Here is a 144,179-nt window from a genome sequence, read left to right on the forward strand (position 1 = left end):
CTCTCCTTGGCTTTGAGGTTTGGAATGCAACCTCAGCATTGTTCATCGTAGCTCTCAGCGATCCACTCCATCCTCCTCTTCCCTACCGCTCGCTCGAAGTCCATTTTCAGGACAGACCCTCGGTTGATCTGTCGGGCGCTCCAGAGCAACGTAGACACAGCGGCCGTTCGCGGTGTCGCTCGGAGCTGCTTTGGCTCAGCTCGCACAGCGCCCGCGCAGCCCGCCAGGGGGACCCCGGCCCACCCAGCGGCATCTGATGAGAAAGACTCCGAGGGGTGTGGAGCCGAAGCACCAGCTCCAGGAAAACCGGATTCGGCCGGGACTCCGCTACTGCTCTGGGGACGGGCGGGGTCCGGATCTCCGGCTCAGCGACCCGGGGTTCCACGGTGGGTGTGTCCCTTTCCGTCCTCCGGCCTCCCAGCCCTGAGAACTCCTGCAAGCGAGTACTTTATTTCCAAACATAGGTCCTGTCTGGGTGATCCTGGGTCTGCAAGTGCAACTTTGTGGCTGGGGCGCGGGTCTGGGGGCGGGGGTCCCGGAGGGGGGAGGAGCAGATCTTGTCTGCGCCTTCCACCGGGAGGCGGGCCGCCAGAGTGGAGGCGGTAGGGCTTGGGGAGTTCCCACGGGTCGTGGGCGGCGGTGAGATTGGCTCACACCCAGGCGGCAGCCTTGTGGTTACGCTCAGGGAGGCCCGCCTCCAACCCACACCCACACCCGGGCCCCCGCCCCCGCCCCCGCCTTGTAGGTACTTAGGGAGTGAGGTTTCGTTGGGATCCATCTGGAACCGAGCAGAAAACTTTTCCCTTCCCCATCCTCGGGTCCCTTTTGTCTTTCTTGGCGAAGGCGACGCCTGAGCTGCGAGTCCCTGTCCCCGGCCCAGCGCGCCCCGCCTGGTGACCATAGAGGGCAGGAGTGCTCGGATTCTTAGCTCCCCATGACTGCGGCCAGTGGCCCCGCGACTCCTGGGGATCACAGGCAGCGGGGTGCCCTCCCCTCAGTGACCAACGCCGCCTCGCCGGTGCGGAAGTAGCAACGTCCCCCTGCCCGCGGTCCCGCACCCCTAGCCACCCGCCCCCTCGCCTGACGGCGGCTGCCCGCGGCTACGGAGATTCCTGCTGACGCCCCCGACCCCAGCGTCGCCTCCTTTGCTCGTCTCAGGAGGCACCAGACGTCCCAGCAGCTCCTGGAGTGAGAGCTCGGAGAGGCGACTCTACCTCCCAAGTCCCCGACCTCAGGAAGGTGAGGGGGAAGGAAAGGGTGCTATCGGTGTGAGGAGGTGGGTGGGCAACCAATGCAGCCGAAACGAGGCGCTTCTCCACCGCCCCCTTGCCCCTGCTTCAGCCTCCAGAGTTAGGGTAAACACTGTCTCCTGAAGTTTGGGAAATAAACCAAGTCCACCATCAGCTCCGGACTCCCCAGTCCCTGGAGCGCAAGACAAGGCGTGTGGAGCGGTCTCCGAGATCCCGGAGCCCTGGCGCGCCTGGCTGGGTTTCTCCAAGCTACACCCTCCTTTGTTTCCGTTCCAGAGAGTCAGCATTCTCTGTAAAAATGTTCACAGCGTTAATTTATAGTAGTGCTTGGCAGGAGTAGAGTGTGCTCAGGGGTTGCTAAAGCATTATCTGTATGTGGTAGTATATACATAGGCAAAATGGAGAGACAAAGCAATTATTTGCCAAATTCAGCATTATTCTTTTCCCTACATAGTCTGTCCTTAAGAGAAAGGACTGAAGGTTTGCAAATTTGCTTCATTAATCATTCTTTTGCTATAATTAATTGTTCAAGCCAGCGTTTCATATTGTGTGGTTGTAAGCTCTCTACTGTGTATTTTCTGCCCTTAGATTTACATTGAAAATTGTTTGTGTGTGTGTGTGTGTGTGTGTGTGTGTAATAAAAAAATTCATTGTTCAGTACCAGGCATTGGTAATATCAGAAAGTCATATGCTTCATGTCTATGTAATTTACTAATTGTAGTCAATCCTGGTACACCTCAGTCTGGTGTACGTAAGAAATAAGCATATTGAACTAGTGTCTCTCCCCTACTTTGTTTTTTCTTCTGAAGACCCTCAAAAGTAGTTGTGGACAATTGTATGTATTGAAAACATTTCAAGAGTCAACAACTGTTCTTATTTGTCATTAAGAATATTAACCTCTTTCGGTTTTGCAGTCAAACCAAGTTCTGAGGTACACGTTTTGTAGTGCTTTATACAGAAACATTACCAACTCCTATAAAAGCTCTTTGCTTTGGTGGTTTCTCATGCCTTGCATTATGGTAATACTTATTATATAAAATGAACTTCTATTTATTATTTGGCTACTGATACTAGAATATATTAACATTTTGTGAAAGTAGTCTAAATTTTGAAACTTCTTAAACCTTACTTTATTTTTCTGCTACTGTTTACCCGTTCTGAAGCATCGGCTTGTAGTTTCATGCTTTTCAAACAGCTTAAGTAAAGAGAAAGTGTCCTTCTAAACAAAATATTTCCACTAAGTGGAAACTATAGTAAATGCTTTAGCAATTTAATGTTATGGGTTTTTTTTTTTTTTCCTCTTAAAAATATATTCTGAGGTGTTAGGAATGATTTTCTCTAAGGAAATCCTAAATAGCCCATAACTGTGAGATGATTTAGCTATAATTTGTAATCCTGGTTATATATAGTTTTGTATCCTAGGCTAGGGAAGCTCTGTGCAAGATAGTCGTTGTGTGGGATGTCTCTGTGTGCAATTTCCAGGCAGTTGGCACAGGAAGGTTTTACCTGTTGCTTTTGTGTCAGGTCTAGGTAAATGCATGTAGAATCCCAAAGACACCCGTAATCAGAACGGCTTCTGTAGGAAAGAGCATTGTGAAGAAGAGTGGTTGTTCTTGTGATTTTAACTCAGAGACATTTTTACTGAAGATTTTGAGTGCTCCAAGAGTTAGATTATGATATTTGGACTTGTGTACTTTCAAAATTTTGACAGCAACCATCAGACAAAGGAAGGTAACTTCAGATTTATAGGGGGAGTAAATCTGAACTGTTTGTTTAAATGTTCTCATTCTCACAGTGACTCTCCACTTATAGGAAAAGAAATTCATCTTTAGCTTAGGAAAATAGATAAGAACAAAGATTAAAAGCAGATGGCACTTTTTATATTTCTGAAGCAAAATAAGTAGAAGAAAAAAGTCTTCATGGAAATGCATATTACTTACCAAATAGAATGTAGAGTTTAAAAGAAGAGGCAGTTTAAAAATAAATTGCATTTAATGTTACTCTCCCTAAATAAGAGACAGCACAAGGAGTCTTCATCAAACAAGACACAATTAGGATAAACTTGTGTAGAGATGAAATATATGAATTGCAGTTTTATCCAGTATATTCATTTCAGGGCCTAAGGTCTGTTTGGTCTGCTAAGGTGTGACATGTCCCCAAGCACTGAGAGAGCACAGATGAACACTTGTAGTGTCATGCTCACTGCCGGAGGGCAAGGTACCTTCTCTTTGGGAGCTTACAGGCTGCTGGAGAGGGGACTGGACAGTGTGCCTGGGATCACTGAGGACCTGGGGTGGTTCTTGAGCATGAGGGGTTGCCAAAGGCATTGGATGGGGAATTGGAAAAAACAAGTTGTCATCCTGACCAAGCCATCGATGAAGTGGCCCTGAATGCATTCCTTAGCTTTTCTGGGACTCTGCCCTCATTGACAGATCAAAGCCTTTAAACTGTGATCCTCTTTTTAAAATACTGCATGATGAGTCCTAGAGGAATTAAGGAGAGGGAGAAATCAGAATGTAGTGTGTGGGGAGGTTGCCATTAGTAGAACTTGGGTTAGGGAATGGCATAGGGAATGGGTAATATGATAATAGGAGGTAAGGAGGTCAGACCTGGGGCATCTGGTCCATCATTGATTGTCTGTGTTCACAATACACAGTAAAATAAATACCATGTCCACTTAGTACTTGATGGTTTTCGGTGAATTTTCACAAGTAATGGCAATTGATTTTCATAACAACCCAAGAATTAATTAGAGCAGAAAGGTGATGAAACCAGGACTAATAATGCTAAGTTCACTTGTACAAGCAAGTTCCAGTTCCTTTCTATAGGATTTGTAGACATGAGAAGCTAGAAAGGACATGCTTTGAAAACCTTGTGTAAATGGGAGAGCCGGATAAGGTTGTTGTCAGATTTTAGTGGAGGTTTGAATTTCTGAGTAAAAATTTAGGTTACATTCTGAAGAGAAGAGTCTCCAATCACAAGATAGAGACCTGAGAGGTCTTGAGTTCTGATTGTTATTGATGTTTAATCCAATAAGTCCTATCTGTTCTTCCTCTCAGCTCACCTCCCTCTCCTTCCCCAGCCAGCATTCTGGAGATTTCATTATTACAGAGTCATGGATAAGACTCTTCCAGGGGCTTTCAGTGCAACTGGTAAAAGGAAATTCTCATATAGAGGTGTGGATTCTTGGACCATTGTGCTGTGAATTAATGTGGTATGTTCCAGATGCAAGATGTGCTTTGAACTTTGTTGCCAAAGGTGAAATTACACAGAAGTCACAGGAATTGCACAGCAAGGTGAGAAGATGTGGAACTGTATATTCCTTCCTGCAGTGTTCTTGTCATCTGCTCAAAGCATTAGGTGTACCAAGTGGGACAAGCCCCCTCCCCCACCACTGCACCCTGTGTTCCTGTGGAAGGGAGTTGGTCAGTCTTATCTGGTTATACATTCGAGGAATCTATATTTAATGAGGCTAAGCAAAGAGGAAGATTTATCAGCTCACATGACTGGAAAGTCCAAAGGGGGACTTTGCTTCAGTCATAACTGGAGACACACAAATTTGTCAGTCTTCTTTCTCTCTCTCCCTACTTCTCAGCTCTCATTCTCAATGCATTTCATTCTGAGGCCCTTTCCATGTGCCGAGAAAGATGATTATCAATAGTTCCAAGCCTGTTTCTCTGGGCTTTAGATCCATAAGGAATAAGAGGTTTTGTTACTTCTAGGTCTTATTTCTAGAAATCGCCTAGAAGTGCTCGGATTGGCCCTGCTTTGATGGTCATTGAATTAGTCCCTTTGTCCAGCAGAGAGGAGTACCATGATGGTCTTAGGCTGGATTATGTGGCCACCACTGTGCGTATGTGATGCCAGTGGTGGTGTGGAGTGGGGGAGGCTGTTAGGGGCAGATGATGGACAGTTTTGCCCAGTCACAGAAACGTGTGGTCCTCCCAAGCTAACGATGCTGCCTATCAAAAACAACTTGTCTGCTGCTATTAAAGAGAATTGTCCCCTCCTTTTTTGTGACAGTTGCTTACACTGTGATATCAAGTTTGCACAGGGAGACAATTCAGATGCCATGCAAATTCCAGAATTGGGACCCTCTTCCCAGCCAAGGCAAAGCCAGGTGATGAAATGATGCCCTTCATGTCCAGATGTTGCCAACAGGACTGTGTTTTACAGAATATTATTGTATGAGGAGCTCACCACTTATCAATATCTGTGCACTTTTAACAAATGCCCTGTGCCTTATTTCCAGCCTAGGAATTTCATTTCCAGAAGCCTTGGTCATCTAGAGGTCATGAGTTCGGAGACTCCTAATTTGGGCATTATACATCAGTGAAAGTTTGAACAGGGAAGTGAAGTGATGAACACAGAACCATTGTTTATATAAATTCATTGGGTTTGTGGGAGATGAGCAGAGGGGAGGCAGCAGACTCAGAATAGGGTTATCACTTAGGAGCATAAGGTAATGGGGCCCAAATTAGACCACTGGCATATGTGAATGACATTATGAAAGTCTGGTGAGATTGTATGTCAGGATGAAGGAGCATCTGTGTTAACAGAAGCATTTCTGTGATGAAATGGATCAAGAGGGACTAAACCAAGTAGATAGGCTGGACCAGTAGGTGAAATGGCTGTGTCTTGTGGATAGGTTCCTGGCAACCAGATTGTGTAGAAAGTAGGCATGTGGTCACCAAGAGTCCCAGGGACAAAACCTTTGTATGTGTAGCATTGACATTTATTGACCTACCTAATTGCTAGGTCCCATGTTACATGTTGTCAGTTCATTATATTAAATCTCGTAATAATCCTCTAAGATGAAAAAACTGAAAATTAGAGAGGTAACTAACTTTCTCAAGGTTACGTGGTCATTAAATGGTACAATTGAGAGTCAAACCATGGCAGTCAGAAACAAAAACCTGTGCTTTAAGACACTGTGCAGCATTACCTCTCAAGCCCAAGGTCAGAATCCAGGATAACAGGCCAAATTAAGGGACAGGTAGGACATGGTGCCTTCTAATAGGCAACCAGAATGCCAGAAGTTCAGGTCAGACAGACAGGATGGAATAGCGGTTATCGGGGTGAGGGTGCAGAGCAGCCATGATCAGAGACAAACTGCATGGGAATGCCAGGTAAAACTAGATTCTTGGTTTGGGGTTTGGGATGTAGCAAGGAAAGTGGGTGGGATTGGTTTCAGGAACAGGTGGGCAGTTCAGTAGAACAACAAGGGCTTCGCTGTCGACCTGAGAACAAGACCTCTACCATCTGCTCTGGCTTCAAATACTCGTCCTAGTATAAGTCACTAAGAATATGGAATGGACAACTGACTCCTCATGGGGAGACTGGGTTCTATTAGTAGCCAGTCACTGTTAAGGAAAAAATAGCTAGCATTTGTAGAATGTCTGCCATGCACCTTAGATACATAATCCATAATCTCACCAAATCTTCATGAGAGTCTTAAGACCGGAAATGTTAGGGCTTTTTTTTTTTTTTTTTTAAGCCAAAAAATGGAAGCTTAGAGAGGTTAAGTTTCTTGCTTAAGCTTCTGGAGCTAGACCAGAAGATTAAGGAGTAGTCATGGATACCCAGATCTTTCTGAATCTAGACCTCTTCTTGAGTCTTCAGAGAGTCATCCTGGTCCTGACAGAGCAAACCGAGTTTCAAATCTGGGCCACAGAAATGGGGAAGTCAGCAGAGGCCTATGTTTGTGAAGGGAGACTGTGAGTTAACTTGTAGACGTCTGAATATGATATGAGATGAAAGAAGGTCATCTGAAGACAATTGTCCCGCAGAATTACATCTGACTTTGGCGCAAAACCTAATAATCTAGTAGGCTTTTTTCCTCCAGTAGAGGATCTTTATCATTATGCAGGCTATATACGTCAGCAAGTCAGATGTTTGGAAGACTTAATTTTAGTCGCTGATTTCAGTGGAAGAGTAGGGACCTCTGCCAGCTTCCATGGCCTGGATTTACCTTTGTATGTACAGGTACATATAATAATTAAGAGACAGAGAGAGAGAGAGAGAGAGAGAGAGAGAGAGAAGCACTAACACATACTGAATGTGTTATAATGGTATTTACTAATGGAACATCATATAACTCCCCAACAAATGCAAGGTCAAATTTCTATCTGCTTAGACGTATGACTGGATGTAGGTCTTCACTATGTGCAGTGGACTGTGTGTATATGTGATAAGAGGAAGGGGAATGAGAAGATATGTGAAAAATCATATTTGAGAAATATTTGTTAGAACGCATAGCCTATTTGGGGAGGTAAACAACCATGCATGAAACTTTTAAAACAACGCAATGGGATAATATGATTTTTAGAGTTGGAAGGATCCTTTAGAGAGTACTTGAGATTACAGTGCTTTCAAGCATTATGAAATACAAATGTAATAGTAGCAGCTGAATATAAGTGTTATGGAGGCTAAAAGAAGTGGAACCCTCTGAAACCTGGAAGGTTTCCAGGAGGAGGAGGTGAGTTCTGTTGAATATGTATGGACAGAGAGAAAAAAGGAGGGCATTCCAGGAAAGACTAAGAATTTGACAACAGTGTGATGATAGGGGGGTGGTGGTGGTGGGGACTGGAAAGGGAAGGTATAAGGGGGATAAATGGTAATGAAAAAAATGCAATAAAAATAAATTGGAAAAAAAAAGCAAGCAAACAAAATATTTATCAATGTCCTCCACCCAGAGACTACCAGGAAATTACATGTAGTCAAACAGGGTTTGCTACTCATTGTGGTGAGTGAAAATGTATTCCATAGAGAAAAATGGGGCATGTCAGTAAGAGGGTGTTAGAAATTAGTTATTACGGGATTTGGGCTTTTGTTAAGTGCTTTGGGAGAGAGTTTAAAGAAGCAGGGCTTTGCTCTGGATTGGAGCAAGGATAATACTATAATTTTGTATCTTACTAAATCTTACCTAGAAGGAGTCAAGACTAGAGAAACTAACGCTATAATCAGCAAAGAAGCAGCAGCCTCTCATTAGCCAGATTAGAGGGATATTGGTCATTTTGGGGGTTGGACAATGTTCGTGTTTTTGTTCAAATATGAGTACATAGTGGTCTTGCTTCTGTCCTGATCCATGGTGGTTGCAAAGTGTGCTTGTCTGGTGTGGGTGTTCTGTGGTGTCGTTTCTATCTAACAAGAGAACATCAGGACGTAGCTGTGAGTGCCAGGCGAGCTCCCACGTGTCAGGAGCTACTCTGCTCTTTCATAAACTGGAAATGGTACACTAGAGTGTATCTTATTCCATGCACCAACCAAGAATTCCATTACAATAGGATCTTGTTAGTAATGTTTCTCTGGGGGTTAGTGAGGTGATTCTTTTTCCTTCTATTCTAATAATTTATTTAACAATTTTTACATGGCCACTGTTTACCAGGTACTGTGTTAGATTCTGGGGATATCAGGGTGACAGCAATCTCAAAAATCTCACAATCTGCCTGCAAACCAAATGTCGCTGGTTCAATTCCCAGTCAGGGCACATGACTAGGTTGCACGTCAGGTCCCCAGTTGGGGGCGTGAGTGACAGGCAACCACACAGTGATGTTTCTCTCCCTCTCTTTCTCCTTTCCCCTCTCTCTAAAAATAAATAAATAAACAAACAAATAAATAAATTATTTTTTAAAAAAAGAATCTCACAATCTAATGAAATGGCCAGATATAAACCAGTGATCACAACACATTGAAATAAAGCTGGTAGAGATAACAGAATAGGTAAAGAATGTTAGAGTCTCTTGGAATAAAAGTAATGCTGAGCAGGAGCAGGTTCTTCTGCAAATAGTGAGCTAATCACAAAGGTGCTGATAGGTTGGCAGCTGCTGTTCCTTTTTGTGAATCAGCATCTTTGGGCTGAAATGCAGGGCGAATTAAAAAAAAAAAAAAACTTCAGTACTGATTTTGGCATAGAAGAGGCACAAATTCTCACTCAGTGAACATACACGTGCAAGTATTTGTAATATACTAGAGTTAGCATTTCTGAAGACATGTTATTATTTTTAATCATGAAAAACAATACATGCTCCCAGTAAAAACTTTGGAAAATATATTAAGTATAAAAAATCAAGGATAACATTTGCCTATAACACCTGACCCAAAGGCACCCCTAACATTTTGGCATTTTCATCCCCTTTATTTTTAATGTATTTTTCCATAGTCAATAACATATTAAAACCTATTCTGTTTGCTTAACTTCATGTCCTAAATATTTTCCAACTTCTAAGCAAGTTTTATTAATGTTTGTATAATATTTAATTGTATGGATACACCATAATTTATTAACCATTCCTTTAAAATTGGACCTTTAGGCTGTTTCCAAATATCTGTTATTATAAATGGTACTTTGATGAAATCTTTGTTCAAATTTCAGATTACTTCTTGAAACAAGATCCATGGAAAGGTAATTCCTGGGTCAAAGGTAATGAATGTCTTAAGATGCTTGATGCTTAATGCAAAACTGGTTGGTAGAATAAGGGAACTGGTGATTAACAGTACACAGAAATAACCCCTCACTGTGGGGTTATTAAATTAAAAAAAGCTACCACTCCCTGGCTGGGTGGCTTGGTTGGTTGGAGTGTCGTCCTGTACACCAAAAAGTTGTGGGTTCGATTCACAATCAGGCTCTCTAAAAATCAATAAACATGTCCTCAGGTGAGGATTTAAAAAAATATATATATCAGTTCAAAACATGTAACAGTTTATCCTCCTGACTGATTTTGTTTCTTTGTTACCAAAAACTCTTTTAGAATGTATGCTGGTAAAAGATTGTGATGAATATTTTAAAAATATGCATTTACACGTGTTCCTGAATATGCAGATGGGGGCCCATGATGGAGACAGGATTAGAATGAATTGTAATATGCAAGTCCTGGGAGGGCAGTCTGCAGCCCATAGTTCTGAGAACCTGCAAGTGGCTTGTATTAATCTTTCACATTTGAAATAAAAGTTGTTAAACATGAAAAAATATATAACAGAGGACAAGAGCCCCACTTTGTGGAGCCAACCCTCTGCCAGCCTCATGCCTGTAGCTTGGCTGTCAGCTTCTTGAAGCCATGGAAAGTTGTAACTGTTGTGCAGCAGTCCCTATGCTATCAGAAGGAGCCGTGACCTGTGGAAGGTTAGGCCCGTGTCTGTTTTACTCCTGATTATATTCCCAGCAGGTCATCCAGGACCAGGTTGTGCTAGTAGGTAGAACAGGAGGTAAGATGTGCTCTAATGTAAGATGTAGGAACAGTTGAGATTTCCCACTCCCCTCCACCCCCACAGAGGACCTCTCTCCTGTTAGTCACCAGTTCCCTCAGAACATGCAGATAATCTTGAACTTCGAACCTTCTGATTGTACTTCCTTTTCCAAGGGAGGTGGGGGCAGAACAGTGGAGAGCAGTGGGGGGAGAAATTGGGACAACTGTAATAGAACAACAATAAAAAAGAAATTACAAAAGGAAGAAAGAAAAACTGCTACATTATAATATCTAGTTTTCGTAGTGATGGACTTTGAATCACTCCACAAACAGGAGGATTTGGCTTTCATTTAAACCATGGACAGGTTTTCTTACTGTCTAAAAACATTGCTTGAGACTACAAGGGAACTATTAAACTTACCGTAACAGTCAGTTTGAGGTGGATTTTGATTGCCAGTTTTAATTTTCCACAACTGCTATTTTTCTACAAAAATAATTCACAACTAAAATAGAAATAATTTTGGTTTCCTTTGAAAAGTTGAAGGAGAATATTATGCCATTATAACTCCATTTTCTTTTGCGGATCTCAGTCTATTATTTTGCACAAAATTATTTTCATTCATTTATTCATCAAATCATTATTTAGTGAGGGTCTCTCAGCAGTTACTATTAAATGATACTAGTTAGCTGTTTTGTTAAATGTGAGGCATGTCTTACATATTGATAATATAGAAAACCATGTAGAGAAGCGTGACCTATCCATCTATTATTTGCTTTCTGATAACATGCGTAAAAGTTCTCATAACATGCATAAAATAGGAAACTCAAGCTCTGTGGGAAGGTCACTAATTAATAACTGTGCTGGCAGCTGGAAGTAGGGTAGGGAAGCAAACCAAGGTTGTGGCGGACCGTACATTCTAGTCAGGGGAGACAGACAGTAAATGAGCAAGTCAGTGTCAGTGGTGGAAGGGCCGTGAGGGAAGTGCAAGAATCTGATGTAATAGGCTGCCTGGGCTCCTCCAGTCAGCTGCTTGGCTAAGACCTCTCTGTGTTCCAGGCATTTGAACTGAGACCTTTAAAATAATAAGGAGCCAGCCTTGCATATTTGGGTGGGAAGGGGAGTAGGCTTAATTCTCAGTATAGTGGGAAACCATTAGAAGGCTTTTCTTTTGGAGCATGATGGGTGAGGTCACTTATTTAAAAGAGGAGTTGAGGTTAAGAATGCAAAGTCATACATTATTCACTGTGATGATGGTATTGGGATTGGAAGCAAAAGCAATATTAACATCCATAACTCCCTGTGTAGTTATGCTAAAAATGTGACATATGTCATGTGTGGCTGGAGTCATTCCATATACAGCATGTCTATTTTAAAGGGTTTTTAATATAAATAAAAATATTAAACAGTAATATAAATATTATCCTCTCAGTAGAATGTAAACAGGTTAGTCCACTGCAAAGTTTTTGTCATGTGAAGCTTATATTTTTAAATTGTATATTGTATGCATTCAGTAAGTGTTTGTTGAATTAATTATATTGAATCCTCTATAACGTCAGGGAAAAAATCACTGAAGCATATAAAATCACATTTAAGACAGTATTTTTATGAAAAGACCAGATAATTTCTTTGGAAAAAATTTAGATAAAATGTTAATTGTACTCTGAATATTAATAGTATTTTAAAATTATATTCCAAGTGTTAAAATTGAAATGTTGAAAATTAAAATGCACAGCTATAATTATCTTTACATATTCCCCTACCCCCACTCCCTCAATATAGGGCAAACTCTCTGGAAAATCCACGTTAGATAAAGATTTTGTTACCATAAGTTAGTCTTATCACATCTTACTTGGCACATGTGGAAATTCCTTACTTATTTTGTGAGTTTCCCAATCCTTGAACTAACCTCTATTCAGAAATCTTCTGCCAACATCTGCATGGTTAGAGCGAGGCTGAGAGTTTTGAAATAAGATAATATATAAGTCTACCCAGTCTGAGTTTAGAGAAAGGAGATGGTAGTGAATGAAATCGTGGATTAATTCACAGGAGCTTTACATTCAGAATTTGGTTAAGTGATTCCTAAGAGATATTACAAAAGGAAGACGAAGATGAAAAAGACAGCACATGCCATCTCTCTCCAGGTAACAAGGCCACCTGCATCCTGATTCTCAGTTCTACAGATGTTGCACAGGGAATTCCCTGTTCTCCTGCCCCAACTACCAAAGGATCATTGTTCATTTGGCAGGTCCTGGGGCACTCAACCCCACCTGCCATGCCATAAACCCACCCCTCCTTTCTTCAGTCTCCTGGAAGGAGTTGGGGGTGGGGGGCTATCTCTTGGCTCCCTGCCTTGTGGTTCAGGGACCTAAGCTCCTTCTCCCAGTTTTCATTGACACCACTTTTCCCCTTCTCCCTGGCCTTCATGTACTCCTGCAGCTTTAGAAGGGAAGATTCTCGATCCTGCTTCCTTTTTGATTGCTTGTAGAGCATTACTCATTCATTCATTTCTTTATTCATTCAACAAACATTTTCTGAGTAACTACTATGTACTATTTTAGGCACTGCATATATGCGTATAACAGAAAACAAAACAAAGTTTCTCTCCTTATGATCTCTATGTTCCAGCTGGAGGAGACAGATAATACACATATTAATTTGTTGTGGCAAACAATAATAAGAAAAATGAAGCAAGGATCAGGGGCAGAGAGCAACTGGGATGGGAACTAGTGAGGCATAGTCACAATAACCCCTCCAATAAGGACTGACATTGAACTGAGACCCGAATGAAGGGAGGGAAGGAATCATTAGAATGTCTGGGGAAGAGAGTACTGAGCAGTAGGAATGGTAAGTGCAGAGGCCTAGGGGAGGCAGCAGGTGAGGTAGGAGTTGACTTGGAATGTTTGAATAGCAAAGGGCCAATGTGACAAAAATAAACCAGGAGCTCATAAAGAACTTGGGACTTTATTCTGAGGAGCATGGGAAGCATCTGCTGGGATCATAACCTGCAGTGAGAGCTTTGCTGGGCCCTGTCCTCAAGGTCATTACTAGTCTCAGAAGGAGACAGGCAGTGAGTGGAGGCCTGTGTGTCTGCATTCATCACCTGCTTGATGGGCCTGAACTCTAATTCAAGGTCCTCGGAAGCCATGAAATCAAATAAAGTGACATTGATAAAGACCTTGAAGCAAGTATAGTCCATTGAATTCCAAAGCCAATGGGAGTTGTTTTACTTTGGGTGTGAACAAATTTTTGTTGTGATTTTGAAACTGTATGCATTCACAGATTGAGAATATGAGAGCCAAAAGGAGACTTTTTCATACAACAGTAAGAAATATGAGGCCTGGAGAGGCAGTTCATTTTTTCTGAAGTCCATTTCCTGAATACTAGGTGTAGATAGAGGAATTCAAATCGGGCTTTTCATCTCCTGATCTTGGTCCTTAAATAATTGAGCTGACGCGCATCTGCTAAGGAAAAGAAAACCTGGGAAATTTGGACTGAAATTAGCTACCTATTAAGAAGAACCAGGGCTGCCAGGGTCAACAACTTGGAGCATTTCCAGAAAACCTCCTTAAATATTAGCACTCTTTTGGTCAAGAGATACTGATGGAGCACTTACTATGATGTAGGCACTGGAGGTGTGTGATGCTGGGGGAAAAGCTGTGAATGGGTTGGAGAGGGAGCTTATACTCTGGTAGAGGGGGCAAAAACAGTTACATCATGAGTAATGAGTGTCATTAGTGCCGCAAAGACATACGGGTTGCTAAGAGAGAGGGTTGTGAGTCATAAGGTTAGTGACTGCTTCCCCAGGAAACGTGAGTTGAGACCAGAAACCAGAGGAGCTTGTCTGGAGAAGATGCATGCCAGAGAGAAAAATCCATGCAGGCAGGTTGAGGAAGGAAGGATGGAGTTTGGTTTTTTGAGGAACAGAAAGAAAGCCCTGTTATTGGATCACAGTGTGCGGGGGAGAGAGGGTAGGAGGAAAGGTTGTAAGCTGGGCTGGGGCCCACCATATAGTGTTTGGGAAGGGTTTCGTACTTGACCCAAAGTGCAGGCTTTCAAAAAAACAGGAAGGACGTAAACTGGTCTCCATTTACACACCAGTCCGGCAGTTTCATGGTGAAGGAGTTGGAGGAGGCAAGAATGCGTGAAGGAAGAGAAAGCAGGGCTTTCTTTAGCTTGGGTGGCGACACTGAAGATAGAAGAGAGAGAGTGAAGAGGTTTGTAAAGCAGCATCAGCAGTATTGGTAACTGATAGCGCAGGGAAATTGGGGTCCAGGACATGCCAAGATTTTAGCTTGAGCAAGAGGTTGGTGGAAGACTTTACCTAAGTTTTGTTTATGAGTTCAGTTTTGGACACATTACATTAGAGATGCCTATGAGACATCCCAAGGGAAAGAGCAAGTAGACATTTGGACAGATGGGTCTGGAGCTCAGCTGAGAAATTTGGAATGGAGACATAAACTGAGAGTCAATAGCATGTGGTTGGTTATAAAGCTGGGGAGAGGATAGAGACTGAGCAAAGAAGGTGACCTAGGAGCATACTTCGGGGATTTCCTCGTTTATGGGTGGTTAGAACAGCATGTAGAGACGGAGCAGCCCTGGAGGTGGGAGAAGAGCCAGGGGTGTGAAAGGTGTCCATGGCATTAGCAGTAAAGCTTGGCATGTGCTCCTCAATGAGCCCTTTCTGAAGATCTTGGTTCCATGTCTTTCTCCAATTAATCTACCAGTGAGACCCTGATGCAATATAGCCTTTAAATTTTGGGGTGAAATGAGACACTACTGAAAAAAAAATTTTTTTTTAATTTCATGCCATAGTTTTTGATACTGCCTAAGGACAGAATAGATGCCTGAGTCATACCTTCACAAAAAAATAATGATAGAATGGCACATCTAAAGGTCAGTGTCATCAGGCTGATTACTAATCTGTTCTTACTATCAATTCTATTGCTGCCTTCCAATTTGGTAGATCTTTATAAATTTAAAGCATTTGAGTATACTTTTTTAAAAATTGAGACAACTGATATATAACATTATATTAGTTTCAGGTGTTTCAGGTATACAGCATGATGATTTGATATATATATATATATTGCAAAATGATTACCACGATAAATATAATTAACATCCATCACCACACATATTTATTTATTTGTTTTTGTAATGAAATCTCTTAAGATGTACTCTCTTATCAATCTCAAATATACGATATGGTATCATTAACTATAGTCACTGTGCTGTACACTGCATCCTCAGGAATTATTTGTCTCATAAACTTATTTTAAAGCATTACTAAGTCATATATCATCTTTGTGATGGATGTTTTTAAAACCATGAATAGAGTTTTAAGCTATTTTCTCTTCCTGGACACTACAAGGAAAGTATATAATTTAAAAAGGAAGTGCTTGAACAGCTATCAGAAGACTCAGAGGATTACTGTGACTCTTATTATAAAAAGCATTTAGCTCATTACAATCGAAGAGAAAAAACACCTGTTCTTGAAGGTTGTATGTGATGGTGGACCCTGAGGGAGAATCAAGACTTTGTTTTTATTTCCTACAGAGAGAGACACACTGGTGAGTTGCTGGTAGTACATGAAACTAATTGCAAAAATAGACCATCATCCTTATGTGAAGTATTGCAAATTAGAGGTGATTGGCTACATTTACTTCCCATTTTCTCTAATCCTATGGTATAGCCTTTTAATTTTTTATAGTTTTTATTATATTAAATCATTAAGATTCAGAGATCATTTCATTCGTCAAAAGTAGTTATCAGAGCACTTAATAATGCTTATTATGTCCATAGTACTTTCTTTAGTTATGACTGAAAAGTATAAAATAAGAAGTCTCCTGGACTTTCAGCCGTTTGGGAGTTAGCACCACACGCACCAGAACCGGCTGCCATATGGCTGTCTAGCTGAAGTGGCTCTTCTTCAAAGATATTTTAACACATATACAGTCCACTTTTGATTCTCTGGGCTATTTATGATTTAAGTGAGATTTCATTTGACAAAGAGTCCCATTACCAGGGATAATTTGAAAATCACTGGGGAATTTGAGCTTTGCCACCTAAGAGCCATGTGACCTTGGTCACATTACCTAGCCTTGCTCGGCTCACTCATCCTTAGCATGGGACAACATGGCCTCCTTAGAAGGGTTGTTGAAGATTATGGAAGGTCAGGTAAAAGTGAAGGGTCTGGCACAATGTGTGGCATCCTGTGGAGGCTACCCAGTGTGTTCACTCTCTCCACTCCCTTCTTTCATTCACTCCCACTGGGTTGCACTTTGCGTCAGGGCTCTGTGTGAAACAGCTGTTATCTCTGCCTGTTATTTAAGCTGAAATCCTTGCTAGGGGAAGCACTTTTCATTTTTCTAGGTCCACCTCCATTGCGCTTCTGCTGTCTAGTGTTCTCCTGCCTCTCCTGGGAGAGTTGGCTGTGTCTTCCAGAACTTTCCAGCACGAGGTGCCAGCAGTTAAGCCTGATGTATGGAGAGTGGTTCATCTAGCTTCTGCCTCAGTCTGACACCAGGGGTATAGGTAGTAAAGGTGGACCTAACATCTCCCTCGGAACAACGAAAGAGTTGAATGGAGGTTGGAAGGAGGGTTTTCTGTTGATGCATTCCATTAGCAGTGTCACCACTGGCAGTGTTACAAGGACAGAGCCTGCTCCAGCTCTATCATGGGCCTTGAGCCATTGCCTTCTGGACACCAGTGGACAGGGTTCTGGAGAGAGGCTGCAGCCCTCCAAGAAGTAACCCCGCTCCACTCTGCAGGGAAATTTTCTCTCCATCTTCTTGGGGAAGGGGCAAGGCAGCTGCACTAAGCAGGAACCTTTCTGCTAGTAAGTCAGCCAAGTTTCTATTACTATGTTTCTTCTGTTGAGTCATTCTTCTGTGGCCAGGCTCCTCAAGGCCCCTGCTCTGCCCTTCTGGTGACTCCAGACCAGAAGCAAATGCTCTCACCTGATGAATTGTGTGAACTCCTTGCGGTCAGGTGTGGCGTTCTATTGTGTTCATGACTCCCATCAGTGGTTATTGAATTGTTGAATTAAATTGAATTAGGGCAGCAGCTCTGGAGGGTTCATTAGGCGCCTATAGCATTGGGTACAATAGTGTCACCTTGATTGAGATGTTGTTCTTATCAAGCCAGGATCTTAACTAGTTCAGAGAAAGAGCCCTCTTGAACAGAAAGATGAGACAGCAGAGTTGGGCATGCTGGCATTCCAAAACACAGCCAGATGGGGAGGATTAAGTGACAGGAGATGATCCAGTTCTTTTTTTGGCCTTATTCATTTTGATGTTTTGAAACATCCATGAAGCCGTTCTAATAAAATTTAAAGTTGAACACTTGAATGCCTGGCGGTGGCAAATAGTCTCTGGTTCCCATAACTCATAACTCAGCCCTGTCTCTAGATATTGCTTTCCAAGTCTCTCTGAAAATGCTGATCAATAAATTATGAGCTGTCATGCTCAAAACCCAGTGTCTTCATTTTAAAAAAATTTTAGTATTTTAATAAATTATATTTGGTTAGTGTACAGATAAAAATGAATATCAAAAAGTGGTGAATATTGTCTTCAGAATGAGTACAAAGAATTTTTTCTTTTTTAATTTTTCCTGATTAATTTTGACAATTATTAAAACTTTGAAGGCCATTGGCCCCCAAAAAAGTCTCTAAGAATAATTTATGTAAATAATATGAAAAAAAAAGATATCACTTTGTAAAGTACTTTCTCAACATTATGAGTTGGTTTTTATCAGTATTTCACATAAAATGGATTTCCCTTTTTATAGTTCATTATAAACATTTGTCATGTTACTGAAGTTTTTGTAAGCACACCTTTGTAAAGGACGCATGATGTTCTGTTACCTCTGTTTTTAAGTTGCAGTTTTTAATTAATAAAAAAAGGAAATATTAATTCTTGTGACATTTAGAAACTTCCTTCGCAGTTTCTTTGATTCAGGAAAGAAATGCATGTTTTTTCAAATGTATCGTTGACTGTTTTGGCATTTTCTATCAATTTGAAGTGATGATCAAATCGCATTGCAGTTAAAGTTGTCAATGGGCAGGTAATTCTTCTGTAAAGTTTTCTGACAGATTTTTTTTCCTTCTTTTTAGAAGCTTCATGGTGTCAGACAGTTTAAGATTATTTTTTTTCTTCTAATATTATAAAAGTTTACATTTGGGGTACATTTATTATGTCTCTGCAAAAGGATTTATCTCTAGTACAGTGGTAGAGAGAAACACAAGACCGTTCAGTCATTTTTAATATAATCTTTTAGATATAAATGTGGGAGGAAGTAGTCAGAAAAAGAAGTGTTTATCTAGAAAGGGAATTCACTTGGTTAACATTCTGCTCCCTGCATGTACAATGCTTTTGGAGCATCACTAATTATGGAGATGACATAATGACACTTTTCATTTCTTACATCATGGAACACTGCAAAGCCCGAGGGGGCCAGGGCCCCTGCCTGGATCGTCTACCTGGAAATGAGTCAGTGACAAGCAGGGATGACATCAGGGCTCTGGGGGACTGATTGTCACCTGGAAGGTGGCTTTTTATGATCATTTCTATGTTTGTTCTTCCAGTGATCTAACAGAGTTCTTTTAAATTCTAAGGGGTTTATTGTATGGGATTTGTCAGGTCACTTTTGTAGTTAACCTTATCACATAAGACAGCTGTCTTATTTTGCCAAATCAAAGTTCCTCCAATAAATACTCCTAATGCACAATAAAGATAAGTCGCTACCCTGGTAAAACACTCACTGTAAAAGTAAGTTCATAGATCATTTTATAGAAGAGACTGTTTAACAAGATCATTCATCCAAGTACCCTTTTGCCCTTATTGAGAAGCCCTTGTCTAAATAAAAAATTAATTTCTTTGCAGTTCTATAATTTTATAATAACATCATGTTCTGCTTGGAATAAAAGGAGGTTTATAAACCTTTAACCAGCCATCTTTCATACCATTTTCCATTTTGGAAACCTTTTCTCGGAGTCTGAGCCTTAACCAACTCATAATGCTGTGTAATCTCATGTTATTATAAATAAACCACAGGAAGAATTTTCAGAGGACTTTTTAAAGGTGACCTTTTTTTGCCCTTTGGTGTTTTGAAACGCAAATAAACAATTATCCTTCAGTAGATGAAGAATCTCCCCCTTTCCTGAAATCATTGGTATTTTGAGGACAATTGTTTACATCTTTGTGAGAGGAGGGCTCTTAAACTTGAGTTATCTAGAATTTTCCTATATTCTTTATTTCCCTTGCGTGTATGTATCTGGGTTTATACAACAACTGACATATAGTCGTAGCTAAAAATATCTACAGCATTACAAGAGCTTTTTGGTTTCCATTCTCTGAGGTAATCCCAGACCCATCTCTGAAAGGTAAACGACCTCTAACAAAGTGAAACAGGAATTCAAACAAGGACCAGTCCTGTTCCCTGAACTCAGTGGAGGGGTAAGTGACACTTGGGTGCTGGCATTTGAGTGTTTGGAAATCTCTGCTGAAAGAGTAGCAGCTGCGTTTGCGTGAGGCAGCTGCTCTGGACTGAGATTCCGCCTGCTCTAGCAAGTGAGGGTGGCCCTAAGAGTATACCTTATACTGCCTGCTTTAGAGTTACTACAGGGAACCATGTTATCGTCAGCCATAAAGACTCACTCATGGGAACCGATGATCTTTTCAGACCAGTAGGGAGAATTTGGGAAGGTTAGAGAAGGCCTTAAACTCTTCATCTTAAATGTCATTTCAGTCTCCCTTCCCCCAGAGGATGCAGCATTGCCCAAGCTCTGTCCCTTTCAAACATTAGGGAAACCGTCTGTCTTTAAAAGCTGTTCTATGTGTGTAACACTGAAATACTTTTTCACACACACACACACACACACACGAAAAAAAGAGATAAAATCTAGTAAAAATATAATCTCAACAGATATGACCTTGAAACAATTTCTAATATAACAAATTTGCTTTGCATTATTTTAAAACATTGTTATTTTAAAACTGTGGTAAAAGGCAGTATTCTTGTTTCTTCATCAGCAACTTGGAAAGCCAGATCTTTTTATACATGCATGACCCTGCAGGACTCCCAGGCCCTCCCTCACAGAGAACCTATTTCTAAACCTTTTCGTGGGCGGAGGCAGTCACAGAGCTCATTCATCAATAGTCCTTTAATGCTATTGAAGTGAGTGGGTGGAAGGGGGCTTTTTGTTTAATTATCAACTCGAAAGGGAATTAACCTTTAAGAATCTTTCTAGAGAGAGGAGGCGAAGAAAAAAAAAACAAAAAGAATCTTTCTAGCTCTGTTATTTCATGACAGAATATCTTATGTGACAGTGGTAGTGCAAGACACTGAAATGCTTGAGAAGAAAGAATGAGGGATCACCTGTCTGTAACTATCCTCCACCCCTCTTGTGTTTATAATAAAAAATAATATTAACAACATTAAAGACCTTTAAAAATTCCCATCATTACTTTGTAGCAGAACAAATGTTTTTGTTTGGATAGGGATTTTAAAAGGTTAGGCAACCCTGGATCATGTGGACCTGACCACCTGATTTCTCAAGTTTGCTTACAGTTGTCTGAGCCAAGGGGACTCCCATTTGTAGCGGGAATTCTAGACCAAAAGCACGACACAGGTTCCATACCTGGAATGGTCATACATGAGGCTCTGTGGCAAATGGACTTGAGAATAGATGGATTTAAACTTTCTGTCTAAAATGGTTCTGTTGGTTTCTTTTTTCTTTTTGGAAGCTTTTAAAGTCCTGATTGTTTTTTGTGAAGGAGAGAAAGAATGTGAAAATGTGAGGGTAGATACTCCAGTGTTTTAGAGAATGGGAAATTTACAGTGAATTTCTGCTTCTCAAAATAATTTTCCTTTCGAAGGAAGAATGGCAGGTACCACTCAGGAGAGAGGAGAGCAAACTTTTAAAACTCGTTAGCATCATCACGCTATACACCAGTGGAGGTCCTTCGGGAATTACCACGTCCACTTCAGTAATTCACATGTCAAGAGGGAAGTGAAGGAGGTGAAGTTTCAGGTGAATGATGAGGCTTGATTAAGAAGCTGGAAAATGTGAAAGTAACTAGGATTATTCTGGAAATGACAAGGCTTATGTTAATGGTTTTCAAATTTAAGAATTGTATCTCCCTCTTTAAATGCGTTTAAAAGGAAATTTGTTTAAATTACACTGTTAAGAAATTAGCAGCCCTGGCTGCTGTGGCTCAGTGGATTAGAGTGTCAGCCTGCGAGCCAAGTGTCATTGGTTCTATTCCCAGTCAGGGCACATGACTAACTTGCACGTCAGGTCCCCAGTTGGGGGCGCAAGTGAGAGGCAACCACACAATGCTGTTTCTCTCCCTCTCTTTCTCTTTTCCCCTCTCTCTAAAAATAAAATAAATAAACAAACAAACATCTAAATAAATTATTTTAAAAAAAAAGAAATTAGGTACATGGAGGTGCCTCCTAACTAAGTTGATAACTCCAAGAATGAATTCTCAAGAGAGGTATTATATTTGTCCTTTGAGAAAATGGGACCTATTCCCCTGGTGTGACAACTCATTGCTTAGGTAATTTCTGTTTCTGTTGATTTCATATGTACACTCTTGCTTATGTATGTTTTCACACATGTGTAACATTTCATAATCTAAATTTATATATCCCTATTTTTTCTATTTCTGATAAAGTGATTGACTCTTTTAGTGGGTGATATAATTAGATATTTATGCTTTCTCAATCTGGAGACTAGAAATCATGACTACTGATTTTTATATTTGTAAGTATATATTTGATTTTTTAAATAATTACGTTACTTAAAAATTTCATGCATCACTCGATTATAAACACTAATATTACCAAGATTGGAAAAAGAAAGCATGTGAATATCTTTACTTAAAATATACGTATTGCTGTTTATGTGAATTACATCAACTACAATGCATTGCATATAGTAGGTGCTTAAGAAATGCTGATGATGGATTGGGATTGTGCAAAAAATACTGCGCAGCAAGGAGCAGATGTCCACTAAGATCAGATGTCAGCTCATGGCCTGGCAGAATCCTTCTGGAGTCAGTGCCAATGTTTGTGAGATTGCTCTGACCCTCTAAGGTAGCCTTGAGTGTTGATTCCTCTGCCCTGGTATTTGTTGGCTCTCCTTCATTATAGCAGGACCTCTCGCCCTGCTCACTCTTTACAGTCTAGGCCATGTAATTCTTTGTCCTGGGAGGTCGTCCCATGCATTTTAGGTTGTCTAGCCATATCTGTAGATGTTGTAATTGTCTAAAACTTGCTTCAGCTAGGTGCCTGACAGCCCTCTCTTACTCCATCTCTCACCACTTCCCTGTTCCCACCCAACAAAACCCTACATTTGTTAATCCTACCTTTCATTTCAGTTCCATGTGGTCCATCTTCATCCATTTTGAGTGCAGTGGCTTCAGTGTGGGGCTTGCTCAGATTCATGTGCTAACCTTTTATCCAGCCTTTCTGGATTCCAGTTTCATCCTCAGCCTATCTGTCCACTGTCTTGCTGCCTGGATGGAGACACTTCCTGCTGTCTCCTATTGCCTTTATAATGATGGTCAGCCTCTCAGGCATGAGGTGGGTGGCCTTTTGTGACCTGCCTTCTGCTTACCTTTTAGTCTCACCATCATGCTTTAGCAATCTAATCCCATGTCCTGGCTCTTAACTTCTCCTTGTTTTTCTCTGTAAGGTGAACATCTATTTATCTTTCAGACAAAGTTTCATCACCTCTTCACCTTGGAAGCAGTACTTAGCCACCCTTTGCTGAGGTCATTGATCCATTGTGTGCTAAGACTCGGTGTATATGTATCTTCTAGCACTTACATGTATAACCTTTATTTCTTGATTGTGTCTCCACTAAACTGAGGGTTGTTTTTTTTTTTTTTTACATTGGATTCATTTTGGTTTCTATAATGACTAGCTCTTTCTTAACACATATAGGTGTGTTTAATAACTATTTATTGTTGAATAAAGTAGGATTTCAGAAGATTGAGTCAGGCAGTATAGGCTGAAAAAATTGTAGGAACAAAATGGAATCGGAATAAGTTGACAGAATACCAAGCGGTTCCGGGTGCTAAGGCTTGCTGCCTCCTTTTACTGTCCCTGACTTTAAGGATCTTGACCTCAAAAGAGAGAAGCATCAGAGGAAAAATAAATCAATTCTTGCAATAGAGAGCTATTTAAAAACATATGAACCTAGTATCATGGCAATAGAGATGAAGTAATTTTTCAACAAGTAGAGTCACGTCATTGCCTGGGAGCCAGAAATTATCAGCTCAAACATCAAAGGCAGATTGGCAGTGGCATATGTTTTACATCAGCTTCAAGCCAATTTCAAGCCTCCAGTGTCTCTGACAGCTTCACCTAAAGAACTGGATCAAAGATCACATTCAACAGACCAGACTATCTTGGAATCACATAGCCTGAACCATAGAAGGTGCCCATGTTTTGTCCTTTTCTCGGCAGCCGTCCGTCTCGAGAGACGATGGTGTAGCTTCTTAAGTGTCTATCTGCACCGCCGAGAATGGTTGTGCAGTCCGACTCGGGAGTGACACGGTATCTGTCTCCTCCCGTGTTGAATCGACATCTTGCGATGACGCTGGAGTGTCCTCTCCAGTGAAGCTGAAGCTACAGAGCCTGGGCAGGGTGATATGGAGGGTCTGCTGTTGCCCATGCAGCAGACCCCCCCTCTCTTCGCAGCTGAGGGATCCAAGGGAAAGACGGAGTCAATACAGCTTGGCTTCAGGTGCGCCGCAGGAGTTGCCGGTGTTGACTACAACGTCAAACCGCCTTAGGGACTCCGGCTCCGGATTTTCTGTCGGGGTTTACTCCCTTAGCCTTTCCCCTGAAGAGGTATGCCGCAAGGCAGCGGAGGTTTTTTGGAATCAGAGTTTTCCTTCTCTGATGTGCCCTGACTGGAAGATCGAACCAGCGACACTTAGCTCGCAGGCCGACGCTCAATCCACTGAGCCAAACCAGCCAGTGTCATTTTCTACCTAAGCATTATTAGACTGGTTTGCTGCTAAAGTCAATAGTCTTAAGAGTCCCTTTCCAGGAAGGTTATTTTCAGGCATTCCATGTAAAGCAGGGAAACACACTGTCCACTTTCTCAGCGCTGAGGAAATGACCCAAAGATCGTTTAGTGACATCACTAACCATTTTAATCTATGATTTTTTCAAAGGAACCATATTGGTCTCCCTGGTTCAGGGAACGCGTTTCTACATTGCCTGAATAGGTGCTTTTATAAATTACATTTGGAAAATCTCTAACTGTGTTGTACCTTCTGGAATCTGATCTCTTCTGAGAAAGGACTTCCTTTCTTGATTTCACAAATTGATTAGCACACATTGTTCTTCAATTAGAATCATAAATGAGTTTTCATTCCCATTATTTGTACACTGCATTGTTGTTGAGCTGAAATAGCAATGAATCACATCTCTGGTTATAGTTAGTGATTTAATAAACTGTATTTGTGAATCAGTGGTTAGGACTTGAAGTCAGTGTTTGTCTTTTTCTCAAGAAATCATACCAGCCTCAGAAGAACTGGCTCTTGACTACTTTGCATCCAAGGAGAGCCAACGCCCTTCCGCTAAACCCAGGCTGGAGTCTGTAAGCCTGAGACTGCTTAAAAGAAAATGCTGAACTGATACCCAAGAAAGAATTTTGATCAAGACTGGGTATGATTCTGGTGTTTGACACCTGTCATATTGAAATTCCCTTCCATTCCTGCAGAAGGGAAAGTACTTGCTTCTGCCAGCAGGTTCCTGCAGGAACTGGAATGACTCCCTGTACATACGCAGAGCAGCAGGGGCGGAAGAAAGTTCTTCTCTCTCCATGCTGCTTCTGCTTCTGGCAAGGTTTGGGGATTGGCAGGGACGCCCCACCTCTGCACAGTCTGCTCTGGGAGGTGGGGGATTCCTCTGATTTCCGATTACCAGTTTCTTTACATGTGGGAGGACATTTTTTTGGCACAGTTTACCCTCTTCTCTTCATGTCTGGATGACGGTACCCTTGCTAATTTATTTTTTGGCATCCCTTATACATTTGTTAAGATGTCAACGGTATGTACAAAGCATTAGAGTGAAGGTTGAATTTGCATTCTGGAGCTTCTAGTAGGTCTGAGCTATTAGAAGCTTTCTCTTTGGAATAGAGGTTCCACTACTGGGTAAATAGAGCGGAGTGGGTATGATTTACTTGCCTTCTTGCAAAAGTCTCAAGACCCTGTAGAGAACAGTGATTCACAGACTCTTACATTTGTAAGTGGGTAGAGATGTGAAAGTTTGTGTGATCTATTGCCCTCATTTCCCAGCTGAGGAAATTGAGGCCAGGAACACTAAGGGACTTGTCCAAGGCCACCCAGCTGGCCAGTGCTGGAGCATATGCCAGAATTCTGATCTCTTTTTGCCCTGTATTATTTTCACTACATCGCAATGCTTTGAAAGTAGTAAGCATTCAGTTTTAGGTGTATCGAATATCTATCTTCATAGTTCTTTGTGCACATAGGGTGGAATAAAAAAGAACCCCTCCCCCTTCCCATTAAAAGAAAACTCTGATAGCTACATAGCCATACTGGATGCATTGGCTCTGATTCTTGCAGCTAGATTGAATTGCCTGGAAAAAGGTTCACTTCCGTAGCTTTCCCTCTCTCAAGTGGCTGGAACCCTTAGTTGAAATGCCAGCCAGCTGAAAGACGTCAAAGTCAATCTGTAATTTTAGAGGCTGTGGGAAAGCAGTTCCAGTTGTCTGCTCTGGCCGGTCTATTCTATTCTGTTATCTGAAACATTAATAGCAGGTTTGTGAAGGCATACTCAGGAAGAACATCTCACAAATTATTTCTTCAGAGTGGACGATTATATAAACAACTAATTTGAGTGAAAGTAGCTCAAAAAATACTTCAGGTTCTAGTTGAGAAGCTTAAGTGCTCAGTAAATTTTAAAAAACTTAATATTAGGAAGTTATTTAAAAAAAATAAAACGTTAATAATAATTTAAGTTTCTGTTCCTAACAGCTGTTTTACTTTTAATTTTTCCATTCCAGCTGACAGTCAATATTATTTTAGTTTTCATGTTCACAGCGTAGTGGTTAGACATTTATATAACTTATGAAGTGATCCCCCCGGTAAGCATAGTACCCACCTGGCACCATACATAGCCATTACAATATTACTGACTACATTTCCTAGGCTGTACTTTACATCCCCCATGACTGTTTTGTAACTGTGAATTGGTAGTTCTTAATCTCTTCTCCTTTTTCATCTAGCTCCTTAACGCCCTCCATCTGGCAACCATCAGTTTGTTATCTGTTCTTGTGAGTTTGTTTCTGTTTTGTCATAACAATTGCTTTTAAATTCACTGATCAGATGGAAGTTTCATTGGTAATGATGATAGAACAGGCCCACCACACACTTCCTTGACTGGATTGTGTTCTGTATCCAAGACGTTAATTCAGGCTAGATCCAAGTCTGATTGAATTTACAGCATATGCTGCACAAAATAGCAGTTAAAATATGGAGACCATAAGAGGATGGTCATTGAAGATAATAGTTTTCTGACAGCAATTCTAAAACAGGCAGGCATATCAAGTTTGCGATGGTGCCCTTAGAGACTACAACTTAACACTTTAACACCCCGATTTTCCTGGAGTAAACAGGAAAATAATGAGAAGGGATATTTGGTGTTGGAATCATTTTCAAAGAAAATGATCAGATGTACTTTCTTTATGAGCTTGTGTGCAAAATCAGTACAGTTTAATTATTTGGCTTAAAAATATCTACTATTTTTAAAAATTTTAAGAATTTCCCTTCCCAGACTTTTTTATTAACTAGTTAATGTTTCTGACATCTGTGGACAAAAGACCAGCGAAGTCTTGCACATAGTGGGTGCTCTGCAGATACTAACAAGTGATGATATAGAAGATTAAAATGTTTAAGAAATCTTTTACAACAGTTTTTATTTATGTATTTTTGTTTAATTAACTTTTATTGGAATTTTGAGAAATTCCTCAGACTTGCTTTGGATTGTGACCTTTTTTTTAAACTAAGACTATTCTAAGTTGGTGTGGTAAAAGTTGTAAAGAATCAAATTTCTCAAGAGATAATGAAGGAATTGGTTTCTGTGATTGTTATTGTTTTTATGAAAGTAATATTTACTTCCCTTTTAAAAAAATAAGTCATAATTATAAAATTGTAAAGAAATAAATAAAAGTCAGCAGTAAGTTCTCAGTCCAAAGAAACTGACTCTCCATATTTTGTGCATAGCCTTCCTGATTTAAAAAATGTATATAAAATATATACACATTAGATATACACATACATATATATGTACTTAATGTATTTAACAAAAATAGAATCATCTTATACCTATTTTTAAATGTGCTAATATTTTGTTTAATAGTGAAATACTTCAAATATACAAAAATACAGTATACAGACTAAGAAGCATGTATGTATCCATAACCCAGACTAAATTTATTAATATTTCAACATTTTGTCATTGAAAAATACTTTTCAAAAAGTAAAATGCTTCAGGTACTGTTAGAAACCCCCTACTCACACACCCCATGCTCCAGCTTCCCTCCTCAGAGGTAACTAGTGCCCAGTCGTCGTCGGCAGCCGTATGTCTCGAGAGACGATGGTGTAGCTTCTTAAGAGTCTATCTGCACCGCCGAGAATGGCTGTGCAGTCCGACTCGGGAGTGACATGGTATCTGTCTCCTCCCGTGTTGAATCGACATCTTGTGATAATGCTGAAGCTACAGAGCCTGGGCAGGGTAATATGGAGGGTCTGCTGTTGCCCATGCAGCAGACCCCCCCTCTCTTCGCAGCTGAAGGGTCCAAGGGAAAGACGGAGTCGATACAGCTTGGGTTCAGGTGCGCCGCAGAAGTTGCCGGTGTTGACTACAACGTCAAACCGCCTTAGGGACTCCGGCTCCGGATTTTCTGTCGGGGTTTACTCCCTTAGCCTTTCCCCTGAAGAGGTATGCCGCAAGGCAGCGGAGGTTTTTTGGAGTCAGAGTTTTCCTTCTCTGATGTGCCCTGACTGGAAGATCGAACCAGCGACACTTAGCTCGCAGGCCGACGCTCAATCCACTGAGCTAAACCAGCCAGGGCAGTAGTGCCCAGTACTGTTATGCAAAAGTATAAAAACCTGTCTATTTTTATACATTTGCTATGTATGTTTGTATCTATGATATTTAGAGCATTTTGTCTTCTGTATTTTAAAGTTTCCATATATGTCTTTCTATCCCACATACCCAACTTTGTAGAATAAATGCCTGGAAAGGGAATCAGTAGGTTTAAGGGTATACACAATTTAAAAAATTGGATAGATACTGCAAGATTGTCATCCTGAAAGTTTATACCAATTATACTCTGAGCTCATGCGTACTCCACACTTTGCCTTCACTAGATCTTTTCAAGGATTTTAACTGTGTAAATACGATAAGTAAGATATGTGTCATAGCTTGACATTTCTTTATTAATACATTTGCACATCTTTTTGTGTTAATATGTTTTCAGTTTTTTGTACACTGCTCATTTATGTCATATTTTTCCACTGGGTTTTGTTTTGTTTTGTTTAAGCCATTGATTTCTGAGGACTCTTTGTGTAAGAGGGACAGCATTTTTTTGCCTGTCATATATGTTGCAGTTTTTCTTTGTTTGCTATTTCTCTTTGAAATTTGACAGTGGCTTTGCCTTTAAATATTAGATTTTTATTTTTATATAGTATTCATAGCTTCCCTTTTTTTCTAAACTTAGTGGTTTTTGGCTTTGTCGCTATGACTAAAATACTCAAAAGAAGGAATTTATAAAGTGCTTCTATTGGAAAAAATTTTAAGTTGGCATCAGAATAATTCATATAATAAGCAAATGAAGGTTATGGAAAAATAATATTCCCCAAAATAAATAGGTAACATATTTAAACACTTAAAATAATTAAAATATGAAATACAGTGAAATACAACAAACAGTTTTCAAGGAATGAAAAATAAGACATTGTGCACTACTACCCTCTTCATGGAAAGCGGGAGTAGGCTGATTAAAAAATGGTAACAAGGTTAAGAAACTCGGTAGATCTAAATGAAAGAACTGTAAAACCCACAATCAACTTTTCTATTTATGTATTATTAGGGATTTGTTAACTGGTTAGGATATATACTGGAACTTTTTATTATACTTACGAGAGTTATTTGGACATCTATTCAATTTTAAAGAAGCTTAATTTTTGTGTTTATTATTCAATAAGCCTGTATTGATCAGCTGCTCTGTTCCCAAAAATAATTTGGGGGTGGTATTTTGGTTTATTAGATTGATCCATATGAAACTGCTGACGTTTGACCCTTTTTTCTTGCAGAATCAGCAGTGTCATCTGGTTCAGCCTAATGCCAGCTTAGCTTCATGCTTCTCTCCGCTTGCTGCCTTTCTCCTCCGCCCCCGGTTGCTAGAAGGGAGGAGCCTTGCAAGATTCATTTGTCTGCCTCAGGATTCCGTGATTTCCTTTCTCTTCTAGAATTTGACCCCATCCATTATTTCTATCTTCCTATATGTTTGATACTTTCCCTTTCTCTTTAGCTCCTGTCCTTCAACTTATATAACAAGGCTTAAGATTTTTCAAAGTGTATATAATTTATTGTGAAATATACTACAGGTGCAGAAGAGAGATATACTTGTATGCAGTTTAGACAACTCAGTGAACTCAAGGAGTTTTTATAAATCCTAGATTTACAATTTACTTAATTTTACAGGAAATTGATACAAGGTTTATTAAAAGTACATGTTAGATGATGTTAAATACCCTACCTGTTAGAAATGTTATTTATATAATATCTTCTTCAGGTACTGTAAAAATATTGCCTATTTCACTTGTCTACTTGTACACAAGAGCCATTTTCATCTCTCTATCCTTCCATATGTGACTTTTACTATCATTTTTGCATCTTTGTCCTATTGATCACCCTCTGTCTCCTGAATCTGCAGTGGCTTAATTTCATACTCTTTTTTTAAAATGTATTTATTTTTTGTTTGTTTATTTGTTTTATTATTTTTAGAGAGAGGGGAAAGGAGAGAGAGGGGGAGAGAAACATCACTGTGTGGTTGCCTGTCACTCACGCCCCCAACTGGGGACCTGACGTGCAACCTAGTCATGTGCCCTGACTGGGAATCGAACCAGCGACACTTGGCTCGCAGGCCGATGCTCAATCCACTGAGCCACAGCAACCAGGGTCTTCATATTCTTTCTGTTGCTGGCAGCTCTGCGTCTCTCCTTCTATCTCTAGATGCAGCCTCACCAGGTAAAAAACATTGGAAAAGCACAAGGATGGAAAGTTGTGTCTTAGATTCCTCACTTGTGACTCTTTAGTGATCACTGATTATTAATTTGAACTCTCTTAATAAATGTAACATGTTTTATAATGAATTTTTGATGACATTAGATCACAGATTTCTTTTCCAGTTGTTTATAGAGTGTCTGACCAAAGACGATACTACTTTCATACCAAGTAAATTCTAGATACTGCAATGATGAATTCTTCTTTGTTATTGTTATTATTCTGATAAATGATCTCAAGAAATAGTTGTCTCTCTCTTTTTTTTAACTTCAAGAAAATGTTTTCCTGCTCATTTATATTGGTAATCATATAGTCAGAGCATTATTTGAAAGAAACAAATTATATGTTTAAAATTACAGAATTTTGAATGAGAAATGTATAATCTTTATAACTTATTTTTAAGTGAAAAAGCATGGATCATTCTGTTGTTTCTGGGTGAATCCTTATAGGAGAAACTTTGAAGAACTGCTCTTATCATGTACATCCACTACTACTGCAACTGGTTTTGATTTCTCTTCCTTCCTTCCTTCTATCCTTCCTTCCTTTCTTCCTTCCTCCCTTCCTTCCTTCCTTTCTTTCTTCCTTCCTTCCTTCCTTCTTTCCTTCCTTCCTTCCTTTCTCTCTCTCTCTCTCTCTCTCTCTCTCTCTCTCTTTCTTTTTTGTGAAAAAGGAAAGGGGTTGTTTATTTAAAGGTTATACAGATTTAGAATAATGGCAGATCTCTGCTATTAAGTCCTGCTCCCTAAACACATAGTACTGCCTCCCTTTGCCAAACTAGGCCAGTTTCAGAATATGCCACTCAGAGGTACCATCTTTCAGAAAAGCAGAAGTCTGCAGCTGAGCATTCTTGGCGACAGTACAGCTCCAAGCATCTCTCATGAGTCTGGGTGGCCAGGCAGGTCCCCGCAGCTCCCTCAGCTCTGCTACTGTGTTCTCCAGGCAGACCTCTCCCTGCCCACCTCGTGGCCTGATTTCTTCTTACGGTTCACTCTCCATTAGTTGAGTTTGTGCCATGGTAGGAGTCACTCTAACTGTGAATGATAAATTATGTGCAATCATGTTCAGGTGAGCACTCGCTTCTGATAGGCGGACTGTTGGGTGCTGCTGGAGAAAAAGGTGCCACTTTGCAGATTAGTGCCATTCCCAATATGGTTTCCAGCCCTGTGAGCTCAGCAGTCCTCTCTGCGCCTGTTGTCCTCTCCAGTGCTGCTCACCCCACCTTCCCAGGTCTCCTTGCCCACTGAATCCTAATCCAGATGACAGACCTGCACCAGTTAACCCCTCACTGGACTGTTGCCTCTCCATGTAAGGGACTGACCCATGCTTAACCGTTTCCAACTCACAGAACAGCAACTGGGTCTCATTCAAACGAATGCATGCTGATCTTCATCCATCTATCATTCCCTGGCTTCTGGAAATAGATGACCTTCTTCTCCACAGTCAGTTCTTCCACCTCAGGAACCTTAATGGTTTCTCTTCCAGGATCTGGGTCCCTCAGTTATCCTTGTCATTCCATAGCTTTTGTTTCTAACTTTTGCTTTGGCACCTTTTCATGAACATATAGCCACGTAGTTTCTGTCTTTATATTTGATTTTGAAATCCACCTACCACATACCACACGAATAAAGAAGAAATATAAATTATTTGTGCAGTTTAAAGAATAATAATATAACAAACACTACCCAGCTTGAAACTAGGCCCTTTACAATATATCTGAAGGTCTTATGTGCTCTGATCCTTCTGCCCTCCTCCAAACGATATCCTGAATATTATTCTCATCCTTGTTGTTCTTTATAGTTTGATCAGATGTATTTGTATCCCTTAAAAATCTTTTCTTCAGTGTCACATGTATTTAACATCATAATATAAATTGTCTTCTGAAACTAGATTTTTTTTAAAAAATTATTTATTTTTAGAGAAAGGGATGGGAGGGAGAGAGGGAGAGAAAAGTTGATGTTAAAGAGAAACATCGACTGGTGAGAAACATTGATTGGTTGTCTCTCATTTGTGCCTTGACTGGGGACCAAACCTACAACCCAGGCATGTTCCCTGACCAGGAATCCAACCAGTGACCTTTCACTTGTGGGACGACGCACAACCAACTGAGCTACACCAGTCAGGGCTGAAACTAACTTTTTCAATCACAATTAACTTTGTAAGATTAATCTGTTAACATATGTTACAGTACTTTCTTCTTACCTGCTTCCCATTTCCCAAGTGCACTATTGTAGACCCCATACCTGACCTGATGCATAATGTCCTGAATTACAAATAAAATAACTTTACTTCTCATTGTCAGCCTGGTTGCCAGAAGCAAAACTTCTGTCTTTTCAGAAACTGAGTCCCTCTCCCAAAATGTCTGCCCAGCTCTAACTAATGCTCTTTCTCCTTCCCTTCAAGACTAAATCTTAGAGAGAGGAGTTCGTACTACTGACTGTCTGTCTTAGCCTCCCATCCAGGCTTTATTTGTCGACCTCTCCATGATTTTTAAAACTCTCTTCTTTGGTTTACTTGTCTAAGCTTTTCAACAGGCTCTTTTTTCCCTTTGCTAAACGTCAAATGTAAGCTTCAAAGGGTTTATAATCTGGTTTTCTTGGTTTTGAGCACACTGTACCTAATGTTAATGTAACATTCCTTTTATGTTCACATGGATACAGTGAAGACTTCCTTACAGTGTCAAAACTCCTGGAGTTATAATTGTGCTCTGACAGTCTCCTGATGCCCTGATTATCAAGCCTGTGTGGTTCAGGGGGTGGGAAAGGAAACTTGATCTTGCATATGCTTAAATGCATATTAAGTTCCTCCCTAATAACAGTAATAGAAGCAAAGTTCATTGAAAAAAATCTAACAATGTTTCCTTTTATTCAAGGATTCATTTCACTTTGGATGTGGTTCAGGCATCAAGTTTGTGAAATATCACACTTGCTTGACAGCGGGATCAATAAATTCTCATTTGGACAGGCTTTTACTATAGTAGGATTGGTGATGTTCAGCAGATATATTTTGTCTGCATTTGCACAGTTTAGCAAAGAGGATTGAAAATAATGATCTAGGTTATTCAAATCCAAAACTTTTTTCTTCTTCAGTTATCTCTATTAAAATGATTATCCAAATAATCTAGTACTGATTACCCATTTTACTTTACACCTGTGTACATGAAGATACTACATTTGGTCAATATCATAAATGCCTACTATGTTTGAGACACTGACTGGTGCTGCAAATAACTCAGAGACGAATAGGAGATACAGCCCCCAAGTTGTCTCCAATCTAGAGGAGAAAAAAGCAAAATAAACCCATCATTTATATTGCAAATTAAGCTATAAATGACATTTAAGAAACAGAAAAGGTATAAAAGTTTCATGTGAAAAGAGAGCTTGACTGTCATAAATTTTGAAATTTATTCTCTTTGAAGCAGGTTGAAGAGGCTACATCTCAGACCTAATCTTGGAATTTTTTATTCTCTATCCTTTTAATTTTTATATAATGACTGCAATGGTGTTATTTACATACTGTGCGTATCCTGACATTTGTGGTAAGTGCAGTTCATTCATCAGACCTGTTCTGCATACTTACTGTGCTCCACCACAACGTGTGGGCATACAAAGGTTGGTAAGACGTGGTTGGGAAATTCAGAGAGTAAGGAGGCAAACGTGGAAACTGTATTCCCGGTACAGTACAAAAAGTGCCCATTGCGCACAATGCTGTAATGGCCCAAAGGAGAGAGGCGTGAGCTCTGATTAGGCAGAGCAGAGTGCACAGGCTTCAGGACCCAGTGGGGCTCTTAAAGAAGGAATAGAAATTCACCAGAGAGACACAGGAGAGCATTCTAGCTTTTTGGCCCAGTTGGGCACCTTTCAAGGGTTTTTCCCCAACCACACCTGGGGCAGGAGAAAGTCTATGATGAACTTTCCCAGACCCTGTGATTAGTTCTGGAATTCCTTCTGTCTTCACCTTCCGTGTCCTTCTACTTATCGACTTTCCATGAATGGATTTGGCAGCTGTTGCGGCTTAGGCTGAGTGGAGGAATGAGGAGGAGCCTGTGAAAAGTCAGGGAGGCGGACAAGGCCTGAGGCCTGTGGGAAGCGTGAGTGCATGTGTGTGGCTTAAGCGGAGGTAGGGATGTTTATGGAAAAGAGGTAGGAAATGGGGTTGACTGATAAAGCACGGTCCACATACCTGCTTTGCTGAGGAGTTTGGGTATTATTATGTGAGTAATGGGCGGAGGTGAGCTTGAGGGACCTTTGAGTAGCAGAGTGATATGAAAAGACTCTTGTGGTCAGTGCATACTGTGTAGCTAGTTTTATTGTTTCTGCATGAAAGCCACTGATGAGTTTTGCCACTCCCATCACCCTTTGTGAGGGAACCTAATGCAGTAATTGGCCAACAGCCAGCAGGTGCCACATCTGATCTGCTACAGCATTCCCACAGGACCACACTGCCTCTGTGCATGGCAGGGTCCACAGAGGGGCCGCTGCTGCCCAATGCATGTCTTCTAGTGGGCAGGCTTGGATTGCATTTGAACTGCAGAGACTTCGTCAGAACCTCACACCTCTTGAGGCTCCTCCTTCTCAATCCTTCTTTCTCCCTTTCCTTTCATGCGTGCCAAGAGTTTATGATGGTCTGCGGCTTCCTCTGCCTATTCCTGCACCGTACCCCCTTTATTCGTCACAGGTGTTTCCCCCAGTATTTCTAATTCTGTCTTGACATCTGCTTCCCATAGAACATGAACTGACACATGGTGTCTTAAAGTCTATTTTTAAATTTTAATATATATTTTTAAGTGGTTGGTTATGCTTTACCCTGTGAACTAGCATTCTCCCCTTTATATGAAATGAACTGTTTTATGAAGTCAGCGGTAAGCTTAAATAAATTAATTCAGATCGGATTGGACCTCTGGGCATACCAAGTTTCTTCACACAAATTTACCGTTTCAATGACCTGGGATCCGACAGGCTTCTGGAGGCTGAGTGCAGAGCTGCCAGCCTTCCTTAGTTCTACTTACATTCTCATCATGGTAGGATTGGCTCAAGTTCAAAGAGTTGATGGACAGGAAATGCTTCAGACAGATACGATTTTCCCCCTGTCATTCTTATAAAGTATTTTGATATCTCATGACTAGCAGGTGGTTTGATAAAAAAAGGAAGATAATTCTGCATCTTAAAAGCCTGTGGCTTACGATTCAGGAGAACAGGATTAATTATAGCCAAGCGCCATGAGATTTGTAAGGCAGTTTTTCTCTATGGGATATTGTGCCTTATATATGAAAGGCACTTCTTCTCTCTCTCTTTTTAATCAAAATTCGCTGTTTAAGTAAAAACAGTGAATCATGTTCCTGAAGTAGGTTGTAATCTTCAAACATCAGGAAAGTATAGAAGTTAATTTTTAGGTTTTAGAAGGTCTGTCATATTTATTGCAGTTTATGTAATATGGCTAATAGCAAAGTTGTATACCACATTTATTTAAAATAAAATGCTAGGGTATTATGTTTTTTGAAACTAAGACGAATGTTTTTGAGTTAAGCTGTGAAACTGAGCCTCATCCAATCTCCTGGGCAGACTTCTGGGTGTCCTCATGATCAGGGCTCCTTCGTGAATTCTCTATGAGTGGGAATTCCCTGTGTTGTCCAGGATTTAAGGAGAGGCTGAGGACCAACCTCATGGTTCTGGCTGCACTGCTTTGCTTTCATCTTACACATTAGAATCCGTTCAGTAGGAGACAAGTAAGTGGCTGACAAAAACTCCAAATCTGTGGAGTGATAAAATGTTAGATGCCTTTAACATTAACTTTGCCATTTAAAAAAATCTTTTTAACTGCAAATGATATGATTGTGATTGTGGGCATTTCCTAGTAAGTTTTCATTTAAAGAAAATACGAAGCTGCTTAAATGAGAAAAGAGCCATGTAAAGAAAAATCTCTTTTTTTCTGTGAAAATGTCTAATAGTGCCAGGAAGTCTATTTGGTGAAAGATTTCATATGATACCATAATTTTATAGCATTTAGAAACCACAGGCAAATGCAGTGTTGCTCCTGTTTAGTGTGACATATCCCTTGTTTAAACAAAGCTAAGTGATAATCAGTGAACATGACAAAAATGATTATTTCAGAAGCCCAAGAGGAATGTTAAAAACTTCTGTATTAATTCTGATAAGATTGAATTCAGGGGGTATGACCTTCTTATTTAATTAAGAATAAGTTATCAGTGTTGCAGTACTCGGGAATCCACAGTCCATGCACACTTGGCTACAATAGGGAGGCTGCTTATGCCAAGTGGAAGTTTTGGAAAATCAATATGGCATCTCAGTTGACACTGGAAATTTGTTTCAAATCAGTAATTGACTATGCTGTGATGAGTGAATGAGGCACTAAGGCAAATCTATGCCACTTTTTATCTTTTTAAAAATATTTTATTTATTTATTTTTAGAGAGAGGGGAAAGGAGGGAGGAGGAAAGGGAGAGAAACATCAATGTGTGAGAGAAGCATCGATTGGCTGCCTCTTGCATGCCCCTAACAGGGGACCTGGCCTGAAATCCAGGCATGTGCCCTCTCTGGGAATCAAACTGGTGACCTTTTGGTCCACAGGCTGGCACTCAATCCATTGAGTTGCACCAGCCAGGGCCAATGCCATTTTAAGCGTTTACTTTTAAAACTTATGCTTACAGTAATTTTGCAAGTGTAGCACAAAAACGTTTTTTTTTTCTTAAACCTCTTGAAAAATAACTTGTTGGCACGATATCCGCACCTTCAAGTACTGTAGCATGCGTTTCTCACACACAAATACATTCTCTAAATAACTACAATATAACCATCATGTTCAAAACATTAATATTGGTACATCACTATCATCTAATCCTCAGACCCCACTCAAGTATTTCAAGTCCCACTCTTGTCTCCTGTAATAAAAGGATCTGGTTCAGAATCCTGTGTTAGATTCAGTGGTCATCTTCAGTCTCCTTCAATCTGGAATGTTTCCTTTGTATTTCCTGGACTTTCATGATCTTGAAAGGCTAGTTATTGTAGGATGCCTCTCAATGTGGTTTTGTCTGATGCTTTCTTCTTGCTCCAGGTTTGGCAGGAGTTTCACAGAAGTGGTTTTGGGGAGGGAAATAACTTCTCTACCTTTGTTGGTTTAGTGTTTGGAGGCCTGCAAATTAAACTGACAAAAGACAGATTAGCAAGAGGAAAGAAAAACATTTAATTATGTATGCACAGGAGTTCACAAAGAAATGCGATTCAAAGAAGCAAGTAGGATTTGGGGTTTATATTACCATCTTAATAGGGGATGGGGAGGGCCAGAGGAGCACTTCTGGGAGAACAAATGACTTCTTAGAAATGAAATGGGGGGGGGGAGCACTTATGGAAAAACAAATAATTGTTTTGGAAAGATGAGTGGGCCCTTAGAGAATAGATGGGAGATAGGATAGTTTTGTGACAGCCTCTGAAAGAGAAGATTGGAATTGTTCCCCTGGATGGGATTTGTGATGAATTTTTTTTCAGTTCTTTTTGGAGGTTCTGCTTTTAGGCAAATAAGGGATTTCAGGAACTCAAAAGTCTTTGGCTTAAAACAATCTTTATGCCACAATGGCTTATTCTGGATCCCTCCGCGGTGCTGTATTCTCATGGTGTCAGTTGGTGCATGATGTCAATTCATCTCACGATAATGACAATCACTTTGACCACCTGATCAAGGGGTATCTGCCACGGTCAAGTTTCACATTGCTTTCCATTATTAATGAATAAATATTTTGTGAGGGGGTGCTTTAAATTTATGCAAGTATCTTGTTCCTTCTTAAGCTTTCAGTTTGTTTATATGTTAATTTATGTTATGGCCTCATGGTATAATGGGTCATAATCTGTTACTATCACTTCTTTTGATGCTCAACTGTCACATATTCTCCAGTGGGAAATAATTCAAGCTGGCTTCTATATCCTTTTGATATACATCCATTATTCTTTGAGCATTTCCTTGCTTTTTGGAGGGGCATGGGCACACATTGTTTTGAGATGATCATCTTATACTTTTCCTGCACTAGCTCTGAAATCAGTCATTTCTCCCAGATGCCCTGATTCCTTATAGTGGAAAATGGTATTTAGAAACCAAGATCTGGAAGACAGATGTGTTCATTACTATCAAGGTGCTCCTGCTGCTCAGTGCATAGTGCGTAAACAGTCTCTCATCACTGCAGCCCTCATTCTACCCCATGGGGACTCCCTCCTCAGTGTTAGTGCCCTGATTCCCTCCGTTGAGCTACTGTGCAGTAGCATTCCTTCCTCGTGTGGCTGTGGTGTCGACACCCACGCCAGGCCACCTTGTTCCTTCCATGGGAGTCCTATCTCACTTCACTCAGGCTCCAGCACCCTGTGGCTGACCACATGGAAATATCTTTTGCTCTGCCTGGGTTCTGAGACTGGGCCTGGGCATTCCCACCCCTCCTTGTGGGGATGCCTTCTTTGCTATGCCCAGATTTTGACACCCTGGTTGGGACTGCCACCCTTCTGAGCAAACCTCTTCCTCGTGCTAACCAGGTTCTGACATTCCATTCTCCATCACCATGGCTTTCGTACTCTTGTGTGACTTTCTGCCTTGGTCAGTCCCACAAAATGGCTTTAGGAATGCATTATTCATGAAGGGGAATGTGGCTTGATCTCATTTTAAAATGTTGATTTAGAAGTTACCTAATAATTTCTAAACTCAGAAGGTCTATGGTCATATTTTTTACACCAAGATTCTGGAACATATAACTGAAGAAAAATGATTGCTTAAGTCTCCTCATACCAATTTATTTTTTAAGATATATATTTTTTAATATGAAGATACATATTTTAAGAAGGCAAAGGTTTGATGTTTAATTGATTGTGCATTCAATCACATATTTATAGTATATCCTCTCCAAAACAGACATGTGCTCTAATTACTTAGGAGTCAGTTGTCTGCAGAGGCTTTTGTGTCTAAAGAAATCCATAATGAAAACTTTAGAATCAAGTACCAGCAGGCCCTCATTTACATTCCATCAGATCTGTGGTCCTTTAAATCAAACAAAGGGTCAAAGGCACTTCCCATTATATACATGGAGATGTATACTCATCACCTCAGATTTATATTTCCAGCCCAAATCTTGGCCCTCGAATTGCCTACAAAGTCCTCTACTTTGGAGTGCCCTTGTCATTGAGATGCTTGTGAAATACCAAAATGGACATGTCAAGTAGGCATCCTCTGAGCTTCATGGTCCTATAGCCAGTGCCTCTGTGACGATCTTCATTTTGATATCTCACAGGCTTCTCAAACTGAGCATGCCCAAACCTGAACTCTTGATTTCCAACACCGCCCTCCCCGCACAAATTTTCTTCTCAGTCCTCCCCATCCTGCTGAATGGCACAACCATTCTCTAGCCAGAGATCTGTACATGTCCTTGTTTCTTCTCCTTTGCCCCTTATGTAGAATAGATATGTGCCATCTATGGTCTGTTCTATCCTTTTCAGCACCTCCTGTCCCAGCTCTAATGCAGCCCAGCAATATCTCTCACCTGGGTTCCTTCTTACTTCATTCTTGTCGCTTTGGGATTTATTATCCTCACAACTGCCAAAGTGATGCCTGCATACTGGATCTTTTCACTGACCTGCTTACATACACTTCACCAACCCTTCAATTCTTACGTACACCACACACGCAGTCCCTGTCTATCTTAGTCTCATCTTGCACTCTTCACTCACTTAGCACTTGGCCTTGTTTCTGTTCCTGGAATGTATCGACGTTTTGCTACCTGAGAGCTTTTGAACATCATCCACCTAGAATATCACAAACTTTCTTATTCCAAATAGAACCTTTAATCTTCACACTAGAACCCAGTGCTTACTGATGACTATGATTTGAGGATTAATTTCTGTTCTCTTAAAATTGAAGGAGAATTTCAATGGCAATTAGTATGAAATAGTTGTTAAACTTATTTGCTATTAAGAAAACAACAAGAGTCTGCTTCTGACTGCTTCTAAAATAAATGTTTTAATGAAAAATCAATGTAATTATAACATTTAAAATATAAAAAGGAAAAAAACCCCACAGTGTTTATAAAATATTCAGTATATGAAACACTTTGAAACCCAAAATAAAATGGAATTCAAAGTATTATTGTTATCAAATTATTATTAGTTTAATTTTCATATAACTTGTTTCAGTAAAGATGATACATTTTTATTAATGGTGCTTGTAAATAGTATAATAATTCCTTATATGTACATAACAGTTTAGTGTACAAGCATGTTGCTCTTGGATTTCCAACCTCATGAGTACAGAGAAGTGACTTGTGTAGCATCTCTCAGCAAAGACTCCACCTTCATTCTATGAGTACTCTTTGAGAATATGCTATGCATGAAACGCTATGCTAGGAATTTGTGAAAAAAAATGTTTTCTTAGAACTCATGAACTAATGGAGGAGATACATAACAGATACCAATATGGGGTTGGAGTGATATTTTTTTTCTTGCTTATACATGTTTCTCAGGAGCCAGAAACATCCAAACCAACTTCTGGAAATGAAATACAAAGGAAAAGAAGTCAGAGACTCTTGGCATATTAACTCATAGGAGGTAAATTATTTGAAGTGGTATACAAGATTCTATTATTCTGTAGCTCATCTGTCCACTAACACTTCATCCAGAAGAGAATTCATTAACATGGAAGGACTTGTAAATTCAGCCCCTAAGGAATCAGGAGGAAGTGGGCAAGAGAGCTGGGAGTTAGGGACCATGACAGATGGAAAGAACAGAGCTTTGGTCCATAGGGAAGGTTTTTTCTTCTTCTGCCAAGTGCATGATAAGGTGCCAAGGAGGGAAGATGAGCAAAAGAGAGTAAGGGCACCTCTCCCACCCACAATTCTCCATGCACCCTGTAGACACTAAAAAAGAACATTGGAACCTGAATAAAGGAATTATTTAGTATATTCTCCTCAATGCTGTGGGCTTGACTTGCCAACAGCAAGCTTCATTAGTAATGAATGTATCATTCCTTGGTGAAGAAATCAGCTCTTTATAATTTAAAGAGAATTACATGTCAGTAGTTAAGGAAAAGAGAATGAAAGTCTCCATAACACAATGGATTCTTAAATTTTGAGAGGACATTGAGACTCCTTTGAGCCCCACATTACTAAATCATAAAAAAATCTGCTTACCCTTCTTCCCCTGTTTATGAGATCTCCTTTTCCCTAATTAAGTGTCATTATACACCTCCTTCACTGCCACCAGTCTGACAATCCTTGAAGGGTGTCTGAAGTTGTGTCATTATGTAAAAATAAGCAAGCAACAACAACAGAAAACCCAACTTCCATATGATGTATAAAGATTCAAAGACATGAAGATCAAGTCAGAATTACCATTTTATCCCTGACACCTAATAAGATGTTTAGACATAGCAAATGCTCAGTCAATATTTTTTGGTTAAAAATGAATAAATGGAGTGAGTGAATGAATGAAAGACTGGTATGACTATCACTCAAATACTTTTGGTGTTGAGTTAGTATCAGAATGGAGTTCAAAGGAACAAAATAATAAAAATTTGGGCACAAATAGGTGGTACTTTTTGGGTTTGTTTGAAAGTTTCATCTACAGTTTTGTCTACTTAGATTTAGTGGACTTGGCAATGTATGAGTACATATAGAAAGAGTCTTTCAGGTGAAGAAATTTAAATATATCAGTAAACCCTGAACTAGTAGAAGAGATTTTTTTATGGGTATGTATATGGAATGTAAAATCTAGAAGAGATTTTTCCTCTTGTATTCATGCTATAACATATCTAAACAGCTCTCTAATATAAAGGCTATTCCAACATATAACTTTACAGTCACTGGAAATTTGCAGACCTATTAAGAATGCAGCAAGACCAGGAAGTAGACACGCACTGAAAAAGTAAAAATAAAAACCAAGTTAAATAGACATTCTAAAGCCCAAGAATGTGTATACTCTTGAGACTTCATTCCAACTTTGCTTGCTCTTAGTTTGCAACAGTATCAATAAACCTATTCACTTAGCTCTCTCATTTCTAAGGCCAACTCCCCAGTCAAGAGCTGGACAGGGTAAGTTGTTGCAGCAACCACTATTCCCAATGGCAGCACTGGTTGTCAGCAGAGGCGTCTAGCCCTCCGCCAGAATTCTGTGGACCCTTTCTTGTGTGACAGCACTAATCACATTTGCCTAGTGGCATGATTATGCTTTAAAAAGTCATTTCCCATTCTTGATCTTGAGCTTAAGACCTTGACTTTTCACAGGTTTTCAGTGTATTGCACAAAACCATGTCCTAGTTGATATTCAAGTCAAAACAAAGCAAAACAACTCTGATTCATCAAGACAAAATTAAATTATGTTTAATATCATTTGAGGAGCCTGGAATAAAGTATTATAATTTAGAAATGTTTTCATCTCTAATAAAGTAAGAAGCTTTCTTCTAAAAGAGGTGAATACGAAGTATTACTTCCACTTTTTAGAGCCACTCAGAGTGTCCCAGAACTAAAGTTTTACTATTTACTGATTTTAATCCTTTTGATGTGTAGTTGCAAACTCTTTAAATTGAACCTAGCTCATAGCAACATATGAGGAAAGGAGGGATAACTATTCTCACTTTATAAATAAAAACCTGAAGCCATAACTTAAATTATGACCTCAAGATTACAGTTATTAACGACCAGAATTTTTAGGTTTTTTTAAATGTATTTAACCACAAAAACAATGTAGTTTTGTGATAAAATCACAAGCTTTAGTGTCAGAAGGTTCTAGGTTTGAATCCTTTCTGGTCATATACCAGCTGAGTCACAGCTGGTATGAGGGAAGCTTTAGATGAGGGCAGTCTCTGAGCAATTCGGTCATATGATAGTACCACATATCAGTTTGGCAAAGTATGGGGTGGAATCACAAGAGGGAATCTTTGAGGAATCAGCTAATGAATTTCCTTTGGCTCCTGGAGCCAAAGACTAGGCATTAAACAAACATATTTTTACCTGGTGACACTACCCCTCTTTTCTTTACTAAATTGTTTTTTAGCCTCTCAGGCTGTCAGTTTTTTACATATAATATTGAAATAATAATAGCACCTACCTGTATCAATCCAAATAGGTTATATGCCATAACAAACAACTCCCAGATCTCAGTGATTTAAAATAACAAAATGTATTTCTCCTTCACTCGTGTCTATTGTGGGTCGACCAGTAGCCCTTCCACTTCATCCTTATATGAGAACCTGGGATGACTGATTTTTTTATTTTCTAGAAGGCTGTTGGTCATCACATCGAGGGGAAGGAATCATAGCAAATCACACACTGCCTCTTAAAGATTTTTGCCTAGAAGGGACACACATCTCTTCACTCACATTTCACTGACCAGAGCAATCCACCGTTCTTGCCTAACTGCACACAGTCAGGAAAATGCAGCCCAACAATGGGCCTGTGGCCCAGAAGGAGAACTGGAATGTTGATAAACAGCGCTAATGAGCACCAGCTGATCCTATTAGGATTGTCAGGCGGCTTCCTGTCAAGATGGAGGCATAGGTAAACACGGCTTACCTCCTCACACAACTACACTACAAAACAAATATCACCCAGAATCATCAGATAATTGAGCTGTATAGAAGTCTGACATCAAAGGAATTAAAGAAGTCATATTCGTCCAGATGGTAAGAAGGGTGGAGACATGGAACAAGCAGCCCCACACCCATGTGTGGTGGATAGAAATTGGGAGGAATACCTTGGGAGCGAGGGATCCCAGCCCCACATCAGACCACCCAGTCCAGGGTTCCAGTGCCAGGAAGATAATTCCCCATAACTTCTGGTTGTAAAAACCAGTGGGGGTTGTGGTGGTGGAAGAAACTGCAGGATTCTCAGGAGTCTACTCTTAAAGGGCCTGCAATAGACTTAGGACTTATGCAGACCTACTCCCTCTGGGCTCCAGCACCAGGGCAGCAGCTGGAAGGGCACCAGGGGCATATGGGGAGAAACTGAAGTGTCCAGCATCAGGGCAAATGCTGGGGGACAGCTTCCTCCTGGACAAAACTCCAGAAGCCAGGCAGGGGCTATTGTCCCCTTTTTGAGCCCTCCACCACACAGAGTCACAGAGAGGCAACACCATATCTGAGACTCCATCAACCTGGTTCACATGGGTTGCCCTGCCCTGGCAATTACCTAAGACTCTGCCCCATCCAATGTACCAGTATGCTTTTCTGCAATAGGCCATGCTACTAAGATGGGGAGTCAAAACAGCTTTATCCAATACATAGAAACAAACCCAGGGAGGCTGCCAAAATGAGGAAACAAAGAAATATGGCCTAAATGAAAGAACAACAAACCTCCAGAAAAAGAACTAACCAAAATGGAGATAAGCTATCTATCAGATGCAGAATTCAAAATACTGGTGATAAAGATGCTCACAGATTTGACAGATATGCTTGAGTACGGCAAACACAGAAGGGAAGAAGTGAAGGCTATGCTAAGTGAAATGAAGGAAAATTCACACAAAACCAATGGTGAAGGGAAGGAAACCAAGGTTCAGATTAATGATTTGGAACATAAAAAAGAAATAAACACTCAACCAGTACAGAATGAAGAAGCAAGAATTGAAAAAAATAAAAACGAGGAGAGGTTTAGGAACCTCTGGGGCAACTTTAAATGTGCCAACATCTGAATCATAGGGGTGCTAGAAGGAAAAGAAGAAGAGCAAGAAATTGAAAACGTATATGAAAAAATAATGAAGGAAAACTCCCCAAATTTGGAGAAGGAAATAGACATACAAGTCCAGGAAGCACAGAGAGTTCCAAACAATCTAGACCTAAAGAGGCCCACACCAAGACACATCATCATTAAAATGCCAAAGGTGAAAGATAAAGAGAGAATCTTAAAAGCAGCAGGAGAAAAGCTGTGAGTTACCTACAAAGGGATGTCTATAAGACTATCAGCTGATTTCTCAAAAGAAACTTTGCAGGCAATAAGGGACTGGTGAGAAGTATTCAATGTGATGAAAAGCAAGGACCTACAATCAAGATTACTCTCTGCAGCAAAGCTATCATTTGGAATGGAAGGGCAGATAAAGTGCTTCCTAGACAAAGTGAATCTAAAGGAGTTCATCGTCACCAAGCCATTATTATATGAAATGTCAAAGGGACTTACTTAAGAAAAAGAAGATCAAAACTATGAACATTAAAATGACAACAAACTCAGAACTATCAACAACTGAATCTAAAAAATAAAAACAAAATCCAACCAAGCAAAGCAGAATAGGAACAGAATCATAGGTATGGGGATCATTTGGAGGGTTATCAGCTGTGAGGGAGAAGGGGGAGAAATGGAGAAAAAGGTGCAGGGATTAACGAGTACAGATTGTTTGGTACAAAATAGACAGGGGGAAGTTAAGAATAATATAGGAAAGGGTGAAGCCAAAGAACTTACATGCATGATCCATGGACATGAACTAAGGTGGGGCATTGCTGGAGAGAATGGTGGGTACCAGGTAGAAGAGGGATAAGGAGAAAATTGGGAAAACTCTAGTAACATAATCAATAAAATATATTTTACAAAAAGGATTGTCAGGATTAAGTCAGTGACTTAAAACACTCAGTATAGTACACAGATGTAGCATAACGACTTGGATGACATATGTGTAACAGTGGTCAGTGATTCTTTCCTATCCAGATGGGAACTTGGTGATTTATAAACTGCTGAAGGGCAGAGAGGATTGAATTCTGCATTTCATTTTATGGAGCCACTTTCATTATTTTTGAGTGTGCACCCTTGTTTCTCCACATTCTTTGGCACCATGTTAAGCCACAAAACACACAGCCCTGCTTATGGTTCACAGAATCTCCCACGTTGGTGGGAGCCAGGTCAGATTATAGCCACAGCATTTTATGAAAAAATAGACCATTGTGGTTTTAAGAGTCCTCTAAGTGGTAACCCCTTGTGAAGCAAGAAGCCTCCCTAATCCTACTAGCACTACTGGATTCTGTATCTCCAGCCATATTTCTCTAATAGCATTCCCTTTCTCTGACTGGCTTATTTCACTTAGCATAATGTTCTCTGGGTCTAACCATGCTGTCACAAAGGGTAAATTTTCCTTTTTTATGGCTGAGTAGTATTCCATTGTGTAAATCTCCCATAGTTGTTTTATCCACTCATCTACTGATGGACACTTGAGCTGCTTCCAAATCTTGGGTATTGTAAATAATGCTGCAATGAACATGGAGGTGCTTATATTCTTTCAAATTAGTTTTCAATAATCTTTGGTTAAATTCCCAGAAGTGGAATGGCTGGGTCATAAGGCAGTTCCATTTTTAATTTTTTGAAGTAACTCCATACTGCTTTCCACAGTGGCTCTACCCACTCATACGTGGAATCTAATGAACAAACTGAACTAACAAGTGAAGTAGATACAGACTCATAGATAGAGAGCAGGCTGACAGCTCTGGGGTGGGGGTAGTTGGGGGTGGAGGGATTGAGCAAAAAAGAAAAGGACTCATGGACATGGACAACAGTGTGGTGATTTCAGGGGGGAGGGGGATGGAGATGGAAGAGGGTATTAGGGGTATAAATGGTAATGGAAAAAATACAATTAAAAGTAAACTATAAAAAAAAAAATAGTGCTCCCCCACCTCCTTTCAACCCTGAGAAAGAATCCTGTTTTAGAAGTGAAATTAATATTCCCTCCCCCTGTTTCATCTGAGTAGAGGCTGGGTCTGGTGAGGAAATCCCTCCATCTCACTGTCCCTGAAACTTCAGCAGGCATCAGAATCACCTTGAGGGCCCGATAAAACAGAAGCATGGGCTCATTCCCTATTTCTGATTCTGTAGATGGCAGTGGGCCCGTGAACTTGTATTTCTAACAAGCCCCTGTGTTATACCAATGTAACCACTTTTAAGCAGCACTACCCTATCTAAATGAACTCTTCCGGTGCCCTTTCCTTTCCTTGCTCCAAGACTTTGGTTCTTTTTTTTTTTTCCTGGTACTTAGTCTCTTGTGTTGCTTTTGAACTATTGGAATTATCCTATTTCTCTCCCTTTATGATCTCATAATACTAGTATTCCCTTTTATGTATCTGCCAAAATGTTTTGATAGTTACGGATTATGAATTTTTATGCATTGGGACTGTCTCATCCCTGAAGACCTCATACAGAGAGAAAAGGGAGGGAGTTGCCTGGCCAGCACTTAGGAAAGCTCTGTTTGGTCTTAGTGAATGTAAAACACTAAACACAATGAATTCCTGGTTGTTTATAAGGGAAAAGTGGTTTTCTTGTAGCAGATACATCCAGACCTTGAAACCAACTATTTAAAAAATTTATGAATGTCTTTGTTATATTCTTAGTAAATATCTAGCTAGTTAGCTGGTTGGCCATTTTGAAATCATTAATAGAAAGAAAAAAAAAGAGTTATTCTAGTGGTATTGGTGGGAGATAAAATTAGTATGTCTGCAATTTTTCCCAAGGAATTTTATCATATAGTTGACTTATTTGAGCTAAAAATTAATAGTTGCTCTTGATATAACAAAAAAGTAATTTGACTTTTGAAAATAAAGGTATACATTAGCCTAAAGAAATGAAAGTCCAGAATTTAAGTTATCTTCTATTTGAGACATTTATTAATAGACAAGCAAATAAAAATTATATTTAGTTGGACTGTAGAGTGAGCTCTTTTCCAATGACTCATCAGGATTTTTTCTTTATGTATGTTTTTTCTCAGTGCGCCTTTAGTCACAACAGAACCGTTGTGTAGCTCAGTCAACAGTAGACTGGACAGCTGTGTGTACATTTTGGTATTTGTTCTCCAGCTCTTTGTTCATGTGTGCAAAAAATGTTTTTTAAAATAAAATTGCTTATCAAATTTTTTATTTTATTGTTATTTTTAATTTCTTTTTTATTGTTGTTCTGTTACAGCTGTCCCATTTTCCTCCCGCTGCTCTCCCCTTCTTGGTCCCCCTGACTCTCACAGTCAGTCCCCACCCCGTTGTCCATGTCCATGGGTCATGTATACTAGTTCCTCAGCTAGACCCTTCCTCTTCCTTGTATTCAATTAACTTATATATTGAACATTTCTTCCTGTCAGTAAATGATTTTCTACATTTTTTTTCTACATTTTTAAATGACTACATAGTATTCCCTTACTTGAATGTACCATAAGTAGTTGGTCAAATTACTGTGTTAATATAATTGAAAGAAAAATATACAGGTTGTCAGATTACCCTTTGGAAAGACAGAGAAAACTTTTATATAAACATTGGGTGATATGGTTTTGTGGTTTGTTTGTTTTTTGTTATTTCTCACATACAGACTCAATAACTTTTACAGAAGTGGGTTCTTAAAAAAGAAGTTGAACTCATGTTGTCCTAACCAACAATTGCAAGTTATTGAGGGCATAGCACTATGCTATACAATTCAGAGATGCTTTTGACTTCTTTTTTTAAATGACATACTTTGTTCTTGTTTAAATAATATGTTTCTCACTGCATTACAAATTCATAATTATAAACTCTTCTCTCTTACCCTCACCTGCTTGTTTCTCTCAACATTTTCAATCATGCCTCCTGCCCCTAATCCTATTTTTGTTAAGGTACAGTATGATGAAGGAGAAATCATATGTTCTTTAATTTGAAACATTGTTCTACTTTCTGGCTATGTGGCATTGAGCAAATTACTCACCCTCTATGAGCCTCAATGAAATGGTACAGATTTTTCTCCATTAAAGAATTTTACTGAAGATCAAACATGGTTATACAAAGGGGACCCCCAAAAAAGGGAATTTATTTATTTAAAAAATTGTGTATTTATTTTTACATGTTTAAACTTCAGACACCTTCAAAGTACTCTCTATTTGATGCAGTACACTTATTGAGACATTTTTTTCCACTGCTCAAAACTATTTTTGAACTCGTCAATTTCGATGCCTTTTATTATTTATGTCATTTTTTTGTTTCACCTCATCTCAGCAAAGTCTCCCGAGAACTTTTTTTAATCTGAAGAAACAAACAAAAAAAAGTCACTTGGGGTGAGATTAGGTGAACAGGGAGGATGGGGCATGGGGGCCTTGCCATTTTTGGTCAAAGTGCTGAACATTCAGCATGGTGTGGGCTGGTGTGCTCGTAAATCATCCATCATGAAATGGGCAACCTCGTTCAGTCTTAAAAAAAAATTCACTGAATCCTAATGCAGCCTCTTACAACAATGCCAACTGGTACACTAACACAGATGGGTTCCTAGAACACCCACCAGCGGGGGCAGCCTGTACTACAAGGGGCCTGCCCTCCACAAGATAATTATATTTTGGGGGGGTTTCCCCTCATATGAAGTTCCTTAAAAATATCAGGACACTAATTCTTTTCTCATTTCTGATTTTTCATTCTTTCTTCTTAATTTTCATACTTTCCACCAAAGTCCTTAGATAAAATAATTTGAACCTCTTGGCAGTTCTCTTGGAAAAGATTCAAAATAAAACTTTTTCTTTCCTTCTGTAATTCATCATTATTACAAAGTCACCATTTAACTAATATTTACTTTGATCTCAGTAAGGCTGTAAACTTCAGTTTAGTTAGCTTTATTCCATTGAATTCTGAACAGATCCTAAAATGACCTTTGAAGCAAGAACATAGTCCTCAATTACTTTATGAGAAGGAATTACTGTCCAAGATCATGGGTTCAGCAGGCAGGGCTGGGTGGGGGAATCTGTAATAGTGACCAGTGTCTCCATGAAGTAAGACAGAGCTTTCACCACTGAATTCAGTCTCTGCTTAGGAGTTGCAGAGAGAAGGTTATGCTTCTTAGGTCTAAACCTCCCAACCAGTCTGAATTCATGTGAGTCTATTTATGCTGTACTTGTGATTCATTTTCCCTCTGTTTCCTGGGAATTCCTCTCTGCCTCCCTGCCTTTTTTCTTCATTTCTTTGAAGACAGCTCTAGGGTCACCTTCTTTATGAAATCCCTCCTGCTTATTCCTACTCCTACTCCTAACTCCTAAGATTACTGTCGCCTTCTGACCTTCTTATCCCATGAATACTTCTGTCCTTGTGCCTAGAAGGCTTCTTAGTACTTGCTAGTCTTCCTGCTTCTAGGCTCTCAGCCTGATAAGATCACAGAGGATGTTGGATTCACATTGGAGCTCTGGTACATATCTGGTGTCCAACAAATATCAGTTGAATGCAGAAATAGATTTAAACATCACAGGCATGAATTCCTCATATAAAGGAGTGTAGAAGGTTTAAATGATTATAAGTGATGATCTGGATTAAAAACAGCTCAAGCAGAGCTAAATGAAATGAGAGAAATTCTCTACTTTACAAAGTGAACTAGAAATTTGAATCAATTATCAACCTCCTTCTGGAGGAGTTAGGAATGTGATTTAATTTATTTAATTACTTGACTTCATTATCTTATGCAGATTTAAGAAGATTCCTCCTCATCATTCAAAAAGCACTGCAAAAATAATCCAGACACCCTATAAATATATTGTTTAAAGCAAAAGATTTGAACCTGAACAAGCTGAGGAATTACTTCAACTTTCTACATCATTTTCATTTTGAAGATATAGCCAGTTTAGAAGTAATGTAATTGCTGCAGAAGTTGTGTAGTAAGAACTTGGGTTGGAAGGCCTATAAAACAGTTACATACAAATTACATATCTTCTTGGACTCTTAGCTCATCAATATGTGGGGGATGTTGACAAGCACTTCTCAGAGTTGTCTGAGGATTTAATGAGCCCGTATGTGAATAAGTCAACAAATGTCTGATTAATCACCAAAAAATCTACAAATAAAATCTGTGGTTTATCATGTAACTATAGTAAATCTAAAAAGTCTTAGAAAATTATAGTAAATTTTATTTTGTCAGTGGATCTGATATCATTGAAAATTAAAAATGTAAACAAATGCCAAGTAGTTGTTTATAAGGCAATGCGTACCAAAACTCAGTATAAGCCTAGTAGTATTTGATTTCAATGAAAAAAAATCAAGAATGAAGGCTTTCCCAAAACTCACATTGAAGTCATGTGAATTTATAGGACAGCTCAATCTTGGAATAAACTTGTCTTCAGTAAGCCCTAGGAATGTTAATGCCTGAAAGAAAAGTTCAATGTAAATACACCTGCTTTAGGTTCAGATAAGCAGGGAAATGGCATGCATGGGGTTACCCCTGAGTGCAAGGGACTGTCTCCTTCCCACCACCCCACCTGCTCCTGCCATGGGCCCTGTACACTAAGGATGAGACAGGGTAAGTGGAGGGGGCAGAACAGAGATTTAATTTCAGGACATGTGTTTACGATTATGATGTATCATAAGTCTTTTTCCTGAATTTCTGATTTAGTCTAGTTAGTGATTTTAGCCATTTGCTATTTTCTCATGTTTTTAAATGGGCCGGCCCACCTATCTACTCAAATATGTGTCAGGTGGGTTTGCCTTTTACTCTAATTTTATAAATTCCAGCATCTTTTTTTTTGCTCTGTATTTAATTAGAATTCCAAAGTGGAAATGGAATAAAAGCAGAGCAATGGTGATTAGTGCGGTAATACATATGGTTACTGTTGTGTGCCTATCACCCACTAGCACCCTTTAACCATAAGCACAGTTAACAGTGATGTTGCTTCCACATCACTTCAGTACATATTCAAACACATGTTCTGTGTATTTGACATATAAAGGACCTTACTCTTTATTTCTGTTCGCAAAGCTACAGAATATGATGTGAAAATTTTTGCTTATTGACAAATATTAATCCACTTAAATATCTACATCATATTCCATTATATAGATGCAGCATAATTGATTTAGTCAACCTTCCATTGATGTGCATTTAAGTTGTTTTCAAGCTGTTGCCATTACTGTAGTATGAAATGCATACTATTATGTATATGTCTACAAGTATTTTTAAAGGCTGCATTCATAGACGTGAAGTGGGGGTGATGAGTATTTAAACGTTTAGAAGTCATCCCCAAATTAATTTCAGAAAAGTACCAATTTGTCCTCTCATTGACAGTTTATTAAAGTTTATTTTCTTACATTTCACCAGTAATGGGCAAAATCAATCCCTCTTTTTCAGTTTTGTCAATTAGTAAGTGAAGTTATATTTTTACTTTTGAAATTACTTTAGCTTACAAGTACTCTTTTCATTTGTTAACCAGACAGTTGTATTTTTTCTTTTGTGAATTGGTTATTAATGTCTTTGGTCCATTTTTCTCTGGGATTGCTCTCTCTTAAAGGAAATTACCAGAGAAGCAAAATATTATAAAGTGTAACAGGTATTTGAAGCTCAAAATATCTCAGGCATGACCCAGAAATACTCTCTCCGAGTGAAAGTGGTAAATTGCATGCGGTGTTTGGAGACATGGTTTTATCCTGTTGTTAGGTTAGTCTTCCTGAAACTATTTTTACTGCTAAGTATTCTTTCCATTTTTTTTTTTTTATATTCCTGATATCTTATGCAGTTTATCATTCTTCTGAACTTTCCTCTCTCCGCTAACATATATAGTCAGGTTTTGGTAGATGATTCAGTAATCCCAGCAATCCCAGGAGACAAAGCCTGTCCTTATATAAATGTTTCTCTAAAAGAGATGGAAAGAAATAAGGACCTTATAGAAAATATATAGGAGTTAGCCATCAGTTCAGATAGTTAATGTTTGTAATACTTGTCCATACTTTTCTCCCCACATACATGTTTCTCCCTCTCTTCCTATGCTGTATCCCCCACCTTTTCCTCTTCCTTCTCTCCTGCCCTTTATCCTGATCCTGCTCCTTCCTTTCACTTCCCCCATCTTCCTGTACAGGAGCAGCTCAGAATCAATTAACTTTGTTTTCTGGGTTTGTAGGTAAAAACTAAAGCAGGCACTGATGAATACTTTTTTAGTGATGAAACAGTAGGCACACCCACTATATTTAGGAGAGAGGCAAGGATGTTTTTGTCACCCTTGTTGTTTACTTGTTCACCTTTGCTCTCCAGGTAATAGATTATAACAGTTGGACATCCCTAATTTAGGAAAGGAAATGGACATACCGGTCCAGGAAGCACAGAGAGTCCTAAACAAACTAGACCCAGGGAGGACCATGCCAAGACACTCATAATCAAAATACCAAAGGTTAAGGATAAAAAGAGACTCTTAAAAGCAGCAAGAGAAAAGTGAATAGTTACCTACAAAGGGGTGCCTGTAAGACTGTCAGCTGATTTCACAAAAGAAACTTTGCAGGCAAGAAGGGACTGGCAAGAAGTATTCAAAGTGATGAAAAGCAAGGACCTACAACCAAGATTACTGTCTCCAGCAAAGCTATCATTTAGAATGGAAGGGCAGATGAAGTGCTTCCCAGACAAAGTAAAGCTGGAGTTCATCATCACCAAGTCATTATTATATGAAATGTTAAAGGGACTTATTTAAGAAAAAGAAGATAAAAACTATGAACATTAAAATGAAAACAGCATCACAACTATCAACAACAGAAGCTAGGGAATGGAAACAAAGGCAAACTAAGCAGACAACCAGAGTGGGAACAGAATCATAGGTATGGGGAGCATGTGGGGGGAGGGCAGCTGAGAGGGGGAAGGGGGAGAAACAAGCATAGTATGAGGGTGCGAGTGGACAGGGGGATGTTGAGAAGAGCTTATATGCATGACCCATGGACATGGACTTGGGGGGGGGGTGTTGCTGGGTGGAAGGGAGCAAAGGGAAAAGAAATTGGGACAACTGTAACAGCATAATCAATAAAACATACAAAAAATAAGTGAACAACTAAATAAAAATTGGAAGTCCAAAAATGTGTTTTCCGTAATTCACCTTGCTGCCACTCACATGTACAAGTAGGGGAATAGAAGGAAAAGATGAAAATGGAAATAGTCTCATGCATTCCACAGCCTCCCTTATTGGAGTTTCTCTAAAAGACCTGGAGAAAATGCTAAAGGACTTTTGTATCTCCAGGCTTACTAGACTCATTCCCGTTATGAGTGGGGAGGAGTTTGGTCTTGCCACTCCTCAGGAGGCCTCCCCTTCCTTACACTTCTTTCTACTTTGCTTTAAGGGCAGTCCTGCTCAGATTTTACTTAACGAAAAGAAAAAGTAAAATCCTCCAGCAGAAATGATGTAGTCTGAACTGTTTCATAATGTTTACCTAGAGTTTTAAAAATGAGATGATAACTTTGAGCCACCATTGGTTGGAAAATTTAAAATAAATTTGATGTATGTTGCTATGGGTTAAAGGATGGCACAGCTCATTGCTAATTTAGATGGTGTTTCTGCTCTGCTGAGAGATGATTGCTTATCTGCAGTACAGAGGAAAGATAAACAGGATTAGCACAACTGGGTAACCTACAAAACTGATTGACTTACACAAAATGATAGAACGTGGAACAACCGGAAATGCTGCCGTCCATCTTTTACCCTTGTCCTCCTAGAGGACAGTCAACAGTGTGTTGTTTCCACAAACATGGTCATGAGACCTCTTAAATGAAGTTCCCATATATGTTCTGCAGAAGAGGGATCTGTATAAAAAGTCTAATTTGTGATTTTTAAATGCTTCAGTTCTTTAACCAGAGACATCTCAGTTGATTTCCTGCGTTTAGTAAATATGTGACTCTTTAGGGATAGCTTCTTCACACCAATTTCAAGTTGACTTCCTGCCAGGAAATGCATTTGAAAGGGAGTGTGACAATCATTGTAAGAGCTTGAACAGATTTGAAGAATTGGGGTATAGGGCGTGAAGCATATTTCTACTTTGGGGAAAATAGGCTTCTAATTTCTTCTCTTCCTGCAGAAAATGTCTCCCACTGGGTCTCAGCAGGGCTTTTTCTAACAGCTCATTATGGATCTGTCATTTGGCCTCCTGAAGACTTTTGTGTTCTATGGAGTTTATAGATTTTAGTCCAGAGAGAGCAATTGTTCCATGTCATCGTTACACAGCTCATAACTGGTTTGGGCCCATATTTTAGTTTGTCAGGGTGGCAGGTTTGGAAGGCATCAGTAACAAAGAACACATACAGTGTAGATCTCCAAGTGCATTCTCTACTCCTAGCATTTTCTGCATGCTTAGGATGTACTTGACCAAAAAGTGGTATTTCTCTACTTCCCTTTAATTCCAGCATTCATGCGAATGTAGAACTATACTGAATATTAAGAAACCATCCTCTAAAACAGACCAGCAAAGGCCTTCAAATGTACATAAAACCATAGCTTAAACATTTTGTCACAAAATTAACATTTTGCACATTTTCACTTTATATCACCCTTGTGGCATCTTCTCTAGTCCCCATCTCCCAAATCCCCATATTTCTCTTTGTTTTCAGTTTGTTTCATGCCCAAGTGTCCCAGTGGAAAGAGAATGGTGCTTGCAGAAGCGATTAGATTACTCAGGCGTTTGATTCAATGGCATCATTAAGATGAGCAGAAACATCAGATGGACTGCTTTGGGGTTTTCTACCTTGTTTTTATTATTGCTATTATTTTTGTTACACGTCTTTGAATCTGGAGAAATAGAATGAATTAAAAAGAAAGGCATTTTTTTATGTGATATATTCCCCACCTGTCTCTCTCTTATATAAACTCGTCTTCTTTGCAACTACTAGATTATTCATGCTCTGCCACTAAGATACACAGACTCCACTCAGATAGTTTTTGACTCTAAATTCCAGTACAGACTTGAAGTCATAATTTTGTTTCCATATACAATGAGCCATCATTAATTATTTAACTTAATATATTAAAATATATTTTTGATTTGCCTGGCTGAGCAATGAAAGAGTTAATACTGAGCAATAAAGAGTTAATATTAGCTTGTTTATTGATAATTACTATAATCAACAGTGTAAAATTTTTCTATGTATTACTTAATTTTGTCCTTAAAAAGACATTAAAATCAGGCATAGCTGATGTCACTAACTTAGATTTTAGTTCCCAGATACTGAGCTGTGATTTGCATTCATTATTCCTTTGCTCTACCACAGTTCTATAGGGACTGTAACTGTCCTCATTTTGCAGATGAGGAAACGGAGGCTCTAAGAGTTTGAGTCATTTTTTCAAGCATGGCTGTTAAGTGGGGTGTACTATATACTGGGTATTAAAGAGCGTTTTTACCATCTTACAGGTAGAAAAACTGAGATAAGAAGAGTTTAAAACAACTTGGCCAAAACTACATGGCTATCAAATGATGAAGCAAAAATGGGACCCTTGTTTGCCCATGTGCAAAACCATTATGCTGCACATTAAAAAATGATTTCTATTCCATATTATCTTTTCAACTTTAATATGATTGAACTATTACTCACCATGGATGTTTTCTCTTTGAACTCTGGTAAAGATATAGACTAGAAATTCTGTTCTAAAAGTTTTAAATGATTTCACTGGGAAGCAAATCCTCAAACTATTCTAGCTTGAATAGAAAATATTTCCATCTGTCACATTTGTGGATACCACATGGAGGTTTTTATGTAATGTTTTTGTTTGGTCCTGAAGGCATAGATTAATTTTTACTTCCATTTGGCAGGCCTCACATTCTGGCAAATTTATAAACTTTGAGATAAGAATAAAAATACAAACGTGTAAGTAAGACAATGTCAAGTATATTTAAAATAATTGGTGTACTTCAACTGAGAAGACAAAGAGAAACCATGGGGCAAGAACTCTGGTGAAAGGATCAGGGACAAGGATGAATTATCATAGAATCTGTGTGTATGGCAACCTCCTATTGATGCAGCGAGCCTTCAAGAACTACTGCTGATTCTTGGAAGCCTCCTCCCCTGATACCTCCAGATAGCGTAGAAGAAGATTCTTTGGTGTTCCCCGAACTCCATCACAGTAATGAGCTTATTTCATTTTAAATGTGCACTTGGACTGCTTTGCCATTGGACACCAGACTCTAGAAATCAGAGTGTCCCTGGTGTCTAGCATATTTCAATGGTATTTAAGCCAGTTCAGAGTCAACAGATAAGCTCGCTGAGCATTTAGTATACTCCAGGCACTCTGTGAGGCATTTGGGATAACATAAAAAACAAGAGAGGGCTATTTCACCAAAAATGAACATTGCACTGAGAACCTGAAAACAACTTGAATTCCAATCCTGCTTTTCCTGCTAACTCATTGTTGGAACTTAGACAACATTCCTGGTCCGTAGTTGCCTAAAAGGAATGTCTGATTCAAAAACGTCTGAAGTCTCTCAACACTGCAAGTCTATTTACTTAACATCTACTCAGCTATAAGTGTGTGAATGCATCTGGAACCATATATATGCTCTCAGTGTGTTCAGAAGAGGACCTGCATGTACAAGAATAAACTTTCACGAGAGTGTGAGTACTGAAAACCAGTATAGATCATTGCCATGAAAAGCCAAGTCCCAGATGTGCTTAAGCTTGTAAAAAGTGTGAAGGACAACAACAATAAGGCCTTAAAAACTGTTATCAGAGCAAGAATAGGAGAGACTAAGCCTGATGACCAAATGGAATGGTGTAGTGTTAACACGTGACATGCAAGGCAGAAATCTCAGTCAAGGAGAGAGCTTTTGGCTGAAAGGGGTAGAATAAACATGGTCCAGAGGGAAGATGGGTCCATGGTAGGTGTGCAGACTGTAATCGGACGCTTGAATGAGTGCAGGGGTCCACGTCTGCACTGAGAAAGGAAAAAAATGAGATTGAATTTCCGCTGATGATTTCTTAGCTCTGCAATAAAAGGGTAGGATGGCAAGGACCTGGAGATAGCCTTACAGCACCCTGGTTTGCACAGTGAAGAAGAAGGTGTGTTGTGCAAATTTTAAGCTGGCAATCTTGAGAGCTATTGCTAGCAAAATTATCCCTATTTTGTGAACACTGGGAATAAGAAATAGAATGATTACTATGTAGCCAAGAATTAACCCAAACTTTTTTTGGTCATAGACAGAATATATACCTATGTGTATTTTTGTTTGGCTTTTGGTGAAATCATAAAAATCATGAGAATGTGGAAACCAACTGTGGTTAGGTTTATTAATAACTAGATAGATGAACTCTGCAAAAGATAGTGGCTGATCATTATATTCTTTGGACCAGGAAACTTATTTTGAGCTCTATATCTATTGCACTACCAGACATCAGTTTTTACTATTTACATGAATGAATATTTACACAAATTAACAGTGTCTGCCTAGAAGGAGGTCTCTAGTGGAATGTCACAGGGCTTTCTTCAATTACATTTTGGATGAAGCTTTGAATCCAGAGACTGATAAGCAAAAGCTCTGTCCAAGTTAACAAAGTAAAATTCATTATAGTCAGATTTTTTGTATGATTTTTTGAGGAAATAAGTCTCTGATCAGCCCTATCAGCCCTGTCAAGGATGGCGGAGAGCAAAGAGGAGGATCATGGAGAGGGATGGTGTCTTCTGAGCCTGCACCTTCATGTGCTGAAGGGGATCTAGAGAGGCCTGAGAGTCTGTGAACTCTCCCAAGTCCTTTAACCTCATCAACAACCCATGGCTTTTCCCATATGGTCAGTGTGATTTGAGAAATGGCAGTTCGTTCGTCCATGGTCACAGTTTTAAAGGCACAGAGCATTCTTTAAGATCTACTGTTCTGATGGAAAGAGGAATCAAAATAAATAAAACTGATAGAAAGAAAACCTCCATGAAAGCAAACTTGGAGGCCCATCCCCATTTCAAATTCTGTGAGAGCACAGGCTCTGGAGCACCCCCTGCACTGGGTGACATTGGGTCCATTACCTCAACTCACTTAGCTTCACTTTCTCCTCTGCAAACTAGAGATCATCATGATTACATCCCCTTCCAGAACTGTGGGAATAAATATGTTCTCATACCTACAGCACTTAGACCAGTGCCTGACCATAAGCAGCGAGTGTTTGTATGTTATATCATTACTAGTATTGTTATTAAAACTTAGAATAATGCCCCCTCCCCCAAAGTGATAAATGTGTAGGAGGTGGCTTTGCAGCATAACCTGAGCAGTAGATTTAGGCTGTTTTTACTTACACTGAGCAGATTGAACCAAGTGTATGTTGCGGTGGCAGGTGCAGAGGCCTGTGCCTTTACTCCCTCCAGGCTGCATAGTTTCACTGAGCTTCTTACGGCAAAACTGCTCTTCCTGTCCTCATGCTCTTCCCCAATATCAGTCCTGCATGACTGTTTTCATCTACAAATCGAGGTTAATGTTCCTCGTGTTTGTGTCTTATTCCAGCGCCATTGCATATGAGGGTAAAATTGAAGCATTTAGGCATGACATTTCTTAATTTCCAAGGCCTGGCCCTCCTTCCCCGTCTGGCCTTTCCCGGTTTGCTCCCCCAGTGCTGAGCTGTGTGCTGAAGGCAGGCCAGAGCTCTGTTATCCAGCCTTTCTTTCCTTCAACCTTACCTGAAATGCTGTTTTTCACTTGATTGTTAAGAGTGAGGGTGCTATCGCCTTCCTGAAACCTGTGGCAAAGGCCCCCCTGAATTGAAATTTCATTCTAGGGGTTGTCTCCTTGTAGATATGACAGCTCCTTCCTTAGGGTCTAAGCTTTTGAAGCAGTGACGGAGTTTGCACACCTTGGCTTTCCACTCTGGGCTGGGTCCCTGAGTCACAACAGAGACTCACAGTGTTGAATTGCCTCCAATGCAATTAAAAGAGGACACGGACTCCCAGCCCGAGTTTGCTGATCCTGGGAGTCGGAGCAGCCCTGCCCAGACCTGGCCAGGGTCGACAGGCTGAAGAAGCTGTGTGATGCTTTCATTTCTCCCAATTTGATTCTTTATTTCTAGACTCCTCCAGGAGTCTTCTTTCATTTTTAAAATACATTTTCATACTTTTAAACTGCCCTTGTTATTTCTTCATGTCCGATCTAACCTGCTTTGCTTACTCACGATGAAGCTCAGTCCCTCCTCACTCTTTTCCAGCATCCTAGTCCCATCTCTCTTTTAAAATATATAGTTTTTCTTTTTCAGCCCCCGTTTCTCTATCAGCCTCAGGAATAGAAAATGTCACACAGCCTGCAGTAAACGTTTTAACAAGTGGAGGAGGACTAAGAATCTGTAAGGAATGATAATTCACGGTGGTTGTTTTTAAACCAGGCGAAGGCCTTTTGCCCTTATTTTCATTCTATTTGGAAAGATTTCAGAGTAAATCCTTACCCTGCCATATGGGAATAACTGAGTGAGAGGGCTGCTATTTAACCTACGCATTTTTTTCCCCAAACACTTAAAACTGTTTTTACTTAAGAAAATATAAGCTGACACTAAGTTTTGCTTTAGGCAAGGTTTGGGAGATGTTTGAAACTGTAATATGTATACTTTGATAAGTTTTATAGACTAGAGCTGCGGGTTACAATATGGTTTGTTCTTCCACCTTAAACTCTTTTAATCCTAGTTATAACTCCAGTGAAGGCTGGATTTACTCACCAGCTTGTGCAGCTAGCTAAAAGTGCAAGTATCATTACAACACTGTTTTTTAAACACAGTTCATAAATCCGAAATAAAAATTCAAAAGGAGAGCTTGGTTTTGCAAGATTTGTTGCCATGCAGAAACCCTCTCAGAAACTCCTCCATTTTCTACCAGTCAGATTTGGCAGCTTGAGAACTTTTCATTACAAATAATGACAAATATTTTATGAACTCACAAAATGTTGCTTTTTGTTTTGGTATTAATTTTGTTTATGTTTTTAACTAGGGAATTTAGTATGCTAATATCATGGCTATTCAGCAAATCTCAGGAGAAGAATTACTCCCTTATTGAGCATTTTAGTAAATATGTCTTCAACACTGGCTATGTGCAAGGTACTTTAGTGAATATTTCTGGTGATTAAAATATGAATTAATTCCAATGTTTGACCACAAGACATGGGAGAACTAAGACACTATACTGCTTTGAGTGCCACAGAAGAGTGGCCAAAATGCCTGAGGAATGAGAGCTTACATGGGATTTGCTGAGTCAGTCAGAGAATAAAGGAAGTGGAATAAGAGCTTTTGATGACTAAGCCAAATATCACTATGTGAAATTGGGAGGGAGTGGTAAGAGGGTTCTCAATGGATGAAAGAAACATTTTTTACAAAGTCTCTGAAACAGTATAATATGGAGTATAGTTGGATTTCAGTTTTGAATGAATTCAGTTAGAGATAAAGGTAAATTTCATGGGTTTGAAATGCCAGATTAAACTTTGGTAGGTAGTGGAGAATAGTTTATCCATTATCCCACCCTTTAAACAACTTCAGAGCTGTGTTTTAGAGTAATTAATCTGCCTTCAGTGAGCAAGCTTGATTGTGGAGGAGGAGAAATTGGAGTTTGGAAGACCAGTTGGGAGGTTATTATTACAATGGTCTAGTAAGACTTAGTAAGAGCTGCTTGGGCTAGGAAAAGTTGGTTGGAATGGAGGAGTAGAATTGAGAGACATCATGTAGTTAAAACTTCTAGTATTTAGAACCTGATTGGAAGGTGAGAGGAATAAAGAAGGGTGGTGTTTAAAAAAGGCTGTGAAGAGTCAAACCTGAGAACTACATCATTAAGGAAGTTAAGTAGTGTTGGTAGAAGGTAAGTTTAGCTTTGCTAGCAGTGCATGAATGTATGTATGTTCCTTACTGGAGAGCTGGAAATGTGAAATTGAAACTCAGGCTAGATTTGAAATATAGACTTGGGGACCATTAACATAAAGGAGATGGTAGAAGGTGGAGGAGTGGATATGAATGCCAAGAGAGAGTATAAAGAGAAGATGGTCAAAGACAGAACCCTCAGGGGATGATTGCCTACTTTTAGGTGAGGAAAGATGAGCTAAAATTGAAAGAATGAGGTCAGGGAAGAGCCAGAAGACTTAGAATCATAAAAGACTGAACAAGAGTTTTGGGAAAGGAGGGATCAGTAATATCTATGGAAATAGAGGAGTAAGGAAGATGAGAATTGAGAAATTAAATGTGGGAGTTTAAGAGTTCATTGGTGACTTTCACAAAAGTGGCCTTAGAGCCATGAGCTGCTGGAACATATTCTCCTTTTAAGTCTAGCGTTTTTGTTTGTTTTGGACCTATCAGGTGTTTTGGATTTTTCCATTTCTTTAAAATAATGCAGATAATGAGGATATTGGGGGTGGGGGTGGGGGCATAGGTAGATGGTGTTATGGTCATGATTAGGGGACTATTGTATATAATAAGTGATAAAATTACTTAAGTAAAATATACCTTGAGCTTGCATTTTATTAATAATAGAGACACTAATTCAGCCAAAAAAGGCAGTCTCCAGGATTTTACATTAGTCAGTAAATAAAACTTACTCCCTAAATTATGTCAATTAAAAACCTATTCTTCTGCCCCATTTCATTATACAGATCTATAACAACAATGATATATAAACAATTGTTGAATCAATGAGCACACCCCAAAGCATATATAGATTATCATCTTTTTCCCTTCCTTGCAGAATAAAAGACCAAGCTATGATAGCAACTGGTGGAGTGATAACCGGCCTGGCCGCCCTGAAAAGGCAAGACTCTGCCAGATCACAGCATCACGCCAACCTCAGCCCATCGCCTGCTGCCCAGGAGAAGAAACCAGTCAGGCGTCGTCCTCAGGCTGATGTCGTGGTTGTTCGAGGGAAAATCCGGCTTTATTCCCCCTCTGGTTTTTTCCTCATTTTAGGAGTGCTTATTTCCGTTGTCGGAATTGCAATGGCAGTTCTTGGATATTGGCCCCAAAAAGAACATTTTATCGACGGTGAGACAACATTGCCAACAAACGAAACTCAGGTCATTCGGAACCAAAGTGGTGTGGTCGTTCGCTTCTTTGAGCAGCATTTACATTCGGATAAGATGAAAATGCTCGGCCCTTTTACAATGGGGATTGGCATTTTCATTTTCATTTGCGCTAACGCCATTCTTCATGAGAACCGTGACAAAGAAACCAAAATCATACACATGAGAGACATCTATTCCACAGTCATCGACATCCACACACTAAGAATCAAGGAGCAAAAGCATATGAATGGCATCTACACGGGCTTGATAGGAGAAACAGAAGTAAAGCAGAACGGGAGCTCCTGTGCGTCGCGACTAGCAGCAAATACCATTGCCTCTTTCTCAGGTTTTAGGAGCAGTTTTCGGATGGACAGCTCTGTCGAAGAGGATGAGCTTGTGCCAAATGAAAATAAGGGTTTGGGGCATCTGATGCCGCCTTTGCTGTCTGACAGCTCTGTCTCTGTCTTTGGCCTCTACCCACCTCCTTCCAAGACAACTGATGATAAGACCAGCAGCTCTAAGAAATGCGAAACCAAGTCAATTGTGCCGTCATCCATCAGTGCTTTTACATTGCCTGTGATCAAGCTTAATAACTGTGTTATTGATGAGCCCAGTATAGATAACATCACTGAAGATGCTGAGAACCTCAAAAGTAGGTCAAGGAATCTGTCCATGGATTCCCTTGTGGTCCCTTTGCCCAACGCCGGTGAGTGCTTCCAGCCAGGCAGCATGGTGCTCCCGAGGAATAATTCTATTGGAGAGTCATTGTCTAGTCAGTACAAGTCCTCTGTGGCCCTTGGACATGGAGCTGGACAGCTCTTGTCTCCTGGGGCTGCTAGAAGACAGTTTGGGTCCAACACGTCCTTGCATTTGCTGTCATCACATTCAAAATCCTTAGACTTAGACCGAGGTCGCTCCACCTTAACTGTTCAGGCAGAACAACGGAAGCACCCAAGTTGGCCTCGGTTGGATCGAAGCAACAGCAAAGGATATATGAAACTAGAGAACAAAGAGGACCCAATGGAGAGGTTGCTTGTGCCCCAAGCTGCAATGAAAAAAGACTTTACCAATAAGGAGAAGCTCCTTATGATTTCAAGATCTCACAATAATTTGAGTTTTGAACATGATGAGTTTTTGAGTAACAACCTAAAGCGGGGAACTTCAGAAACAAGGTTTTAAGATTTTTTAAAAATCATTTTTCAAGGCTATATATTTTAAAAACTATTTTCATCAGTGTTTCCTTGTTAAAGCATTGATTGTAAACATTTTTAATCAAATGGTTTGTAGTACATTAGACCTGGCTGCTTAATTCTGTAATGGAAATAGTTGTATGTTTGGGTTACTGAGATGCAGTACTCTATATTATCACATATGATTTTATTTTTTCCATTCCTTTGAAAGCATGATCTCTTTTATTAATATGAATACAAAATACTTCCACTTGAATTAAAGCTCATTTTCTTTACTTTTAAGTTCTCTCATTGATGGTCATATTCATAGGATGAAGTGTCCAGATTTGAAAAGGTAGGGAACCAAAGTGTGGACTAAAAGTACAAAATTCAAGCCCAAGACACAGTATTTATTTATAAATATGTAGGAGTGCAAATCTTAGGGCTGCTTTTCTGAATTGGTTAGATTCTTAAAAGGGAAAAGATCTATCTTCTTTGTAAGTAAATAATATGAACTGGTTTAATTCTGTGTGAGCTAACTGGTTAAGTTGGTAGGTAAGTATTTTTTTTTTAACATCAGTTCTATTTAGTAATATTTTATCAAGAGTCTATATATTCAAGAATCATGGCTGAGAATGCAAGATATTCTTAGGGGTAAAAAATCAAAATACTATCAGCTGTAACTTTAGATATCCAGAATTGAAATTTCTCTGCAACTGACTTGAAAAGTGAATGAACCAATTAAATTTTAGAAATGCTACTGTAAAATAAAAATATACATGAAGAAAATGTTGACTAATGAATTAAAATACATTATATGCTAGTTAATGCTAACTAGTCTTAGTTCTTTTTGCTAGTCATCTCTACTATCATCCAGTATTCACTCATTCTCACATTTTTATTTCCCCCCAATATTTTTTAGATTTTGTCATTTGGAAAATAATTAACTAACCTTGATATCTCTTTATATCTTCTTCACATATCACTAGCTTGGTGGTTTAAGGAAATTCAGTCCTTGATAAATTTCCTTGAAATTGACCTTGTGCTGGAAAGCCTAGTGATGACTCCAAAGACTCTTATGGTATAATACATTTTTGGGATTATGGCTCTCAGTTATTGAAGATAGTAAATATTAAAATAGATGTTTCCATAAAAAAATTTTCATGTTTTCTATTAAGGTAACATATAATTTTAAGAATTGTTTAATGGAATAATTAGAAATTTTTACAGGTTTTTCTCAATGCCTAAACATTTCTGAACATGAGTATTGCATTTGTTGTGGGAGAGGAGAAGGAAGATATATTTATCTGTGGTTCCCACAATTCCATCTTTTGTTGGCATCGTGAACTTGAGGCATAGTGTTACTTGTTAGAACATCAAGCCTGTGTATTGTAATAGAGTAGGTTCAATATTTTACTATAGAACATTTGATAAATTTCTGTTCTTAATAGAAATCTGTGCTCTTCATACATTTGCTATAATTTTTAAAATAAAATATAAATTTCTGTTTAAAGTATTGTTTTTCAAATTTTCAGACACATTCTACAGAAAGTTGTTAATATACTAGTGCATGTATTGGAAGCTGAGGCTTTTATATTTTGCTTCTGTTAGATTAGAGAGCTAGGTCCATTCACCTATTTAATTAATCTGTTTTCATATTTTGTCCTCTTTATGCGGTGATTAATTTTACGTGTCATCTTGACTGGGCTAAAGGATACTCACATTTCCAGGTGTGTTTGTGAGGGCGTTTACAGAAGAGATTAGCATCGAATCGGTGACTAAGTAAAGAAGATTGTCCCCACCAATTCCAGTGAACATCATCCGATCTATTGAGGGACTGAATAGAACAAAAGGCAGAGGGAGAGCAAATTTGTGCTTGAGTGGGGACATCCATCTTTTCTTGCCCTTGGACTAGGATGTGTACACTTGACTCCCCTGGTTCTCAGGCCTTCAGGCTTGAACTGGATGAAACTACATTACCTTCCTTCCTGGGCCTCTAGTCTGCAGAAGGCAGATTGTGAGACTTCATGGCCTTTACAGTCATGTGAACCAGCCCTTATTATATCTATCCTATTGGTTCTATTCTCTGGAGAACCCTGACTAATACACTTAGGGTCATCTTCTTAAAACATCATTGAGTCTCAGAAAAATAACTAGATATATAGTATCTAGCAAAAGTCAGTGATACAGATTTAAAAACTATGGCTCTCCACATGCCTGATGTGACAAATGACTAAAGTATTATGATTTGCTCAGTTCACATTTGAAAGAGCTCTAACATTTTGAAGAGGATTAAACAGCATGGGTCTTGGAAGATCCAAATAAAAGAATTAGAGCTTAAAGCAATGACTCTTGTTCAACCCCTCCATCAGAAAACCTGAGTTTTATATTTACCAAACAAATCAACTTTATTAAATGGTAAGTAATGTACTCATTTTAAATTAATCAAAGACACATTCTGGAATTAAAGCTTCATATAAATATGAGCTAAATGATGTTACTGTATTGGAATTTTAATTAAGACTGTATTTGTACATTCCCCTTAGGCCTTTATAAATATTGACAATTATTCAGAAACTCCATTTCTTCTTATGGGAAACCTCAAGGATCTAGATCCTGGGCTAGCTGCTGCCAGGATGAAGAGTTTCTAAGGCTTGTGTCCTGTCTCAGGGTGTGTTGGTTTGCTGGGGCTGTCATAACAAAATACCACAGACTGGGTGGCTTAAACAACAGAAATTTATTTTTTCACAGGTCTGGAGGTTAGAGGTCCAAGATCAAGGCATTTGGTGTCTCCCGAGGCCTCTGTCTTTGGCTTGTGGATGGCTGTCTTCTCTCGGTGTCCTCACATGACCTCTCTTTTCTGCAGGAGTGTCTCTGGCATCTCTTTCCTGCTTGTAAGGACATCCGTCTTATTGGGTCAGGGCCCCATCCGATAGGCTCCTTTTCACTATTTTCAAAGACCCCACCTATCTCCAAATATAGTTACCTTCTGAGGTATAGAAGGTTAGGACGTCAACAAAGGTTTCTGGGGGTTTACAGTTCAGCCCCTAACATGAGGTGTGCTACTGAGAAGTGGCAGGGCCAAGTGAGTGTTCTTAGTGTGCAGTTGGTAAGAAGAGCACATATGCCCGCAATGGCTCCATCCCATTCCCTCCATGTAGCCTTTAGTAAGTCACTAAATCTCCTGATATTAATTGATTCAATTTCAATTAATTTCTTAATTTCAGGACTTTCAGTTCCTCAACTGTGAAATGTGATGAGTAAGAACGTAAGTTCTACCTCCAAAGGCACAGGGTTCTTGGTGTCCTGGAATGAAGATCTCTTTTGCCTGTCACTCTCTCTGCAACAGTTTGCTTCTCAAATGAGGGGTGGGAACTGCAGTAGAGCAGACTGGTTAGACTCATGGGTGTTGGAGCCAGAGGGCCAGGATTTGCACCCAGCTCTTCCACTTCCTGATCATATGGCCCTGGGCACTGACCCATCAGAGGTGCTGAGAACTACAGAGGCAAGACCACTGGTGTGTCGAAACTGAGTGCCAGCCCTACTCCCCAGTTAACAGAGATTAAATGAATTGATGCTCATAAATTATCCAGGAGGGTGCCCAGGTTGGCATGTAGTGAGCATTCAACATACCTATGTGCTATTACTATCTGAAAGTGTTACTTAAGGGCTTTCAAACCTTCACCTTGTCCCCACCACAACCCCAAGTATATCCCCTATGGTAGTGTGAGAAACGCTCACAATAAAAACTGGGACACAGGACTTGAGCAGTAAAGCAAGGCCTTTATTCACGGGTCTGCAGAGCCGGGCGCACCCACACAGTCAGGAGCATGTGCGCACCAAGTAGACAAAGGAAACTGGTTTTATAGTCTTAGCTTCCCCACCCTGAAATTGCCACCCTAAAGTGATTATCTTCTCCACCCTAAAATTGCCACCCTAAAGTGATTATCTTCCTTGCCCTAAAGTGAGAGCGATTAGCTTCCCCACCCTAACGCAATTAGCTCCCCCTCCCCTCTCCTTCTTCCCCGTTTCTCCATTACTGGTTACTCTGGAGTTACAACCTAACACGGTTATCTAAATGCCCCTTCTGTGGTTTGTAGATATGCCAGTGCTGTCAGCTCCCTTCTCAGAGATCCTCTAATTACATTTGCCCTTTGTTAGTAATGACTTTTTACTGGTTTGGGAGTCACTATGTCCTTGTTTCTAACAGTAGGGTAAATCAAGGCCCCAGTGTCAACAATCCCCCAGAACCTGTGAATGCTACTTCATTTGACAAAATGGACTTGCAACTCTAAATTAAGGATCCTGAAATGGGGGAGAGTATCCTGGATTATTCAGGAGTGCCCAATGAAATCACAAGAGTCATTATTAAGAAGTAGAGGAAGATTTGACTACAGAGAAGTTGATGTGACCAAAGAAGAGAAAGAATGGATGATGCTAACTAAGATCCTGACTCTGAAGATAAGGGAGGAGCCATGACCCAAGAAATGCAAGGAACAAAGGTCTAGTTGCAAGGAAGTGCACTCTGCCCTCAGAGCCTCTACAGGAACCAGCCCCTCTGACACCTTGACCTCAGCCCAGTGAAACTGACTATGGACTTCTGGCCTCCAGAACTGTAAGAGAATAAATACGTGTTACTTTAATCCACTAAATTTGTTACAGCAGCCATAGGGGACTAATATATTCCTCCAAACCAAAGGAGCTTTTTCAGAGCAGTGAGCTAGTTGTCGGCAGACTCGTGAATGGCATCCATACCAGCATTGCTGGCAAGTGGCCCAACGCAGGATGTATAATTCACTTTAGATTAACTTTAGCATACTAATTTAAACAAAGGAGGTAGAGCTTCTTTGAAGCAGTAAATATTGACTTTGATATACAATAAAAATATAAAGCCCACAGTTGGTTTAAGAGTAGCCATCAATTGTAAAAGCTTTCAGGCTCAAATTAATGTTTCTGTTATATAGTTTTAGAAGACACAGTGGTAATACAAGTAAAAAGAAAAACATTTTTAGTGCAATTTTGTATCAAAATGGATATTATGTTAGCATTTAACGTTCGCTAGATAAAGAAAAGCTTTCAGTTACTTGTTTTAGCAGTTCAAATTTAACCTATTTTAATCCTTACTGAAACATACCATGAATGACTAAAAGAAGCAAAATACTGGGTTGGCGAAAAAGTTCATCTGTTTTCTTTCTGTGAGACTCAAGTAGTGCTTAGTTGTCTTCATCTGAAACAATTTTGTTAAATTGTATTGTAACAGCTGTCATATCAGTGTGCATTAAAAAAAAAAACCCACCCAAATTGGTGAATTTTTGTGTAGCCATTTTAATATTGAAGAAGGAAGAAAATAGGTAACATTTTCAGCATATTATGCTTTACTTCAAGAAAGGTAAAAACAAAACTGAAATGCAGAAAAAGATTTGTGCAGTGAGTGTACGGAGAAGGTGCTATGACTGATCAAATGTATCACAAGTGGTCTGCGAAGTTTCTTGCTGGAGCTTTCTCGCTGGCAATGCTCCACAGTTGGGTAGACCAGTTGAAGTGGATAGCAATCAAATTGAGACAGTAATTGAGAACAATCAACATTATACCACGTGGGAGATAGCCGACATACTCAAAATATCTAAGTAAATCAAGTTATTGGTGAAAATTTTTAAAAATGTGTCTTTTAAACTAATGGACTTTTTGGCCAACCCAATAAGTTTTTTAAAATTGTCATTTTTCCATACTTTTAACTATAGTGTTCTAAGTACTAAATCTGTGGCCTTCCCAGTGATATTAAATTGCTACAGTATTCAGATTGTTCAAAGATCTTAATCACTTGTTTCCTAAGAATCAAAAGATAATCCATACTTACATGGATTATCTGGTTCTTCATGTTCAATGAATTGCCATTATCCTTTTCCCATGCTACATGCAATTCTACTTTAGACTCTCTATCAATAATAGGGTGTATAACCTTGATATTGGATCAGATCCCTGTTTAATGATCTAAGTCCTTTATGATCAAAAATCAAACTGAAGTAATTCCATTGGTTTCTCTGTATTCTGTTTCTCTCTGGACAGAAGCACAAGGGAAACAGGCCAGGTCATTGAGGTGGCTTATACTCATTGATGCCATCTTGAGGCAGTAATTCAAAATTAAGGCTCAGTAAAGTGAACAAATGAAGTTACTCAACCTTTATATGTCAGCAGATCAATTTCTATTCTTGAAACACACCTTTGGTACACTTACTCATGTTTATATTTCTTCTTTTGCTTGACAGTATGAGATAAAATAAGTAATAAAGAGGATACAGAACATTTCTACACATAGGGTTTGGTTATTCTCACAGCTTCATGTTGGTTTTCACTCCAGTCTAATCTTAAATGTCACGCATTCTCTTCTTATTGTTCTTCTTTACTACTGGTTGGTCTAGTAGTTGTTTTATTATAAAAATGATTGAGAAAATGACTCATCTTTGTCTCCTCCTTTATGAATTCTCCATTTAAAATACCGAGATTTCTAATAATTTTCTACTTTTTTCTCATCATTAAATAATATATATGTGTCTCTAGGAACATGTGTATTCTGCAAATTAAATTTAAAGATTTTGTTTGTAGTGCAGTTATTTATAATCTAGACAAGGCCACAATATTTGTGGTACAAAAAATTGGATACTTGCTAATAGAAACAGAAAAATCTGGAATTGGAAGCAATAAGGACATTAGAGTGGGCACCCAGTGGGACTCTCAAGTTAGTGGCAGCATCAGCCCTTGAATCCAAGACTGTTGATTCTCAGTATCTACATCAATTAAAACCAAACTAGGTTTCTGAAAAGGGTTTGAAAAATCTTCAAAATCTGATGAATAAATTCTGTTTTATTAGGACTGGTAAAGAGAAGAGTATCTAAAATTTCAGGCAGAAAATATAGTGTTGAAATATTCATCACATCTTAGGAGTGTGTAGGGATGGCCGGGCGGGGGGTGATATATACTAGGGACTGACATTAGAGATGGCACAGAGTTTGAAATGGAAATGCTTAGTATTTATTGTATATATTGGCTTCCTGTGTTTTGATATATATTAGCTATGTAACTGCCATGAAAATTATGCCATTATGTCCTTCTGAACCATTACATTCCCTTTGAACATGATCTATGAAGCTAAAATGAGTCATTTATATCCATATTCGATAAACCACATGTACTAGAAGGAAGGCAGGAAGACGAGGAGGAGGGAAGGAAGAAATGTGGGTTTGGGGGATAGAGGAGAGAATGACATGTTTTTCCTGCTTATTGAAAACCCATGCACAGCCAGTGCATTCTATTTGTACATTATTTTAGAATAAAACCAAGTTCAAATTTTTAATCCCTGAAGTAGTAAAAAAAGTATTCTTAGTTGATTTTAAAATTCATTAAGGGTGTTTATTACTCAGTTCATTTGAATCAGTCTCCCTAAGGAATAGTGAATTAATTATTAATTTGAAGTTGTCAACTAATGAGTCATCAATAGCTCAAACTTTTTCAGAGATTGTTATTATTTTTTTAATGAAGTCACTTTTTTTGCACTCAGACATTATCTATGTCCATTAGATATGCATTTTTCCCTAAAGAATTTCAAAAATCCAAATATGTTACCTTCTATTATCATTTACAATGTTCATAACCCGAAAAAATTAAGTTTTTAGCCAGTTAGTTGAAGAGCTCAGGAAATATCTTTCAAAGGCTCTTGCATTTTATGAGTTCATTATTATATTTTATTACTGTTTCAGAGCCTTAAGAGGGTCAAGTAAAATATATATGAGTAAAAAATATGAAGAACATTTAGAACCTGGATTATATTCAATATGAGCTGTAATTAATTGTCCCTTACAATGTAGCATGTTCAGTATCATTTAACAAACAGAAAAAAAAATTATGAATAATCTAAGTGAAATATATTCTTTTTGACATATGAACACTACAGTGTGTTTAATACTGGCTAGCAAGATGTTTAGCACCTTACAAAGTAAATTTAATATGTCGTTCTTTTTTAACTTTGGAGTTCTGGCAATGACAGACATTAAGAAATTTTGATACAAAATTATTTTACATTTATAAAATTACACCAAAAGAGTCCAGTCCTAGAAGTATAGCCTGCTTTCAAATATTTAAATATTTAGTATTTAATCTGGATCATCCAGGCTTTTGTCTTTCAACTTCTTTGATTTATTTATATATATCATCATTTACTTTTGTTCACATGGTTTTATGGTTATGTTCTCTGCCTGATAGGTTAAAAGAGAGGTAAAATTCAGTATTGACCATTCTACAACATAATGGTAATACTGCCATGGTTTCATAATGGAAAATGGAATATCTGTGGTGTGAGTTATTTATAAATATATACTTTATATGAGTTATCTTTATTCTCTCATTCCTGTTGCCATAGTCAACCAAGAGTTGACTCTTGGTGAAAATGAAGGTTATTGTCAATTCAGATATGTCAATGAATTACTTATATATTGGAGAGTCCAGGAAATTCTGGAATTAATTTTACCATATTTTTTGTAGACTCCCTTCTTAATATTTATATTTTTCTAAACTAATTTTCAGACTTTGTTCATCAAGATGCCTCAGAGTATTGCATTTCTTGTACACATTGGGTTCCCAATACATAGTTATACAATTAATTTACTTTTTAGTTCATGGTGAAATATATAGGCTATATTTTATTGCCCTACACTTATAGGTCAGTTTGCAAAATACTCTATGATAACAAAGGGAAAACATACGCAGTTAGTTATAAAATTTTAGGTTTCTAGAGGAGGGTCAAGATGGTGACATAGTCAGACATGGCTCACCTCTTTACACAACCACATAAAAATTATAGCTAAAATATAGAACAACCATCAGCCAGAAACATCAGAAACTGAGTTGAATGGAAGTCTGACAGCTACAGAATTAAAGACACCACATCCATTGAGATGGAGCTGGCAAGATGGTGCCATATCTGAGACTCCCCAACCTGGCTAACACTGTTTGACCCACCTCGGAGATCCCCAGAGACTCTGCTTCACCCAACTTATGGGTTCACCCAAGCTGCTTTTCCATATGAATGGCTGCTTTGGCTCATGCGGCACAACTTCCTCAATCCTCTCAAAAAAGCAACAGCTGTGCTTCAGTGAGCCCCAGCCTAGCACTAGCAGCAGCCAGCTTAGATTCACAGCCTGGCTTTACCTGGGAATCTACAAGCCCAGCCCAGCCATCTCAGATTGCTTCATAGTTCAGGTAGGGTGAACCCAGGCAAAACACAGGTTGGGGTTGACCTTGACCTGCACCACCCAGGAAACCCCAGAGCCTGCACATCCAGTAGACAGCTACTGACCATGTCAGAGCACCACCACCCTGCCCCTGCACAGCTGATCCTCCACGGAGGGTGGACGTTGGTGATCAGTGGTCACAGCCAGTCCTTGCAGCTGACTGGCCTGCGTAAATCCCTCCCTTTGATCTGCCAACAACAACCAAGACTCAACTACAAGAGGAGGGTGTACTCCTCCCACATGAAAGGCACACCTCATGTACCCAGTTTGGGTGATAGGGGAAGCCGGTCCATTGGACTATAGGGCACCTACTACATTAGGCCATACTACCAAGACACAGAGTCAAAGTAGCTCTATCCAATACACAGAAACAAACACAATTTTCCAAATTGAGGAGACAAAGAAACATGGCCCAAATGAAAGAACAGAACAAAATCCTAGGAAAAGAACTAAACAAAATGGAAATAGCCAACCTATTAGACACAGAGTTTGAAACACTGGTGATCAGGATGTTCAGAGAATTGATTGAGGACAGTTACAAAGTGAAGGAAGAAAAGAAGGTTATACAAAGTGAAATAAATAAAAATATACAGGGAACCAACAGTGATGGGAAGGAAGCTGGGATTCAAATCAACAATTCGGAACAAAAGGAAGTAATAAACATTCACCTGGAACAGAAAGAAAAACAAGACTTGAAAAAAATGAGGAGAGGATTAGGAACCTCTGGGACAACTTTAAACATACCAATATCTGAATCATAGGGGTGCCAGAAGGAGAAGAGGAAGAGCAAGAAATTGAAACCTTAGTTGAAAAAATAATGAAAGGAAACTGACCTAATTTAGTGAAGGAAATAGACATACAAGTCCAGGAAACACAGAAAGTCTCAAACAAGGACCACACCAACCACATCATAATTAAAATGCCAAGAGCTAAAGATAAAAAGAAAATCTTAAAGCAGCAAGAAAAAAGCAGAGAATTGCCTACAAAGTCATTCCCATAAGATCAGCTGATTTCTCAAAAGAAACTGCAGGCAAGAAGGGGCTGGAAGGAAGTGTTCAAAGTGATGAAAAGCAAGGAACTACAACATAGTTTACTCTATCCAGCAAAGCTATCATTTAGATTTGAAGAGCAGATAAAGTGTTTCCCAGGCAAGGTAAAGCTAAAGGAGTTTATCAACACCAAGCCATTATTACATGAAATGTTAAAGGGACTTACTTAAGAAAAAGAAGAAGGTCAAAACTATGAACATTAAAATGACAACACACTCACAACTATCAACAACTGAATCTAAAAAATAAAAACAAAATCCAAGCAAACCACAATAGGAACAGAATCATAGGTATGGGGATCATTTGGTGGGTTCTCAGCTGGGAGAGGGGAAGGTGAGAAAGAGAGAAATGGTTGAGGGATTAAGAAGCATAATTGGCAAGAACAGAATAGACAGGGGAATGTTAAGAATAGTGTAAGAAAGGGTGAAGCCAAAGAACTTACATGCACAACCCGTGTACATGAACTAAGAGAGGTGGGATTGCTGCAGGGAAGAGGGGTACTGGATGGATGAGGACAATGGGAACAAAATTGGGACAACTGTAACAGCATAATCAATAAAATATACTTAAAAAGAAAAAAAAGTTTTATTGGACTATAAGACATGGACTGGTTTACAAACCAGTTGTTGGAAGGCAAAGGAAGAATTAATCCAGTGGTACTTTTGGTTATTTGACTTTTGAATGAACAAGAAAAATAATTTCAAAAGCTGTGCATATCTTTTAAAAACTTGAAAAACAGAAAAGCTATTTCTGAAATGCAAAAGGAGTTTGGTATGTGTGGAGTTGGTCAATGGCCTTTTTGAAACATTAATTTCGTACTGTCTTTTTGTCCCATATGTTTGCCTTTTACTATTAAGACCCAAGACCTATTTGAAATAAAGCAGATATTCCATTGTATCAATGAGACAATTATCCGTAAGTCAAAATAGTTATCTACAGTTACTGCATAATGGGAATTGCAGGTTATAGTCCATTTAAGAAGATCTTGTGATTGGTATAGCACATCTTTTTCATTCTCTATTCTCCCAGGAATCCCAACATTACCTGACCACGCAAATTACTTTCATTTCCTATATGTAAACCTGAAATAGAAACTTGCTCTTAATGAGCTTTTCTATGTATGAACTAACAGCAGATACCAGAAGAATGAGTAAATAGATATTTAAGATGCAAATATTCACTCTTCCAAGTTAAGAAAATTAATCCTGACAGTATTAATTTTATTAAGTGGGTGAAGAAATAGAGTTTTTAAAAATATATTAAATATCTTATACACCTACATACAACTTCTGTTTATGGCATTGCACTTCCCTTGACACCATAAAGGAATATATTAAAAAGAAGATAATGTTCCTTAGGATGAAATATTTTAAGGTAGACTTTGAAGGATTTGTATACATTAAGGAAAAATTTTAAGGACAATCTTGTTGAGGGAAATTGCAGCCAAGGTTAAGACATAGAATCAGGGAGAAGCAAAGACCGCTGGATATGTGGCTGCCTGGAATATTGAGTTCGAATTGATGAAAAACAGAAGATAAATTGAAAAGAAACATGGGACTTCAGATTAGGTAGGCCAAGGAACTGGGTCTTAGGGTTATGATGAGACTTCCTAAGCACAATGGGAATACATTGAGAGAGGTTTTCTAGGAATATAAACTTGGTGGTGATGTGCACAGTGAGATTGGGGAATATTGAGGTAGCATGTCCTCAATCCTATCAACACCTTGCGTGACAGTTTCACTGAAGGTAGACATGAGGACAATCTAAAGTAGTGGTACTTCAATATTTTGGGCTCAGGAGTCCTTTGCTCTTAAATTTTATTAAAGACTCCAAAAATGTTTTATTATGTTTTATATCCATGGGTATTTGTTTATTGGAAAATAAACTTTTATAAAAGAAATGCACATCTCTAAATACACTAGCTACCAGAGCACTAAGGTTTTCGCATAGCGTGTAGCCTCTGGACAGCTCCATCGTATACTTCTGAGACAGTTAGAGTAAGAAAAGCAAACATAGCCTTATTATTAGGAAAATAATTTTAACCTTGTGAACATCTTCCAAGTCTTCAGGGTCCCCAGAGGTCCCAGAAACATACTTTCAGGGTCACTGATCTAGGGTCAGGACTCAGTAATTCAAAAATTAGCAGATGCAGCTAGAATCCTCTGAACCAATATCTGGATATAGGACCATTTAGAAATAAAACCTCAGGCACCATCCCCAGGGATGCAAGTTAAAGAATGAAATTCAAGGGATCCCAGGACTTTTAAATCTGTTCATGCAAGTGTAGGGATAATACCAAAACATTTTAGCCGATCTTCTTGTCTTGAAAACCATGGATTTTACAGTGTGAGCCCATCTTTCACAACCATTTTGCTTTGTAGAAAGCCACAAATTTTAGCAATGCAAAGTCCTTTCTAGTATTATCATGATGCTAATTAGCAAAGTCTCTGTTGCTGCTGAGAGATTTTAAAAAACACCCTGACTAGCACCACCCATTGAATTGTTTTGGAGCAGATCTCGGATGTACCATTTCATTTGTAAATGTTTCAACATCCCTAATTTAATCAAAATACCATTATCGCACCAAAAAAATTAATTTAAAAAATATTATTAAATATTTAATATTAAAATTTCACCAATTGTTTCTTTTTTTTTTTTTTTAAGTTGGTTTATTCCTATCAAACTACAAATAAGGTCCATACATTACAGTTGGTTAACATGCCTCTTAAGTCTCTTTTAATATTTAGGTTCCTCTTCCATTTTTTTTTTTCCTGAAACTGATGTGTTGAAGAGACCAGACTATTTGTCCTCTATCATTTTCTACATTCTGGTTTAGCTGATTGCATCTCTCTGGGGTTATTTCACAAGTTTCTCTTCCGCATATGTCCTGTGTATGGTTTGTCTGATCACTGAGATTTTTTGGCAAGAGCATTTTGTGGATGGTATGGTGTACTTTTCCTTGGATCTAAGGAGGTACAAGATATGTATGGTCTCTTTTGTGATATTAAAATTATTCAGTGGGCTCTTAAAATTAAATTGTATTGGAATTGGGAAGTAATCTTTATAGAATTAAACCTCTGAAATTTCTAGGATTTCCTACTACAGAAGCTATGTTGCTCATCATTCTTAATGCATCAATAATAATATCACTTTTTCCCGACAAAGTATTATCAAGTAAATTACAGGCATCAAGATAATCATCTTCAATATTATCAATTTTTAATAATATTTTCACAATATAACCCTCTTTACTTGAAAAGCATAATTATTTCTATTATTTTGTCTCCCTTTGATACTAAAATTTCTGAGAGAAATATGTGACTGGAACAGTCTGGTTGATAATGATTTTATTGTCTTTTAAAGCTGGGACAGCTTAATCTCCAGCCATCCATGCCAGCTAACAAAGAATTTTTTTATTGCCTTGATATTCCATTAACAACTCTTTTGTTTAAGCAATAATAATTTCTTCCTGTCCAATTATAGACCTTTTGATAACATCACGTATTCGATGGTTTGACAAAGCTCTCTCAAACAAGGCAATCTCTGTAAAAGCCACAAACATTTAAAACCAAAGATTATAATAATGTAGAGTCACCAGATCCTCAAAAGATAAGGATTCCTAGCAAAATGAAAAAAATAATAAAGAAGGCTCATAAGTTTTCCTTTCTGAGGTGTTTATCACCAAACCTTCCTTTCCTCTCTGAGTCATTCAACACTCCTACAAAAAGTGTTGTTAAAAAGTTGTTTGATAAATGAAAATGAAACTACTTACTAAGATACTTCTTTACTCACAGAGAAAAAAGTTGTGATGTTAATTCTTAAATGGTATGGAAAAGAGGACTTTGGCTCATGTGTCATTATAAAAGTGTTATCTGTTCTTTGTTCGATCATGATTAATTTGACCAGATAATATGTTGCAACCTCTGCTGTGAGCCCTACTGCTATTAATCATTACCAAGGTGATCTCAGTTTCCGTGGCAACTGTAATATTTATTTTTTGCACTACAGCACTGGCTGGTCTCCAATGGCAGAGTAATCCTGAAATGTTGAGCCTCAGTCATAAATTTCTCATTGCTGATCTTAGAAAAACAGCTCATCACTTTCAATAATTAACCTGTATTCAGACAACTGAATTACAAAGGTGTTCTTAGCCAACCTGTCCTTTGGTTCCAGAACACCAAGCCTTAAGATCCAAATGATTTTCCTGACTAAAAAAGCTCCTGGTTGCATCAAATATTTATTATAACTTCAAGCATACATAATGCATCACTATCATATTTACCTGGAAATAGACTGAGGAGATCTAGGTATAACTCTGTCAAGGGAAAAGAAAATAAATATTAAGCATAACCTTACATATTCTTCAAAACAGAGATATAAGTCATGGTGAACTGAGATTGAATTAAAGTTTCTGAATTTCATTAAAATTAATAAAATTTTAGAATGAATAGTAAATGAGGAAAAGTCTCTGATCTTTTCTGTCTTTACCAGAGGTAATAAATATTGTATCAGATACCAAGATTTTCCTAGAAAGAGTCTTGGAACCAATAGAAGAGAGCAGGCTGTCATACAACTAGGTGGATTCAAAGGTAGAAAGATGACAAAATTATAGGTTCTTGGTAGCCTTGAATTAACAGTGCTTATATCCCTGTCACATTCCTTTAAGTTCTTTTCATCCTGTACAGTTTTCAATAGCCAATCAACCCATTAGACTAACCAACTTTAAAATGTTAGTTCTCATAGGTTTAAAAAAATTATGCCATGTAGACTTCTCCCATCCTGCCTGTGCTCAAAATTGGCCTGATCTTTTTCCCTTGCCAAGAATTGGAATGGTACCACAGAATGGCACATTGTCCTCTTAGAAACCTGGTCTTATCATCTCTGGGACAGGAGGCAGGAAAAGGTGTGGTGGAGGCAGAGGGGAGGAAGTGTTTGGACAGATGGATGTCACCAGTGTCAGACTGGCCACTTAGTAGGTTCACCCTGCTATGGACAGTGGGAGTCTTACGCTGTCCTATCATTATGCTGGCCCACTAAGTTCAGAAATGTTACAGAGAGAAAGGGGTTCTTCCACGTGGCGCCTCGGTGTAAAACCCAACAACTAGTGTTGACGAAAACAGGTCTTTATTTACAGTATTCCAACCTGGGGAGGGCAGTGAGCACTTCAGCTCAGAGCCCTGTTCTCCCACGGGACCCAGCACTTTCCTTGCTGCCCAAAAGGCTAGAAGCCAAAAACATGACCAGTAGTTCCCCATCCCTTATCTGTCAGCTGTCTCCTTCAGGATCTGGGGTACAATGTCATCAGCATCCATCTAACAGTCCAGGAAAACATGTGCTTTGTCCTTTCAAAGCCAGATGGTATTCTCCCTTTCAAAGCAGCATGGAGTACTTCCTTTCCTTCCCAAGCCACATGGAGTTCTCTTTGCTAAAATGCCTACTGCCTATTTTCAAATCCCTGACTGCGTCCTCTGATGCAGTGGGCATGGTAACCAGTTCTGACCATTTACAGAACTTTGTGCAGGCTCTGTGTAGTCGGCAGCCATCCGTCTCCAGAGACGATGGTGTAGCTTCTTAAGAGTCTATCTGCACCGCCAAGAATGGCTGTGCAGTCCAACTCGGGAGTGACACGGTATCTGTCTCCTCCCGTGTTGCATCGACATCTTGTGATGACGCTGGAGTGTCCTCTCCAGTGAAGCTGAAGCTACAGAGCCTGGGCAGGGTGATATGGAGGGTCTGCTGTTGCCCATGCAGCAGACCCAGGCTCTGTGTAGTCTTTCCTCACTATTTCATAGTCAAATTCCCTCCCATTTCCTTGGGGCCTTGGAAGAACGAACCATTTGCATAACTAAGACCCTAGCTACTAGCCATAGTTATGCAAAGGCGCCTTAAAAGCTGTTCCCTTTTCCCCATCCTCCAACCCGCAGGCTCTGGGGATTTTTGGGGACCCCCCACTCTGTAACCAAAGTATTCCTACCTGGTGCCTCGTGGTTACAGAGGAGAACGCACTGCAAGAAGATGGCAGAAGAAAACCTTATTTCCAACCAAACGGTGCAGTTAAAAACAAAGAGCATTCTCTTGGGTTGCATACATCCAAACTTTTGAACTTTTTCTACTATATTCCTTAAATTCAGAGACAGTGGGTGTCTCCAGATATGAAAATGTGACCAAACAGAATGAATGCCGTTTAAGTCCCTGTTACTTCCTCCAAAATGTGAACAATTACATTGTTCTATTTATTTCTTTTAATGCTTGCTATCTAAAGGGAGGTGGGGGAAGGCAATGCAGACAAACAACCACTGCCAGTGTTGGACGTGGTGGCTAGGTCTGCTTCTCTGTCCTGTTTTTCAGCTCATATGGAGGAAAACCCCCAAAGAACCTCAGACTGATTTCAAGATCCACTGTCATCATGACAAAAGGAGTCATTTGAATTAGACATGAATGTAATTATCTCAGTTCCCTTAAAGAGAGCAATTTATCTCTGAGGCGGCTATTCAAAGAGTGGACACTCCTCCGGGGAAGCCTTTAAAATAGACATGATCGATGTGATTCTTAAAACCAAATGATTTTATGAAAGCAAGCTGCAGAGTCTTGGTTCCTGGGGGTAGCTGCTCTACTGGTGGATGGAAATTTGGGTTTCCTGACATCAGTTAGTCAGTTTTACCTTTGTGTGTGTGTGTGTGTAAAATGAATCCCTTTGGGTGGAAACAAAGGGAAGTCTGCTTCCTTTATTTTTCTTCAACTTTGAGCATTTTATTTTTTATTTTTTATTGTGTAATGGCTATTTCTCTTCCCCAAACACAGAAACATAAAGACAAAACAGTTGTTGGAGCGGAGTGCTTACAGAGCACAGGGCACAATGACCTTGGATTAAAAGCCTTGCTCTCCCGACTGACCTGCCCCCTGCTCAGGAAAAAAGGGTGTCAAGGGGTATACTTACAGTCAATTGTCCCCCAGGGATGAATATAGGTGAAACAACTTGAAGCAAGTCCAGGAAAAGCCCTCATTCACTGCATTTTAGATTTGCTGGTGGCTTGCAGCAGGATGACCTGGGGCAGAAAGAAGGAAACCAAAGGCTCAGAGAGGGGGCTCCATTCTCTGGCAGCTCTGTTGGCAGCCACACCTGAGGACAAGTGCTGACCCTCTCGGGAGCTCATCCTACAGTAGCACATGATAGGTTTTGAAGACCAATTGTAGCTCTGTTTTATGATTTAACTGGCCTTTTCCATGTTACTTGGGGAACTTGAGTTTAAGGGAACCACAAGCAAATAAAATGTGCTAAAAACTGTTAAAACCACATTCTCATGGCCTTAGATCCTGCCTCAAGAGGCACTGTGCTTTCCAGATCAAATGAGAAGGGAGAAAAAAAGGAAGTAAGATGTCAAAGGTGACAGAATCACAGAAGCAGGGAACAGACAAATACAGATACAGTACATTCAAATGTTAATATACTTGATTGGACGTTAAGATTGTAAGATCCCATTAGAATACCTTGCCCCCCCCACCCCCTACCCCCATCATCTAGATTTAAATAAAGCAAGCTTTCTGTCTCTCTTCTTCAGACACTCAGCTCTAAAGCCACCTTCCTTCCAACCCTGATCTTCCTTCTCCTCCACAGTGAGTGACAGATCCCCCAGGGTCTCTGCAAAGCTCTGGAGCCTCAGCCTTCCCTGCAGGGGTGCAGAGCTATACAAGTCACTGGGGCTCATCCTCCTTAGCTCCTTTAATTTTTAAGTGAATTAATTCAGATGAAAGAATGTCTTAGAAGGAAAAAGGAGGCATGAAAGAGAGTGCAGAGCAGAAGGGAAGAGTATAGAAAAGACACTGAACTGTTGAAAGGACTCCAGTCTACATTTGCACCAGCTGGGAGAACTACTGTTCCCAGCGCTGGGGGAACCAGGCCCTTGCTTCCCTGCTGGGCCCCTGGGAGATGGTTCAGCTACTCTATCCATGGTCCTCCCTATCCCTACCCTTAGGACATCCGGTCAAGATGGCAGAAGGATATGATGCTGATACAATAGAATCCCAGATTGCAAAGCAAAGCAAAACCATTCTAATAGATTAGTTGCTAGATCTACAGAGCCTGGGAACTTTTGTCCCCCTAGAGGGTGTTTCTAAGTTGCCTTCTTTGGAATAATAGGCAGCTCACATGTAATGGTGAGAGCATGGGTCATATTGTAGAAGAAGGACCTACATTCAGGTCATGGTTCTGCCTCTCAACTTGAGTTCTCTCATCTGCTATGGAGTGCCTTCCTCCTGGGGCTATTGAGAAGATTACAGGAGGTAAGGCCTATTAAACATGGAGAAAGTGCCTTGCAAATGTTATCTGTTGTAATTGGCAGAGTCAGCCCTAGGGAAAATTTTTAGGCAGTCTGTTAACTTAGAGTCTTTGTTCTGTTTTCAGCTCTTCCACCTCTTATTGGGCAACTTCCATCCTCCAATGCCCAGAGAAGTGTCTGTGAACTACATTCCCTGTAACTACCACAACTAGGACTCTGATAGCATAAGCCCCTTCCCAAAATTAACCAGGCACACAGCACCCAATGAAAGCCATGGGTTGCAAACTTCAAACACAAAAATGCTACCATTCCAGTGATTCTGAAATTGCTTCTAAGACTATTTTAATGAGCACACAGGGTGTTTCTGATACAATGAATAATGTTTTGAGAAAAACTTCTACAGACACATTCTGTATAACAGCAGTTGTCAATTGGGAGTAGATTTGCCTCCAGGGAACATTTGACAATGTCTAGAGGTGTTTTTAACTGTCACAACTTGGGAGGGGGTACTACTAGCATGCTGGTAAACATGTAACAATGCACAGGACTGCACCCAACAACAAAAAATTATCTGATTCAAAAAGACTATGGTTTTGGCCCTGGCCAATTAGCTCAGTTGGTTAGTCTCATCCTTATATGCCAAGGTTGCAGGTTCAATCTCTAGTCAAGGCACATACAAGAATCAACCAATGAATGCACCAAATAGTGAAACAGCAAATCTCTCTCTCTCCCTCTCCCTCGCTGTCTTCCTCTCCCTCTCTCTCTCTCTCTCTCTCTCTCTCTCTCTCTCTCTCTCTGTCTGTCTCTCCTCTCCCCTCCCTCTAAATCCAATAAATAAAAATTTTAAAAATGACAGTTGTGCTAAGGTTGAGAAAACCAGCCCTCTAGCCACACTGACCTAGTCTGACCTGGGTCCAAAACTCAGAACATCTGCCTTTAGTTTACAGTTTCCCCACGAGCCGCGTCTGTTCATGGTGCCTACTCACCACTTTCCCCAGCCCCCGTGGCTCAGTCTCGGGAGTTTACTCTAATGCATTCTGACAACCTGGGTACAGAGAGAAAGGGAGGAAAATGCTGGCCTGTACCTGGCTCTTTGGGGGCATTTATACTCACAGGCTTGAAGGACGATGATTGGCTGCTATGTGGCAACTTGTGAGTCACTACTGCATTTGGCAGACAAACTGATGCTGGAAAGATTTCTCTGTGGATTTCGATTCCACTTGCAGTTCTGAAACAGTGGAGTTGGAATCAAAGTAGATGATAAAAAAGATGGTTAAACGAGAAAGCTGTGGAGGCTTTGCTGACCAATTATGACTGTCTAATTTCAACTCAACAGTCAACAAATGATTCTGTGCCAAGCAAAGTGTAAGGCACAGGGGAGATTCAAAACTGGGTAAGACAGTCCCTTCCTCCAGAAGTCACAGCCTCAGCTCCCTCTACCTTTCTTCTCTCCACTGTGTACTTCCTCCTCACCTTCTTAAAAAGCCCTTCCTTATGATTTACTTCTACTTATTGGCTGCTTAGAACCTACAAAGCTAAAAGGACCCAAAGAGACCAATCTAGAAGTCCCAGAAAAGGCAAAGAACAATATCCCTCTTAATTGGAGGTTCTGCTGATTTATCATTTACAAGGTAACAGCTTTCAGTGGGGCTATCAAATACGGAATTTCTTTATACAAGAACTATCTCAGTTAATGCCTCTCATTTGTAGAAAGCACCTATTTGCAGATGAGGTCGCTCTTCCAGTTTAAGTGTAATAATCATAGCACTAGAAGTTGCTTGGGTGAAATGCAAAAGGCATTGAAGTATAACATACTAGAATCCAAGTAAGGACAATAACCCCTGCTGGCCCTCTCAAACCTGATCACTAAGCCCAGAGAACACCCAGGTGACATCAGCAGTACCGAGAAGCTGGGTTTTGGTCAGAGTCAGAGTATGCAGAAAACTCTTGATGTTTCTCTTGAGAAAAAAAGTTACTCAATTAAATCACATCCACCATCCTTTCACCCACACCATTTACTCTCCTGTGCACTTCTTTTCAAAGAAAACCTCTCATTTCTGGGTTCTAAGTTCAGGATAGAGGCTACCTTCTCAGGGCAAGAGAGGCAGTCTGAGACTGGTTCCCAGGAAGCTTCAACAATGGGCAATAGCCTTTTTCTTAAGCTGAGTGTGGTGGGTATAATTAAAATGCACCAACCTTTAAATGTGTGTTACTTATGTTCCTAAAGAGTGGGAAACCAGTCCTGCTACAGCCGCTCCACCATCTACTCTGTCTCTGCTGGAAGGAGGGTTACATCCCCCAGGATATGAGAGATGCCAACATTATCACCATGTACAAGAACAAAGGAGACCGCAGCGACTGCAACAACTACCGGGGCATCTCTCTCCTCAGCGTCGTCGGCAAAGTATTCGCCCGGGTCACTCTTGCCCGCCTGCAGACCCTTGCTTCCCGCGTCTACCCAGAGTCCCAGTGTGGCTTCAGAGCTGGCCGATCAACAGTGGACATGATCTTCTCCCTACGCCAGCTGCAGGAGAAGTGTCACGAGCAGCATAAATCACTCTACCTCGCCTTTATTGACCTCACGAAGGCGTTTGATCTGGTCAGTCGAAGCGGACTCTTCAGCTTGCTACGGAAGATTGGCTGTCCACCACATCTGCTTGCTGTGGTCATGTCCTTTCACGACAACATGCATAGCACGGTGTCCTACAACGGTGCAACCTCTGAGGCCTTCCCAGTCAGCAGCGGAGTAAAGCAGGGCTGCGTCCTCGCGCCTACGCTGTTCGGAATCTTCTTCTCCATGCTCCTCCAATACGCCTTTAAGGACTGCAGCGAGGGTGTCTTCATTCACACCAGATCCGATGGCAAGCTCTACAACCTGGCCCGTCTACGAGCCAAGACCAAAGTCAAAGAGGTGCTCATCCGTGAGATGCTCTTCGCCGACGACGCAGCTTTGACATCACACTCCGAAGAGGGACTCCAGCAGCTAGTCACTTGCCTTTCCCACGCATGCAAGGAGTTCGGACTAGCCATCAGCCTGACGAAGACGAATGTTATGGCTCAAGGCACGGGGACTCCCCCATGCATCATCATCGACGGATACACCCTGGAGGTTGTCAACGACTTCACTTACCTCGGGTCCACCATCTCGAGCTCTCTGTCAGTCGACTTGGAGGTCAATCGGAGAATCGCCAGGGCAGCCACAGTTATGGCCAGACTGAACCGGCGAGCGTGGAACAATTCCAGCCTCACTGAGAAAACCAGACTGCGCATCTACCAAGCCTGCGTACTCAGCACTCTCCTCTATGGCAGCGAGACGTGGACCACCTACGCAAGGCACGAAAGGAAACTCAACAGCTTCCACATGAGGTGCCTGCGACGCGTCCTGCATGTCGCCTGGCAGGATAAGGTCCCCAACACCGAGGTGCTGAAGCGAGCCAATATGAGCAGTTTGCATGCAGTTCTTAGCGAGAGACGCCTCAGGTGGCTCGGCCATGTCAAAAGAATGGATGCAGGCCGTATCCCCAAAGACCTCCTCTATGGCGAGCTAGCAGAAGGCAAGAGGATGACAGGGCGCCCAAAACTGCGGTTCAAAGACATCTGCAAAAAGGACATGACACAATGCTCCATCAATCTCAACACGTGGGAAGTTCAAGCAGACGACCGCCTAGCCTGGAGGCTCGCGGTCAGGCAAGGTACGTCACGCGCGGAGGCTGCGCGCAACGAGGAGGCGGTCCAGAAAAGATCGAGGCGGAAGCAGCGTCAGCAGCAGCAACAACAGCCATCTGCCTTCACCTGTAACAAGTGTGGCAGGGATTGTCACTCCCGAGTCGGACTGCACAGCCATTCTCGACGGTGCAGATAGACTCTCAGGAAGCTACGCCATCGTCTCTCGAGACGGACGGCTGCCGACGACGACGACGACGACTTATGTTCCTTGGGATATAGAGAACATATCATTGTAATGAAAAATCAAAGTTCCCAAGGTTAATTCTTATGATCAGCCAGATGTACTTTTAGGGTTGTTCCAACTTTCATTATTCTTGCTTCCAAACCCTTATTCCTCTGTTACTCCTATTCCCTCCTCCCAACTCCTCTCTCTGTGTCTTTCTTGATCCTGTATTTCCACCTGCCACTTCCTCCCACTGCCTCCTCTGCTCTTCTGGCTCTGTGTCCTTTTTCTGCCAAACCTCCTACTCTTCCTCCCACGGCTTGGCATCTGTGAGAAGGGCAAGGCTAGTGTAAGCAGGCAGATTGTCCACACTGTCTCTACATCCTCAGATGTTTTCATACTTGTTTAAAAGTGTTTATTACCTAACTTTTTGCATCAAGGATTTGAGATTATTTATAGATGCATAGAATATAAAAGGATTCAGAATATGGGAGGAATCAGAAAAAAGATCCCACCATGTTCTTGGGTTGTTGTTTGTATTCAATTATTTTATTATCAGCTTAATTAAGCTGCATCGATACTCCCCGTTGTTGAAGGGTTCCAGGTTAGAAATGGCCAGAAGAAAACCTTGCGCAAGATTTGGGAAGCAGAATTAAGCAGCACCCTCCCTCTCTGAAGGTCCTGTGGTCAGAGATGTTAGCAGGTTCTAGTTTCAGCTTACTCTCCTCTGCTTCTCTTGCAGCAATTTTTCCTGACTTTTGAGCCTGCTGACCAATGTGTCACTAAGTCTGTCTCTGGACACTGCCTGTGGATCGATAGGCTGCTCCTGTAGACTTCTCCACCAGCTGTGCCTTTGCTTGCTTCCCCTATGGCTACATGGGTCTGGCTTCTCAGACACCCCTATGGGTGTCTCCTGTGCCTTCCTCCTCCCCACAATTGTGAAAGGTAATTCCTGAAACAAATCAAGTGTCTTGTAACTCTTAGAGATTTGGCTTCCTACATTGATTCAGCGAGAACAGTGTTCAGGACCAAAACCCCGTGCAAATCAGATATTCTCTTTGAGGCATTGACTGTGAGCATCATGTGATTATGAGGCAATCTAGTCCGTCAGTCTCCTTTACAGATAAGGTCACTGAAGCCCAGATGCATCAACATCGAGGTCACATAGCTATACTCTTAGACACAGGACTAGGACTTCTCTTACTGATTTGCATGGTTTCAATTTTTCTTTTTCAACAATGACTATAGCCATATTTTAAATTACTGACTTCCAAGTCAGTTTTCTTTGAAAAAAAAAGATGTGTCAAAGCAGTAATTAGTGCTTTGACACTGCTTGGAGCATTATTTTAGAAAATAGAGGACTGTTATGATTGTTTAATATCTGACAGAAAACTAGATAGTATATCATATAGGGGCTCAATTTCATTTCCTTTGAAAAACTCAGCAATAAAACTCATTAGAATGAAAAAATTCTGAGCATATGAGAACCTGAATCTAAGGTTAATAGGGCAACATTAGTGGCAAGACTGTATTAGTTTTGTGATTCACTGAAAATACCAGCATCTTCAATTTTTTATTAAAAAATAAACATTCATCTCAAGATGTCCTTACTTATATTTTTAACAAGTAGATATGTAGTCCATGGAGTATATTTTAGCTGTCATTAAGACAGACACACACTGGAATTTCCCCACTTTCAGTTTAGAAATTTTTCTCTGAAAATCAGATTTTGCATTTATAAAAATATAAATAGAATGTGTGTTGATTGAAACAGCAATGGTTACATGAAATTATCTCCGGGAATGAAAGAAAGGAAGGACGGAGATTGTGCGAATCATTGTTTCTGTAGGTCCCTGGGCGGGTCCTGGGGTGCGACTGGGCACCCAGCAGTTCTAGCAGTTGTAACCACTGGGCTGTGGGGCTGATCGTGAGGTGGCTCATGGTAGGAAAAGATGCTCTGGATGGCAGCCCCTTTGTGTCACTCATTAACGGGCCAGCCCCAGGAAACTCATGTCACCCCTGCTCTGGTTTGCTTCTCATTTGTGACAGAAAAGAATAAATCTGGACAACGCTTGAGGCATCTTGCTGTTCTTGAAATCCATTTTTTGAAGTGTCAAGATATATAATAATGGCATCAATAAAACTTTATTAGGAATGTTGTATTGGTATTAATATATTCTACTTTTCTATAATTCATACAATTGGGATTCTGTCAAATTTCTAGATACTGTGTCAATCATTATTAAAAATTACGTTTTTTAGGACACATAGGATGCAGAATTTATCATCAGAGCAGCTCCATCTCAATAAAGACTTTTTTCAACTCAAGACCCAAAGTTGCCTCTAAAGCAGGTCTGAAGCTTTCATTGCTCCTCTTTTCTTCTTTTCCCTACCACGAGAATCCAGAAAACTACAACACTCACCTCCCCAGGCTCTCTTGTATCTGGACTGACAATATGATCTAGTTATGACCAAGGAAATTCAGGCTGAAGTTACAGAATTGATTTAGGAACATGTTATAGAAGAGACAGCAAGCTGGCGTCCTCCTGAGATAGGGACACATAGCTTGAGTGGTACATTGGTGCTCTTACTACCATGAGGCCAAGGCCGTACTTGAAGGAAGGAGGAACAACTGGTAGGAATCTGAGCCCTCACAGCATCTCTGAGCTGTTGTCCAGCTTTACATGCCCCAATTCCTTGTTGGGGAAGACAAAGTCCTGATTGGTTTAAGCTTCGGGTGTTCTATTGCTTGTAGCCAAACACAATCATGGACTCTGTGAACAGTGTTAAAACGGGGCTCTAACTTGTCTGGCTTGAAGTGGGAAAAAGAGACAAGTAAGTTTCAATGACTACTCCTTAATGCTGTTATTCAAAACCACAGATTTTAAGTATACATATAATAGTAAAAGCAAGAACTGTTTCAAACAGAATGCAGAAAGAATGCTGGTGCTTTGTAGGGAGGACGAGGAACAAAGCCACAGAGCCATGGAGAGAAGTGGAGTGAAAACAATGATGAGGCTTCCCCTGAAAGAAGTGGGAAAGTAATTCCATCCTCTCCCTCTCCCACTATGTGGACCACACCTACAACAACAGAACAATTGGAGTAATATGTGCTTTTAAAATTATTCATTAAGAGGAAATACATGTTTTTAAAACTTTGATCATAATAATTGCTCTGTATCCATCACTATTCATTGCTCATGTGAGACAATTCTCATTTTTCCACATTCTCAACACAGATGATTTCCAACCTTTGCGATTTTTGCCAATCAGACAAGAGCTTGGATATATAGCATTTGGATTTTTACTGACTTTAGTAGACTGAAGAATGGCACCCCAAAGACATCCACCTCCTTCTAATCCTAAGAACCTACGGCTATGTTACCTTACTCAGTAAAAGAAGTTTTACATGTGTGATTAAGTTAAGGATCTTAGGTAAAGGATCTTGAGATGAATTACTTTCTAGATAATCTGAGCGAACCCACAGTAACCACAAGGATACTTACAAGAGAGAGACAAGATGGTCAGAGTCAGTAAAAGGCCATGTAATGGCAGAAGCAGAGAAAGAGATTGGAAGATGCTATGCTGCTGGCTTTGAAAATGAAAGATGGAGCCATGAGCCAAGGAATGCAGGCATCCTTAAGAAGCTAGAAAAGTCAAGCAAATGGGCTCTAGAGACTCCAAAAGAAACAGAGCCCTGCCAAAATCTTGATTTTAGGACTCTAACTCCAGAACTATAAGATGATAAGTCTGTGTTGTTTTAAGCCTCTAAATATGTAGGAATTTCTTACAGTATTAGTGGGAAACAAATACACAGACATTTTGAACTCAGAAGAATCTGCCTGGACTAATCCAACCTGGCAATACCGAGCTATGTCCAGGGTCAACCTCAGACAGTTTTACCTTTTTGGAGTTTTGCTTTGTTTTCCAACTTTATTGATATATTATTAACACATAACATATGTAAGATGTACACTGTGATGATTATATATATATATATATATATATATATATATGTATATATATATATATACATATATATATAATTACCCTTATAAAGTTAGATCTCTCTCTCTCTCTCTATATATATATATATTTTTTTTTTTCTTTACCCATTAATCTATCAATGGACACTTGGGTATTTCCACATTCTGGCTATTGTGAATAATCAGATGGTTTAAGGTAAGAATCAGGAAGGCTTGTTTCTTTCCACCGTGCCCCAGGCCTCCCTGCCTGTCCCTCTCACTCCCTGCATCTCAGTCCTCTCCTTTCCACCTATTTTCTGTCCTTTTCTATGTCCCATTTTCTCAGGATCATGGGCTACTTCTTGTGCACTCTAGTTTATACATGACTCGTCAGTATAGAGTCTTGGAGTCTAGCTTTGGAGTTGGGCTGCTAGGATCTGGCTCCTTATTATTCATGTGGTCTTATACAAATTCTCCTGGGCAAAGTAATACATTTTCTCATGTATTAAATAGGCATAATAGCAAGTACCCTCTAGGGATATGATTGAGATTTAAATATTTGTGAAGTGTTTAGAATGGACACATAGTAACACTCAGTAAACATTAATAATAAATGCTGATGACTTGTTATTTCATTTAAGTTGTCTGGAGTTTAAAAGGTCTTTTTCAAAATACTGTCTTAACACAAAACTCTGCATCTCTCATTACAGAAGTTTTCTCATGTGACAGATTAATTTGAGTGATGTTGGGGCTCAGGAAGACCTTTCCTGGCCCACCATATTAATTGGTCAATCTATAACTATGCATTAGTCATCTTCAGGTGTGCTCAGTGAGGCAGTGAGCCCTGGGGCAGGGTGTGTGTGTGTGTGTGTGTGTGTGTGTGTGTGTGTGTGTGTGTGTGTAGGAGGTCCAGATGAATAAGGAGGATTTCTTCCCTGTAGGAGTTCACTGTGTCACAGGTCATATGGGCTTCTTCCACCAGGGTCATCCTACCTCCATAGAGGGTACTGGGAGGGACTGAGCACCTGCAACAGTGGTGGAGTTGGGGGCAGTATAATTTGGGCTGCAATGAGAAAGAAACTTGCTGCATTTGGGGACTAGATGGCAGAAATTGAACTGGTTTTGCTTTGTGCAAGTCAAGTTTATTGTCTACCTACTGTGGGACCACAGAACACCTCAGGTGCTTTTGAGTAGCCTCTTCCCACAAAAGGAGATGGTCTTCTGAAGTCCACAGTATAATTACCTGGTTCTTAACTTATGACAGTTTCTTTCTACTATTAAGGTTATTTTCCAATATTAAACGTTCTAGTTTTAGTCTAACCAATTTAACTGGCCATTGGGAGTAGATTGGAGGTAGAACTGGGAACTGTGAATTAAAAGTAGAACTATTTTCACTGACAGCAAACAAGAGTGACAAATGGGTAATTAAGGCCAGTGTAGTTCTAATTAAAACTCTTAATTGTGTCAAGTTTTTCTGACCCAAATAGAAAGCCGCAATTCCTACTGCTTAAAAAAAAAAAAAATCTTGCCAACCAATGCTCTAGTTTAATGTTCATTCATTTATATAAAGGCCAATTGCCCACTAATATCTGCTGCTGATTGCCACCCACAGAAAAAGAGATGGAAGGGGAAAATTCATGTGATGTTGGTATTCTTGCCTAGTTTTCCAGCTTTTTAAAATACCTGTGTCTGTGTGATGATTACACCAGGAGGCCTTGATTGCAGCCTATTATAATATAATGGATTAGAAGCAACTGTGCTTTTTAGATGTTATAATATAACATTGAACTGTAGCTACAGGCAGTAAGTCCTTTTGTTTGTTGTTGTTCTCCTAGTTAGTCTTCCGGAGAGACGACAGAAGTGCACCCAACCCAGTTTCTGAATACGCCTCCACTGTTCACTGCAAACGCATTGTCAGACACCATTCATGTTCCCACCTTCCATGCTATTTTCTAACACTTAGGAGCAAGATTTTATCCCATAGCCAAATCATAAAACACTGAGATCTCAAAGGACATGGCAGCCAAATCATGAAGCAAAATGCTTCTCTCCAGATATTTAACTGTTTTTCAGGCTAGAATTTTTACCTGCTCTGCTAATTAGCCAGCTGTGAATGGAAAAACACCTCAGCAGAGGATGGGAATGCCTTCTACAGCATAATGTAAGATTACATATATAGTTTAATCAGAAGCAAAGTTGTTGGTGAGTCACGTGTCGTAATGAGATGGTATTTGACGCAAATTCCAAACATCAGAAGAAAATTTAGTTGCAAGTGCTCTCTGAAAAGCAGAAAGGAAGCCATGAGAGTGAGCTCATTTGTCCCTGCAAATGAGGATGAAGTAGTATTTTAGGATGGAGTGAGGTGATTTGGAGGTTACTCTAAGACACTTAGAGTCATTGTAGATACAGTTGGCAGTTGGCAGGTGATACTTTTCACCTTGTTCTTTGAGTCTCTGGTTTCCTTTCCCACCTGGAGTCCATTGTTCGGGATATCAGGCTTTCCCTTTGGATACCTGCAGGCTCTTGTCCCACCCCCTACCTCTTTACCTGTTTCACGACATGTTAGACCAAAGACTTACTTTTATTCACACAAAACTTGATGGTTCTTTTCTATTTTTTCTCAACAAGTGTTTTTATTTTGCTAACCACAAGGAACCTATTTAGCCTAAAGTGTTAATGGTCCTTAATGACTTCACTTTGTTATTACATCTATCCTGTCTCCTGGCCCCAACCACTAGGTATTTGATTTGCAATTAAAAAGGTGCTTACTCAATATCTGAATGGCACCATATCTTAAAATAGAAACTGGAGGTATTAATTGTCCTTGAACAAGCACTGTCCCCTCAGAGCTTCGACACCAGTCTCAGGTGGGGCTACTAGAGTAACCCAAATACCCCACAGCACAAGCCTCCAGCAGGCAGAAAAATTTTGTAGCTGGGATGGTCATGGCCAATCACTACTAACATCTTTTCGCTGCAGATGGACTGAGGCAGGGGAACATGGACCTGAGGACCTCTAATAGCTGTGGGCTGACAAAGATTTCAAATCCCTGCCTCTTGTGGTGCAGATTTGCATATGTATAAGTGAGCTCATCTTTCTTTTATGCCCCTTAACATATCGTAAAGAATTTTTAAATTGGTATTGTTGCTCTTTGTTAAATACCAAAATTATTTGCAAAAAATGCAAATCTGATTATGTCACCATGTGGCTTAATACTATTCAGTGCCTTTTTATTCCCTTTTAATAGAGACCAAAATCTTTAACATGGCCTAAGAGCCTCTGCCTGATCTGGACCAGGTGGCCTTCCCCAACTTCTTTTCCTGCTGCTTCTTCATTCTCACTACCTCCCCACATTCGTTGCTCTCCACTCCTGCTGAAAATATGATCTTGAGATTTGTTACAATGGTTAGAAAGAGTTTATTCAGGACTATTGCAATAGGTATATCAAATGACAAAACCAAAAAAATTTTAGTAACTGTCTTGTTATTTAGGTAGTTAGCTAGATATTAATAAAGGAAGGAAGCAAAGGGACTCAGACATAATTAAGCATAATCAACTGGGGAGCATAAGCTTGTTTCACCAAGAAGTTATAGCTTCACATACTCCTCAGGGGATCACACTAACTCACAAAGGGGATTAACAATCCTCCCTCCCTCATACTGGGAGGAAGGACTAGCTTTTCAATCTTTCTGGACCATTCACCCAGATGATGGGGGGAAATAAGCACACACATAGTACAAGTCAAAATTGTGCAGGAAGAGGAGCCTGACCATAGAAGTCTGCCAGTCTAATCTGGGGGAGATTAATTGGCTAAGAAGCAGACTCATTAGAAGCCTGCAAAAGCTTGGGAAGTTGATTGGTTGTTTTGAAAAAGCATCTGGTTCATCCCAAACCCAAGATAACATAACCCAGTTTAACAAAGAAGCTCTCACTCCTTTTCACTCGGCAACACGCACTCACCTTATTTGTTCACCTGTTCTCTTTGTAGCAACCATGTGGGTCTAGCAGCTGCACAGACTCCAAACACAGGCTCCAGGGGGGAGTCTGGGTACAGCAGCACAGCTGGGAACAGCATTAAGCTACCTGGGTGGGGACTGAGACTGCTTAGCAGCTGCCCGTGAGTACCAAAGGACTCAGCTTTAATATGAAACAGAAACTCTGCTCACTGGTCTTCGTTTTGGCTTTACTGAAGACATGGTTGGACTTTTTCCATACAGGACGGACAGAGATGAGACACGGGGGAAGCCTTCTATTTACACCCGAATAAACCTTGCCACACCACAATCTCACGTGCATGAGTTCATGAAATGCTTTTCTTGGGATCCCATGAAAGACCCCCACTTCCACCAGCAATAAGTTGATGTTCTTTATTCAAGAGAAAACCGTCCATGCATTGGGGAAGTACAGTGACTCAAAAGCAATGGGGCACTCTTCCCAAGGGATGTTAGGCAAGAGCAAGTTTTATACAATATTAGAAGGGGAAACATGGAAATGCATCATGAATGGCTAGGAGGTTGGAAATTTCCTTTTAAGGTTAACAAGTCCTGTTTTCTAAGGTAAGCTAGTTAAAGCTGAGTTAGAGGGGTTGTGACTGGTGTATATTAGGTTTCCTTGACAGGTGTTTCCTGTAAGTACAGGCTAACTTAGGTTTACCTTTGTGATGTGGGCCCCGCCCTGGGGCAGCCTCTATTTTGTGAGTCCAATATTCGATTCTCTTTATTAGGTGTCAAGACCATCACAGTAGGGGACTATCAAAAATAGCACAATGGACTACTTCCACTCTTAGGACAAGAACAGTGAGAATTTATCATCAACGGGCAGAGTGAGGAAGTCAGTGATGGAAAATTACTAAGAAGAGATATCAAAGTGTGGAGGGAAGCTGGTTGGTGCTAAACGGACTTAACAGATTTCTTGCTGGCAGTAAGCCAGGGTGATTAGATATCAAAGGTGGGGGATTCTTTCTAAACTGATTTAGCAGGATTCTTGCCAAAAATGGGCCAAGCAGGCCAAAGACAGGGCTAGAAAGAGGAAGGAGGCAAAGTCAAAGACTAGTCAAAATGAGGTCTCTGAGGAGCCTCACTACAGTTGGTAAAAGAGAGATTCTTTGTCACTCGCAGTTAATGAAAATGATCTATTATACTTTTTTGCAATTTAAAGATAAGGGAGTAAAAAAAAATGATGTAAAGGACTCAATTTTTTGATAAGATTCAAAATCCAATTAAATGTGAAGCTTTGAACTCCTAGTTCTCTATTTAGCTTCAAACCATGCATTGATTTAAAGAGTATTTGTAAATTGTTTGCCTCTTTCTTGCAGAATGTATTGGGTTAGGTTTTTTTAATAACAAATAATTAATTTTATGGGAGAATGAAATGTTTTCTGGAATGTGTGCTGGTTATTTCCATCAGTATTTAATGAGGTGCTTTGTGTGACCATGCTTTTCTAAGCCATCTGACAAAGAAATGCTCAGCTTTTTTTTTTTTTAAACAGAGGTAATTGAGTTTAGTCTCCAACTTTATCTTTTGATATTGACTCCATCTCTGAGCCTTCTTTCCTAATAATTATAACTGAAAACTTGAGGAAAAAAATCTGTTTTGGGTGATTCTAGGCTCATAAATATTTCACCATTAAAATTAACGTTTGACATCATTAATTTGCCCTTTTGTTATATAACCCCCATTTAAGATAATTGAATTGGAAATATTAAGATGTTTTCTCTTAGTAAGTTATTTGAACTATATGATACATTTCCTATCTAAGCCCTGAGATGACACGTCGGTGATTGAACAATTTAAAAGTTCTGAAATGACCATTTGGCTGAACTATTGATTAGAGTATCTCATCTGTCTCTTCCAGTGTGAAAACCATCCAATTCTGAACCCACAGCGATGCAAGATATGTCCAGTCAACTCAGCAGTACTTTACTAGCCATACAGCACTACCTTACATTGTTTCCTCTGGGCCACTGTTTCGTTTATTGTCCAAGCCCGTAAACCATGTCATAAAAAATGTGGAGTGGATTGTTACTATTGATTATCATTAAGAAGGCATGATATTAAATTTGGCAAGAAATAAAAACTGCCTCTCTTAAAGGACCAGCCAGTTGTGAATATTGCAACCAGGAGTTGACTGTCATCCCCTCAGCTAATCATAATCATAGCAATCACTAACACTTATTGCTCATGTGCTGTGTGACAGGTATTGGACTTAGCTTTTATATACATTTTCAGTATAATCCAGTGTATAGACTAAGTGATAATTAACAACCAATGGAGAGGTTTTGCTGGGGACATTATATTATAGTTTTAAAAAGCATAATCAATACTACAATTACTTTTATTTTTTTGTTAGTCATGATCATTTAGTTCTTTTGAAATCCCCAAAACATTAAAATGAGGGTATTGGATTTTTTTCCAAATTGGAAGAATGGATTGAAAAAAATTGATATGTAATTTTGAAGGAACAAATAACTATATGTAAAGCAGAATAAGGTAAATGTCACAAAAGAGGCATAAAGAGAAGTTATCATCTGGCTCAAGAAGGGCAAGGAGATGGACAGAAAAATAGTCTTAAGGAAAGAGGTCACAGTGCAGAGAGGTTTTGCAAGGCTGGTGGCTTTTTTTTTTTTTTTTTTTTTTTTGACAAACAAAAATTGTCATAATTCAAGAAGGGAGGGCGATCGATGTAGAAGAAACAGCAGTTATGGAGGCAAAATAGGGATTGAGCGGCTGAGTCAATGAGCAGGAAGGAGACAGAGTCTGGATGGTAGCTAGAGGTAGAGAAGAAGTGAGAGAGGAGTCTGTTCGAGCAGCGATTGAGGAGCTTGGGCTTAATCTGGGAGGTCCTGGATGTACACTGAAGCTTCTGAGCAGATGTGACGTGATCGGCACAGCACTTAAGGAAACGAATCTTGCAGGGTTACTTTGAAGGCATAAGGTCCAGGAAGGCGCTCTTTTGGAGGAAACCAGTTGGAAAGTTATACAACAGTCCCAGTGAGAGATGGTGAGGGCCTGAGCCAGGGTGGTGGCAGTGGTAATGAGGAGTTGGGGACCCATTAGCCTGAACATGGCTGACGCTCCTGATCGCTGCACATTGTCAGTCCTTTAATTAATGGGTAAATGAACTGAACTGTTCTCACCAGCTGTGAGAACACCTCATGCTTTCATGTTTAATTCAGCAGATCACTTCCCATTTTTGGTCCAGAGTAAAACTCTTTTTTGTGGTTTACTTTTAATAGAAGTAATTGAAATTTTTCTGAGTAATAAAAATATAAGAATTCAAATTGGAAAAAAAGGCAAAGAACTATTTAGCTTATTTCTCTGAGGATTAAGAGACTAGCCCATGTGTGAAGTCAAGGTTACATGGGCACAAAAGCTTTTCATATGGTACATGTGTGTGACTGTGTGTGCCATAGATAACAGAATTGTGCCATATTTAACTTTCTGAAAAAAATAGTTGAGGCAATAATTCTCACAAGATTGACCCTTTGCTGAAATAGCACAATTGATGTTGAGTTATCAAAATGCACAAAAGCAAGAAAATTGAAGTTTCTGTTTATGGCTCTAATATCAGGGAAGTCCAGTACCTGCAACAAGATTAATTCATATTGCAATTATGTTTTTAATTAAGTTACATTCACTTTCTATTCTAATTCCTAAAAATGCATTAAACACGTCATGCTTTATTGACTCACTTATCAATGTTGCTAGATTCACTTATTAATGGAAAAGGTTGAATTTGACCACTGCCATTAATTTTCTCCTTTAGAGGAAACCTCTGATGGGTAATGGCTGTCTTCTAGTGTTCTACTTGCTTACCAGTGGTTCATGCTGTGTAGGTTTTCTCTAAATCCCCTTGCCAACTTCCTGTTTTTCTTTATATATAACACCCTGAATGCCAGGAAAGAAAAAATGGGGGTCCTAAAGCTGAGATGAGTGTGGTATATAGAGAGAAGGATGCCTCCATTTCTTTATTTACTGAGTAACTTCTTTTTCTCTCCTTTAACCTCCATTACATATATACTTCAGTTGTGAACATGTAAACATCTCTGAGAACATCAGAAAGCTGAACACACATGAACAGAGTTCGATATTATATTCACATGAAGTTTGCATCCAAAAATTTCTGAAACCCACTAACTGATTAAGTATTATCAATTACAACGTGTCAGCCAATAATCTGTATGAGATTTGTACAAACAAATTTAAGGGTTAGGGATTTTTTTGTTTGTTTGTGTATTTCCAAGTAGCAAAGTGCTACAATAAATTTGCTCCCTTGTTCTTTCCAAACTGTTATCCCACAACCATGTAAAAAAGAGTCTTTGCACACATGTTTGCATGCACACACACACATACTGATTTGTATTTCTCCCATAAACCTCAAGTACAGTAGGCCCTTTTTTCAAAATGGAAGCTCCCATTTCCTTTCTTTCCCCTCCAAGACCTGCTTGTTTCCCTGTATTCCATGTCTCAGTGGCACCATCATGCTCTGTTACCTTGCTCCAGCCAGAAAGAGAAATTATCTGAGAGTACTCTTTCCTTCTCCACTACCCTCAGCATTCAACTCCTAGCCAGTTTACTTTCCAGAGACTTCTGGAATGAATAACCTTTTGTTAATTTCTACCAAGGATAAATTTAGGTCCATCTTATCTTAGAAGAGAGAAATCAGTCAAGCTCATAGGACTTCTAACCTACAAAACTATGAGAAAATAAACTTCTATAGTTTTAAAATGTTAAGATTGTTCATACAGACTGTCTTTTCAATTCTGTTCAATTTACTGTATGAATTCAACATATGTGTTTTGAGTACCTCTTACTTGTTATGCTAGATACCGGTGATTTTAATTATGTGTGTGTGCCATATTTATATTTATGTTTATTTACATATGTGAGTAAATATCATATATTTACACATATGCATGTATACATCTAGTGGTCACATATAAGTATGTATATTTGACTTTATACACCTACCAGAGTTGTCTAAATAATCTAAGTAAATCTGTTGTTTTTGCCCCTGTGCTAGAGTTTGAAGTCAGTAGGGAAGGCAGTTGTGGAGGAAAAAATAATGTGAAGTGAGGGGGAGAGAGGGAGAAGACAAACCGGAACCAGAAGCTCAAACTGGAATTCAGATACACTGGGACCCATATTGCTTGTTCAACACTCTCAGGCCTCCAAACTAATGATGATGTGTTCTTCTATGACAATTCTAAACACACACCCAGCCTAGGAGTCAGAAGTGGTGAAGGAAGATATGGTGGGAGCTGGAGCAGCTACATGTCTCTGGTTGCCCCATGCAAACAAGATGAGCCACATGTAAGCATCAATGTCTATAAGCTACAACAGTACTTGGTGCCTCTATACCTACTTTATGAGATTTAAAGAAATATGCTTGCCTTTTCTGCCTTCTTGCCTTGTGCAAAATATCTCTTGCTAAAATGGTACTATGCAAGGAAAAGAATCCTGGGAAATGTAGTCTCAACTTATCTAAGTTCACATAGTATGAATCCTCTACATTCCACCCATCTATACCCACTTCCTTCAACCAAACATATAAATGTAGACAAGATCATTGTTCTGTTTAACATAATGTAACAATCTCCTCAAATAACGGAAAATATGGTAATCCTTCCCCCCAGGGATATTACCCAGTGTATTCACCCATCTTAAAGTGGTGTTCATTCTTCTTCTAGCTTAGTTACGCTGCCCCTTGATATCCTGTGACTTAAATGTTAAGACACAAAGTTAGTTCCTACTATTATTTGTTTGATGCTAGAAGATTAGGAAAGGATGAAGACAAATATATATCTCATATCAAAATAAGGAAGAAATACTCAAACTATTACATTCTTTGTTTCTGCAACTGGTCGTGTGGTGATTAAAACTATCATCTTCCTCTTTCCAACTTTTTTGCCCTCAACAAGCACACAGTTCATTCCCTGGTAGAGTAACCCAAACCTTCGTTCTTGAAGGCTCTGGGTCTTTATCAGCACTGTCTGAATTGAGTTGATGCAGCTTTTCATTGATTTAGTCATTGAATATAGGAGTACAAAGAGACACCCTCTGAGATCTCTTGCATCCCAGACATACTCCTCTCTACTCCCACTGTGTAGAAGCAGCCTAATTTTCCCCTAATAATCATTATCAAGCATCCGAACCAATACGGTGACCCCTTCTTCGTCTGGTGATTTGCTGGCACAAGTTAATTAAAAATGTCAATGGCGGTCTCAACTTAAAGTTTTGTAGAACTACTGCTGTATTGTCTAGTGGAAGCATTTCTTTCTTGAAAACTAAAATGTCTGATATTATGAGAGTGATAAGTCATGAGTAGAGGAAGCACAAATTTCACTAGTTGATCTCTAGTGAGAAGAGCTATTCCATTTCTATCCTCTTGAGTCCTAAACCTATGAATCCTTGCTATGGGAGAATTGGCTCTATTTACTGGTTGTTGATTTAGAGCATATATAATATCTTGGAGGACATTACCCCAACCCTGGTCTTGCCATTCATAACTGAGTCCCCAAAAAGCCATTCTAGCCTTCCATTAGGCCAACTGCTTCAAGGTGATAAAGGACATAATCATACTAGTAAATTCCATGAGTTCATTGCTGCACTGAATTAGCTGTTATCTCTGGGAATAGGGTCATTGATGATTCTAAATCTAATCATACCAGAAAATCAATTCCAGATTGTGTAAAAACCAGAGAACCTACCCTTAGGTTCTGTGGAAACACTTTCAGTAGCAAAATTTGTATCAGTTGATGTTCAATCAGAGAAACAGAGCCATTAGGACTTATTAAAGAATTTGGTCTAACATAGTTGTGGGAAGTTGTTAAACAGTGTACATAAGATTGTTGCCTTTACACCTGGTAATGGAGTTTGAGGTCACTGGGAAGGGAAAATTAATTTGAAGACAGGGAGGGAGAAGAAAACCTGGACCCCATAAGATGGACTGGAAATTGTCTCGGCCTCTCACTAGCTCTAAGTTTCCCTCTCTGGTGGGTATTCTATGGGAGCTAAACATGCATCTGGCCTAGAAGTCAGAGAAGCTGAGGAGGATGTGGCAGGAGCTGGAGGAGATGCCTGCCCAGTGCTGCCTGCCCCACACCAATGAGGTGACCCAGCAGATAAATCAGAATGCACAAGGGCTTGGATTGCCACATCTCCCAGCATAAATCAGTACGGCTGTCCCAAATCTCAGCTAAAGTATCTCTTGTAGTCCATGCTAACATGAAATGATTTGGAATTCTGGATAATATAGTTCTGTCTTAGCTAAGATGGATTAATGCAAACCCATCAAAATGTATAACTTTTAGAGCCAACACTGTGAACGGAAACTGGCACTGCTAAACTGGGCAGCAGTCTTTCTGATCAGTTTGAGGTAGCAGTGACACACTGATTATAACCTTTTTTGTCATAGTGTTTTAAATTCATATTCTGTAAAGTGGACTGGTTATTCTGATTATTTTTAGAACTGTTGTTGCTAGCAGTGTAAACCCATTTTAAATAACCAATGTCTATTGCTCATGGTATCTTTTGTTGATCAGAGAAAGTGTGCTAAGTTCTGAACAGAACAACTGGACAGTGGCCAGCTGGCTTTCCATCTAAGCATAGTTCAAAGCAGATAGGGTCTGTTTCTTGTTAAAAGTTTTACCACTAGCTCTCTAAACCGATTTTTTCTCTTATTTTATTTTCAAAGGGAAAGTGATTGTAAACTTACCTTTCCAAATTGATTTTTCTCTTTTGAAGATGTAGCATCAGTAAAAGAATAAAAGTGAAGAATGTTTGAGGATAGCATTGGTCTCGGGTCATGGATATTGCTAGGCATTAAGGATACTAGTGGAGCTCTGAGGAAATATCCCTCTTGTTTTCCAGATTCCAACCAAATAGAGGAAAGACTCACAAACTGTCAGCTTCGTTGCTCTTCACCCTTAGATTTCAAGGCTTCTGTATACTGTGGTGACCAGGTAGCTTAGAGTAATGGGACCTATTTCCCACTGAGTCTTGGGAACTGGCTGTGAGGGCAGCGGACCCAGTATGGTAGATGAAAAATGCACTTACCTGTTCTGACCTGCTGCAAGATTAGCAGGGTGGCTTCGCATACCCAGTCACTGGCAGTGACCAATAATAGACCTATACGCGTGAGGGGATAGATGCCTTTATGGTTACAGAGTAGCAGAGAATTAAGAGAGGGCTAGAATTAATGAGCATGCACCTTATCTGATTCCATGGACATGCCTGAGAATAAAAGGGCCAGCGGCACATGAGCCACCTGCACTGCCCACCAAAAACCTGGACCACTCTGCTTCATTTGAGGAGGAGGAATAAGAGGCCAAAAGAAGCCATCTTAATACTCACCCCTTGTTAATGGGGGACAGAAGCCCCTCGTTATTCAGATAGGAGGTGTAAGGGATAAGGACTGCCTCCAACAGATATATAAATTTGTAGAGATCTTAAATCTCAAACTGCTTTCATATCAACCAGTCAATCCTTATAATCATTTTGTGAAGAAAAGTATTTTTCATAAAATCAAGTACATCTTCTCTTCATTTACTAAAAAGAAAACCAACATTTGAGGAGGTTCAATGGCTACCCCAAGTCCACACAAATTTCATTGTTAAAACCAGGACATAAAACTAGATTTTTTTACTGCAAGTACTCTTTTTGCATTACAACTTGTGATTTTTAGAGTGCTAAGGAATCTTAACAGTTATCCTGCTCAACCTTCAGAAAGCAAACCTCCAGCAACTTGCATCTTGTAAGGCTTTATTAGGGAGTGCAATCTCAGAGACGCCAGAGCGAGGGAGACGGAAAGTTAGACAGAAGAGGAGTGAGAGCCAGAGTGTGTTACTGACTCAGCCACTGCTTCGTAGCAAGCTGACATTTATTGAGCGTTATCTTCTTTGTCAGGCACTGGTCTAAGGAGTTTACATGTAATAACTGCTTCAGCCCTTGCAACAACCCTTGAGGTATGTACTATTATCATCCTCACACCACAGACTGAATGTTTGTGGCTTCCAATCCCTCAAATTCATATGTTGAAACCTAATCCCCCTTGTCAATGTATTTGAAGGTGGGGGCTTTAGGAGGTAATTACATCATGAGTAGGATTAGTAGTCAAAAAAAAAAAAAAAAAAAAAAAGAGACCCCAAAGAGCTCCCTTGCTCCTCCTGTCATGTGAGGTTACAGAAAAAAGACAGCTACTGTGAGGAAGTAGCTCTCACCAGACACCGAATCGGTCAGCACTTTGGTCTTGGACTTTCTAACCACCAAAACTGAGAGAAACAAATGCTTGTCATTTAAGCCACTTAATCTATGAGATTCTGTTATAGGAGCCTGAATGGACTGAGACAGCTCGTTTTTTTTTATACAAATAAGGCAACTGAAGCACAAGGAGGTTGAGTAACTTGTTCATGGTTATTCAGCTAGTAAATGTCATGCTGGGATTTAAAGCCTGTCACCTGACGGTAGGGGCTGCCCCCTCCACCCCGGGCTCCCCTGCCTCTCCAGCGGTGGAGCTCTCACACACACAGGTGGCTAATGAAAGAGGCAGAGTTCAGCCCATCCTCCCAACACTGAAGCATTGATTTCTATGTGTGTAAATTGTATGCCACTCAGCCTAGAATGAAAACTGCTTTAAGGCAGAAACTGATTTGAATCTGTGTGAAATATAGCTAATCACCAGGTGATGCAAGGATTTCTATTATATTAAAAATTGATTTTTTTAAAAAAAATTTTATTCTGGCAAGGGTTGGGGAGCAGAGAGCAAAAGCTGTTTTCATTCTCAAGATAAATTCTTTACGAGTATCATTTTGATCAAAATGCATATAATCACAAAAGTTTCCATTTTCGGCCATCATCCCACTTATTTTTCCTGGTATTTTATGCAGCACAATTCTAGAATAAAATAAGTAAGTAGAAAAGACTCAAGGTCATGGAGTCCTCTCAATGATAAGAAGGATAATAACGCTACACAAAATCCCCAGATCGCCTCATAAAAAATTATGGAAGTGTTTTCCTTGACATTAACCACAGTCAAGTCAGTGTCTCAGAAAGGTCTAAGTATAAAAGGTACTTGAGAACCAAGCTAGCAGTCTCTCAGGAACAGAGAGCTCTCAGAACAGATGACATTTGTTGTATGAGTATAATAAATGCTACTGCAATTTCTTGCTTACAGGGAGGGCTTCTTCAGAGATTTAGTAAATCTTGGAAGATTTCAGTGGCCCATGAGTTCAGAGGAGCTGTAGGAGCACTCAGGAATATTATAAGATAAAAATTGCGTGAGAACTCCTGGCTTTTACAGAAGCATTTAGTTTTTCAACCACTCATTAACCTTATGTAGAAAGTACAGGGATGATAACAAGCTATTCGCAGATTTTTGAAGTATGGTCATTTGTGGAGAAGAGCATTATAGAAAATCAATTTATAAAAATAACATCATTTGCATAGCTAAAGCTGTAGCTAAGTCAATGTTTTAATTTCTTTGGTTCTGGCAATTTTTAAACACTCCTTACATCAAAATCAGGGATTTTAACAAACTTATTTAATATTGTATTCTTAGTGCCTCGAACAATCAGGCCATTAGAAATGCACAATATACAATATAGATTGAATGAATGAATGAAAATTGTTCTGAGACAAAGAAGCAATTTCATGTGATGTATACAGACAATAGCAGTGGTATTCTGTACTCAGCTCCATGGGAGAGCCAGTAATGAGCAAGGGACAGCACCAAAGGCAACCCACATTCTAACCAAGTGAGGGAGACTCTCTTAATGGATGCATCTTCTACTAAAGATCATTCCAGCACTTTGTTTCTGATTTATACTGACCAAGTAATATTTTGAATATAATTTTGCTTCCTAGGTAACTCTTTAATTTAGTGACAGAATGCATGAAACTTTTGACTCCAGCATTCTAGCCTTTCTTGTCAGTTTTATTTCTCCATTAGAGCTCTTTTAGTTCTTCTTTATGGTGCCTCAGAGGCGATCAGCTACTTCAGGATGAAACTGAACATCTCATTCCCAGCCACCGACTGCCAGAAACTCATTGAAGTGGATGATAAACGCAAACTTCATCCCTTGTATGAGAAGCGTATGGCCACAGAAGCTGCTGCTGGTGCTCTGGGTGAAGAATGGAAGGGTTATGAGGTTCAAATCAGTGGTGGAAACAACAAACAAGGTTTCCCCAGGGAGCAGGGTGTCTTGGCCCATGGCCATGTCCACCTGCTGCTGAGCAAGGGCCACTCCTGTTACAGACCAAGGTGGACCGGAGAGCGAAAGCACAAATCTGTTCAGGGTTGCATTGTGGACGCCAACACCAGCGTTCTCAACTTGGTCATTGTAAAAAAGGGGGAGAAGAATATTCATAGTCTCACTGATATACTGTGCCTCATCGCCTGGGGCCCCAAAGAGCTAGCAGAACTCACAAACTTTTCAGCCTCTCTGAAGAAGATGATGTCCGCCAGTATGTTGTGAGAAAGCCGCTAAACAAAGAAGGTAAGAAACCTAGGACCAAAGCACCTAAGATTCAGCGTCTTTTTACTCCATGCGTCCTGCAACACAGACATTGGCATATTGCTCTAAAGAAACAATGTGCTAAGAAAAATAAGGAAGAGGCTGCAGAATATGCTCAGCTTTTGGAGAAGAGGATGAAGGAGGCCAAAGAAAAACACCAGGAACAGATTGTCAGGAGATGTAGGCTGTCCTCTCTGAGAGCTTCTACCTCTAAGTCTGAGTCCAGTCAAAAACAAGGTTTTCTAAGAGTAACAAATAAAGAAGAACAAACATAAAAAAAAAAAAAAAAAAAAAAAAAAAACCTCTTAACAAACCAGTCTCCTATAAATTTGATCAGTATGAATATATACAGAAAGGTCTTATCAGTTTTGAATGTATTGACAAAAAAGACCTACAAAGTTATAGTAAGAACACCTTTTGGAGGAAGACAGATCTGAGTTTAATTTTTAATTCTAATGACTTAATATGTGAGCTTCAAAGGAACAGTTATTCTGAACTTTAGTTTCATAATTTCCTGTTATGAAAATGTGGACAATAAGGGGGATAAAGATGAACTATAACTAAGTCCCTATAGGTGGCTCCTTCTGCAAAGAAAGACTAAACAGATTAGTACTTGCTGACCCCAAAATGATGCTGCTTGCCAGTATGCCACCAGAAAAGCCTATAAGTATTCTAGATGGCACTGCTACTCTTTTCCAGTTTGAGCTGTCCTCCATGTCCTAGCAGAGTTTTCTCGACTTCGGGTGTTAGCCCAGGCTTAATCTCATTCAGATGTTGAAGAGACCCCCTTAACCTACAGTCATCCCTGCCTAGCTTCTGCACACCAGTCCTATTCCTACCAGCTGGTGGATCTGGAAATAGTTTCTTTGCCCTAGGCCTCTAGTGGACCTTGGGGTCCTGCATACCTTTATAAGTCAGGGTTGTCCAGAGAACCAGAACCAATAGAGATATATAGATATATAGAATGAGATTTATTGTAGGGAATTGGCTCATGAGATCATGAAGTTGAGAAGTGTTACGACCTGCTGTCTACAAGCTGGAGACCCAGAAAAGCCAGTGGTATGGTTTACAGGTCTGAGGGCCAGAGAACCAGTGGTGTAGATTTCGGTCTGGATCTGAAGGTCTGTGAACCAGGAACATTGAGGGCAGGATAAGATTGATGTCCCAGCTCACTAGTCAGGTAGAAAGTGAATTCAACCTACCTCAGTCTTTTTGTTTTATTCAGAGCTTCAGAGGACTGGATGATGGCCAGGCACTAGGAAGAGTCTTCTGCTTTACTCAGCCCATCAATTCAAATGCTCATCTCTTTGGAATCTCCCTACAGGCACTTCCAAAACTAACATTTAACCAGGTATCTGGGCATTCCTGGGTTCAGTCTAGTTAACACATAGAATTAAGTATCATGATGCCTATCAGGCTACAGAATCCAGGTTACCATTGTACTGAAGGCTGGCCCTTGAGTGGCACCTGCTGCTTGGTCCCAACTCCAACCATTGCTCACTTATTGTCCTTTCTCCACCTTGAGATCCCAGATCACATTAAAGCTGGTGCTATAGGATTTAAATCCCTGACTATGTAAACAAGTATATCTCACCCTACTTTTTGATATATCTAGTGGGCAAAAAAAATTCATATTTTTATGATATAACATCTTTGCTTTTTAAAATTTATTTGCATAAGAGAGAAAACATATGGTTAGTATATGTTGAGACATACAAATATGGAGATTAACTTTAAAAACTAAATAATATTGCTGAATATATATCAAATGTCAAAATTATAAACAATTTAGGATATCAGAGACTTTATATTAAGCCTGGATACTGATAAAAATATTTCCTAATTGTACAATGTATTTATTCTAGGAAGAAAGTGTATATTATTGACCATAGTTCTAGTCTAAGGAAGAGTTAATACCTGTTACTAATCCCTGATCATTGTGGAGTATCCACTCTGGCTGATGAGAGCCTGAGCATCTCTTCACCCTGTGTGAGCTCTGGACATTGCTCACCATACAACTTCCTGATCATTCTTTGCTTACTTTTGTGGAGTTTCACTCCTATGCACCCACCAGCTTTTGCTCAGCAAAAACTCAAGTGGACTTCTGCTAGCGTTCTGTGCTCTTCATCTGTGTTGTTTCTCCTTTCTAGAGCTCTGTTTCACCATCAATAGACCCCTCAGCCTCCCTAAACCCTAATTTCTCCTTGCTCAACTCACTGAGGTTGCTGGGCTATGTTTGCATTCCTCTTCTCTGCATCTATAGTCTTGGTACTGGTTTTAGACAGAAAACCACCCAATCACAGTGTCTCCTTGTTGGTTTCCTTTTCTCAGGGATCACAGTGCTGTGATGCCTATATAGTTAATGTCTGAGAAGAGTGCTGCATATATTTGCCAATTAAAAGTTTTTGTGGCAGGGAGTAAAGTCCTGTCTTTGTTACTTCATCTTGGCTGAAAGTTAAATTTTTTAAATGTTAATTTTCATCTTTCCTGCATTCGAGCTTGTTACTCGGAACCCTTATTTTGGAAAACATGGTATAGTGTTAAATGGAAATTCAGCAAATATAGTAAAAATTCCAAGACTCAAGCTCAGATCAATTATTTCAAATAGCTAGACGTATATCCTTAACAACTAGGCTAGCTTTAGCTTGAGCACGATGAGCTGAAAAGCTGGTTGGTACTGAGTGCATCCTTTCGTCTTCTGTCTGTACATTCTTCAGAAACCTCCATAGAATTCTGAGCTGTAACACTGTGGGCACTTATCCTGGGTCATCACTTCCATTTCTTTAAGGGGTTCAGTTGCCCAAGAAAGAGCATTTGTTCTGTGTCAATGTTTTACTGTTAGTTATGATGTGACTTCTGGAAACTTATAGTTTTGTTCACTCTTTTTATTTAGCTTCATGGTGTTTTCAGTTCATAAGTCCTGAAACCACGATATCTTCTTTGGCTTCCCTTGTGTAACAACTCTATCTACTAAATGGCAGGCATCTTGAGGTACTTATTTTTCAAGCCTGAAGGCAATGACGATGGCAATTAGAATTAAAAGATCTATGAGCTGCCACCATCCAGGGAGAATTTAAAAGTCTCTAAACAGTTCATTTGATATCTAGTCTCTCTGGGAAATGTCTGCCAATTCCATTCAGCTGTTAGTTTGTTCCAAATAAAGTATTCAGTTCATATAATTAAAGAAGGGCATGATATTTTATTTTGCTTTTGCCCCATTTTTCATGTTTTTATTTATTTATTTTTACTTAAAACTCCAATGCTAAAAATAAAATCCAAGCCTTTTGGGGAATAGCACTAAAATTGTTGAGCAACTTTCCCTTACTCAAAACATTGTTGCTATTCATAGTCTCTCACCCACACAGGTGCTCATGATATATTAATTTAATAGAGGTTTTATTCCACAGTTTTCATTATCAGTACAAGCCATGTAAAGATCCATTCATAAACTGATTCATTAATTTATTCACTCAGCAAATTTGTACTGAGTCTATTTTTATGATTTGCATTGGTGAATTAAATATAGCCTCTGTCCTCACAGATTTTATAGTACCAAATCAGAGCTGAACAGTTAACATGTGAACAAAAAATTAATAATGACAAAATATGATAGATTATGAAGGACACAAAAAGGCCCTTGTAATAGAGACTCACAGGGGCCAGCAAAGAGATTCTTTGGTAGAGTTGTTAGTAGGGACTCAAAAGGTGACATGGAAGCTGAGAACAAAAAAAAGTTAGAAGAAGCCAGTCATGGAGAGATGGGAGAAACTTAGTCAAAGGGAACTGCAGGTATGAAGGTCCATACATCCCAGGTCTCAACTAAGGCATCATTTTTGCTAGAAGTCTTCCTTAAAAGCTTCCCTTCTCAACACCTGGCTGACTAGCTATTTCTTTTCCATGCTTCAGAAACATCCAGTTCATACTTCTCTCTGAGTACTTACAGACTATACTGGTATTATTACTTAACTAGATAATATATTTTTGAAAGCAGGGACTATTTTTATATTTCCAAGACCTGGCACTTTTTTGGCACAAAATAAATGCAAGAAGTATGTACATAGGTGTGAATGAATGATCTAGGAGTACAGGGTTGGTCCTTGCACTCTAAGTTACCATTTATAGACTTAATACTATATATATAAGAACACTGATAAAGACAATCACATATTCATTATACTCAACCTGAATCCAAACTTCCCTTCCTGTGATAAGGTTGAGTGATGGGATGGGATTAGGGTTAGGTGGAGGAGGGTAAGAACATTCTTATAATGCATTTTAGGTGGTGGATTAAGTCTATAATAAATAGACTATCATCTCTGAAAATATATGCAAGATGATTCTTTACTAAAGCATTTATCTAGTATCTTGTTGTCATGAATTCAAAATGAATTTTATAATCTCAAGATCTCTATGATCAGTTCTGACATATTTACAAATCACTAGGTATTAATGTTAACGTGATAAGGAAATGTATTTTAAAAATTTATATTTTGTGGGGTTTTCTTAATTCTTAAATTAATAATTGTAACAAAGGTTATCTTCTGCTTTTATTATATCCTTATAGGAACTTTAAGAAAGTACATAATAAAGCAAAAATAAGCCGAATTAATGAGTATCTGAGTCAAGTTAATAGAATAATTAATTTCCTTCAAATTCTGTTTATAATAATGGCGTTAAATGAAAAATTGTCAAGCTAAGAAATGTAAAATAATTTCTTTTCTGGTTTGAAATTATTTACTCTAATTACTAACACATTTCAGCATCTCTACAGTTACTTTGTAGCCATTTGGTTAGCCTTTTTTGTAATTTTGCCTAATGTATCACTTGTCAGATGCCCATTTTTGTAGTTAGCTCTTGACTTAAGTTTGTTGATTTGTAGAAGTTCCTTTATGGCCCAGAACAGGAGTCATCAGATTTTTATAATAAAGGGCCATGAAAATATTTTAGGCTTTGCAAGCCTTATGGGGTCCCTACTGCAATTACTCAGCCTCTGCTGTGTGGTGAGAGCAGCCATTACAATATATAATATTCTTTATTAGTGGAATATAAAATAATGCTGGGTCATACAACTAATAACTGACTTGGATTTTGTGATATTTGATATAATGCTGGCCATAGACATTTGATTCATAATGCTTACTAAGCCAGAAAAATTTGCTTCTATTTCTAGTTTGATAAGCTGTAATCATAATTAGATGTTGGACTTGACCTGATTCCTTTTTTTTACTTCTAATAAGAAAACCACATTATATTTCCTCTAATCGATTAATGTGTAGAATTGGATTGCTATATTTTCTGATATTTAATTAACTTTGCATTTCTGTGATAAACCCACTGCTTGTGCTGTATTTTTAATACATTATTTGGTTCAGTTAGCAGCCCGACCCTATGAAGTTTGACTACCTGAAGGAGGAGGTTGGAAGTTGAATTGCAGACCATGTATATGACAGCCAGAATTTATGCTTCTGTGTTTATCAGCAAAATGAGTCCATGGTTTCTTGTGTTGCTTTCTCTAATTTTGAAATCGCTACACCAAGCTCATGAAATAAGCTAGAAAATGCCTTTTACTTTCTAGGAAAATTTGCATAAATCACCATTTAACTATTCCTTAAAATTAGTAGAACTGATTAAATAATACTCTCTTGGCTTGTAGCTTTCTGGGATGAAGCTTACTTTAAAACAACAGTTTCTATTTATTTAATACTAAGTTATTTACTCAAGTTTTCTATTTCTTTTTGTGCTGATCATTGGCATTTTATTTTTCTTCAGAAATGTGTATGTTTTATGATGTTTTAAAATTTTATTAGCACAGAGTTATTTACTTTTAAAAATTATTTTAAAACTTTTATTTTTTCAACAATTTATTTTGTATTTTGTTTATTTTAACCTTTTTTCCTTTGAAAAGTCTTGCCTAAGGTCTACGTTTTTAATCTTTTCAAAGAACTTTTTATTAAATATACTCAATTTTTATTTCATTTGTTTCTGTCTTTATATTTATTTCTTCTTTCTTGTTTCTTTGGTTTTGTACTGCTGCTTTCTCCTTCTCTGATTGCATTAATTGAATATTTGGCTCATTTTAAAGACTTTTGTTACTTGATAAGCATGCTTAAGGTAATAAATTTCCCTTATATTGCTTTATCTGTACCTCACAATTTATAATAAATGTGTTTTCATTACCATTCAGTTCTAAGTATTTTACAATAGTCTCTTAAAATTCCTTTTATGCAAGAGCTTTACAGCAGTATGCTTTATATGTGCCATACTGAGAGTTTAAAAAACAACAACAATCCACTTATTCTCTAATTTTATTTGAATTATGGCCAGAGAATATAGTGTGTATTATTTTGGAATTGAGCGCTGCTTCCTTTGTTGTCTAGTGCATGGGGAAGTTCTACAAATTTTCTATGTGTGCTTAAAAAAATATTGTTATCCTATGTGTCTATTTGTTGGATATAATACTTGAGCATGTTTCTAGTGTCCTATTATATAGCTGGTTTCAGCTTATTAGTAAATGAATTATTCATATATTCAGATTTTATATCTCTGATAGAGGGAGCCATTAAAAAGTTTCCACTAAAATTGGTGATTACTTCTGTTATTCTGCCAGTTATCACTTTTCTGTGTGTCTGGTTATATTGTTATATGCATATATATTCATTGTAATAATACCTCCTTATTCTATTGTCCTTATTATTTCCCACTTTTAGCAGTATTTGACTACTTTATGTTCCTCACAGTATTTTTGTCTTAAATTCTGTTATCAGGCAACAACATATTTAGTCCAGTTTTTGTTGTTCCTCAAACACAACATGTTGCTAAATCTTTTTTATCTTGAATAAATTATCAGTAACTTTTATTGACCATTTAAGTAAGAAATAATATAAATTCTTTGCTAAAGAAAATACTTTCAAACTCATTTTAAGAAGCCAGAATTACTATGATAGCAAAACTAGACAGAGATATTGTAAAGAAGAAAACTATAGATCAATATGTTTCATGGACATATAAAAATTCTCAACAAAATGTTAGCAAATCAAGTCCAACAATATATTGAAAAGATTAAGATAATATTTCACAACAATACATATCACAGGACTGCAAGGCAGCTTTCAAAATATGAAGAATCAACATAACTCACCATATTAACAGACTAAGGATGTAATATATGATCACCTCAACAGATGCAGAAAAAGCACTTGACAAGAGTCAGCATTCTATGTTAACTGTGTTCTTTTTACCAGAGTTCAGACACTTCTGCTGTATGTGAAGAATCCATCTCTTCTTGCAGGTCCTATCTCTCCTTACATTTGGGTCTACTTGGTTGCCCTGTGACCTCAGTTCTCTCAGAGTTTAAGGAAAAATCACAAACTTAAGTTTGTTCGGCTTTTTGTTGTTGGTGGTAGGTTGCTGTAATGTATAAATAGTAGGAGCCCTTCCTCCGTCAACTCTCTATATCCAAAGCAGATAGTAAATTACAATGACCATCTTATTTCCAATGTTTACATGTTCTTTTTCATGTTGACCAGGACTTGTTTTGTTTCCAACTATTTTGACTCAAACTTTATTACATTAAATAGAAGCCATAGACTTCTGTTTTCAAGAAGATGGAGTTGACATCCTTTGCCCTATCTGTGCTGCTAAGCACAAGTAAAATCTCTGGGCATGATATATAAAACAAATGTAACACAACTCTACAAGGCAGAGAGAAGAAAGCAGACTGGCTAGGGACCTTGAAATGCAAGGAACACACAGTAGCAAGCTCCCTGGGTTTTCTTTTTGCCTAAATTTTTCGGTCTTGGTGGTAAAGAAGCCAGCAACCCAGAGGCCATCAGGTGCGGACCAAAAAAAAAAAAAAAAAGTAATCAGTCTCAAGAAAAATCTGATGTCTCTCACCAAAGGATCAGAAAATGGGCAGCTAGCAAGACAAAACAGTTTTAAACAATAACTGCTCTTCTCCAGTCAACACTGTAGAGAAAACTGGCTCCGCCCCATTCATGCCAAAAAAGGTTCCTGATCCCAAACAAGGACTCATAATGATGTTTTGGAACTCCTATGATACTGGGAATATTACAAATGCAGTCACTGAACCAGCAGATGGATTGGTTTAGCTCATGGTCATGAAGGTATAGCTCATTCTGATCACTTTCCTACGTTCTCAGCTTCCCATAAAGCCGAAGTGCCAGGAGGCAGTTTAACAGCATTTATTTCTTCTCCCTTCATGGGGTCAGAGAGCTGAACCTGAGTCCATGGTTTCACTAGTGAGCCCCTCTCCACCCCCTCATCTTGGGGAGGATTCTGGCTCCCTTTGCCTGGCAGGAATGGAGGCCCTGGGCACCACAGCTGGCTTCTGGAACCAGATCCCAGAATTCTGATGGCTTTAGCCCCATTTGTGTGTTCATTTCTGTGCAGTCTCTAGTTCATGAAGGTTTTATCTTGGTTTTGAACCTGGAGATACGTATTTATATCTGTATCTGTATATGTCTTCACCCAAGGATATATTTATTGACTTGAGAATGAGAGGGAGAGAGAGAAAGATTAATGGGGGAGAGAAACATCAATCGTTTCCGCCCGTGCATGCCCTGACTGGCAACCGAAACTGAACCTAAGTCTGTGCCCTCACCAGGAATTGAACCTGCAACCTGAGCCACCTCACCTGGCCAGGGCTGGTTTTCTATCTTATCTATTATTGCTATAGGTTTGGAGCATAAACTCAATGTGTAAACTCAACTGTGCTATATTTACCTGAAGCACAACCATAGGAATTTGCTTTTCCCTTGAATTTTTATTTAATGTAAATAGATCAACAAATCTTTGTGAGTGAAAATAAAAAGAGCTGCCAAATAAAAGAAGGGGCAATTCACACCATATGATAACCTGCTAAAGATAGTATGTCAAATGTTTTAATTCATTATATTTTTTATTTAAAAATATTTTATTTATGTATTTATATTTATTTGTTTTGGGGGGAGCTTACCATTTAAAAAATATTTATTGTTGTTCGATTACAGTTGTCCTGATTTTTCCCCCATTGCTCTCCCCTGCCTCCCCACCCCACTCCCACAGTCAATCCCCACTCTGTTGTCTGTCTCCATGGGTCCTTTATACTTGTTCCTAGACTAGACCCTTCCCCTCCCTCTTCCCCCTACTCTCTGATCATTGTCAGTTTGTTCCTTAACTCCATGTCTCTGGTTTTATTTTTGCTCATATATTTTTTAAAACTTCATGTATAATTGGGTTTTCTAACAAGGCATTTTATAGGGATACTCACATTTTTTAACATGTTAAAAACATATTGTAAGATATGAAATTAATGTCTTCTCACAGCTATTTACTGTTACTACCAACAGATGTTAATAAACACCCTCCAAAATGACAGCAGCAGTGGAAAGAAGCCCATCCTTTACCACATAAACAAGGTATCACATGCAGTCAGACCACAGAAGCAAAAGGTTAATGCACCTTCAACCACCACGCATATTTCAGCCCTCTTCCATATTTTACAAGGAATGTATTGCAATTGTGCAGGAGAAGAATTTAGGGAAATTAACTGCCAGTTTTGCAGGGCATCATCTATAAGCATGCAATAATGATAAATGAAATATTCTGTCATTTTTTTTCCTCGGTTCTATTTCCCTTAAGTTACATTCTTAGCTAAGAACAATAATAAACCCAGTTAATTATCTCTCCTGCCTACACCCTGACATACTACACTGTCTAGTTTATCTCTGCACTGCCCGGAGAGAAAATTTGGCTCTCTTTCAGTTCCCGTAATAAGAGTGGAGAGTCAACCCAGATAATTCAGGACAAATGTTCCACGGGGGCCCTGTAGCATCTTGCTTGTTATCCTTATTAATCACATTAACTACATCATGGCCAAATTCCATTTCACGCTTTGTGGTATTGAGGCAATCTTAATGTTTCATGATTATGCTATGTAAATTCATTTTTACCCAATTAACTTGCCATAGCACAATATAAGCACTATTCACTTAAAGAATTGGCAGGGTCAGGAACTGAACACATTTCTATAAAATATGGGTTCCATATCTTGTGCATTAATAAACAAGCAAGTTTGATAATAAGAAATCATATTTTTCTTATTGGCTTTAGTTCTATGACCAAATCAATAAAAAATATAAAAATTGAGACAAGTGGTACATATGCCAAATTTAAAAAAATTCCTCATTAATTTCTGACTTCTCAATACCAGCATTATTGACATTTTGGGCCAAATAATTCTTTGACCTGCAAGCTGTCTTGTGCATTGTAGGATGTTTAGTCGCACCTCTGGCCCCAGCTAGATAGATGCTAGGGGCAACCCTGCCATCCAAATTAGGATAATCAAAAATGTCTCCAGACATTGACAAATTTTCTCTGAGAGTGCAAAATTCCCCACCTCTCTATTAGAAACCATTACTTAAAATTGATTTTTTTTTTCAGGATATTGATATTTTTCACCTTCCAACCCTTTAGTTTCCTGGTATGAATATGAGACCTTAGAATTTTTCTGTGCAGACCCAACCACTCTAACACGACTTTTCTCCTACTCTATACATGGATAATACATGCTATAAATTAATAATCTGAAATAGTACCCCGTTGTTCTGGTCTGTTTTCTCACTCTATCCCCAATTATTCTCATACAACAACGTAAGAGTGACCATTTGCCCGGAGATTGAGAGGGGAATTTTCAACACTCAGCAAAGAAACCAAGTTCCAGGATTCTCAGGCTTTAAAGTGATTTGTGGAAAGCCAAATTTAGATTGACACCTCAATTTCCTTAACGACTAAAAATTTATCAAGGCTCTAGTTTAGAAAAACAATATGAATTTTGTGACCTATTTACTAAAGATGTTTACATTTTAAGGCCTATCGATGCACATAAAATCTCAATGTCCCTAGTAAATTAACATACAAGTGATTTATATAGAACTCTATAATGCTTTGCAAATTGGCCAATACATAGATGTTTTAGATATGAAATTAATCACTTAAACACAATGATATATATATATATATATATATATATATATATATATTTTTTTTTTTTTTTTTCTTTTTAGAGAGAGAGAGGAAGAAAGGGAGAAAGAGAGGGAGAGGAACCTCAATATGTGGTTGCCTCTCGCATGCCCCCAGCTAGGGACCTGGCTCACAACCCAGGCATGTGCCCTAACTGGGAATTGAACCAGTGACCCTTTGGTCCTCAGACCAATGCTCAATCCACTGAGCCATGCCAGACAGGGCTAAACACAATGTTGTTTTTTTAAAATTTTGTTGTCTTCTTTTCCATTACCATTTAATCCTCTTACACCCCTTCTCCCCTCCAATCACCACACTGTGGTCCATGTCCAAAGTCCTTTTTCCTTTTTGCTCAATATCTCCACCCCATTTTCTTGGCCCTTTACTGGAGAATGGCTTGGTTTCCAGAAGCAGGTTGATTGCTGTGGCTTTCACATAAATCTGAATGCCGTTCTTGTGTACCTTTTTCTAGGCTTCTTTTCAAAAATCCTGATATATGACAATGTAATGAGTACATCAGTGTCCTTAGATTGGATCTGCAGCTTTTGACTAGTGCTATGAAGTAACTTTCTAAATTACTGCTCTATAGGATTAGTCTATATTTATAGCATAGTCTACAAGCACTGACTATGTTTGAATAACAAAGTGAATTAAAAACACAAACACCAGGAGTTAGATGTGAGTCCATAGGACTAGGAACCTGTAGGATGGTGTCCATTATACAAATACAACAGGAGAATTTTATAAGATTATCAAAGAAAATGGACTTGTTTTAAAAGATAAATACTTAGCACTGTATGTGAAAAGATAATTCACATCTTTTTTTTTTTTTTATAGGTGTAGAAACATATGAGCACAAGGTTAGAAATAGAGGGACTAATTATAACAAACACAGTTATTGCTATTATTTATTAATTCTATATTTTTATTTTACTTTTAGAGTTTGACAAGAAAGACAAGTAGATGAAAGACAGAAAAAGGTAATTCATAAAGTAAGAAATACAGCTAGAAAATAAAAATTTAAAGATATACAACCTGCTGGCAATCACATACAGGGTAGGACAAAAGTAGGTATACAGTTGTTCATGTAATTAATGAATAATAATATTGTAATCATGCAGCATGGGGTTTGGCCACTCGTTACTCTAATACATGACCCAATGATTTGTATTGAAAGAAACAGGTTATTAACAGGATTCCATTTTTAAAGAGGCTGAGAGTCCTTCTCTCCAAGATACCCAGAACTTCTCCTGCTCCCCAAAAGATTACAGCCACAACCACACCCAGAAGTTCCCCATTCCTCATCTCTCCTTTTTGGAGCTTTTTTTTTCTTTTTTAAGTATATTTTATTGATTATGTTGTTACAGTAGTCCCAAGTTTTTTTCCCTTTGCTCCCCTCTGCCCAGTACTCCACTTCCCTCCAGCAATCCCATCCCCCTTAGTTCATGTCCATGGGTCATGCATATGAGCTCTTCAGCTTCACGCTTTCCTATATTATTCTTAACATCCCCCTGTCTATTTTGTACCAACTGATTATGCTTCTTAATCCCTGTACTATATCCCCATTTCTCCCCTTCCCCCCTCCCAGCTGATAACCCTCCAAATGATTCCCATACATATGATTCCATTCCTGTTCTGGTTTTCTTAGTTGAATTTTCTTTTTCTTTTCTAGATTCAATTGTTGATAGTTGTGAGTTTGCTGTCATTTTAGTGTTCATAGTTTTGATCTTCTTTTTCTTAAGTAAGTCCCTTTGCCATTTCATATAATAATGGCTTGGTGATGATGAACTTTAGCTTCACCTTGTCTGGGAAGCACTTCATCTACCCTTCCATTCCAAATGATAACTTTGCTGCATAGAGTAATCTTGGTGTAAGCTGCTTTTCATCACATTGAATACTGCTTGCCAGTCCCTTCCTGCCTGCAAAGTTTCTTTTGAGAAATCAGCTGATAGTCCTATAGGCACCCCCCTGTAGGCAACTCTCTGCCTCTCTCTTGCTGCCCCCAGGATTCTGTCTTTATCTTTCACCTTCGGCATTTCAATCATAATGCGTCCTGGTGTAGTCCTCTCTGGATCCAGCTCACCCAGGATCCTCTGTGCCTCCTGGACCTGTATGTCCATCTCCTTCACAAAATTTGGAAAGTTTTCCTCATTTTTTTCAATTCTTGCTTCCTCATTCTGCACCAGTTGACTGTTTTTTTTTTTCTTCCTTATGTTCCAAATCATTGACTTGAACCCTGGTTTCCTTCCCTTCACCATTGGTTTTGTGTGGATTTTCCTTCGTTTTACTTAGCATAGCCTTCACTTCTTCTCTTATGCATCTGCCATACTCAAGCATATCTGTCAAGCCTGTGAGCATCTTTATCACCAGTGTTATGAATTCTTCACCTGTTAGCTTGTCTATCTCCTCATCTGTTATGTTGGCTATCTCCTCGTCGCTTAGTTCTCCCACTGGAACCTTGATCTGTTCCCCCTTTTGGGCCATACTTCTCTGTTGCTTCATTCTGACAGGTTCCTGTGTTTGTTTGCCTCTGCATCCCAGGTAGAGCTGTCACTCCTGTTACGTTGTAAGGGGTGGAGCCTTAGGGATTTGTTAGTAGAAGGCGACCTGTTTCACCACATTGTGGCACTGTATGTGGGGGAGGGGTCTGAGAGGGAACAATGCTGCCTGCCCAGCACTCACCCCTTTTCCAGGCACCTCTCCCACTTCTGCACCAGACTAGAGCCCCTCTAGCTGCTTCCCTGGCTATTGTTCCCAGAGTGGGTGAGTCTGCAGACATTCTAGGACCGTGGGGGCCCTTTAAACAAGCAGACTCTGCTGAGACCGGCAGTTTCTGCCTCCACCCCAACCCCCACTGGTCTACACAGTCAGAAGCAATGAGGCTTGGTTTTCCCCAGTGTTGGGACCATGAGCTGCGAGGTCCAGTGAGGAGCTGGGCACACTCCCCAGGTGTCCCTCCCGACTTTTTAAAACGTGTGACTATGCTTCTGCTGGCCTGCCGCTGCCACCACACCACAATCTCTCTGCCCCGACTCCGCCGCTCCTACCTGTCTGGATGGATATTTCTTCTTTATAACTTTGCTGGACTTCCATGCAGTTTGATTTTCTGGAACTTCTGGTTGGTTCTAGCTTTGAGGTAGTTGTAGTCCTTCTTAGTTGTGGAGGGAGATGCAGTGTATCTGTCTACATCCCCATCTTGGCTGGAAGTCTCCTTTTTGGAGCTTAAGCTGGCAATGTAAACAGATCTCCATCCTCTCTGGAATGTGCACTGTGGGTTTCAGAGTCGCCATCTTCTTGCAGCAGCTCTCTCTTAGCATCTGGGGTCCGCTGCTCTCAGTCTCCATGTAGCAGTCCAGGACCCATGGGCCATGCCGCACTGGGTCAGTGTCCCATAGGCTGGAGCCAGCCCAGAGAGGCATGGTACCAAGCATGAAACCCTGCCTCCAGGAGCGGGCTTCCAACCATGCAGGGTCTAAGCCCCTGGTGAGCCCGGCATCTGCCTGGTCCCATGAGTGCTTCTGTCCGTGCAAGGAGCAGTGACTAGAGACCTAAAGCATCAAAGTGCCAAAGTAAGAGAGACCCAAACCAAGAGCCTGCACCAAAAGGCCAGAGAGAGAGAGAGAAACAGAGGGGGGTGGGGGGGGAGCCTGCACCAAGCTCCAAAGCAAGAGAGCAGCTTCTTCATGCCTTTGTTTTAAAAAGGTCCCTTCCAAAATCCATGCATCCAGGAAGCCAGTGGGAATATCCATTTTCTCAACCAATGGTCATGTGTGTCTTCACCCCTTTTTCCAAGCATGGGCAAAGGTCTCCAGTCACCAACCCCCACAGCTCACAAAAGTGCTATGTGGCCTCAAAATGGGGCTATGAAGCTCCAGCTCTGGTTTCAATCGTGGGAGCTCCCTGCCCCTCCTCCTGCCAACTCATCGTCGTCGGCGGCAGCCGTCCGTCTCGAGAGACGATGGTGTAGCTTCTTAAGAGTCTATCTGCACCGCCGAGAATGGCTGTGCAGTCCGACTCGGGAGTGACACGGTATCTGTCTCCTCCCGTGTTGAATCGACATCTTGCGATGACGCTGGAGTGTCCTCTCCAGTGGAGCTGAAGCTACAGAGCCTGGGCAGGGTGATATGGAGGGTCTGCTGTTGCCCATGCAGCAGACCCCCCCTCTCTTCGCAGCTGAAGGGTCCAAGGGAAAGACGGAGTCAATACAGCTTGGCTTCAGGTGCGCCACAGGAGTTGCCGGTGTTGACTACAATGTCAAACCGCCTTAGGGACTCCGGCTCCGGATTTTCTGTCGGGGTTTACTCCCTTAGCCTTTCCCCTGAAGAGGTATGCCGCAAGGCAGCGGAGGTTTTTTGGAGTCAGAGTTTTCCTTCTCTGATGTGCCCTGACTGGAAGATCGAACCAGCGACACTTAGCTCGCAGGCCGACGCTCAATCCACTGAGCTAAACCAGCCAGTCCTGCCAACTGCATTGTGTTATACTAGCCTCTTCCCTCTGGCAATTCCCTTTTTACAGGCAGCCCCGCCTTTGCAGTGGGCAGGCTGCTTTAATCTGCCTCCATAGCACATTTCCCAGCCCCGCTGCCTTTTCACTGGATTTGGGTGGGGGCATTCCCCTGGACCTGGGGTCTGTCCTGTTCTCCAGCAACCTTACGTCTGACCTACCCTGTTACAGTACAAGAATAAACTCTGCTTTGCATACTCACAACTGTAAGCCTACTTGTAAATATACATGGAAATTAAACCAAGGTGACATTTTTGTTTTGTGTCTATTAAATTAGAAAGAATATTTTAAACTGGTAATGGTGAATAAAAATGACAGCTTCTTCCTAACTTGCATACACTGCTACGGCACTATTAATTACTATTTTTGAAAACAGACTGGGAATTGTTTAAGAGCTTTTTATAATACACATTAATTTGGCCCAATTTACAGCACTAAAATTTATCTTAGAGACTATGTCCCTAAAACTAGAATTTGAGTCAAAGATATTTTATCTTAACATTTGAAAGATTGTAACAACTTATTCGTCAACAACTACACCCAGAAATTTATATTAAGAAAATAAAACCCAAGATACAGAAAAACTATATAATTGATAATGTAAATTATCAATCTTTATTTACAAAGAAAATCTGAAACAAGCCAGGCTTCCTGCAATAAGGAAATGTTTATGTAAATTATGGAACAGCCACATGATAGAGTATAATACAAGTACTACAACATATATCAAGTTCATGTGATTTATAAAATATAAAGTAATTAAAATAAAAATTAAACAAAAAATATTTAGAAGGAAGAAAAAGAGTAGAAATAAAAATGATATCACAGCAAAAATGTATGCCTTCCCAACACGAACCACATATGTGTAGGTAAGATGTAGCACAGGAAGGGATTTCAACTATTTAGCATCTGAAAGTTCATTCTGTTAAAAAGCAGACTGACTAATTTTATTTGCTTTGCTGAGAATTTCAAGGCTAAGGAAGGAACAAGCAGAATGACTCATTCTCCAGCAGGATATAATGTAATACACAAGGACTTTACCTTTTGCAAAGCAAACTCCTTCACATATATACACAATGTTTCATCTCAATTTTCACCAGTCTTAATAGTAAATAACTATTTTAGGATCTGCAACTGATAGAAATCTCAGGAGCAGATGACGTTACCATTTTTGGAGTCACATAGTCAAAGAAGAGAAAATCTGGGTATGAAATTATGTTTAACCAGCCCTTGTAAAAGTGGATTTCCAAAAGCTCAGACGGAACTGAAAGGTGAGAGGAGATGAACAGAGTAAAAAGGAGAAGATGGCTCAAGAGGTTTGGGGGTTCTACAAAGCCAAATTCTGATGATACAGTGATCAACATGCAGAAGTGTAGGTGAGAGCATTAAAAAAACCAATGTGACTGCTCACAATGGTGGACACACGCAAAAATGGCAAAAGAAGAGACAGAAGGATGCAAAAAGGGAGGTCAAATGACAATTAAGCTAGTGGGATTAAATTCTAAAATGAACTGAGGTCTGCTCTAATACTAAGGATAAAAGAGTATTAAAAACATGGAAAGGAGAAGGTCACATCTTGGGTCATGTGGGATAATTTTAACATATAGCAGTCAGAAAATATCATCCTCAGCTTTTTTTTTTTTTTCTTTTGCTTAGGTCTTCTCAGTCAAGAATAATTTTCAAACTATGAGAGGTAAGAAAAACATACTAAGGAAGGAAGTGAAGCACAAGATTTGGTAATAAAGTAACCAGGCATCTGATCTTTCGCTGTGATGTAGAGACCAACCACACCCGCACATCCTCTGGAAGCTTTTTAGAAACACAAACTCTCAGGCCCACCCTGGACTTCTGGAATTAGGAACTGCATTTTAACAAGATCCTCGGGTGATTTATATTTTTAGAAGCAAAGGTCTAAACTGAAGGGAGGTCTCTGATATTGACGTGTGGACGAAAAAGGGGTCACATACTAACCCAACAAGATCAGGGGAGACCAGCCGGACAGCCTTTACAAACTCAGAGACCTACAGTAACCACACAGGGTGGTCTGGAATTAAAACTTCCTAAAAGCAGTTCTTGGCAGTAGTCACATTCTAGACAAGTATTTATTCTTTACGAAGGTCAGTCTTTACCTTCATGGAGCCGGCCTATTCTCTTTTTTAGCTTGTATGATAACATACCTTATAACATACCTTTGGAATATCAAAGTAATTTCCTCCTGCCCCCTCCTCAAAACACAACTCCCACACCACAGCAGAGACCAGAAATCCCCTCATTTATATTATTATCATGTCAGTTGTTAACTGTTAAGTATCCTGTACCCACCTATGTAGAAGTGTCTATTTGTTCTACTTTTTATCCATTCCCCAAAATTTTCCCCCTTTGCTTTCTCCTGCCTTCCTAATCTATCACCAATGAATTTCATGGAAACCCTTTAACTTCCTTCCTTGATTGTAATGTATAAAATAAGCTGTAAAACTGTCATTGTCTGGAATATTTTCTTAATCTGTTGAGATTTTTCTTCCTGGCAATTGTCATCAATTTGGCTCAAATAAACTAATAAAAATTCTTACAGGTTTGGACGTTTCTTATGTTGACAGATGCCACATGGTTTTCCCTTATTAGATGTTCTCTTTTGATGATACCAGAGGCACGTTTATCTAGTAAGGTTGTGAAGCAGTACTTGGGAAGCTAGCCTTAGTGGCTCTGTGACAGAATCAAAGTATAAAAACATCTCAAATCAATAGGGTAAAATAAATAATATGGAAACATGTCCTGACATATAGAAAAACTTTAATGTAAAATTAAGGAAGCATTGTAAGATTCAGAATGGTTACATTAGTCAATCATGATATTGGGAGAAAAATATCAAATTTGATCCTTACCCATACCATACCCCTCAATAAATTTGAGACAATTTCAAAGAGTTCAGATTTAAAAATGAAAACCACAAGATGAAGAAAATTTAAGTGACTATCTGCTTTTGTAATTCATAAAGCTTTTTAAAGCTTTCACAAAGAGGTCAATACATTTATCTACTTCAAAGTTAAAAACCTTGATTTCATCAACTATCACAAAACTAAAAGGCAAAAACAAGTGTGTTGTGGGGGAGCAGGAGACATGTGCCACAATGTGACATGGGCTGCCATCCTTAATTTACAGAGGATTATAAAGTGAACATTAAGATCCCAGGGACAACGTCAGCCAAAGACACAAACAGGTCATTCACATGAGAAGTAGGAATGACTAAGAAAGAGATTCAAACTCACTACAAATGAAAAACAATGCAAATTAAAATGAATAACCATAACTTTTCATGCACATACAAAAAAGAAAGGATAAAAATATCATCAATTCTCCATTCTGGAAATGTAGGGCCAGATAAAGTGCCAATGAGAACATCAGTCTCTCAAGAAATTTGCCTGTGAAAATTGACAATAGTTGAACTTTTCCAGAAAATAATATGTTAGACTTAAAAATGATTATCTTTGGCCCAACAATTTCTCTTACAGTAATTTTTCCTAAAGAAAAAAAAAAAAATCTATCAATAAGAAAGTGGGTAAATATATTGTGTCATACATGAATCTCATTGTATCATGCAGATATTAAATATTCTTTAAAATAAATTTTAATAAATATGAGAATATGCTTGTTATATACTTAAGAGAATAAAATAAAATAAAACTCTATATTATAATCCCACATAATACATTTATAAAATATAAAAAATAGAATTAGATGTCTTTTGACTGTAAGTTTGATTTTCTTCTATAGAAACGTCTGTATTTTTCTGTAAGAATATCTTCTAAAATCAGAAAAAAACAGGCTAGTAAAACACAAATAACAAAAATAGTAACTAACATTTATTTAGCATTTACTACGTTTCAGACAGTGTGGTGGTTTAAATGAATTTCATTTAATCCTCAAAACAACACTCTCAAATACTTTTTAAAACTCCCAATTTACATCAGTAATTGATATAGACTAATATAAACCCTACTATAAAACTTTAATAAAATAAAATTAGCTGACTCTCAAAATATTTGCTTTATTGCTAGTATCTGGAATAGTACTTAGTAAAAGGGTATTGAATAAATATTTTTAAGTCAACTATATGGAATTCAGCAGAATTACATGTCAGACCCTTCTCTTAGGTTCAAAAAAAGTAATAAAGAAAAGCAGGACAGAAGGCACCTGGCTTTGTATTGCTTGTGTTCCCAATTAGCCTTGGATGCCTCAGGAGGCATGAGGTTCCCGGTGGACACGCTCTTTGATCACCTGACTGCAAGGTTGAGAAGTTGAATTTTTCTTGGAGTGAAAACATGATTAGGTTTCCTGTACCTTTGAAATCACTTAAAAGCTGTTTTAAAAAATTGGAATTGAGATCTCATTTATTATCTGCAGTTTCACATTCCAAAATCACCATTAAAGTTAGAGCCAAATTCTACTTCTTTTTTCTTTTCTTTTTGCCTTTCAATTTTTCCATTAAAGGAAGGTTTCCTTAGAAGCAGATTGAGAACTCTTAATTTTTTTTTTTTCCAGAAACAAGAGAGACAAAAGACACTCACTGGCTGAATTCCTCATCTAGTCCTGAAGCTTTATCTGTCAAGAGAAAAGGCAATACTTTTCTCTCACTATCAAAAACGGAAGGAAATTCTCTTACACGCTCCCTGCCATCTAACGAGCATAGGTATCTAAGAAATATCACTTCCTCTATTTCCCATAACTCAACTTCATTTTTCACTCTGAGGCCCTGAATTCAAGCAGGCAGGATATGAGTCACTTCTCCCCCAACTCAATGTATGTGAGTTTTAGACTGCTGGCGTGCACAGCAGTACAGTATTCGCTCACTTATCGTGGGTATTATGTTCTAGACCCCCTCATCACCCCCCACCCCACGATAGGTGAAAATCTGCGAAGTAGGAACCTTACATTTATTTTAGTATTTATATATATTTTAAGGCTTTATAAACCCTTCCCACACACTTATAAGCCATTCCCAGTCCCTTATTAACCTTTCCCACTCCCTTATTAACCTTCTCCACACTTTTATAAACACTACTTATGTTCTTAAACATATTCTACACTCTTAAATCTACATAACTTTAACAACATATGTATAAAGTACCGCAAAATCCCGCAATATAGCAAAAAATCCACGATAAATAATTAAATATATTATTTTTAAAAATCCCGTGATACGGTGAGGCCGCAGTAAGTGAACCGCGATATAGAGAGGGACTACTGTACCAAGGTGTGTATGGTTTGTCATCTTGTCTGCACGGTCCCGTACATGCAACACCTGTGCTGTGCTTCCTATGAGGGCATTTTGGAGAGGCCGATAACCCCAATACTAGTGGTTCAGGTCCCAGCGGGACCCATCATGCTGGCTTGCTGCTCAGCTGCCCACCCAGTGCTCACACCTGATATGCAGGCACCCACCCAGCTCTCTTGTCTTCCCTCTGCTGAGTGAAGGCCTCTGTTTAGGAGTGGGCTTTGAGAAATGCCCTTTATTCCCCTTTGTTTCTTCTAAGCCACTCTGCACCTTTCTTAGAACCTCTTTCTCAGGTCTTGACACAAGTCAAGAAGTGTTATAGAACACAGTTTCCTTCTTGCCCTGTCTCAAAGATACTTTACACCAGAAAACCAGCAAGGTCCCACATGTCTCAATCCTGAGGAAGAAGCCAAAGTCTACAAGGCAGAAGCAGAGTTATTCAGCTGCTTGGGAGACAAAGATTATTGGTAGTTGAAGTTGGGGTATATTATTAAGTCTCACATTTTATATGGTATGGTAGATGGAACATTAACTGCTCAATACCAATAAAATACAAATTAGATACCAACTTAACAGCAGAGTATTTTAGAGTATGTATATGTCATAACTTATTTATCTGCGACCTGTTGGTGGACATGTAGCATGTTTTCATTTTTTTGCTATGGTAAGCAATGAATCAATAAACATTCTTTTACATGTATTACTACAAATTCCTGCTTTTGTTTCTATCATAAATATTTCTGGAAGTGGGATAGTAGTTATGCACATTTCAATTTTAAAACTTATGCAAGAATTATTTTCCTAAAACGCTATGTACAAATTCACAACCTCATTAAATGCATATGAAAATATGACTTTTCCCCACACCCTTGCTGATATTAGATGTTATCAATGCTTTTAGCCAATCTGATGGATAATGAATTATAAGACATTTTAAAATACATATGTATCTTAACTTTTAATTCATCAAGGCATCTTCTAATATATTTATTCTTCACATGAAATTATTTTTCTGTGAATTGTCTTGTTTATACCCTTTACCTAGTTTTATCTTTAATTTCTAAAGAGGTTTTCTTTTTTAAAATAAGTGCTTTTTTCATAGTCTATCTGAATCTGAGTTTTAAAATAATCTTTAACCATATGGAAATTATAAAATTTTATATAGAAAAATCTATCAGGTTGTTTCCCTTTTGTTTTGTTTCAGTGGGTTTCTTTTACTTAAGAAAGATGTGCTCAGCCCTGGTTGCTGTGACTCAGTGACTTGAGCGTCTGCCTGCGAGCCAAGTGTCGCTGGTTTGATTCCCAGTCAGGGCACATGACTAGGTTGCACATCAGGTCCCCAGTTGGGGGCATGAGTGAGAGGCAACCACACAGTGATGTTTCTCTCCCTCTCTTTCTCCTTTCCCCTCTCTCTGAAAATAAATAAACAAATAAACAAATAAATAAGTTACTTTTTTAAAAAAAGAAAGCTGTGCTCGGTCTGAGATGCTAGATCTTCTGTATTTTTTCAATACTTATATAAATTTATAGTTAGTTTTTAATTCCCAGGGAAATTTCTTTAAATATGGTACAAGAAAGGGCTCTAGATTTATTTTCTTCCAAAATATTTATTGAATATATCACCTTTCTTTTTATTCTCCATTTGTATTCTTAGAATGTGTTATAAACTAAGCACAAATATGGACTTTTTTTGGGGGGGTTCACCTTTACTTTTCTTTCTTTCTTTCTTTCTTTCTTTCTTTCTTTCTTTCTTTCTTTCTTTCTTCCTTCCTTCCTTCCTTCCTTCCTTCCTTCCTTCCTTTCATCCTTCCTTCCTTTCTTTTTTCTTATTTTTTAAAGTTTTTAACTGCCTGAGTCTAACATCCATTCCCCAGTTCCTCCCAGTTCCTCCCCACTCTCTATTGTCTCATAGCAAACTATTTCACATCTTTACCTCTCTGCTTGGCCCCTGAAAGCATTTGAGTTTTCACTCCTTGGCATTGGTTTTTATAAAAAATTCCATCTTTTTAATTGATCTTAGATAAGTTGTTACCTTGTTTTCCATTTTAACTCCTTAAAGTCAGTTATCAACATAGTTTAATATCTGTGTTTGTTTTTCTATTAATTTATAGTTTTACTATGTTTTATCAGAGAATGTCCTTGTAAAATTTCTATGTTAAGGAATGCACTAAAGTTTTCTTTCTGAATTAGTATATACATGACTTTTGTGAGTGCTTCATGGGCATAAGAAAATGTATATTTTTTTCTTGTAGGATATAAAATTCTGTAAACACTTTTTACTAATTATATTACTGAGCAAACCGGGGCTCAGTCACCTGGCACCTTTATATACGACCTAACAACTAGTGATGAAGGAAACAGGTTTTTGTTAACAGGGTGCCAGTCTGGTGGGGGCGGCGGGGGGGTGCTGAGAACACTCCTGCTCAGAGTCATTCTCTCCCACGAAACCCAGAGCTTCCCTTGCTCCCCAAAAGGCCACATGCCAAAAACATGCCCGGAAGTTCCCCATTTCCTCAGACGACAATTAGCCGGTCACGCAAACAGATCTTCATCCCCTCTGGAACGTGCCCTTGTGGGTTTCAGAGTCACCATGCTCTCGCAGCAGCTCTCTCCTTCAGGGTCTGGGGTGCACTGTCCCCAGCCTCCATGTAGTGGTTCAGGAAGCCACGTGCCATGTTACACTGGATCATGGTGGAGTCCAGGAAGGCACACGGCCCAATAGGGTGACTCCCCTGTATGTCCTTCAGAGAAGCAGAAGTCTGCAACCCAGCATTCCTGGGTTCAGCTCCAAGCCTCTCTCACGGGTCTGGGTGGCCAGAAAGATCCCAACAGCTTCATCAGCTCTGCTGCTGTCTTCTCCAAGCAGATCGCTTCTGTCATTGCAGACCTCCTGGGTCTAATCTTCAGCCCACCCTAATTTAAATGCTCGGCCAAGACTTCCTATATGACCTCATATCCAGCCCTTCCTATGGTGTGTCAGTGTCCGGCATTTTTGTCAGCTCCCTAGTGTCCTTTACCCTCTTTCAGCTGCCATCTTTAGTCAGGGCAAGAGTTTCCAGTGACACCGGGTCATGCAGGGTGGGCATCCACCCCCTACCTCTCTGGAAGGTGCAGTATGAGCTCCCCACCACCACCCCCTGGTTATGTCATGAGTCACTGCACGTTCTCAGAGCCACATACACAATGTGCCCTAAGCAGCAGCCCTCTTCCCTTCAGGAAGACACACTTCCCCACCCCAATGCTTATAGAAAATTAGTAAGGTTCTACAGATGATAGAAGACTCCCTCATGCATATATCTATAAAGAAACACTTGCATGCACCCACAACTGTGTCACAAAATTGTATATTAATAAAAGGAAAAGAAAATGGAAAAATGAAACAAGAAATATCTTTAGGGAGAGACTAATTGGCTGTTTTATAAAAACATTATATATAGATTTTATTTTTGGCTTTGTGGTGATGGGGTCATGTGAATAAAGTCCTTTACAATTCCATGTCTATTTAAAATAAGGTGCCAGAGTGGGCAACTCTCAAATTATAGTGCTAATTAATTCATTTTTACTGTACAATAATAGAATGCAGTGAAAACAATCTGACACTACAAAATCTATCTAATTAGAATCTGAGTCATTTCACACAAGAATAGATTTTCTACTTTATATTTAAGATAATTCTTTAAAAATATATTTTACAATGGGAATATTTTGTATAATTATACTCTCATTCTATTACTTATGCCAGTCATTTGACAGAGCAAGTTACTACCATTATCTGAAAGTTTTCTATAAATCATTTCTTTGTTGGTTTAATTGTTTTAATAAAAATTTTCTGGGAGATAGTACAATTATTAAGATCAATAACATAACTCACAAAACAGTCGTGAGAGGGGTCTAAGTACACACCTAGTTAAACCTTTATTTATAGGGAAGCAGAGGCTCGGAGATTTCAGAATGTTTTCCTTGTGATTCATAAGATGAGAGGAAGTACTACAAAGTTAAATAAAATAATACATGTGAAAACAGATAACACATTACCTAGTACTTATGCTGTACCCTGTTAAAGTTATTTGTACTCATATGTATTCCTTCTGGTTAAAAATTTTATTATGAAATATTCTAGACATATCCATAATTCAGTTTAAGAAAAGAAGTACTACCAACACTGTTGTAACCCTTTTATGTAATACTCTAAGATCCTATGCAATTCCCCCAATTAACTATAATTTAAATATTTTTGACACTTTATCATATTTCTCTGATCTTATCACTTCTTTATGATTTCATATGTACACATCAAAAGCATTACACTTTATTATTTATATGTTTTAAACTTTACATAGATGCTATAATGTCATATGTCTTGCAAACTTATTCTTTTTTCCACTCAAACTTATGTTTAGGGGACTTACTTTTGTTAATTTAATTACCTCTAGTTTATTCATCCATATACATTGCTGTACAATATTCTGTTCTATGAAGAAATCACAATATAAATACGTGGTCTTTTGTTAAGTGTCTTTTATAGGGTATTTCCAATTTTCTTGTGATGCAAACAATCCTGCTGTAAACATTGGTGTATAGTTTTCTTGTATATATGTGCAAGAATTTCTCCAGGGGATAGTCTTAGGAATGTAATTTTGTTGAGTAAGGTTGTGTGCATCTTCAATTTAACTAGATATTGTGAAACTGTTGTTCAAAGTTGGTATGCTGATTCAGTGCAGAAGAGTTCCTATTGCTCCTCATCCCTGTTAACTTGTGGGATTGTCATACAAAGATTTTTAGCAATATTCATGGCATGAGTTTGTATCTTATTGTGGTTTTATTTGCATTTTCTTAGTTAATAGAGAGGTTGATCATCTTTTCATATATTTATTGGCCATTTATGTTTTCTTTTTTTGGTGAGTTAGTCATTCATATATTTAGCTCATTCTTCTATTAAGTTGTGTTTATTTCAAACTGATTTTTTAGATTTTTACATATATATATGGTCTGATATTAATTTTTCTGGGGCTTATGTGTGGAAATATCCTCTGAAGTATGGTTTGTATTTCAACTGTACCTATGGTGTTTTTGTACAGAAGTTTTAAATTTCATTATTTGAATTTAGTCTTAATATTTGGATATTTTTAAAGAACTCTTTCTCTAGCTTAAGATCACAAAGATTCTCCAACAGCTGTAAATGTAAAGTTTTAAAAATAAATTTAAATTTTTACCTTTTACATTTGGATCTTTAATCCATTTGAAATTTATTTGTGTGCATTGTCTGAAATAGGAATCCAAGTTACATTCTATTCAGGTGTATCCCAATTTTCCCAGGATTATTTCTTGAATCCTTTCCCCACTGCTTTGTGTTTTTTTTTTTTTTTTTAATTTTATTTTTTGGTTATTCAGTTACAGTTGTCCCATTTTTCCCCCATTGCTCCCCCCTCCCAGCCCATCCTCCCCACTGCTTTGTAATGTTGTACCTATATGATTATGTTCCTGACTTACCAATTACATTTTTAATTTGTTTGCCTCTGAATTAATAACATACTGCTATTGTTATGCTGTTCTATAGCTCTATAAATTAATGTTTTGATATCTGGTAGGGCTAGTCACTCTTTACCTCTGACTTTTCTGTGATTATTGACTTCTTACTTTCTGGAGAGCAAGTGATTTACTCAAGCAGAAATTTCAGAAAAGTGTCAACCCTCATGGGAGATTGGCAGATCACTAGTCGGTGTGGGGTCATAGAGAAAGCACTTAACCCCAAATCACGAGCTGTGAGAAATGGTGTGATCACAAACTCTCTGGGATCCAATTCTCCATCTTTAAATGAATTTATCATTGATTAGTGAAGCTTCTGTTTTGAGACTGGGAGGGCAGCAAGGCTAATGAAAAAGAGAAAGCTGTTTATAGAAAAAGGAAGTAATAAATTTTAGGGGTTCATCTGCGTGTAGGTAGCTAAGCATGGCTGGATGGGCCTCTGGAAAGGACAGACCTGGCAGATTATATTCAAAGCCACCTGTAGAGAAGCAGTTTTCCTCTGGGATTTAGATGTCTCTTCTGCAGCTTAAAAAGAAAGAACAGAATATCTCCCATGGTTGCGCCACAGAGTGAGCTACTTAGTCTTGTTATGAAACAGACATATAGATATAAAAAAAACCTAATTGTTTTAGGCCATGTTAAGTCTGATTAAATATCTGCACATGTTTATATTTATGCAATTGATCCTTGAGATTTCCTTTCCCTAGGAAAATAATCATTGTGCCTTACACAACTGATATATCACATGTCATAGAAAAATACAACAGGATGGAGTCTTAGGCATAAGACCTGGGTTCTGGGAATCCAGGTCTGGTTTTAGCAAAGCTCCCATAGTAACTGCTGAGGTCAGTGACTGCCTGTGTCCTTCAAAGATATCTTAGCCTGCTGGCAGGGCCTGTGTCCTTCAAAGATATCTTAGTCGGCTGGGAAGAATTCAATTACTTCACTGTTTTAGTCAGCCTCTCTGTTCTCAGAGCTAACTCCCCCAAAGCCATCTACGAAGAGTCTCTTCAATCCCCTCCCCACTTATCCCCTTTAAAACCTCTGCCTTTCTTTTGTTTGCTGCTGACAACTTCCTGGTCTCAGCCCACTTGTGCAGTTGGCCAAGTAAATCTTTTAGACTCATGACCTGTTCTCCTGTCATTTCTCCTCTCCCTCTCACCAGACCTAACACGGAGTACAGCATAATAAGAAGCAGGTCACCCACATACACGGCTCAGGAAAGGGCAGTACCTTGATCTGTATATGGTAGAAGGGATTAACAGCAAATGTATTCCCCTGTTCTGAGCTCCCATGATGAATTTTACCATCTTCGGAAGCTCTCGGCCATGCTGTCTTGGTTAAGGGCCTAATTGCCTTCCTCAGTTTAGATCTAGAGACCCAAGACCAATGGTGATACTGTTAACACCACCACATTTTTTCCTTCTTTCATTATTCTTGTTTATTCTATTAGAGTTGTCCAATCTTTTCCACCACTTTAACAACCAGCCCCATATCAATTCAGGGTTCCTACGGCTGGGTCGAGAGACATGAGATACAATTATGGAATTTAACCAGCAAAGTGTATTAAAGGCAACTGAAATTAAAACTGAAAGCTATTCTCATCTTTCTGTAAGAGCCTATAAGAAGGGGTTGGAATCTTATAAATTAAAAAAGTAAATAAAATATATGAAGTGCCTATAAAAACGTCTATTCTTCGATGAATGATTTTACATTTCTGGCAAATCTATGGGTTGGCTCACTTGTCTTCTCCATTTTACAGGTAAGAAAACAAGGTACAGAAGAAGTACTTGCCTAAGTGACTGAGTGAATAAGGCACACATAGGATGAAAACCAGAGAGCCTCTCTCTTTCTCCTTTTCCTACATCACCATGCTTTATATTTTTACTGCATGGCCTTGGTGTTGGATTGTGAAGGGGCGTTCTGCTAGGGAATCCGACCAGCAGTCTGAATTCACACTTACCAATCAGCGTCTTCTTATAGTGAGATAGTAGCTTCAGTTTCTTTGGTGCTTTAACTTCACATTCTCATAGTGCCCTGCGCTTTATCTCATTATGTCAGAACTACATATTTCCTTGGAGTTGTGGGCTAATGTTTCTATTTTCCTGCTACATACTAGGTATTTTGAAGACAAAGACTGTCATTTTCTCATCTTTGTATCCGCGGGGATTAGTGCTGTGCCATGTTAGGTACTGAATACAATTTTTTGCCGAGTGAGAAACGAAGAGCAGCTCCACTTTAAATTCTTTTCAAATTCTTCATTTTACCAGTAATAAAACTGAGGTAAAGGTGACTTGTCCGAGACCCACATTCACTGTTTGGTAAAGTAGACACAGGACATTGTGTCCATAATCTTCACTCAGTGCTCCCTTCACCACAGATAATTTAAATCTATGAATGTGAATATGAGGAAAGAGGGAATCTGCCTATAGAGTGAAAGATTCCGGATATTTTCTGTTACCTAGCAACACCACGAGAAACACTTTCAGTTTCACCACTCATTAAAACAAAGGATGCCACTGTTAACATCTGACACACACCAGTGCAGTGACAACTTCATTGTCTTAGCACCTGGATGAATCAAGTAGCATTAGCAAGTGTTCCCACAATAGAACCGCTAATGAGACAATTTGTTGAATCAGTATCTCCTTACAAACCAAAATCAGACAAATGAGTTAATACATATGAAGATTTAAGAAAAATAAAATTCTCAGTAGATATAGAAATGAAGCTATACCAGGTATTTCTGACATATTAAGTTAACCTGAAACTAGCAGTATGACTCTTTATCATCTGGAAAACTCAGGACACCATGCTGGTCCACTGGACATGGTCGTGAGCATGCTGACAGGCAGGATGGCTTTATTTGGGGGGACTCTCTCCTCCGTCTCCTAACCCATTGTGTAACAAAATATGACCAGAAATGTTTTCAAAAGAACTATAAAATTTTTTTACTGATTTTTATGGTCTGATAAAAAAGATCAACACATGAAATAGCTTTAAAAAAAATCTGAGATGCTCATTGTATTGGAACATGATAAGGTACATCTCATTACTCTCACTGTCTTTTCTAGCTTGCCTAAATGACCTCTTCCCACATTTCCACGTACAAAACTTGTGATGGTTAATTTTGTGTGTCAACTGGACTGGGCGAAGAAATTCCCAGATAGCTGATAAGACATTATTTCTGGGAGTGTCTATGAGGATGTTTCAGGAAGAGATCTGCATCAGTAGACTGAGTAAAGAACATCCACCCTCACCAATGTGGGTGGGCATCATTTAACTAGAAGAGGGGCCAAATAAAACAAGGGAGAGGACGAATGAATTCTCTCTCTCTATTCTTGAGCTGGTACACCCATTTCTTCTACCCTCGGATATTGAAACTCCTGGTTCTTTGACCTTCGGACTGGGACTGAATTAGACCACTGGCTTTTCTGGCTCTCGAACTCGCAGACAGCAGACTGTGGTATATCTCTACCTCCATCATCATGTGAGTCAATTTCCATAGTAAGTCTCCTCATATTATCCTGTTGGTTCTGTTTCTCTGGAGAACCCTGACTACTATAAAACCCTACTCTAGAAATACTGTCAACTTCTGTCCTCATTTATAGTCAGTACTGAACTAGATCCCTACTTCAGTGACATTGCTCTTAACCTTCTGCCTTTTGTGACTTTGCAGCATCATCACTGAAGACCCCAAACCCAGGATCAAAGCCAATGAATCTCCTTCGGTCCTGTGCCTGAGCAGAGGTGGAAGCCACTTATGAACGAACTCTCAGCTTCCAGATGCCCCTCGAAGTACCTAATAAGTGTGTGCTACTGAAGACGTTCTGACTAGGGAGGGTCTTGTCACACAGGAGAAGCCACATCACGTGCTGCCACACATTCCCTCTTATTTGTCTATATTAATATTTCAGAAGAACATGCACAATCACTCTATGCAGCACAGACTTCAGGTTCCCCTAGGTTTGGGCACTTCAGTGATGTCGCAGACTAACCAGGGGCCAGTGTTGAGAAGCACCAGTTTATCTTTCTGCCTCTGGCTATGCTGCATTCCTCCCCACCCCCCATGCCTCACAAAACACTTCTGCACAACCAGAAAACAAGTAGTCACTTTCCCACTTTCTCTTTCTCTTAACTCTGAGAAAATCACTTGGAGGAGGATTCCAGCAAAGGCCTGCTAGCTGCCCAAGCCAGGGGAGCTCCAGAAAAGAGCATGGAGCTGCGAGATAGAGTCCCAGTCTCCACGTCTTGGCTTGGACTCTAACTGAGATAATAAAACTGTTACCTAACTGGGTATTTATTTTTTATCCCTTCTTTTGTAAGATAAGGAAAATAAAATTTACCCTATAGGACAGATGTACAGATTTAGGATAAAATCAATAACATACATGAGCTGATTTGGGGACTGCAAAAAGCACAGTAAGGTCATTATTAGGATAACAATTGTTTTTTGTTTTTTTTTTAATGTTTTTTATTGATTATATTGTTACAACAGTTCCAATTTTCTCCCCCTTGCTCCCCTCCACCCAGCACCCCTCTCCCCCAGCAATCCCCCCCAAGTCCATACCCCTGGTTCGTAAAAATTAACTATCCCCCCCCTCTCAAATATTAGGACCCTTTGTAATCTTGTAAAGGACAATGGGCGAAGGTCTCAAGCTCCTCTAGCTGCTTCAAGCTGGACATGGTCGTCGTCCTACCTACCCTTGGGTCCAGAAAACCCTAATAAGAGTGGGGGTGTGGAGGGGAGGATAACAATTGTTGCAGAAGAACAAGAAACCCTTTATTTTCCCAAAAGCCAAAATAATTTATGAAACTTCATAGAATGATTATAATCTTTAACAGTTGTAAAGAGTTTTACAAAGCAATTTCATATAAATTATGCCGCTTAATCCTCATATTGGCATTAAAATACGCATGGTTATTTTTTCCTTTTTAAAAAAGTGAGGAAACTGAGTTCTAAAGAGAATTAATTTACTTTAGAAAGCTCAGCTGGTTACAAGTGACATGAACTTTGGTCTTCCAACTCTCATTTTATTTTTATGACTTTTGTTTCAAGAAAAGGCTTGCATAAAAAGTTGTATTAGAAGTGTTACACTTAATACTTTGTTATTTCTGCAAGACAAAAATGCCCTGTGGGCATATAATATTCTGATTCCTTTCATAAAACCAAATTATCCTTGAAAATTATTAAAAGATTTTACTCAGATCCACATATGTGTTATGTGGATTAATATTTCCCACAGAGGTTATTAACTTCTATAAAGAACATGTTCACCATTCTCCTAGTTAAATAGGCTTCCTCATTATAGAAACAAAAACAATACATGGAATTAGATGGCAGCTTTAGTAATTACACCTAAAACCAAATGTAAAGACATAGATGAAATATTGTAAATTATATCTAAATGGAAAAATTTTCAGACAACTTATATGAAATATCAGTAGGCTTTTAGTAATAATAGGTTTTCTTGGTAATTCTAAAATATAGGCTCATTAAGTTTTATGCTTGATGGATAAGAATATAGTACAAATATTAGAATAGAATATTGTGTGTACATTACAAAAATACCTTATAAAGCTGTTTTTAAAATAAGTACAATTTTTCATTAAGTAAGCAAATTTGGTATTTGAATTACTAAGACCAGCGCTGAGGGATCTGTTTGCTCACCACATTAAAAGAGTAATTGTTCATTTATTCACCACCCCCTGCCATGGGTTAGGATAATGAAAGTGACTAATCATTGAAGTTGGCCTGGAACTGAGGGTGTTCTAGGATGCAGGGTTTTCAGAGCTAAAACAGAAAGTTCTGGGCAAACCAACAAGTGGTCATACTAGTCATAACACCACCTCCTCTTCCTGCCTCCTCAGCATAAGTGGCAGTGCCCGTCTGAGGTTAACTCTGCCCTGGGTGGCTCCCCAGCCTCCATCACCTACCTGTTCACCCATTCCCTTCATTAAATTCTTTCTGTTGTAAGGAGTGGTCCCTGTTCTCCAGGTCAGGACAGGTTTGTTTTTGTTTTGTTTTTTTTTAAATCTGAGCACCCCTGTTTTCCTAAGGAGTTTATTTGGGCAGACCAGGGGGCAGGGAGGCTCTGCATCTAAAAGAAGGTGTTGGGCCTCTTGGTGGTGAAGCGTGGCTTGTGCTGGCGACGAAGAACCCGATGGGGCAGCGGGAACTTGATCTTGGAGTCATGGAACTGCTTGACAGCCGGTCGGTAGCACTTGCTGGCTGCAGTCTCCTCCACCTTCATGATCTGGATTGAGTGGGCGCGGGCACGGTGCCGAGCCCCCCATGTCTCGGTAGCACTGGGTGACAGCGCCTGCGGTGGTCAGGTCCCGGTACTCCGGGTACATGTGGGTCCCACTGCGGGAGTCGTAGCGCAGCCAGTTACCGAAGTTCTTCACCCTAAGAGGGGATTTTTCAAACACCTGCCCACAGCAGACAATTTCCCCTGAAGATTTCTTCATCTTCTTAAGTTGAGACACAAAGTACCAGAAGCGGGACTTGGCAACAACATGGTTAGGTGCAAAGATGCGCATGCGTAGAGGGGCGGTGTGCGGCACTTGGGGGTGGGCAGGCAGCGCCCCGCCACCTTGCTCTCGCAGCCTGCCCGACGCCTTCATAGCGCTCTCTTCACGTTCGCCACCACCCACGAAAGGCTCAGGACAGGTTTCTATATTGGTTTTTTCTTTTCCTTGCTCTTCATACCTCAAGGGAAATAGACTGTGAGTCTAATCTGTTAACCAGCTAGTAAGTAGCAAAGAAGGTGATATTTTTATCAAAGGCTATGTTTTTATCGCCACTTTATATTCAACCAGAAGAACGGCACTACAGCTTGGGGAAAGACGGTTTTCCACATCTGCCTGCCCCCGCCTAGACAATTTCACCATCAGGAAGTGTGATTTTATTTTACCTTTGCCTTGAAGGATTAAGTCATGGTAACAACATTTACAAATGAGTTATTTTGAGCTCCAGCAAGTAAAACACAGCTTCCATCTCTGCTCTTCTGAAGGTGGCAGGAAAGAGAGGGAGGTTATGCTGGCTGCCTTGCTAGCTCTGCTGAGAGACCAGGCGCTTCTGTTTCAAAGGGGAGCAGTGATTGCACTTAAGGTAATGGCAGAGGCCCCCAGACACAGGCTGGGAGTTCTGGTTATTGATTATGAGCACAGGTTCCTAGACACCTCTTATCTGACCAATGGATTGGTCCCCACAGTGGAACACATCTATGTAACTCACATTATGTTTGTAGCTATTGCTATAGGAACAAGCAAGAAGGACTTCTTTTTTGAGGACAAATATGCATACTATACTATATTTGAAAGAAGAAAACTCATAAGTAAGAAATATGGTCTTAGGTATTTGGATATAACATCGTCGGCAGCCGTCCGTCTCGAGAGACGATGGTGTAGCTTCTTAAGAGTCTATCTGCACCGCCGAGAATGGTTGTGCAGTCCGACTCGGGAATGACACGGTATCTGTCTCCTCCCGTGTTGAATCGACATCTTGCGATGACGCTGGAGTGTCCTCTCCAGTGAAGCTGAAGCTACAGAGCCTGGGCAGGGTGATATGGAGGGTCTGCTGTTGCCCATGCAGCAGACCCCCCCTCTCTTCGCAGCTGAAGGGTCCAAGGGAAAGACGGAGTCAATACAGCTTGGTTTCAGGTGCGCCGCAGGAGTTGCCGGTGTTGACTACAACGTCAAACCACCTTAGGGACTCCGGCTCCGGATTTTCTGTCGGGGTTTACTCCCTTAGCCTTTCCCCTGAAGAGGTATGCCGCAAGGCAGCAGAGGTTTTTTGGAGTCAGAGTTTTCCTTCTCTGATGTGCCCTGACTGGAAGATCGAACCAGCGACACTTAGCTCGCAGGCCGACGCTCAATCCACTGAGCCAAACCAGCCAGGGCTATTGGATATAACATATCACCTTAAATATATTATAAAATAGTGATGTAGGACACATGTCAATCAGTTCAAATTTGGATTTACTGGTTGTGAATTCCACACACTTCAAGGCAAAAGAATGTGCTAAAGAGGCATGTTCCAGATCAATCTGCTTCTCATTCATATTTAATTTTTTTTTTTGCAAAAACTGAAACATAGAACTGTTCGTCCTAAACTATAAGCCACAGATTGAATCCAACACTTTCTAAAAGCAAGAGGTTTGAGGGTACAAGTTCACAATAACCTGCAGTTAAAAGCATCATGGAACAGCCTGAATTCAGGAGAGTACAGCAAGAAAATTGCTTTATGTTTTTCTCCAATCATTTGCCCCAAAGGCACTATAGGATGGTCTCCTTTCTTGCAGGGGCCATAACTTGCCTGTCATTTTCAGATATAAAAAGTCATCTGGTTCATTCAGTTCAAAACTTCAGTCCAAGTTCATGCTCAGCTCCTCACCTGCGGAGCGAGGTGGGTCTTTCCACTATTAGCTTCTCTGGGCCTGGGGTGTAGGAAGAGAACAGTATAATTTGGTCTTCATTGGGTTGTCAACAGCTCCCATTGTATAGTTCAGTGACCTGAGGGATTGCATCGTCCTGCCCTGGCAGCTCACACCTGCGGCACTTGCCACAACAGTCTCTTCACCTGGTGACCTTACATAGGCTATCAGCAGAATGGCTCAAGCCGGACTGCCTGTGGTGTGCACTTGGCCATCCTTTCATGACTTTCCCCTGCTCTGCCACCATTCCTGATTCTTTTCTCCTGGTCCCCAAAGCGCAGAGGACAGATTTACACAAGGCCAAATGCTGGTTCTGTACCCTGTGCCCTGTGCCCAATTCTGAGCCTTTGTATTTTACAGCCCACTTTCTTTTGGCTTGGGGGGTGATGGGAAGTTTCCTTTCATTTCTCTGGGGAAAGGACACTGCAGTCCTCTCCCCAGGCTGGCACCTCTCCAGTTGATGACTCTTCAAATATTCCTTGACTTCTGTTTAAATAAAGAGCTTGGCTGATGTAGCAGACCTGGTTTTGCTCTGCTCCTGAGTACTTACTCTTTCCACATTTAGGGCTTTAAATGCAATTCGAACATAAGAACATAACCATTCAACATTCTGTTAGCTAAATCATGAGCCTCTGTGATAGGCTTTTCCTCTTTCCGTTAATATGGTAGAGCTGAATCAATTAAAAGTATCATGAAAGACTATTTTCCTCATACCGATGCAAATAAACTTGGAAACCTTAATGCAATGAATAATCTTCCAGAAATACATTTACCAAAACTAACTTCATAAGAAACAAAAATCTTTTTAAAAGATTTTTATGAAAGATATAGAGGAAGTTATGAAATTGTTGTTCCCACATATACACCAAGCTCAGGTTTATATAATTTATCATTTTCTTTTTCCTCCCAAGGAAGTAGCTTTGAATTTGTTTAATGGTCCTGTTCTTATTTTATTTTTTTATTTGTTTTCAACTCATATTTTCTCTTTTTACTTTTAATAATTTATTTCTTCTGGTGTACTTATCTTACTTTGCTTTTTTGGTTTTTGTTGTTAATAATTTTAATCAGGTGCTCGATTTTCTTTCTTTCTATTGCTTCACTATACATGACAATGAGTTTTTCCCTAATCAGTTATTTAAACATATTTCTTAGGTTTGATAGTGTTTGCATTTTATATTTGCTAGGTTCTCTGTAATTTTTTACTTTTTAATTGGAAGGGCTTTTTTTTTTTTATGATTTTGCCACTAATTTGATTTTATTGCATTGTGCTAGAAAAATGTTATTTCTGCTTTTTGGACTTTATTAAAATTGTATAATATATCTTAATTACTGAGGCTACCAAGGGCACTTAGAAAAGGTATAGATTTTCAGATCTACTTATTAATTGTTTTATTTTTTTAATTAGTAAATATTTATTTGTTAAGAAATAATTGTTAATTCTGTTATTGGATCTTCTCTATACTTTTTATTTTATGAAGTAATCTGGACACAGAATAATAGCAGTGAATTAAAATCTCCCGTATTTTTATATCTCATATCTCTTTAAATACTGCCTGGGGATGTCACTGCTATGTTATTTCAGTCTTCCCTGTAAATCGCACATTTTAGCACTGACTCTGTGGAAGCTCTCTGGCCTGAATTCCATATTGTCTGGTACTAAGATTGTGACCTACATTTCTTTTTTCCCCTCTTCTCTCATCCCTCTTCTTCTTTCCCTATTTTAGTCACTGACATTGTCTTGCTTAGTATTTATCTTTGTACTGTTAAATACTTTTATATAGCTATTACTTAATTTGGGATTTATTGGACTTGCTTGTTCCTCAAACATGTATGTCAGTTTTAAATTTTTCAACCATATGTTTTTAGTACCTTCTATTGGTTTTAACTATCTCCTGTGTAGAACAAAGAATTAGATATTACTGATGGTTTACTCTGAAAATCCATTTCTTTTAATAGGTGAATGAGGCTTTATTTACTTATGTATAAATATGATAGCTACGAGGAGGAGACCCCCCCAAAAAAAAACAGAATTATCTTTGGGAGGGCAGATCCCTTGTAGTACAGGCTTACCCTACTAGGTGAGTGTTTAGGAACCCATCTGTATCAGTGTACCAGTTGGCATTGTTGTGAGAGGCTGCATTTGGCTTCAGTAAATTTTTTAAAACTCAACACATTTGCCCATTTCATGATGGGTGATTTACGAGCACATCTGCCCACATTGCACTGAGTGTTCAGCAGTTTTTGATTAAAAATGGCATGACCCCTGAGCCCCACACTCCCTATTCACCTATTTACTCAATCTCACCCAAAGTGACTTTTTCTTATTTCTACAGATGAAAATGTCCTCAAAGGGAAACGTTTCGCTGATGTGGAAGAGATGAAATAAAAAATGGCAGAAGTACACTAAAGGGGATCAAAACCAATGAGTTCAAAAACTGTTTTGAGCAGTGGAAAACCATCTGGATAGGTGTATTGCATTAAATGGGGAGTATTTTGAAGGTGATTAAAGTTTAAACATGTAGGAATAAATACACAATTTTTTGTGAAGAAATTCTGGGTTATTTTGGGTCCCCCCTCATATTGGTGTGAATGTGACTATGTATTTGTTGACTTCGTCGTCGGCAGCCGTCCGTCTCGAGAGACGATGGTGTAGCTTCTTAAGTGTCTATCTGCACCGCCGAGAATGGCTGTGCAGTCCGACTCGGGAGTGACACGGCATCTGTCTCCTCCCGTGTTGAATTGACATCTTGCGATGACGCTGGAGTGTCCTCTCCAGTGGAGCTGAAGCTACAGAGCCTGGGCAGGGTGATATGGAGGGTCTGCTGTTGCCCATGCAGCAGACCCCCCCTCTCTTCGCAGCTG

General features: G+C 39.3%; 1 protein-coding gene and 2 pseudogenes across 1 annotated transcript; 2 read left to right on the top strand and 1 right to left on the bottom strand.

Moving 5' to 3' along the window:
* The first annotated feature begins 1,089 nt into the window (after positions 1-1,089).
* TMEM200A (transmembrane protein 200A) lies at positions 1,090-65,357 on the top strand. Its single transcript, XM_090280650.1, has 2 exons — positions 1,090-1,239; positions 63,103-65,357. The coding sequence occupies exon 2, from the start codon at positions 63,119-63,121 to the stop codon at positions 64,592-64,594; it is 1,476 nt and encodes a 491-aa protein (XP_090136776.1). The 5' UTR covers positions 1,090-1,239; positions 63,103-63,118; the 3' UTR covers positions 64,595-65,357.
* Positions 65,358-106,046: 40,689 nt separating this feature from the next.
* Positions 106,047-106,834, top strand: LOC150007760 (small ribosomal subunit protein eS6 pseudogene; annotated as a pseudogene).
* A 32,081-nt stretch (positions 106,835-138,915) lies between these two features.
* Positions 138,916-139,506, bottom strand: LOC150007761 (large ribosomal subunit protein eL20 pseudogene; annotated as a pseudogene).
* Between the last annotated feature and the right edge of the window lie 4,673 nt (positions 139,507-144,179).

Source organism: Furipterus horrens, unplaced genomic scaffold (genome assembly GCF_987537825.1).
Source record: "Furipterus horrens unplaced genomic scaffold, mFurHor1.1.pri manual_scaffold_6, whole genome shotgun sequence".
Classification (NCBI taxonomy): Eukaryota; Metazoa; Chordata; class Mammalia; order Chiroptera; family Furipteridae; genus Furipterus; species Furipterus horrens.

Bases quoted from the DNA above. Each gene is read 5' to 3' on its own strand.
- TMEM200A (XM_090280650.1), top strand. From the start codon at position 63,119: ATGATAGCAACTGGTGGAGTGATAACCGGCCTGGCCGCCCTGAAAAGG.